Source organism: Cetorhinus maximus, chromosome 2 (assembly GCF_964194155.1).
Source record: "Cetorhinus maximus chromosome 2, sCetMax3.hap1.1, whole genome shotgun sequence".
NCBI classification, from domain to species: domain Eukaryota; kingdom Metazoa; phylum Chordata; class Chondrichthyes; order Lamniformes; family Cetorhinidae; genus Cetorhinus; species Cetorhinus maximus.
Window position 1 is genome coordinate 141,105,059 of NC_135880.1, and position 144,179 is coordinate 141,249,237.

General features: G+C 43.9%; 2 protein-coding genes across 2 annotated transcripts in view; both read right to left on the reverse strand.

Annotated features, from left to right (window-relative positions):
• Positions 1-3,327: 3,327 nt before the first annotated feature.
• On the reverse strand, positions 3,328-76,227 carry LOC144698234 (inorganic pyrophosphatase-like). The gene is made up of 11 exons (XM_078570222.1): positions 75,961-76,227; positions 59,837-59,901; positions 45,742-45,795; positions 44,911-45,030; positions 41,960-42,046; positions 37,925-38,051; positions 17,260-17,387; positions 15,549-15,634; positions 14,226-14,295; positions 7,525-7,564; positions 3,328-4,533 (listed from the first exon to the last, which is right to left on the reverse strand). Exons 1-11 carry the CDS (start codon positions 76,121-76,123, stop codon positions 4,505-4,507), a joined length of 969 nt encoding a protein of 322 aa, XP_078426348.1. The 5' UTR covers positions 76,124-76,227; the 3' UTR covers positions 3,328-4,504.
• Positions 76,228-94,544: 18,317 nt separating this feature from the next.
• LOC144698264 (beta-1,4-galactosyltransferase 1-like) overlaps positions 94,545-144,179 on the reverse strand; it is a 72,584-nt gene continuing 22,949 nt past the window's right edge. Inside the window, exons 2-6 of the mRNA XM_078570241.1 lie at positions 127,049-127,284; positions 113,934-114,121; positions 110,037-110,159; positions 104,404-104,508; positions 94,545-101,343 (exon numbers count right to left, since the gene is read on the reverse strand). Of these exons, the coding sequence (XP_078426367.1) occupies positions 101,196-101,343; positions 104,404-104,508; positions 110,037-110,159; positions 113,934-114,121; positions 127,049-127,284 (800 nt within the window). The 3' untranslated portion in view covers positions 94,545-101,195. The remainder of the gene's footprint in view (positions 101,344-104,403; positions 104,509-110,036; positions 110,160-113,933; positions 114,122-127,048; positions 127,285-144,179) is intronic.

Below are 144,179 nucleotides of genomic sequence, written 5' to 3' on the forward strand. Positions count from 1 at the left end.
TGCTGTCTGTGAAGCTTGGCTTTGATGACTGCGTGTGCTGACCAAAGCAAGATAGGCAAACAAACCTTGAAGTCCCAAGCAAAGTGAAGCCTGCCAGGTACAGGTCGCTTATGTGCTGTTGTGAAACACGTTGGCGTGTTTTTCTGCCAATGTGGGTGGATGATCCAGTGGGGGGGATGATTTCAGCAGGCTGGCCTAATAATGATACGCAGATGTATTACAGTGAGGTTCCCATTGTCCAATGGCAGGAAACGTGGCCCGCCATTGGCAAGCTGAGCGGACAATCGCAAACTGGTTACATGCCATTGTGAATTCGATCATGCTGCGTTGTCCGCTCATGCCACCAAACATGCCGGAAGCAGGTGGGCAGGGAAAATCCCAGTCTCTCTTTTTGCCTTTCCCATTTTTTTTTCAATACCTCACTGAACTTCCTATATTCAACCTGGTTCTCAACTGAATTTTCAACCTGACATCTGTCATACCACGAGAGGTCTTGCGGTGTCCCTGTGATGGAGTCCCTGCCTCTAAGGCAGAAGCTCCAGGTCCAAGTCCCACTCCAGGACTTGGTAGCCAAGGAAGGTGGGTTCATAACGTGGCCAAACAAGTTGAGCATCAACTTGTAAATCCTTCCAACATACACCACTGGCAGACGACGAGAGTGAGAGAGATTCCTGGTCAGCCATGTGATGGGAAGAAATTGGAGCTTCTACCATCACTATCTATAGCTCCAGGCTACAACATGTAAAAATGTATGTTTCCACAGCAACTCAGACTCCTTGGGGGACCAGTTGACTCAGTTGGCTTGACAGCTAGTGTGGATCAGATTGGTGCCAACAGCTTCCTTACCCTACCCGTCACTTCAGGCAGAGAGCTCAAGAAGATCGGTCATATGTACCTTTTTTTGCTTCATCTTACTCTCTATATTTCATCTAAGGGGCTCTGGCTTTTTTTGTCCTAACTTTCCCCCTCATGGGAATATACCTCAACTGTACCTGAACTATCTCCTCTTTAAAGGTAGCCCATTGTTCCGTTACAGTTTTGCCTGCCTATCTTTGATACCAATTACCTGGGACAGATCCATTTTCACTGCATTGAAATTGTTTTTCTCCCAGTTAATTACATTTACTCTGGATTGCTCCTTGTCCTCTTTCAAAGCTAACCTAAACCTTCTGATACTCTGACAAATGTCCCTACTAACACTTGATCCACAATGGGATAGACACATCTCTTAGACCTGATCATTTCAAACCTATGGTATTAATTAGGTGAGGAGATGCATTAGTCATAATTTTGCAAGCTCTCTATGTTTGGAGTTTGTGATTTTGGATTTGAAAACTTCAAATGTCATTCCATTATTTAAGAAGTGACAGAGGAAGAAACTGTTAACTACAAACCTATCAGTTTAAAATTAAATTGGAAGTTACTGGAATCTATCACCAGGGACAATAACTGAGCACTTGAACAAGTATGAGCTTAAAAAAAAAATGAATTTGTGAACGGTACTTGACCATATTTGACCAATCTAGTTGAATTTTATAGACTCTTGAGAAAACAAAAATTCAATAAACAAAAAATAAATAAATAAGAGGGGTTGACAGGCCCTGGTGGGGCACTATAACTAAAACAAACCGTCAAAGGAAGCTTACAAAATCAAATCAAGATACAATTTCTGGGGGTGATGATGCACCCCAGCCCCCATTGTACCCACCAATCACAGAAGGCCTCTAGCATACCAGTGGACACCACGTGCTCCCTCTCCAGGGCTACCCGGCCGTGAACATAGCCGAGGAAGGGGCAGACAGCTTGGCTGGGCAACCCCCTTCTAGTTGAATTTTATAAGGAAGTCATTAATATTATGCATGAGGAACCAACTTCATGCATCAGAGAAATGTTAATAGATGTTGTCTATATGGACTTCCAAAAGGCATTTAATAATCTAATAATAATTTAATAATAATAAACGTTAACTGTATTCCTCTCCGCAGGTGCTGTCAGACCTGCTGAGTTTTTCCAGCTATTTTTATTTTATAATCTTGTGTGTGTGTTCTTATGAAGACAATATTAAAAATAAAAATAATTGAAGCTAACCTCGTGACGAGTTGATAATTGGCTGGAGTTTATAAGACAGGGAGTATGAATAAAGAGAATGCGCTCAGATTACTGGGTTGGGACAAACGGTGTTCCAAGGTATCTCGCTTCGCAACATATATAACAATGATTTGGATAATCACACTAAATTGTGGAGGCACGGTTAAATTTGACCACGCAGCTCTTGTTTTTGGGCACTAATTGGCCTTATAAGCCTCCAATATTTCGGTCAGAGAGTGGCCCACATTTCTATCCAGAAGTGCAGCACTTGCCATATTGGTGAAAGAAGAAGAATAGGCAGCCAGGCCTCATGCCTGAAACAGGCATTAGGCATTTTATTTGCATATTTTTGAGGCCCCGAGTACAGTTTGTTGGCCCACAGGTGTAAAACCATACACTGGGACTGCCTTTAACAAAAAGGCGTTTTTGTCATTTACTTACCTAACTATGGAGCCGGGAGGTGAAGGAATGATCCTCCTGACACCACATTTAAAGGACACAAGTCACTTTCATTTCCTATCCCAATCGTTGGCATTCTCCAGCCTCAGCCCCAGCCTCTGTTTTCCCCTCAGCCCCCATCTCTCAAGCCTTGGCTTTACTTACCTGAGAGCTGTTGCAACCTTAGCGGTGCATGATTTTGATTGAATCTTCATTGGCTGATGTTCACATTATGCTGACTTGATGGGAATGAGGGCCAAGGCTCAATCAAAGAATTGCAGTCAATATTTTTCATATTTTAATATTGAATTATTAGGGTAATATGGTAAGTATTAAAATCCAAGGCTGGTGGCCTGCATGGGCTCAGTGAGTCTACCATACTCAATCATATAACTGATCTTCTAATCATAATAATTATGCTCATTAAGGCCAAAAACATAAACACCCCATTACAGTGATAATAATGAGGTAGTGTACAATAAAAGAAAACAAACAGCAGCAACAATTTGCACATACAAGGTCCCACAAACAGCAATGGACAATCGGTCAGGTCATTTTGGTAGTGTTGCTTGTGGATTATTAGTAAAATCTCCTTTCTTCTATTTTGAAAAATTGCCACTGGCTTATTTGTATCTACCTGAACAGGCTGATCTGAAAGACGGCATCTCAAAAGTAGTACTCCCTCAGCACTATACTGAAATGTCAGCCTATGTTGTGTGTTCAAATCATGAGTTGGGAGGGGTCTTGGGAGGGAATGGGGGCAAGCAAGTTTCCTTTGAATCAATTGGAAAAACTTCAGACTGCCAAGCTTATTTTGTTTCATTTAAAACTTGGTGAATAGCACCAAGTTGCGCAATAGGAACAAACATCTTTATTATCATAAGATTCAGGCATTTATTACAGAATTTGGCTTCAGCTTTTAAATACCAGCATTTAACAAGGGAGGTGCACAGGTTACTAGTTCAAAATAAGCTTTTGATATTGTACATTTTTATTGCCAAGTACTGATTAAAACAAAGTTCTTCAGAAGAAAAGTTCAATTAAGAGCAAGATTGTGTGATATAAGGTTGATTTAAAATTGCTCTATCCTTATATCCTCACTCTACCTCCAGGCTCTCGGGATAATTTTGACTTGAGGGGATAATCTATAATGATATTAAATCAACCACATATTATACATCTCTCCCAATTTTCATCTATTTGACTTCAATGGAAGGAATGAAGCTGATTCAATATTGCATGTTATATATTACTGCCTAAAACCAAAATTACACCCGCTTCATATCCTGATGTAAAACAGACTTGCTTGTCTTTAATTGGGCAGGGAACTGGCCTGTTTTATATCAGGAATGGGAATAGGTCGGGCATCTGAGAAATAGGTTTTCTTATTGATTCCACGATGGGCATTGAAGTCATAAGCGATGCACACTTGAATTTCTGACAACAAGAGCACCGACTACTAACATATACATGTAAAATTAACCCTTCCATAATATTGGATAGAAACAATATCAAAACAAGTACCAAAAAAGGTCATTAACATAAAATGTATATCAGTAATTGGTATTTTAAAGCCATTCTAAACTCTGCTTTTGACTGGGGCAATAGAAAATTAATCAAGGAGCATATTTTTATTTTATTTGCAAGGTGTACTACCACAGAGAAATGCAGGACAAATAACACAGGAAAAATAGTTACTTAAATCACATTTGGAAGTATGAAAAAGTAAGAAATCAATCTTTTACAAATGGTATCCACATACAGGCTGGTCAATACCTCTCTCAACAGTTTGCACCAGTTCACCTTTCGATCAGCAAGTATTAAGCAGTGGCTGATTGCCAATCGGGGCCTTTTCTTAATGATTCTGTAGATTGTATCGCTGACCAATTTCAGACATTTCTGCTTTTAGACAATTTGGATCATCAGTTTTCAGAAGTAAAATAGAATTTGTTCTTTCAAATGGTAACGTGGCCAACATTCACTTGCAGAGGAAGTACCACATGTTCACTGGAGAAAGAAAGAAATCTACATAAGATCACCTCTGTCACTCAAAATACCGAGTAGTGTGTCTGACACTAATTCCAGACGCCTTTCGAGGACTGCAAAAACTACATTATTTCTTAAGGACAGAAATCTACCAAGTAGCCATTGCTTATCTTTCCATTGCTTACCTCTTCAAATCTTATTATTGCCATCTTATGATGGGCTCCTGCTATATGGTAATGAATTGACAAATACATTCTACACACAATGCTCGAATCAAGTAAAGGTATTTATTTCCTCTATTGTGCAATGTGTAAAGCTGGAGAGAGGCCATTAATTCAATTGTGCGCTGCCACCTCATAAATCCTGCAGTAGATATTGCAACACTTGACCTGTGCAACTGGCATTACTCACTCTAAAATCCAAATTCTATAACATGTTGCTAGGTAGGCAGATGTCTTAGTGCAGAAGTTCCAGAACTGGAAGAATTGAGGAGTGTGATGAGGTTATTGGTGGGCCCAAGGAGCACAGTGGCAAAGTCCACACACTCTGCTTCCAGCAGCAACTCTCTGGTGCACTTCTTCTTATCGACACCATGACTCATAGTACTAGAATCACTAGTCGTGGTTAGGAGATGGTTAAAAAGCACACAATTTAGTACAAACAAAGGGATACACATGGACAAACATGCAACATAAGAGTACACTTCCATTTGCTTTCTCATCCAAAAAGTCTAAGCTTCAAGGAAAAGAAAAAAACAAAAGCCATGTAGTTCAGTACACTCAGTCGAGGTAGAGTGTCCCCATTTTCACTATTAAAAATGAAACCTTACTTTGCTGATGTTGGTGAAAGCCTGCCCCATGTGGAAATAAACCATACAGATCAGTAAGTCCCTTAGTTCAGAAGGTATGTTGCTGTTAGATTTTGACCAGACCACCAAAGAATCAGAGAATGATACGCACAGAATGTGGTTGTATGGTCCAGTGTGCCTGTGCCAGCTCTTTGAAAAAGCTATCCAATTAGTTCCATTCCCATACCTCTGTGATTTCTTCTCCTTCAAGTATTTATCCAGTTCCCTTTTGAAAGTTATTATTGAATCTGCTTCCACCACAATTTTAGGTAGTGCATTCCAGCTCACAACAACTCACTGTGTAAAAAACTGTTTCCTCATGTCGCTCATGTTCTTTTGCCAATTACCATAAATATGTGTCCTCTGGTTACCAACCTTTCTGCTGCTGAAACCAGTCATGATTTTGAACATCTGTATCAAATCTCTCCTTAGCCTTCACTGCTGTAAGGAAAACAGCCACAGTTTCTCTAGTCTAAGCACCCTCTGGAAAGCCTTGACATCTTTTTTAATGTCTGGTGCCCAGAATTAGCTACAATGTTTCAGCTGATCAGTATTCTTTCAAGGTTTAGCATAACACACTTGCTTTCATACTCTATGTACCTCTATTTATAAAGTCAAGGATCCCATAACCTTTTTGAACAGCTTTCGCAACTTGTCCTGCCACCTTATTGGTATACATACACCACCCAGGTCCTGAATCCCCTTTAAAGTTGTACCATTTATTTTACCTTGCCTCTCCTTATTCTTCCTTCCAAAATGGATGAACTAATGTTTCTTTGTTAAATTTCTTCTGCCATGTTTTTTTTTCAAATTTCACAAGCTTGAGTCTATGTCCTCCTGAAACCTGTTACTATCACCCCTCACTGTTTACTATACTTCTGATTTTTGTGTCATCTGCAAACTTTGAAATTATGCCCATTATACTCAGTCCAGGCCATTAATATATTTATCAAAAATGGCAGTGGTCCCAACACCGATCCTTTGAATTCTTAAGAGCCCTAACACAGTTCTGCTAAGCCTGAGAATGTTAACATCCTTACCCACTCAACAAACTGCATCCCTAATAGAAAACTAGCAAATAGGATACGCTCAGGCTACCACCTCCCAAGGCTCATGGCCATGTCTCCAGCATTGCTTTACAATTAGTCCTTGATTTTGTGGTGCCAGTGATGCTGACAATAGCCTATCTGAATCTGGATGTTGCAGCCTCTTTTTCTTTGCCTGAATGCCAGTAGTTGCAGAGGCAATCACATGAGTAAGGCAAACACAATAGAGAAAGGAGGTATTCAAAGAAAATGTAAAGTGAAAAGATATAAAGGAACAATGAGAAAGACGGAAAATAAACAGAAATGGATGAGAGAATCAGAAATGGAGTAACGTGAAAGAGTTAAGCAGCTGAGGAAATCAGTGTCCAGAAGTGAAGGAGTAAGACAGACAGGAAGGGGACAGAGATGTAGACAGACAGATATGGAGGCAAAAGAGATAAATACAAATGGAGGGATTAGAGAGACAGAAATAACTGGAGGGCATAAAGAGACAGAAATGGAGGAGGAGAGACAAACAGAAGTGAATGAGGGACAGAAGTTAGGGAGAAATGAACATCTCACAAATGACTTGGGCTGACAAATCCAAAATGGCAAAGCAGATTGTGAGTTGGACATGGTGTTACTAAGAATTTTACAGCACAGGAACAGGCCATTTGACATAGCAGATCTATACTGGAGTTCAGGCTCCACATGAGTCTCCACCAACCTTACTCCATCTCACTTTATCAACATATCCTTCTGCCCCTTTCACCCTCATTCTAGCTTCCCCTTCACATATCTCACCACTCTTTGAGTATTATGTTAAATCATAATTCCTCTGAACTTAAAAGTGATTTGAGCATTTGCACCTTGCTTATTAGTTGGGATAAACCTTGATTTTGTGCAATAGTACAGATTGGGTAGTAATGAGTCAGCAGCTCACTGGTTGAATTCAATGGAAATGAAAATTGGGAGGATGTAAAACGGGCCATCAACTCACCATTGTCCGTTTTACAAACCAAGATTTACCCCATGGTGATGAAAAGAATCAGCTGTCTGCTTCAAAAACTTTTATATTAGGAAAAAAAATTATACATTTGTTCATAAGCTAAATTCATAGAAAACACTATAATATCATACCTTTATCTGGGATGCTGTTTGGTTTGACATATTTTGGTGCCTGTAAAACAAAATACAATTAACATTTTCCTTGTCTTTTGGCCATTATTATGCGCATGTAAATAGTGCAAAAGGGTATGTTGTTTGAGTAGCTGGAGGAAAGTATGGGGTGTTAATAGTATTAAAAACAGGGCTAAAAAGGCAGATGCTGAAAAATGTGGACTTCCCACTGCAAGTTCAGCAGGATTTTGCTTTGCTTAAACTTGCCAGGGATCCAGCCATGAGGCAGAGTTTTTGGAATAGTCCTGTGGCGCAGAGCTTCTGTTCCACCTACAAAATAATTCATCCAAGTGATACAGGGCTAGAAACCTTCTAAGTAGGTATTTCCTACTTCAGGCAGAAGCAGGGGTGCTCCAGTTGGCTTCTTCCTCTGACACCCAAAACTTAGGTGGGGTCAGTGGCAGCATTCTGTTGCAGATGCAATCCAAGCATAATCATCAGGATGGATCTTAGCCTTAGTTAACTGTCAAGTATTCATAGTAAGCTCTAATGCATGCAACCAGGGCAGAGATATTTTGAGCTAGGAATATGACGTCTCTCATCCCTGCATCATATTCCGTTTCTTGCAACCACCAAGGCAGCATATTAGCATAAATCACTTTAGGAAACACTTTAACTGGACCACCCACATTAACACCATGATTAAAGAGCCAGGCACAGTCTCTGTGAACGAGTGGTTCACCTCAAAGTTTCCTCACCATCTACATGTCTCAAGTCAGGATGGAATACTCACCACTCGTCTAGATGGATGCAGCTCTATAAGCTCTTAAAAAGCTCAACACCATCCAGGACAAGGCAGTCTCCTTGACCAGCATCCCTGTCATTGAACTCAATATCCATCCTCTCCAATACTAGTGACTGTGGGCTGCAATATCCATATTCTACAGAATATACTGCAGCAATTTACCAGGCTTACTTTGACAATACTTCCCAGCCCCAGAACCTTTCCAACTAGGAAGGCCACAAGCACAACACCAATAAGTCTTTAGTTTATTTCTGTTAAGTTTAGCTAGTCTGATGAAAAGAGGAATGGCAGGGTACCTCTACCCTTTGAGTACGCATCATGTTCCATGTGGGAACTTCAGAACATTCCTCATGTCCTGGAAAACCACATATGCAGAAAGTGCTGCCAGCTGGAGCAGCCCGAGTTCTTGTTTCAGGGCTGCAGCAGCAGTTGGCATCACTGTGGTGCATCCATGAGGCTGAAAGTGACATGGATAGCATATTTCTGGATATAGTAAACACACAATTTAAGGCTGTTCAGACAGAGACAAAATGGGTGACCACCAAACAAATAAGTAGGAGTCCCCTGACTGCATCTTGTTTTTCAACCATACTGGTGAGTGATGGTTCATTTGGGGAGAACAGCCAGATAGGGGGTGGAGGGGAGAGGGCAGTTGGGGGTGGGGAGGTGAGGAGCAGAAGGAAGCTTGGGAAAGCAATACTGATTAAAGGATTCTATTGTAAGGGAAAGAGACAGGCATTTCAACAGTCTCAAACATGAATCCAGGATGATATGTTGCCGCCCTGATGCTAGAGTCAAGGATGTCACTTAGCAGCTGCACAGCACTCTGAGGATGGAGGGCGAACAGCCACCTGATGAGGTCCTTGTCAGTACCAACAACACAAGTAGAAAGAAAGAGGCCTTTCCTAGATTTTATGGAGCTAGGAAAGAGACTATAAAGCCAAATCTCAAAAGGTAGTAATATCTGGATTAAGTCCTAGTGCCAGGCCCTTTGATTATGGAAATAGGTTGATAGAGCAGATGAATGTGTGGCTGGATAGATGGTACAGGAGGGAAGTTTTCAATTCCTGGGATGTTTGGACCAGGAGAGAGAGTACCTATACAGGCTGGACGGATTGCAGCTAAACAGTGCCAGGGCCAATGTCCTCACTGGGTGGCTTGCTAGTGCTGTTGGGGAGGTTTTAAAGTAACTTGGCGGGGGGATGGGAACCAGGATATAATATTAGGAAGAATAAACAAGGCACATAGAGCATTGGGAGAAACAGCTACCACTAGAGTGAGAACTAGCAAGGTATTAGGCAGGATCAGACAAACGTGATGCAACAAGGTCTAAATTAGGTTTACAGTGCATATATGTAATCACATGAGGCGAGGTAAATAAGGTTTGTGAGCTGCAGGCACAAATAGCCTCATATGAATATGTTGTGGTGATAGTGGAAGCCTCAAAACAGGGCAGGACTGAGCAATAATATTCCTGGATGCAAGGTGTTCAGGGAAGGTAGTGACAGAAAGAAAGGAGGAGGGGTTGCAGTACTGATTAAGGAGAATATTAGTGTTGGAGAGAGATGATATCCTGGAGAGGTCAAGGACAGAACATATTTGATTAGAGTTAAAATAATAGAGGTGACATTACACGATTGGGCGTATTTTAGAGGCCATGAACTTAGTGGCAGCCTTCCGTCTCATAAGATATGGTTTGCGCTGCGGAAGTCAACTCTGTGTTGAACATTGCCTGGGGCGTGGCTTAGGAGACCCACTCTGGTATGGCAGTCTCTATCGCATTTGCTGCAGATATCTTCTTAGCCAACTGAGCTTTTTGTTTCTGCTCATGTCTTCCAAGCCCTTCCAAGCAGTCAGCCTCCAGACGTCACGGTCATCAGTTGTCAGTGTCAATGTCTGCCACCTTCATATCTTGCTCAAGGTGTTCTTGTAGCGGAGATAAGGGTGCCCAGGAGGACGTGACCCACTGGCCAGTTCACCATACAGGAGGTCTTTGGGTGTACAGCCGTCAGCCATCCAATGAACATGACCAAGCCAGCGCAGACGCTGCAATGAGTGTATGCTGATGGAATTAGCATGCTCCTGCACCTCAGAGTTGGTAACCTTGTCCTGCCAAGAGATGCTGAGGATACGTCAGAGGAGACGGTAAAAGTGGAAACTATTCAGCCTTTTCTCCTGTCTAGCTTGTGTTATCCAGGCCTCACCACAGTAGAGGAATGCACTAAAGAATGTAGGCTTGGTAGACTCGTAGTTTAGTGTTCTTGGTCAGGTTGCTCATACTCAGCTTGCAAGTAACAGCTGCAACTTCTACAATGCATGTATTGCTTTCAACATCAAGTGACAGATAGCTGCTGGTTGTACAGCCCGCCCTAGATATGTAAAGCTATCAACAACCTCTAATGCTGATAGATGGCAACATTCTGGACCATGATATTTGTCTTCCTGATGCTGATGGTCAAACCAAACTCTTCACAGGTGTGAGCCTGCCCACATGTGTCCAGCAGGTTGATGTGATGCCTCTTTCGGTGGGTGAAGGCAGTTAACATTCTTATCACTTTTGTGTGCTAGTTTGTTTCTCATTTTCAGTCTATACCACTGGCTAGCAGCAATGTGAAAAAGAGAGCTAATTGTGTAAGTCTCTCCCTGTCAGAGTGCATCCTTTCAATCAGCTAGTCCTCAGCTATGCCTCCTCGTGGTGACACATGGAAACTGGGTCCCTCAAGACCCCAGCACTTGGAGGAGGTTTGGCCTCCAGACATGCAGCGTGCATGTGGACATGCCCTAGCACTCATGTACCAAATTTCCAACTATGGGCGAATAGCTCCAATGTCTTGTGGATACCTCAGATTAGTTGAAGGCAAAGGGGGTAAAACCCTGAAAAAAATCTGGGGTGGATCTCAAAGGTGGACTCAGATCTAAATATGTCATCTGTCCGGCAACTCCTGCAAACAAGCTAGGCCAAACGTAGTGCTTTGCATTCCTTTGGACTCAACCAGGGAGGTTGAGAGGGGACCCTGGCGTTTGGGTAGCCCAGGGACTCCATAAATATTGCCCAGGCTTGAGCCCTGGAGAAGGTACGCCAGTTTCACTGCAGAGCGTTAACACAACATTGGGAGCAGTTATGAATGGTAAGCCCAACTCGCGTGGCATAGAGAACGGGCACTATGGACTTTCTCTGATGGTGGGAAGGATTAGCGCGTCCCACTGTTCAGCCCCAGCCCATCTCAAGTTGGGAAGCCCTTGACTAGTAAGGTGCTGACCTGCCACAGTCCACCTGCTTCAATGGGAGCTTGGAGCTTAGAGTTTTTACTCAACAAGAGGATGGAATTCATCGCGCCAGATAAACAAAAAGAAGTCGCCAACTCTACAATTGACAAGCTGGGATGTCAGGACCATTTGCACAGGATTGCAGATGACTTATAGCTGACCCATAAGACGTACAAGACAGCTATGATCAACATGGAACTTGATAGGCTGAACATTGACATGGCTTCCCTACAAGAGACCAGGCTCACCCAGAGCAGATCACTGAAAGAAAAACTCTACACATTCAACTGGCAGGGGAAAAGTTCAGAGGAAACACATGAGCAAGGTGTAGGCTTCGTGTCAGGAACTCCCTTGATGATAGAACCCCCACAAATAGTTCAGAACGTGTTCTCTCCACCCACCTCTCAATTCAAACAAGGTCAGTTAACTTCATGAGTATCTATGCTCTAACACAGTGCTCCATTATAGAGGTGAAAGACCAGTTCTATAAGGAGCTTAATATTGTTATCAGCAGAATCCTTAAGTCATTACCTGATGGGGGATTTCAATACAAAAGTGGGCATGGCCCTCCTGCCTCGAACATTATAGCTTGGGAAAGATAAATCAGAACAGATAGAGGCTATTTGAGCTTTGCTGCTAACATGAACTTTGTGTAACTAACACCTTCTTTCAGAACAAAGAATGCCACAAGGTATCCTGGAGGCATCCAAGATCAGAGCATTAGCATTAGCTGGATCAGATCATCACCAGATGTGACCCTCTGAACAGGATTCTCAACACACAAAGCTACCATAGCGTTGACAAGTACAGGTCACTCCCTGGTGTGCACCAGGGTCAGGATGCAACCTTCGAAGTTTCTTAACTCAAAGCAGGAATGTCACCCTTGTATCAATGTCAGCCATACTACCTATCCAGATAAAAACCAACAGTTCCACGACTCGGTTGAACAGGCACTCTCTGGCATTCCCACACAGTGTGTGGAAGTGAAATGGAACATACCTAGGGATACCATCTGCAATATTGCACTCAACATATGGGAAGAAAGAGCAGAAATTGCTGATTGGTTCGAGGCTAACATCACTGGGAGTGGCATCATCACAAGGAGTGCAGCTGTTCAAGGAGAAGGCCCAGGGATAGGCAATAATTCAGCATTGTCAGCGCTCTGAGGATGAATTTTAAAAAGCATGACAATGAAGGTTTGAAGAGTTATAAGCGCAAATTTTCCTACAGGTGCAAGTCCAACTGGAAGCGGGTAATGCGACAAATCACACTCAACTGCAATTTGCTGAACTCACGTCCTGAGTAGAGTTCATTTTAATTGTGCGGGCAATGCCTGTGATTGGCAGCATGAACAGTGATGGGAAAGATATCTCACACATATCCAAATGACATCAATGCAGCTTCACCGAAATATTACAATGAAAATGAGAACTTCCTGCTCCCTTCAGTACCGAATCCACAAAATGATCTGAGATCTGGCGTTCGTGATTTCCAAACCGTTTGTGGTTGCTAATGCCCATTATACATTCAAAAATTGGGCATGGGAAAACAGAAGATCTAGTCCATAATCTCTACGTGATGCTGACATCTATTCCATTTCTGCATATCTTAACCAATTTCTGAGGAACCTGTTGCAGAGAAGTTGGAGTGCCCGAGAATGGTATTCACCACCAAATTAGATTCATCAGTTATTCGGAAGCGAAACTAAATTTTGAAAGGAAAAACGGGTTTCTCCTCCGATCCCTCTATCCTTCGTGCAGGCGAACACAATCGCAAACATCTCAACAATCACTGCCAGTGCTACCATTAACACAGCAACTTGCATTTATATAGCACCTTTAACATTGTAAAATTTTCACAGCTCTTCACAGGAGAGCTGTAAAACAAAATTTGACACTGGACCACATAAGGAAATATTAGGGCAGGTGATCAGGGCAGGTATGACAGCTTAGTCAAAGAGGTAGGTTTTATCAGGTGTCTTAAATGAGTAGAGAGAGGTGGAGAGATTTTGGGAGGGTATTCTAGGCAGCCGAAACCAAAGCTGCTGATGGTGGAGTGATTAAAATTGAGGATGCACACGAGGCCAGAATTAGAGTACCAGAAAGTTCTCGGGGGGGTTGTGGGATTTGAGGAGATTACAGAGGCAGGAAAGGGTGACACCATGGAAAGATTCGAAAACAAGGATAAGAGTTTTAAAATGGAGCCATTGTTTAAATGGAGCCAATGTAGGTCAGTGAGAACAGGGGCGATGGGTGAACAGGACTTGGTGCGAGTTAGGATACAGGCAGCAGCGTTGACAGCTATGATTTATGTGCAACAAAGCTTTTCTGCCCTTGAGACAGAATGGTAGAGTTGGGGTTACAAGAAGGATAGGTTTTGATGGGTCAAATGGCCATTGCCACGCCCATTATGTTACTAATGTTCTGCCACTTCACTTCTTAGCATGGCTCAGTCAAGAGCTGGTTAAATTCACCTGCTGAAGCTGATTGATTCAATTCCCTGGGCAACCTAGGGCCTTAGTTTCCCACCTTTTATTCACGAAGAAATACATCTGAGAGGTACAATGTTATTGACACTGTCTTTCTAAATAACTCGTAAATAAACTACAACATTACTGCGTTACTGTGTTCTGAAACAGACTCCTACTTACTGATTGTACAATCGATTCTGCTTCTTCATGACTACAACAGAAGGGGCTGTCATGGTTTGACACATTTTTGCTGAGGTTAAAAAGAAGGATAATTACAAAATTTGCTACATAAAGTTCAAACAATAGCACTTACAAGTAGAGCTGCAAGCATTAACAATGATTAATGGCGGATTCATTCTTCGGAGTACTGCTGAGCTCTTAAGAGAAGGACAATTCATATCTTCCTACTGGTTTGCAATGCAAGATTTTTGGGTTATATTCTCAGTAAAGATTGGATATTCTGAATTTTCCTGTGCATTATTAAAGAAAATAAAACAGGGGGCAGGATTTTATGGCCCTGCTGTGGTTTGTTTCCCTCTGGCAGATGTGGCGAGCCATTTAAATCCCCATTCAGTTCGGCGGGACCGTAATATCGCGCCAGGCGGCAGGGGCCGTAAAATCCTGGCCATGAAAATGGAAAGAAGTGAAACAAATCAATAAACAGGAACCACAATAGTATGATAATTCCTGCCCAGTTCTTAACCCCACTGAACTAAAAGACTGATGATATTATAAGCATGTCAAACCCATGTCCCGGGACAGTCAGGAGGAACAAAGGCCACAAAAGGCAGGTTTTGGTTTGAGCTGATAATTAAGATATTACATTAAATTGTATAGAACTTGCAGTATAGAAACAGACCATTTGGACCACGCCAATGTTTATGCTCCACATGAACCTCCCCCACTCTATTTACTTAATTTCGCCTTATCAACCTTCTTTCCTTTCTTTCTCTTTCCGCTTTTCCATCGTCATCACAGTGCTTGTTGATCACCCTTCAAATCAACCACCATTAATGGATTTGGCAGGTGATTTTACAGCTGGATGCCCTTCTACCGCTAACCCTCCCCATTTATTCAGGCAGGGCACCAGCACTGATACACACTAGTTTGTGTGCACCAGTTGCTGGGTTCATCTCATCCTATTAACATATCCTTCTATTCCTTTCTCCCTTGTGTACTTATCTAGCTTCCACTTAAATTGTGTCTATGCTATTTGTCTCAATCACTCCATGTGGTAGCAAGATCTATGTTCCTAGCACCTGTAAGATGCAGCATGTTTTCCCTATGCATGTGGTAATAAAGATGGTTTTCTGTATCAGGAATTAAATTTATGAACAAAAATTAATACAAGTTATGGTTGCTCGTTTTGGAAAAGGGGAGACTTTGATGTGAGCTAATTGGAATATGCTATATACCCCCTCATATACTTGTAAAGATACCTTAAAAATATTCAAGAAGTTCAGAACCCCGCCACTGTTGTAGTTAAAGATTATTGAAACTCACCAACTAATATCGCTTCCATCAGTCTTCCTGCGGATTAAAGACTGCCAGTATTGATGAGTAGACTTAATCACTCCAATAGCAAAATTCTACAAACAAAGTACAAGCATGATGTTTATCCATCTGCATGACTCGGAATATTCAATTTATCAGTAAAATTGCCTAAAAGTGGTAAGAAAAGAGTAACAATGACTCTAAAAGGGAACAATTTCCCAACTCCTTAGTTTTGAGTTATATGTAATTGGGTTTGCACAAGGAAATGTTTTTATTTAATATTTACGTTAGCAAAGAAAATGAGAAAAATTATTTCCAGTAATTGCCATTTTTACAATGTGACTTTTCTGAACATATACTACAATCGGGAGCCAGCCTTTCCTTTGCAATTTGTAGCAAAGTTTTAAATGCGTGAAAAAAAATATAATTTTGGTACCAGTAGCAGACAGCAGAAACCTCACTGGATCAGTTAGTAAATGGGAAATTACAATAACACAACCACTTTTCTGGATTTATTTGATTATTTTTTCATGGACAGGAGTTATTTTAAAATGTGCTTTAAAGTTAAAACTTATTTTAAATTCACTAATTAAATATTAAGTTTCCGATGGACTGTCTGAAAACATCCTGCAAGACAATGAAAGATAAGTACACTTTCCAGCAACTATTCACACTCATTGCTGCTACTCAGTTCTAATAATTTCAATTTAGTAGGGGTCGTTGCTTGTGGACTCTGCCTAGGCAGGGTGGAGAGGCGAGTTAGGAGTCAGTTTGGAGTTTGGATTTAAACTAAAACAGAAAGTAAATGGCATACTCTGGGGAAAAAAAATGAAATCAGGTTTCAGGAAAAAAATGCTGCCCTAATATATCACTGCATATAATGATCAATTCATAAACCAGAAAAATTATAAATTAACTTGCTTTTGTTACTTCTGCTAGAAGTTTCTCTTGGTCGAGTGTGGTTCAGTGGCTCATGGCTCAGTGGGTATCACCCTTGCTTCTGAGTCAGAAGGTTGTTGTTTCAAGTCCCAATCTGAGACTTGAGCACATAAATCCAAACTGAAAGTCTGGTGCAGTACTGAGGAAGTGTTACGCTATTGGAGGTGCTGTCTTTCAGATAAGACATTAAACTGAGGCCCCATCTGGTTTCTCAGTGGCTTCCAGAGATTCCATTGTTACTCCTCCAAGTCCCAATAGCAGGCAAGTAGACACAGGGCAGCATAAGCATTAGCCTCAGAGGAAACCTCCCTGACAAGTTAGCAAAAGATTCAATGCACTATTTTGAAGTAGAGCAGGGGAGTTATCCCCGATGCCCTGGCCAATGTTTACCCCTCAATCAACATCACTAAGAAACAGGTGATCTGGTCATTGCACACTGCTGTTTGTGGGAGCTTGCTGTGCACAAATTGGCTGTTGCGTTTCCTGCATTACAACAAGGACTACAATTTAAAATTACTTCATTAGCTATAAAGGACTTTGGGACATCCTGAGGTTGTGAAAGGCGCTATATAAACACAAGTCTTTCTTTCTTTCCAGGGAATTTGAGCAGAATGAATATCTTATGCAGGAGCACAAGAGAAATGCAGTTAGGGATTTGTAAGCATGGAGATCAAATATTAAATCTGTTCATGCATCTTCCATTGCACCCACCCCATCCTCCTGAATGATTCACCCATACTGCAGAAGATGCAAAGAACACTGTATTCAATATGAAGCTTACCCGGTCTTTGAATTCTCCATTGAAACCCAACTGGTTTTCTGGCTTCCCATCAGGAACCTTGTATAATTTAAACCAATTTACAGTGGCCTCCAGGTAGCCTGGTTTGTACTTCCTGACATCACCAATGTCTGTGGGTTGTAAATCAAAAACGTAATTCATAATAAAAGCAACATTTCCATAATGCATCATAACAACAATAATGACATTCACTGAAAACATAACTTAATGCATCATGTCTTTTCCTTTAAAAAAAAGACCAATGCTGGACAAAAGAAAGGCACTTATTAGATACTTATATATCCATGCAGCGTAGGTAAGGTAACAGACTTCAACACATCTCTTGTATAAGTAGGCTTGGGGTAGTTAGAGTTTAGTTCAACTTGACCATTTTTATACCATATTTACTCCACTAACAAATAAGGTCAAGAAAGCAATTTTAACATTTGTGGCTGAAGAAGCCTTTTTGTTTCCTGTATTAAATACACATATTAATCAAATTATTGTATTAAGTAATGACCAGTCTTGAAACAAACAATTGCAAAAGGAATAAGGCTTGAGTCATAATTCATGAATGCAATCGATGATTGTAGTAGAAAGAATGAGTTTCATTTAAGTATGAAGGTATAATAACTGTATAAGCTGAAAGTCTCTCTCTCATGGGAAAGTTCAGTTTCAGCTGAAACTGCTCAAACAAGATAAGGTCCATGGGACAGTACACCATGTCCACGTAAGAGTCTGGCTTGATGAATAGAGAGTTGATCGGAATCAGAATATGGAACAGTGTGAAGCAACCCCATTGTACTCCTGCCTGAGATACTGAGGCCAGATGGTCTCTAGAAGGAAGGTGTAAAATGACAGCCAACCAAATTTAGCTAACAACAGCCAGTGTCAATTATAAAAGCAATGATATCCGAAGTCTGACATGGTGTGATGGTTATACAAGGATTACAAACATGGGTTTTGCAAGGTTGCATTGCTCGGCATCAAATTTTGAAGTCTCTAGAGACATTGAACCACGTGTTAATCTCTGCAAGTAGGTTCGAGGATAGACCAGAGACCTGAGAGGGTGAATCCTGTGACCTACACTTCAACGGAATTCACAACCAGCTGAAGCTGTAAAAGTCATTGCCCCAAGTTTGTGAAGTGTATTTTTTCTTTCATAAACTTTCTAAAATTTAGCATCCAAAGTGTCCTGTTGCCAGTCGGTTAAGTCTCGTACGAACAAAAATAGAGATCACACTTACAAATTACTTAAAATTGGAATAGCTGTCAAAATAAGCAAAGAAGATTAATTATCTACACTTAATACTGACTAGCTTACATCATCTGCGCACATGATCTCCAGATTCCCACTAAACCATACACTGGAAGCACAAATGGCCAAACATCACATTATGTGATGTTACAATAATGCTATATTACAATGTATGATGGTCCTGGCTTTAGAGGCAGCTGGAGCACCCAATGTTTGTGATCTGTATTACTGGGCTCATACTAATTGAACAGTATGTCTGCTAACTTGAGAAGACAAACTTGTGTCAGTAGATTAAGCGTAAGCTGCAATATGAATCACAATGGTTTCAGCAGCCCTGTCCAGGGGAGGAATCATCCCAGATTTGCACTAAGTGTGGTAGCGGGCAGGGAAAACAAAGTTTTAGCAATGGCGGCTTTTCATGCCATATCACCACAAAACCGCCATATTAATTATGCATTCCCGGGAAACATGCCATTTCGATGGAGGGAAAGCTCTTATTCACCCGCAACGCCATCACCTCACTGCTTCATCACACCAGGCACCATATTTAAAATGCAGCCGCATGCACACCTCTCAGTGCTTTCAGCCCAGCACTGTTGCACAGAAGATAGGATGGCCCCAAAAGGCAAAAAGGCTGCAGCCCCGTCCCCCGGTTTAGTGATGGCCTTCTGGACGCCATGGAGGCCTGCCATGATGTCCTCTACCCTTGCTCTGGCCACAGGAGGGGCAGCATCACCAACCTGGCTTGGAAGGCGGTGGCAGCACTGGTCAGCACCAATGCCATGCAAAAGAGGACAGCCACCCATTGCAAAAAAGGGATGATCTTCTCCGTTCCACCAGGGTAAGCCACCCTTCTCATCACTCTCAACTCACACACTCTCAAACCGATCACACAACCACGGGGCCCTCACTGCCAGTACAAGGGACATCACAATTCACTCTCTCACACACACCCTCATTGTCCTCATCCCATTCTTGGGACCATTCACCACCCACAGATTCCAGGCATACTTATCATCTGGCCTGGCAGGCATCCTGCTTACACTCTCTCCATCTCTATTCATGCAGGACCCCAGCTGGCACAGAGGGAGAGGTTGCTGGCCAGTGGCGGAATGCCTGAAATCAAGGTTCTCACGGACTTTGAAAACAGAGCCATCCAGCTGGCCGGTGAGGATCTGGATCGTTTCTGTGCTGATGGTGAGGTCGGTGCTGCTCTACCAAGTGAGGATCCAGTAGTGCAACATCCATCAGATAACCATGCTATGAGTGATGTGTCCTGTTTCACAGGCCGCTGCCATGCACTAATTATCTCCCCTTACTTTTGCAGGCACATCTGCGAAACAGCCGACAGAGCCCAAGGCCCAGGTCCTCATCTCAAGCTCCGAAGAAACCTCCGAAGAGGAATCTGAAGGCACCCTCACTGAAGACCCATCACAGTGATCACCCACACCCTTCACTAGCGCAGAGACACACACCTCGGTGGGATCTAACTTTAGGAGTAGCCACGGGATCATAATCCGGTGATCACATTGCACTTTCTGATCCACAGCAGGCGGAGGCAGGGACTTCCCAGGGCCCCAACACTCGAAGGGCTGCATGAGGCCGGGAATTTGCTGAGTCTGAGTCAGATGACGAGCCTCTGGACTCAGTCATGTTTCAGTTGCTGGACTTGCAAAGGCAAGCTAGGGAACATCAAGAAGGGATGTTTGTTGCACTCCTCAGATTGCAGGACACGATGGAGGAGTCCATTTGCCTTCAGGCTGAGGTGGTTGTGCTGGCATGCCAACACACCGAGGTCAACACTGGTAGGATGGCGGCTGCCATGGATGCCTTACTCCAGGACGTTGCCTCTTGCAACCTGGTGCTCCAACGGGGAGAGGAGCTGGCTGAGGAGGGGGTGGATGAGCTGGAGGTCTCCTCCAATGGGGAGGATATCGACAGTGATGAGGGTGAGGAGGTCCTTGAAGGTGACAATGATTGCAATGTGGCTCTCGCACTGGTCAGACTAGGCAGGTGCTCGGGAGCCCTCATAGCTGCTGGATTTGTGGAGGATGACGACATGCAGTGAGGAGGCACCATAGATCCTCACATTGCATCTGTGAACGTTTGACTCCAGCCTGGCTTATGGCAACGCACGTACCCTCTGTGATAATGGTCCTGTCATGGAGACACAGTGGAGGTCGTAATAGTCGCTCGACTGCAGGCGGATGATGATGACATGCAGTGAGGACACTAAATAAACCTTCACACAGCCTCTGAGAATGCTCTTTTCTCTTTCGTCTTCGCTCTCTGTAAGCCATGATGCACTCCTCCTGCAGGATGAAAGAGAGACATTTGGGTCTTCTAATAACCTCTCTTGGTTAAGTCTGAAGGCCTCTTAATGCATCCCAGAGAGGGCTGGCCATTACTTAGATGGCCAGTGTTTAGTTCACTGCATGGATACCCAAACCTCCACCCACTTCCGCCCCACTCCACCTGACCAATTGGCAGCAGCTTTGTCCATTGGACTGCATGCTGTGCACTTAGCTCAGGCGCAGGCATTTTCCTAACCTGCACTGCAAGGTTTCACTGTTAGCGTGAACCACAGGGGAGGCTGGTTCAAACCAGGGTGATGACATTACAAGGGGCTGTGAGCACCTCCACCAGTGACTGCTCCATGGCCAGCTTTAGCAAGAATATTGTACAACATGCCCAGTCGTCCAATTGTTCTGCAGTCCACTAGTTATTAGTTTTCAGTCTGCCCAAGGGATGAAAGGCTCCAGAGCACCTGGTGGCACTTTCATGCCTCTGCATTGCTTGAATGGGCAGATAAACTAGAGGCCCGACTCCACACATGTCAATGTGGCTGCATCTGAACTGTCTCAGCTGCAGAGGAATGGTCACTCTATACAAGGTTTTCCTAATGCGTGGCCGCTTCCCTCCCTCCAACCCCACATATGCTTGTGCGCTACCTTCAATCACAGGGCAGCCCCTCCCACCCCACCCCCGGTAACGCGCCTCAACATTGAAATCCAACGTGCCGCCCGGGCAAGCGCTGCGCAATGTCACTCAGCGTTTTCCTCAAAGTGCAGCCCGCCAAGCGCACGCCTTATGTATGCTGTTGTGAAACATGGGCGGATGATCCAGCAAGGGTGGGGGGTTGATTCCGGCGGGCTGGCCTTATAATGATATGCAGATGCATCATAATGAGGTTCCTGACGTCCGATGGCAGGAAACGTGGCCCTCCATCAACGGGCTCAGCACACGATCACAAACTGGCTTTGCGACATTGTGAAACCGATTTTGGCCTTCTCGCCATATTGTCCACTCACACCACCGAGCACACCTAACGCCAGCGGGCACGGAAAATTCCACCCCGGGGTTAGAACACTTCTGTTACAATTGTTGCTCTTTTTTGTAGAGTTATATAGAATCTACAGCACAGAAACAGGTTAAACTATGCCAATGTTTAGACTCCACATGAGTCTCCTCCCACTCTGCTTCATCTCAGCCTATCACCATATCTCTCTATTCCTTCTTCCCTCATGAACTCATCTAGTTTTCCCTTAAATGTATCTGTGCTATTCACCTCAACCATTCCTGTGGTAGCGTGTTGCACTTTATCACCCTTATCTCAGCAAAGGAGCTTCTTCCGAATTCATTTTTGGATTTATTAGTAACTACCTTATATTTATGCGTCCCTTTATTGAACTTCCCCACAATCTCTATACTTAACCTATCAACCCCTTCATAATTTTGAAAAACTCCATCAGGTCACCCCCTCAGTCTTCTTTTTTGTAGAGAAACTAGACCCAGCCTGTCAGTCTTTCGTGATAGTTGCTCTTGTATCAGTTCTTGCATTACTCTCATAATTTTACTGGACTTTTTCGAGTGCTTCTGTATCCTTTTTTGTAATAAGTAGAGCAATGGTAACCCTGGAGGTTGCCAATGGTAAGTAACCCTGGAGGTTGCCAATGGTAAGTAACCCTGGAGGTTGCCAATGGTAAGTAACCCTGGAGGTTGCCAATGGTAAGTAACCCTGGAGGTTGCCAATGGTAAGTAACCCTGGAGGTTGCCAATGGTAAGTAACCCTGGAGGTTGCCAATGGTAAGTAACCCTGGAGGTTGCCAATGGTAAGTAACCCTGGTGGTTGCCAATGGTAACCTTGGAGGTTGCCAATGGTAACCCTGGAGGTTGCCAATGGTAACCCTGGAGGTTGCCAATGGTAACCCTGGAGGTTGCCAATGACCAGAAATTTAACTGGCTACAAGAGTAGGTCAGAGGCTAGGAATCCTGTGGCGAGTAACAACTCCTGACTCCCCAAAGCCTGTCCACCATTTACAAGGCACAAGTCAGGAGTGTGATGAAATACTCTCCACTTGCCTGGATGAGTGCACCTCCAACAATACTCAGGAAGCTTGACACCATCTAGGACAAAGCAGCCCACTTGACTGGCACCCCATCCACATACATTCACTCCCTCCTACACCAACGCAGCAGTGTGTACCATCTACAAGATGCACTGCAGAAACTCACCAAGGATCCTTAGGTAGCACCTTCCAAATCCATGACCACTACCATCTAGAAAATCAAGGGCAGCAGACACATGGGAACACCAACACCAACTGGAAGTTCCCTTTCAAGCCACTCATCATGCTGACTTGGAAACATATCGCTGTTCCTTCACTGTCGCTGGGTCAAAATCCTGGAACTCCTTCCCTAACAGCACTGTGGATGTACCTACACCACATGGACTGAGTGAATCATGAAGGCAGCTCACCACCACCTTTTCAAAGGCAGTTAGGGATGGGTAATAAACGCTGGCCTAGCCAGCGATATCCACATCCTGTAAATGAATTTTTAAAAATTACTACTTTTAATGATTTCTGTATATGTATCCATTGATCCCCATGTGCTTTTGCCCAATTTAGACTATTACTTTCGTTCTACCAAAATGCACCATCTCATACTTACATATATTGAAATTAATCCAACATTTACATGCCCATCCTGTCAGTTTGCTATCATATTGGGGGAATTTTATGGAGCCTGCAAGAGGGGTGGCTTAATTAAATGGGATGCGAAATCTCAGGTTTCCCCAATGGCGGGTTGAGATGCAGAAATAAAGTCAGCAGTATGTCAAGCCTCACGTTGGCCTGTGGTGGGTTCATACTTGTAATACATTTGCATCCATGAATACTCATTAGCGTAAAACTTTTTTTTGGTTACATCCTACCTTCAAGATAAAGTCAGCAGCACACAGCAACCTTGTGGAACCTGGTTTACGTTTGTTTAAAGGTGGTGTGCACCAGTTGGATTTCTGCAGTTGTGTGTAAGGTCAATGGTTTTTCTTGCTGAACTCTACGGCACAAGGGAGGGGAGCAGGAGACTGGCATCTTGCATGGAGGTTCAGGACTGGCATGGAATCAAAAGTGAGGGTGGGGGGGTTGTGTAGAATGAGGTGGGGGGAATGGAGGAGTGGAGGATGGATCCAGGGGGAGACAGAGATTGGGGTCAGGAGCATGGAGGAGTGAAGTGGGCATGGCCTGGCATCCTGTGTGCTGTTGGGGACAGCCAGACAAGGTAAGAAAACGTGGGGCCTAAAGTGCAGTGTCAATACTGTCCAAATGTGTTTCTGTATCAGGTTATGGGCTGTAATAAAAACATAAAATTCAGAATTACTCAGTATCTGTGGAGAGAGAAAGCCATGCTGATGATTCTATATTATATTTTTGGTTTACAGATGTTTCTCTATTAAAACTTTGTTACGGGTCTGAGGTTTTATAAGGTGGTTATGTTTTAAACTGCCTCTTTTAATTCAAAGTAAAATGGAGTAGTGGAGAGGGACATATGGCCTCCCCACTAGTTCTGCCCTGGACAAGTCCTATTGAAACTCAAGTGCCAGCTTTTACAACTGGGCACAAGGAGCAGCTGGTTTTTGCTATGGGTGGATTTACAAACTCTGAGATTAACTGAATCAGAGTCTTGGGGGTGGCCGGGGCGGGGGTGGGGGTGGGGTGAAGAGTGGGAGGGAAAGAGAAAGATAGAGTTAGAGTGTATGTCCTGGAGGGAGAGACAGGGAAACTGCAGCTGCTCTGGACAGCAGGGGAAAAGGTTTAACAGAGAAACATCTAGAAACCAAAAATACAATGCAGAATCATTAGCATGGATCTCCACAGATACTGAGTAATTCAGAATTTCTGCTTTACTTTCAGATTTTCAGCATCTGCAGGATTTTGCTTTAGTTTCAAAAGGGGAGTTCATGCTTGACCAATCTTCTTGAATTATTTGCTGATGGGAGCTGTAGAGAATTTGAAAGATTAACCCAGGCATATCCGGGAGAAGGAGTCGCTGGAGTGGGCCTTGCTGCTGGAAGTTGATTCGGGGATGCTTAGAAGACTGAGGGAAGCTATTTTTGATGAACACTGGATGTTAGAACTCAGCAAAAAGGGGAGAAGTAAGCCTATTGGAAGCTGAGAGTAGCTTTGGACTGGTTCCTGCAAAGATTACAATTCTACAGAGTGCAGTGTAATGTATAAACACAGAGTGGGGTTTTTGGTTGTGTTAGGAAGTTAAGGGAAGATATCTTTTCTGTAATTTAGCGTGTTCGTGGCCTATTAAGTAATGTATGGTCGATGTTGGCTTTAGTTTGTTTCTTACATTAGAAGTCTTAAAACATGAAATCTTGTTGTGTGATCCATTGAGCCAGTCACTGGGAATTCAAATTTGTTTTTAAAAAAAATCATCGGTCTCTATGGGATTGTATCACTTTTAATAAAGATTTATACCACCAATGGTAAACTAACAGGTCTATAGCTCCCTGGATTTGTTCAATCTCCCATTTTGAAAATAGTAATAAAATCAGTTAATTGTCTGGTAGTATTCCCTTTTCTGTTAATGTGGTGCCTCTGTTATCTCTGCCCTAGTTTTTTTGAGTATGCACAGATGTAATCTATCCAGACCTGGGGTTCTATCCGCTCCAAGTCTGGTAGCTATCTCTTTCTTTCTTTAGAATTTTAGGTTCCTGCATCTTACATCATTCTCATAAAGGGAGCCAGCTCCCTAATCTTCTGAGGGCATTTCCACTGGGCTGGATATCGATACATTTTTTTCTTACACACCCAGAATAATGAACAAAGTAAATGTTTGCTTTTCCTCACTGGAATTATTTTACAATATGTGAATAATAGCACCACAATAACAATCTTGTTTTAAGTTTAAATTAAATTAGGTAAGTGAATTTATTTCTAAACAGATGAACAAGTAACTAAATAAATCCACTTATATTAAAAACATTCTATTCATCTTCTTGAAGTTGCAATCTAATGCTATTCTTATGTCAAACACTTTTTATTTATTTTCAGTGTTCACAGAATTGTTACGACGCAGGAGGCCATTTGGCCCATTGTATCTGCACCGACTGTCCAAATGAACATTATGACTTAGTGCCATTCTCCTGCCTTTTCCCTGTAATCCTGCACATTGTTTCTATTTAAATAATCATCTAATGCCCTCTTGAATGCCTCGATTGAACCTGCATCCTTCACATTTCCAGGCAGTGGATTCCAGATCCGAACCACTCGCTATGTGAATAAGTTTCTTTCCTCACATCACATTTGTTTCTTTTGCAAATCACTTTAAATATATGCCTTCTCGTTATCAATCCTTTTACAAGGAGTAACAGTTTCTCCCTATCTACTCCATCCAGCCCCCTCATGATTTTGAACACCTCTATCAAATCTCCTCTTAGCCTTCTCCTCTCCAAGGAGAGCAGAGCCAACCTCTCCAATCTATCTTCGTAACTCAAGTTTCTCATCCCTGGAACCGTTCTTGTAAATCTCTTCGGCACTCTCTCCAATGCGCTGACAGAATCACACAGTGGAGAAGAGGCCCTTTGGCCCATTGAGTCTGCACTGTCACGTGAGAAACACCTGGCCTACCTACCTAATCCCATTTACCAGCACTTGGCCTTGAATATTATGACGTGCCAAGTGCTCATCCAGATGCTTTTTAAAGGATGTGAGGCAACCTGCCTCCACCACCCTCCCAGGCAGCGCATTCCAGACCGTCATCACCCTCTGGGTAACAAGGTTTTCCCTCACATTCCCCCCTAAACATCCTGCCCCTCACCTTGAACTTATGTCCCCTCATGACTGACCCTTCAACTAAGGGGAACAGCTGCTCCCTATCCACCCTGTCCATGCCCCTCATAATCTTGATCAGGTCGCCTCTCAGTCTTCTCTGCTCCAATGAAAACAACCCAAGTCTAACCAACCTCTCTTCATAACTTAAATGTTTCATCCCAGGCAACATCTTGGTGAATCTCCTCTGCACCCCCTCTAGTGCAATCACATCCTTCCTATAATGTGGCGACTAGAACTGCACACTACTCCAGCTGTGGCCTCACCAAGGTTGTATACAACTCCAACATGATCTCCCTACTCTTGTAATCTATGCCTCGATTGATAAAGGCAAGTGTCCCATATGCATTTTTCACCACCCCACTAACATGCCCCTCTGCCTTCAGAGATCTATGGACGCACACGCCAAGGTCCCTTTGTTCCTCAGAACTTCCTAGTGTCATGCCATTCATTGAATTACTCCTTCCAAAGTGTATCACCTCACGCTTTTCAGGGTTAAATTCTATCTGCCACTTATCTGCCCATTTGACCATCCCGTCTATATCTTCCTGTAGCCCAAGACACTCAACCTCACTGTTAACCACCCGGCCAATCTTTGTGTCATCCGTAAACTTACTAAACCTACCCCATACGTAGTCATCTATGTCGTTTATATAAATGACGAATAATAGGGGACCCAGCACAGATCCCTGTGGTACGCTACTGGACACTGGCTTCCAGTCACTAAAGCATCCTTCTGTCATCACCCTCCTACAACTAAGCCAATTTTGAATCCACCTTATCAAATTAGCCTGTATCCCATGTGTATTTGCCTTCTTTATAAGTCTCCCATGTGGGACCTTGTCAAAGGCTTTGCTGAAATCCATATAAACTACATCAACTGCACTACCCTCATCTACACACCTGGTCACCTCCTCAAAAAAATTCAATCAAATTTGTTAGGCATGACCTCCCTCTGACAAAGCCATGCTGACTATCCCTGATCAAACCTTGCCTCGCCAAGTGGAGATAGATTCTCTCCTTCAGAATTTTCTCCAATATGTTTCCCTACCACTGACGTGAGACTCACTGGCCTGTAATTCCCTGGCTTATCTCTACAACCCTTCTTAAATAGCGGAACCACATTAGCCACTCACATCCTTCCTATAGTGTTGCGCCCAGAACTGTACACAATATTCCAGCTGAGGCCTAACTAGTGTCTTACATAAGCTCATCATCACCTCCCTGCTCTTGTACTCTATGCCCCTATTAATAAACCCAGGATACTGTATGCTTTATTAACTGCTCTCTCCACCTGTGCTGCCACCTTCAATGATCTTTGCACATATATATCCAGGTCCCTCTGCTCCTGCACACCCTTAAGAATTGTACCCCTTACTTTATATTGCCTCTCCATGTTCTTCCTACTAAAATGCATCACCTCACACTTCTCAGCATTGAACTTCACCTGCCACCTATCTGCCCACTCCACCAACTTGTCTATGCCCTTTTGAAGTTCTATACTGTCCTCCTCACAGTTAACTATGCATCCAAGTTTTGTATCATCCGCAAACTTTGAAATTGTCCCCTGCACACTAAGATCTAGATCATTAATATATATCAGGAAAAGCAAGGGTCCCAATACCGACCCCTAGGGAACTCCACTACAAACTTTCCTCCAGCCCGAAAAATATTAATTGACCATTACCCTGTTTCCTATTACTCAACCCATTTTGTATCCACGTTGCTACTTTCACTTTTATTGCATGAGCTATAACTTTTCTTACAAGTCTGTTGTGTGGCACTGTATCCAATGCCTTTTGAAAATCCACGTACACCACATCAACAGCATTCCTCTCATCTACCCTCACTGTTACCTCTTCACAAAATTCCAGCAAGTTAGTTAAACATGATTTCCCCTTTATAAACCCATGCCGAATCTTCCTAATCAACTGACATTTTTCCATGTGACTACTAATTCTATCCCCAGTAATTGTCTCTAGAAGTTTCCCACTACTGAAGTTAAACTGACTGGTCTGTAATTGCCAGGCTTATCCTTACAACATTTTTTGAACAAGGGCGTAACTTTTGCAACCCTCCAGTCCTTTGGCACCTCCCCTGAGGCTAGGGAAGACTGAAAAATTATGGCCAGTGCCCCTGCAATTTCCACTCTGACTTCCTTCAAAATCCTTGGATGCATCTCATTCGACCCCAGTCCCTTGTCAGTTTTAATAAGTACCGACAATTTATCCAACACTTCCCCCTTATCAATTTTCTTCCTACGTAGAGACAGAGTTTCCTCCTCAGTCACTGTGAGCTTGGTAGCATCTGCTTCTTTGGTAAAGACAGATGCAAAGTATTCACGCCTTCATGTGTAAATCCCCTATTTGGTCCCTAATTGGTCCTTCTCCTCCTTTTACCACCCTCTTACTATTTGTGTGCCGATAGAAGACTTTCATATTCCCTTTTAAGTTGGCTGCCAGTCTTTTCTCATAATCCCTCTTTGCTTCTCTTATTTGCTTCTTCACCTCTCCTCAGAGCCTTCTGTACTCCGCTTGGTTTTCAATTGTGTTTTCCACCTGACACCTGTCATAAACACACTTTTTCTTCTTTATCTTAATTTCTATCTCCTTTTTCATCCAGGGAGCTCTGTATTTGTTTGCCCTACCTTTCCCTTTTGGGAGAATATATCTCAACTGTGCCTGAACCATTTCTTTAAAGGTAACCCATTGCTCAGCTACAGCTTTTCCGGCCAACCTTTGGTTCCAGCCTATCCCGCCTAGCTCTGGTCTTGCCCCATTGAAGTCAGCTCTCCCCCAGTTAATTATTCTTACTCTGGATTGCACATTGTCCTTATCTACTGTTATCCTAAGCCTTACGGCACAATGATCACTGCCTCCTAAATGATCCCCCACCAGCACTTGATCTACTTGGCCCTCCTCATTTCCAAGAACCAGGTCCAACAGTGCATCCTTTCTTGTTGGACCGTGCAAATACTGTTGTAGAAAATTCTCCTGAACACAATCTAGGAACTCTTGCCCCTCTTCACCCTTTAGACTACCACTGTCCCAGTCTACATACAGGTAATTAAAGTCCCCAATTATAACTACTCTATAATGTCTGCATCTCTCTAATTTCCCTGCAGATTTGTTCCTCTACATCCTTCCCACTAGTTGGTGGTCTATAGCCTACACCAAGCAATGTAATTGCTCCCCTTTTGTTCTTTAGCTCTAGCCAAATTGATTCTGTCCTTGACTTCTGGCACATTTTCTTTCTCAAGCACTGCAATGCTCTCGTTAACCAATATTGCCACCCCTCCTCCTTTTCTTCCTGAACACCTTGTACCCAACCAGTGCTGCCCTTCCTTGAGCCAGGACTCTGTTATCGCCACATCATCATATTTCCACACTGCAGTCTGTGCTTGTAACCATTCCCCCTGCCCCCCAATCTTATTTACTATACTCCATGCATTCACATACATGGACAGTAACCCTGATTTAGGCTTCATGATTTTCTCTCTTGCTCCAACAATTAACTTACTATTCTCTATATTAGTGCTATCTGTTTCTCCCAGTATTTTGTGCACCCTGGTATTCCTCTCTAATATTCTCCCCTGGTTTCTACACCCCTGCCGAATTAGTTTAAAGCCCTCCCAACAGCACTAGCAAAATGCCCCACAAGGAAATCAGTCCCGGCTCTGTTCAGGTGCAACCTGTCTGGCTTGTACAGGTGCCATTTTCCCCAGAGCCAGTTCCAGTATCCCAGGAATCTAAAGCCCTCCCTCCTGCACCATCTTTCCAGCCAAGCCTTCATCTGCCTTACCCTCTTATTTCTGTACTCACTTGTACGTGGAACTGAGAATAACCCAGAGGTTCCTATATTTGATGTCCTGCTTCTTAATTTTCGACCTGGCTCCCTAAATTCTGACGGCAGGGCCACATCCCCCTTCCTACCTAAGTCATTGGTACCAATGTAGACCATGACCTCTGGCTGATCACCCTCTCCCAGAAGAATGCCCTGCAGCCACTCGGTGACATCCTTGACCCTGGCACGAGGGAGGCAACATACCATCCTGGAGTCACGTCTATGGCCGCAGAAATGCCTGTTTGTTTCCCTAACCAATGAATACCCTATCACTATTGCTCTTCCTTCCTTCTTTCTCTCCTACTGTACAGCCGAGCCACTTGTGGTGCCACAAACTCAGCTCTGACTGCATTCCTCTGAGGAACCAGCCTCCAAAATGGAAAACTGATTTCAGAGCGAGAACCCCTGAGGACTCCTGTACTACCTGCCTAGTTCTCTTGGACTGCCTGGTGATCACCCATTCCCTTTTTGTCTCCAGGCTCCTAAACTGTGGCGTGACCACCTCTCTGAACACGCTACGCACATAGCTCTCAGCCTCGCGGATGTGCACCAGTGACTCCAGCCGCTGCACGAGCTCCAAAACCCGGAGCTCTAGTTACTGCAGCTGACAGCACATATGGTCATCTAAGTCACTGGTAGCATCCACGACTTCCCACATATTACAGGATACACATTTCACTCAACTGAGCTGCCCTGCCATGTCCTGGCTTTATTTTACTTTGGTTTATTTATATTACTTTATTATACTGACCCTGACTTTCCCGTATTCCCGGTGTTTCTCACTTAAATCCAAATATTGCTACTTCTTTAAAGGTAATGCGCTTTTCTAATTTACAACAATTTAAAGACAGTCCCTAACAGCAGTTTCTTACCAACCAATGAACTTATGGTTTTCCTGTGATGTTGCTATTTGTTTTTTCTCATTCCTTTTGAACTTAGCACGGACCGGTTCTGAGCAGCGAACTAGTGCACCTCACCGACTCTCAACTAAGTGGTGTAAGCCTCAAGCCTCAGTCCCGATTTATACTCTCCCGCTCTGGGTTGCTTCCTTGCAGGTCCGCCACCTCTTCGATTCCCTGGTAAGTGGTCACAATGGCACTTGGCATGGGACGCCATTGTGCAATAGCTAATACAAGCTTACACTTACACTGATCTCGTGAGAATACCAATCTCTCAACTTCACCCAGCTCAATGTTTCACTTTAAACATCTCTGAAAACAGTCACGAAGACATTCTGCACTTTTGAGTAAAGGGCAACCATGTTTAAAAATAGAACTATCACACATAAATGAACGGCTCATAGTTTGTTTGCATTTGTTTTAAAATTGCTTGGTAACTCCCTCAGCTTTACAGTCCATCAAACTAAACTTGATAAAATTGTAGTAATTGTAAATTTAGGCAAAGGCTCTGGCTGCAACAATTTGTGAACGTATCTTCCTTTGCTCAGCTACAGCACGACATTCATTAAATTAACCCCATTTATCTCAGCTGTTTTGCTCTAAAACTTCATGGTGTCACATGAGCTTGAAGGTGATGATACTTGAAGATGAGCAAACATTTATAGTGCTTAGATGGGATATGGCAAATGACTGAAATATCCTGAATTGTTTTTTCAGTACTTAAACACTATCCAGTAACCATTACCGTTTAGTACAATTAAAGGCAAATAATACAATCAACTTCATCGTCCTGATTTATTAAAAGTTGTATTATTTGGTTCAGTGGTAGTATGTTTGTCTCTAAATCAGTTCAAGCTCCCCTCCAAATACTAGAGCACATAATTTATGCCAATGCTTCAGTGCAGTGCTGAAGGAGTCCTATACGGTCAAAGGTGCCATCTTTCAGGCGAGGTGTTACACTGAGCTCCAATCTGCCAACATAAACAGTCCCAATGACACTATTTTAATAAGAGCAGGGGCATTCTCCAGTCTCCTGATGAATACTTATCCCTCAACAGCAAATAAATAAAAATGATCTGCTCATTTACCTCACTGTTATTTGTGACCTTTCTGTGTGCAAATTGGTAGTTGAATTTGCTTACACAGTATCTACACTCCAAAAGTTAACAATCAACTGCAAAGCACTTTGGGATGACCTGAGACTTGAAAAGGGCTGTATAAATGCAAGTTGTTTCTTTCTTTCGTTATTTGTACTTCAAGTGTGAATTCCTTATTAAGTGCTCTCTAATAGTATAAATAAACATACAGGCTCAGACCAAACACCATCTTCACTTCAATCAGTTTAGAAAAGGAAGAACTACCATTGCCGCAATTAAGTCTCACATCATTCAGCCAGTGCAGCCTTTGAAAACCAGCTGTGTTTCGCAACAGCTGAACACACGCTAACCATTTGTCATACACAACATTTGTATCACATTCACAGGATGCTTATACAGACTTCTTTGTGCAGCTCGTGCTGAAAACAAATAGGGTACACACAGCAATCTGAAGGCTTGGCGAATGCTGGCCACAATCTTCAATTATTGGGACACTAGAACATATGGGAGGAGTTGCAAAGAGCCAAAGCCTTATTGAAAACTATTTTACATTTGTCTAACTCTAATTGTTAATACTTTGATTATTCTCTGTGACTTAAAAGTTTAATAATAGCGGTGTAATACAATTTTCACTGTGACCATTCTAAGGAACAGTGTCAAAATGACTATTTTGCACTGCATGATTTTTAACACTTTAGTGAGAATGAAGAAATATTTGTGATCAGTTAGAAAGTTATCTAGTTTTCAAATCACAAGAGGCTCCATGGTCCAGGTCCGTGTTATCTTAATGGGAATGGTAGCCCACCCTTAAAATATGGCTTATGGGCAAAATCCAGTCTTCTGCTAGACCGTTTCTCTGGGGATCTGTGTGTGCATTGCAGCCCATTTCATCTGATTACTGCTTGCAAGAATTAGGCTGTTTGTATGTATACACACACAAACCCTGTCTTGCATGGAACAGCCACTTCAAAGGGAATTATTTGTAAGATTTGCTCAAAAACAGTATTTCAATAGCTCCAGGTTGGTTGGTCAGACAAGTCCAGCTTTATGAAAATGAATAAGTAAAAGAATTGCAGATGTTAGAAGTCTGAGATAAAATAGAAAAATGCAGTGAATACAAAATAGGTCTGCCAGCATCTGTAAAGAGAAAGGACAGATTACCTTTTTGATAAATTCTTTCTCTTCAGCATTGAAAGCTGGTTTTCCTTATCTTTCAGTTTTCAGTTCTGAGAAGGGTGCATACCCAAAACATTATCCTGCCACTTATCTTTATGGATGCTCCCTCTGTGCCGACAGCATTTCCTGTTTGATCTGTTTGAGAGTTTGGCTACAGGAGAAAGAATCCTGTTTACCACTCCCAGCTCTGCTTTGACCTTGAGATGATTCAAAGGCCTGAGTTTTAGGGCCTTATTTACATTGTTCTGGGGGGAGGCGATGACGTGTTGGTATTGTCGCTGGACTAGTAGTCCAGAAACCCAGGGGACTCTGGGGACCCAGGTTCGAACTTGAATTCATTAAAAGTCTAATGATGACCATGAAACCATTGTCGATTGTTGTAAAAACCCATCTGGTTCGCTAAAGTCCTTTAGGGAAGAAAATCTGCCGCCCTTACTTGGTCTGGCCTACATGTGACTCCAGACTCACAACAATGTGGTTGACTCTTAAATGTCCTCTGAAATGGCCTAGCAAGCTACTCAGTTGTATCAAACCACTACAAAGTCTCAAAAAAGGAACAAAACTGGATGGACCACCTGGAATCGACCTAGGCACCGGAAATGACAATAGCAAACTCAGCCCTGTCGACCTTGCAAAGTCCTCCTTACTGACATCTGGGTACTTGTGCCAAATTTGGGAGAGCTGTCACACAGACTAGTCAAGCAACAGCCTGACATAGTCATCCTCACAGAATCATAGCTTACAGATAATGTCCTAGACAACACCTTCACCATCCCTGGGTATGTCCTGTCCCACCGGCAGGACAGACCCAGCAGAGGTGGTGGCGCAGTGGTATACAGTAAGGAGGGATTGCTCTGAAGTCCTCAACATTGACTCCGGGCCCCATGAAGTCTCATAGCATCAGGTCATAATCCTGCTGATTACCATGTACCGTCCTCCCTCAGCTCAAGAATCAGTGCTCCTCCATGTTGGACACCATTTGGAGGAAGCACTGAGGGTGGCAAGGGCACAGAATGCACTCTGGGTGGGGGGCTTCAATGTCCATCACCAAGAGTGGCTCGGTAGCAACATCATTACCTGAGCTGGCCAAGTCCTAAAGGGCATAGCTGCATGGTCTGCGACAGGTGCCGAGAGAACCAAGAAGAGGGAAAAACATACTTGACCTCATCCCCACCAATCAACCTGCCGCAGATGCATCTGTCCATGTCAGTACCGGTAGGAGTGACCACCGCACAGTCATTGTGGAGACGAAGTCACGCCTTCACATTGTGGATACCCTCCACCGTGTTGTGTAGCACTACCACCGTGCAAAATGGGATAGATTTCAAACAGATCTAGAAACTCAAGACTTGGCAGCCATGAGACACTGTGGGCCATCAGCAGCAGCAGAACTGTACTCAACCTCAATCTGTAACCTTATGGCCCAGCATATCTCCCACTCTACCATTACCATCAAGCCAGAGGATCAACCCTGGTTCAATGAAGAGTGCAGGAGGGCATGCCAGGAGCAGCACCAGGCATACCTAAAAATGAGGTGTGAACCTGGTGAAGCTATAATGCAAGACTACTTCCATGACAAACAGCATAAGCAGCAAGTGATAGACAGAGCTAAGCGATCCCAAAACCAACGGATCAGAGCTAAGCTCTGCAGTCCTGCCACATCCAGTCGTGAATGGTGGTGGACAATTAAACAATTAAACTCACTGGAGGAGGAGGCTAAACAAATATCCCCATCCTCAATGATGGGGGAGCCCAGCACATCAGGTGCAAAAGATAAGGCTGAAGCATTTGCTACAATCTTCAGTCAGGAGTGCCGAGTGGATGATCCATCTCTGCCTCCTCCAGAGGCCCCCAGCATCACAGCTGCCAGTCTTCAGCCAATTCGATTCACTCCATATGATATCAAGAAACGGCTGAAGGCATTGGATAGTGCAAAGGCTATGGGCCTTGACAATATTCCGGCAATAGCACTGAAGACTTGTGCTCCAAAACTTGCCGTGACCCTAGCCAAGCTGTTCCAATACAGCTGCAACACTGGCATCTACCCGGCTATGTGGAAAATTGCACAGTTATGTCCTGTACACAAAAAGCAGGACAAATCCAGCCAGACCAATTACCACCCCATCTGGCTACTCTTGATCATCAGTAAAGTAATGAAAGAGGTCATCAATTGTGCTATCAAGCGGCACTTGCTTAGCAATACCCTGCGCACGTACACCAAGCTTGGGTTCCGCCAGGGCCACTCAGCTCTTGACCTCATTACAGCCTTGGTTCAAACATGGCCAAAAGAGCTGAACTCCCGAGGTGAGGTGAGAGTGACTGCCCTTGACATCAAGGCAGCATTTGACCGAGTGTGGCATCAAGGATCTCTAGCAAAACTGGAGTCAATGGGAATCAGGAGGGAAACTCTCCACTGGTTGGAGTCATACCTAGCACATACGAAGATGGTTGTGGTTGTTGGAGGTCTGTCATCTCAGCTCCAGGACATCGCTGCAGGAGTTCCTCAGGGTAGTGTCCTCGGTCCAACCATCTTCAGCTGCTTCATCAATAACCTTCCTTCCATCATAAGGTCAGAAGTGGGGATGTTCGCTGATGATTGCATAATGTGCGGCACCATTCACAGCTCCTCAGATACTGAAGCAGTCCATGCAGCAAGACCGGGACAACATTCAGGCTTGGACTGACAAGTGGCAAGTAACATTCGCGCCACACAAGTGCCAGGCAACGACCATCTCCAACAAGGGAGAATCTAACCATCGCCCCTTGATGTTCAACGGCATTACCATCACTGAATCCCCCACTATCAACACCCTGGGGATACCATTGACCAGAAACTGAACTGAACTAGCCATATAAATACTGCGGCTACAAGAGAAGATCAGAGGGAATCTCTGCGACGAGTAACTCACCATCTGACTCCCAAAGCCTGTCCACCATCTGCAAGGCACAAGTCAGGAGTGTGATGGAATACTCCCCACTTGCCTGGGTGAGTGCAACTCCCACAACACTCAAGAAGCTTGACACCATCCAGGACAAAGTATCCCGCTTGATTGGCACCACGTCCACAAACATTCACTCCCTCCACCACTGACGCACAGTAGCAGCAGTGTGTACCATCTACAAGATGCACTGCAGGAATTCAACGCTCCTTAGACAGCACCCTCCAAATCCACAACCACTACCATCTAGAAGCACAAGGACAGCAGATAGATGGAAACATCACCAACTGGAAGTTCCCCTCCAAGTCACTCGCCACCTGACTTTGAAATATATCGTCGTTCCTTCAAAATCGTTGCTGGGTCAAAATCCTGGAACTCCCTCCCTAACAGCACTGTGGGTGTACCTACACCACATGGACTGCAGCGATTCAAGAAGGCAGCTCACCACCACCACCTTCTCAAAGGCAACTAGGGATGGGCAATAAATGCTGGCCCAGCCAGTGAAGCCCACATCCCGTGAATGAATTTTAAAAAAATTGTAATTCTTTATATTTTTGATTTGAAAACTGAAATTTCACTGCTGCCTAAGGTGGGATGGCTATCATCTTAGGCTGGGATTTTCCGGTCTCGATGGGCATCGTCACGGGCTGGATGGGAAAATTTGGAGAGTTGATCGACTCTTTAAATTTTCCCGTCCCGCCTGCGGTGACGCCCGCCTGTGTCATGGCTGCAAAATTCTGTCCTTGATGTTTGACAAGTGTGAAAACCCATTACCATGCAGATGAGTACCTGAACCAAGGTACTAAGAAATCTAAATATTCAAAGATTCTATTTGTCTGATACAAAGTCCACAATCTCTCCCTGGAGGTTTGCACACCACTTCGCTAGTCCAGGATTAACTGCAGGATGAGTCATGAAACCCCAAAGTGAGTGAAGTGTACTGCTCACATAGGTAAGCTTTCCGTTACACCACCAGCTAGGGCTATACTACCTGTTATGTCATGGTCTTATAGCATTAGCTGCAGCTATATGTGGAGAATTCCAGCCCTCAGTGACAGACCAACACCCCCAGCAGTCATTAGTGTGTCAAGCTGGCTGGTTAATCATCAACAGTACATTGGAGTATTGCAAACCTATCTGATTTGGCTTTCAGATCACAAATGCTGCGATAAAGGAATCATTGATTCAAAACTTCCATTACCTGGAGTGTCATCTTAGAGCCATCTGCCTACCTCCCCTACTCTCCCACAACAAAAAAGAAGTCACTCATTGGTCAAGCCTAGTGTAAATCCCTCAGGGTGAGAGGCAATAAACATTGTAGACTAGTTGAACTTGCCATTAAACATTTGTGCTTCTGGGTCCTCGAGGTTGATAGCAATGATTTTCCAGTCCATTTCCCCTTCGTCAATAAGAGCCAAAGCTCCTAAGACTTTTACCTGAATAACTTCACCACAAGAACACACCTGGTAGAAATATAAGTGGAATTGCAGTTAAAACTCACATATGAAAACGTAATGAAAATGTATTGATATTTCTATCATTCTGAGGATGGATAGGTGTCCCACGTTACTTACACATGCAAATCTAGTGTATGATTAGTTATGTTCACTTATCCTATTCCTGGTTAATAAACTCATTGAAGAGGTTATAATCTAAACTGCAGTCTACCCTCATCTAAAATTGAGGAAAATCATATTGGTGCATCTGATATAACCAGCAGCTAAATATAGTGATACAAGTTTTCTGTTCAATTCCTGGGCTCACTACAAATTACCTGAACATTGGTCAGGAAAGAATGTTCTAAACCATCTCAATCTAAGATGAACTACATAACTTTGATTTTCAAACACAACATTAAAATCTGGTAGACAAATGTATATTGTACAACTGTATATTATTGTTACAACATACCCCAACATGAAACATATTTTTTAATCAGTTTAAGTTAAATCTTAACCCAAACAATATTCCTCTCTATCCTGAGTGTGAATTTCTTGGTTTAGCAGTTAACTCTTCAATCCATTACCATTTTGAAGGTGTTATGCCTCTCTCAATTTTTTCCCAGCCTCCCTGGCCTACATTACTATGGGCAGAATCTTCAGGTTGGCGAGCGGGGGTAGGCTCTGCTCGCCGATGCGTAAAATGACACGCGGTGACGTCATGTGTGCGTCCCAACGTCAGCACACGTCATTCAGATATTCAGTTCGGCGGGCGCACACTGGAGTCGGCTGCGCATCCGCCGAACTGTCAAAGGCCTATTAAGGCCATTTAAATACTTAATTGAGCTAACCGCAAAGAGCCAGGCGGCCTTCGCATTTATCGTGAAACCTCATCCATGGGCAGGATGAGGTTTCATGAAGGTTTTCAAAGTTTAATAAAATTCATTGATTTGTTCCAGCTCATGTGATACTGGCACATGAGGGGACATTTCTTAAATTTTATTTTTTTGTCCTTATTAAATTTTTTAAAATCAAACTAGTCTCCCTGAGGCAGCTCTTTGCCAAGCCAGCAATTATTGCCCATCCCTAATTGCCCTTGAGAAGGTGCTGGTGAGCTGCCTTCTTGGATCGCTGCAGTCCATGTGGTGTAGGTACACCCACAGTGCTGCTAGGGAGGGAGTTCTAGGATTTTGACCCAGTGACAGTGAAGGAAGGGTGATATATTTCCAAGTCTGGATGATGAGTGGCTGGGAGCGGACCTTCCAGGTGGCGGTGTTCCCATGTATCTGCTGTCCTTGTGCTTCTAGATGGTAGCGGTTGTGAGTAGGAAGGTGCTGCCTAAGTAGCCTTAGTGAGTTTCTGCAGTGCATCTTGCAAATGGTACACACTGCTGCTACTGTTCGTCAGTGGTGGAGGGAGTGAATGTTTGTGGATGCGGTGCCAATCAAGCGGGCTGCTTTGTCCTGGATGGTGTCAAACTTCTTCAGTGTTGTTAGAGATGCACTCATCCAGGCAAGCAGAGAGTATTCCATCACACTCCTGACTTGTGCCTTGTAGATGGCGGACAGGTTTTGGGGAGTTAGCAGGTGAGTTACATGCTGCAGGATTCCTAGCCTCTGACCTGCTCTTGTAGCCACAGTATTTATATGGCTAGTCTAGTTCAGTTTCTGGTCAATGGTAACCCCCAGAATGTTGATAGTGGGAGATTCAGCAATGTTAATGCCATTGAATGTCAAAGGGTGATGGTTAAATTCTCTCTTGTTGGAGATGGTCATTGCCTGACACTTATGTGGTACATATGTTACTTGCCACTTGTCAGCCCAAGCCTGGCTATTGTCCAGGTCTTAATGTATTTGGACATGGACTGCTTCATTATCTGAGGAGTCATGAATGGTGCTGAACATTGTGCAATCATCAGCGAACATCCCCGTTTCTGACCTTATGATGGAGGGAAGGTCATTGATGAAGCAGCATGAGCTGTCTTTCACGCCACTCAACATCCCAGCTAAAATCAACAGTTTGGTGTTAGAGATTAAACTTGTCTTCCAACATTTTACCTTGTATTCATTCCTAGTTAACTCAGTTCTGTGAAAGTTAGGAAGTAATCAGTTGACTTAAAGATTTTGATGGAATCTGTAGAAAATTTTGCTGAATTAGTTGCTAACAAAACGACGTGCAAGCATGTCAACACAGTATTTATAATCAATTGTCATATCTTACACATATACTATTTCTGAACTGTTGCAGACAAGCTGACAACTTTACCTCAGTTATTTAGGTGACAGCTGTAACTCAGTGGTACCAATCTCACTTCTGTATTAGAAGGTTGTGAATTCCAGCCCCACTTCAGAGGCTGAAGCACATAATCTAAGCTGACATTGCTCCAGTTCTGAGGGAGTGTTGCACGATCTTTTGGATGAGATGGTAAACTGAAGCCCCATTCAGCCCTCTTAGGTGGGCATAAAATATGTCATGGCACTATTCAGAAGAAGAGCAGGGGAAGTACTGGCCAACATTTATCCCTGAACCAACATCAGTAAAAGTAGATCATTTGGACACTATCACATTGTTGTTTGTGGGATCTTGCTGTGTACAAATTTGACTGTTGTGGTTCCTAGATCAGTGACTACATTTCAAATGTAATTAATTGACTATGAAGCACTTTTAGGTGTCCTTAAGTTGTGAAAGGCATTATATAAATGGAAGTCTTTTTTTCCTTATTTGCACAGAAATTTCCCCAAGACTCTATTGAACATTTTTACAAACCTTTCAGAGGACTTTGCAAAAGAGGGCTTCATCAGTTACAAGTCGCTGAATAATGTAGCCTCTTATGCACGCCCCAAGCATTGGTTCAGAGACTCAACTCTCAGCAAGAAGCACGATAATGAGAAGATAATGAGTAAAATAAAGGAGGTGCGAATCCCCTTTTATAAACCCACTCAAAAAAAATTTAACTCTTACATTATTCCATAAGTTTTGCAATTGGAGGTATTTTACAGAATTATCCTCAACCAAATGTTATTTAGGTAAATATAGCTGCTCCTTCATAAACCCTAAACGTATGGCTGGAATGAGAGCCTAGTGGATTTCACTTCGGACTTTTTCTCAAATGATCGAACACCAGCAACGCAAATATACAAGATGGCTTTGTTTCTCTCATCCATTTTCTGATTTGTGGCAGGCTTTCTTATGCAGTGCATGATGTAAATTTTGCAGATTAAACAACAATACTAGGTCTGCTTCCTTCTAACCCAGCTGTAGTATTAAATCTTTCCATGCCTAGCTCACTCTGTCTCAATGTCCGACTTGAATTTCCCTTAAATTGACCCTTAATCTTCACTTTGTGGTTTTAAATGTTGACTTCAGCTAAGTTCTCACTATATCCCTGTACTTTTATTCCCTTTATACCATAGAGGGCACATCCTTATTCAGACTCATTTCCAAAAAAATTAACTTCTAAGAGGTGTGGCAGCCAATTTTCATACAGCAAGATCCCCACAAAAAGCAATGGTATAAATAACCAGATAATCTGTTTTAGTGATGTTGGTTGAGGGATAAATATTGTCCAGGACACTGAGGAGAATTTCTCTGTTCTTCTTCAGCGTGATGCCATGGGATCTTTACTTCAGCCTGAGAGGGCAGACAGTGCCTCAGTTTAACGCTCACCGCAAGATGCATATCCAACATTGTGGCACTCCCTCAATACTGCACTGAAATGTCAGCCTGGATTATGGGCTCTGTAGTGGAACTTGAACCTACAACCTTCTGACTCAGAGGTGAGAGAGCTACCGCTAGTTAACTTCCAGCTAACTAATCAGTGAAATTTTCTGGTAATATTTCACCGGCTATGTATTAACATCAATTAGAATACTGGTCCAGCATGATTCCCGGATATTAATTTGGTTAAGTAATAAAATGTTCGAAAAACTAACCCTTGATCCAATGTCACAGACATCAATTGGATCATTATCACCAGCATAGTCTGTACAGGGATCCTTGTGAAATGGATCTTCCCAAGTCTGTTAGGAAAAAAAAAATGTTAAAGAATTAAATCAAACATGGGTTGCTCTTCCAACGGTCATGGTGCACACCCTAGCGTAGCTGTAAACAAGATACTGTGATTTTAGTTCTAATGGAGAAACTGATGGATTCATGGAATGCAAAACATCATTGAAAATCTCAGGACCCCATATAATAAAATTGGTTATTAAACATCCTTCGTATTTCAACATTTTGTTTTCAATTCCTTACTTCAATAATTTGATTTACTTTTATATTACTTTGTTTTACTTTCTCAATCTGCTTTTATAATTATTTATATAATTGTCTGAAATTTCAGTAGGACATGACAACATGATGGATCCACAGGACAGGGAAAAATGTCCGATATGCCTCCAAGGGTTAAAAAACTATCTCTTATTTGCAAAAAAATGGGAAAAATGTGATGTGAATGCAGGGCACAAAGTAGATTGGTTCAAATTTACATTCAATGAAAGGCAACCAATCAATAAACACCTACCAAATATCTGACTCCACTGTTACACAAAAAATCCCATTGCATAAACAAAAGGAAATAATCATCTCCCCCTCAAAAAAATATTAAAAAGCCTCTGAATTACAGTCAAGGTTTATGGGGAGCAAGTTGAAAAGTAGAGTTGAGGCCAAGATCAGGTTAGTCATGATCTTACTGAATGGTGCAGCAGGCTCAAGGGCCATATGGTCTACTCCTGATTCTAATTCTTATGTCCTTCCTATCATATCCTATCCCATTCCTTTCTGTCTTGCATCTCTTCCCATTATTCCCTATTCCCTTCCCTCCTGTCTCCTATCTCCTTTGCTAAATGGTCCTGCTGCTACATCAACAGCCTTTCCTCTCCTAATAGCTTTAAGGGTGAAGTCTAAATCCAGTCTGTGGTTGCAAGAGAAGTCCAATGATTTTCCCCTTCCAAGCTGGTTGAGAAGAATGCTGCCATGTTTTAGGACCAATGTTGGGTGCACTTCAGAGTGGGGATGCTGGGATCTAAGGGAAAATATAAATTAGAACCTGTGCTCCAGGACTGGAATGCCTAGGATATTTCTACCAGAATTTAATTACATTTGAAGGTCTCTCATTTTTGCTAATGTGCCTATGGCTAGCTGTAATACCACCATGGCTACTAGAGAAGGGCTAATAGTTGGCACCCTGTAACTCACCTCTTGACCTCTCAGAGACTCTCCATCATCCATAATGCTTATGTTATTTTCTCCACTTGCCTGGATGGATGCAGTCACAACTCCCATGAAGCTCAACATCATTCAGGAAGCCTCTGTCAAAGGACTCAAAATCCACCCCTTTAGTCACCAGCACTCTGTGCCAACACTAAGTATAATCTACAAAATGTACTGCAGCGACTCATCAAGCTTATTTCAACAGTGTGTATTCTTCTTCTACAGCACCTACTGTCGTGAAGGTCATGAGCATCAATACTGTAGGAATATCATCTTCAAGTTTCCCTGCAAGTTTCACACACAATCCTGACTCGGGATGCATATCACAGTTCCCTCATTGTCGCTGGTCCAGTATCGTTGAATTCCCTAACTTATACCAGCATGGAATGCCTTCTGCAAAAGGACTGCAGCAACTCGTGAAGAAGGTTCATCACCATCTTCTCAAGAGTAATTTGGGATGGGCAATAGATCTGGCCTTGCCAGAACTGGCCACATTCCGCGAACAAATGAAAAATAAATTTGACAGGTGATAGGACTGAACAATAGTACACGCTTCTCTATCTTTGGCCTCACTGCATAATACTCCTTCCAGTGTAATATTTTGAAACAAATGTAAATTAAGGAGAAAGGTCAGTCACCCTCCCACGTGCATTCTCTGAATGCACTCTGTAATTCCAAGAGCCCCTCACTCACCATTTCATGCCTTTAATATTCTTCCTATCTCTCCATTTCCTGTATTTCCCTTGTTCCCAATCTTGCTGCTAATCTTCCTTTGATTGATACTATTCCTCTCAATGTCGCTATGAGAGCAGAGTCATCTTGGATTCACAGTGACAGAAGCCTCCCATGATACTCAGAAGAGCCTTTCTATGTACTCACTGATGCTCCAAGAATTAGACTAATAAGAAGCGGTAGCAATAGTTGTAAAAACAAAATTAAGTCTTGGGTGAGGAACTAAAAACAGTGTCTAACCAACTAAAGTGTGAAAATATTGCAACACAAGATGTGTGCACTAATACAAGGGAAAAAAAATTGGACCACCATTTTTGATTTCATCTTCTTCATTCCTCAAAAACACTATATATCCTTCAGAAAAAACCCAACAACCAGAATGAATAAATCACTAAATCTCTCAGGAGCTTCACACATAGGTTTGTTTGACACTGATGGACAATCATGTGATCTTCCATCATACTAGTCTGCCACCTACAGTCCCTGCCTTTTCTTTCAATATGGACGCTCTTCAGGGTTAGCTTAGGTTCCCAGAGCATTTGGAATAATTTGTCAAAATAAAATAATATCCAAACCATTCTAAAGAGATAAGGATGATGAGAGCAACATTTATGAAACATAAGCTATGTTCAAAGAACAGGAAAGATCATACTGAAGACAAGGCTACCATGTACACATGTATTTTACATCAGCTGCCACTGTAATAATCAGGAGCAGGGAACCTGCAGGTTTTCTTCCTTTAGCTGAGGGGAGCATGGGTCGATTACAATAAAACTAACTCAAAATAGCCCTGAGGTCAAAACTTGGCCCTTTCCTGTCTGTAAAGTTCATTGCCACACGCAGCTGAAACACTTATTCTGTGGAGCTCCAAAACAGCAATTACTAAATAAGCAACAAAACTTAGTATCTGAAGAAAAGCTCACAAATTTTCACCATTCTTAACCTGAGGTAATGCTCCATAGTTCCAGATATAACCCTTGTGAGGAAAGATATTCGCTACATAACGCATTTTCCCATTCTTCATATCCTGCTTGATTGGGTTTAGAGGAACATTTGTAGCAATCTGGAAAAAATAAAATAATGTTACAACTACATATTGAAAAATGTTCCTAGAACTGAAAAGTATTTTATGATTTTCCTGTCTGCCTGCTCAGATGGACTTAAAAGATCCCATGACTAAATTCATGGAAGAGCAGACAGTTCTCTCAGTGACGAAAACAAAAAATGCTGGAAAAACTCAGCAGGTCTGACAGCATCTGTGGAGAGAGAGACAGAAATAGTGTTTCGAGTCTGTATGACTCTTCTTCAGTTCTCTCAGATCAGTTCTCTCAGTGACCTGGCCAGCAAACATCACTATAAATAGACCTGCTGCTTGCAGGGCATTGTGTACACCAACTGGCTGCTGCATTTGTCTACATGACAACAGTGGCTACACTTCAGAACTACATATTTGAACACAAAGAGATTTGGGGCATCTTGAAGACGTGAAAAGCGCTATATAAATATAGAAAGAGCAAGGAAGCGGGACTATCTGGATACCTCATTCAATGAGCCGGCACAGACATGATGGGCTGAGTGGTCACTTCTGTGTTGTAAGATTCTAGGATTCCATTTGTAAGATTCTAGGATTCCATTATATTCCATATCCTAGTTGGTTTAATTTCCTTCTAGTTAGCAAGATGAACACCAGTTTGTACTGAATCATCAGCTCCTTCGCACTATTGATCTCAAGTACCACCTATTATACTAAAGCCTGTATGCCATAAATACTCACCTCCATTTTAGCATTTGTCCAACGAGGCACTTCTACAACCATGTTAAACAAGGCCTGTAAAAGAATGCAACATCTGAGCAACAGCAGTGCATAATCTTTATTCATGATGTACATCTGATGTCATGATTCAAAGCTGTAATTTAAACAATAAGCGGATGTTGATGATTCCCGGTGTGTGTGGTCCAACAGCCTTGGGTTATGATCTGTGGGTTATGACTGGATGCCTATAATTACCTCTAATAAAGCCAAATAAAAAGGGATGTTGGATCTGATTAATCACTATTTCCAAAAGCATCCCACCTGCGTGTCTGGATTTTAGAGAAAAGGCACAATTGGCACTTCAAGGAGGATTCTGCAACCAAAAGATCTTTGGTACAATATGGGATATTCTGGACAGAATGAATACATGATAAAAAGAAGCAACAGTTATTTTGTTAGCTCATTGAATGCTATGTTGAAGGAAAGTAAAGGGGCAAGGTAGAGAAGAATGAGAGAGTAGGCGGGGGAAGGACCAGAGAGGGGACCGGGGGTGGGGGGGAAAGAGGATAGAGAGCACCGCGATCAGGGGGCAGACAGTGCTAGCGAGTGAGGAGGAAGGTCAGAGGGTGCTGTGGGTGGGGGGAAGGAGTCTGGGGGGCAGGGGGAGGGAGGAGGACGGAGAGTGCAGGGGGTGAGGAGGGGAGAGCAGGCGGAGGGCAAGGCAAGCACCGGGGAGGGCAAGAAAAGCGCGCGGGGAAGAAGTGCACAGGGGAAAAGGAGAGGGGAAGGGGGGAGGAGAGGGGGAGGCGGAAGGAGAGGGGAAGGGTGGAAGGAGGGAAGAGGATATGGAGATAAGGGGAAAATGAAGAGGGAAGGATGTACTGGCTCAAAATGGTTGAGAGATAGAAACTGGGGTGATGTGGTCAAGTCAGATTTCTGTCCTCCAATCACAAAACAAGTGACAGTGTGGCTTGTAGCCTGGTCATTCACCTGGTTTTGTAGCTGACAGTCCAGGTTTCAGCACATCTGCCCTCGGTCCGGTGCCGGCAGCCTTTCAGTCCAGTATTTTGAAGCTTGAATTCCTATTTCAGTCAGTCACATTTGACTCCCATTACCCTCACCACAACACTGATCCCCAACATCAATACCAAAACATCAGCATCAAAATAAACACAGCACAAAAACTTCTCTAGAAATATTTAAAAATAATGAATTGAATTGTGAAAGTCATGACATGAGAGAATGGGTACCAGGAATGAGAGATGATGTTCTGTTCATTATACTTGTGACGCATCCTTCACTGAATCAGCTCTGACTGTGGGTGGGAGTCCAGAGAGCAGAGGCTGAAACTCCAGAAAGCATTCAGTCAACCACCTAGCAACTCAGGTTACTGGCAGCTGGAGGCTTCCCTGAAGATGAAGCGGTTAGAATGGGAAGGATCAGGCCGCAGCAGGGAGTGGAGGCAAGGGCTAGGAGCAGGCTGCAGCAGTGGGTGCCCATCCCCACAATGGAGCCAGCCAGGTCAGGAGTTCAGGTTTGGCTTGCTATCTGCTCCCTTATCCTGCACTAGCAAAAATTGCCGGGGTTGGGAATGGGGGTGAGAGTCCTGAAATTGGGTTCCGCCCCACCATTTTTAAATGGATTCAAGGTCAGCCTGACTGCCCAAAAATGTGGGCCTATGTCTCTATAAAGCCCTGGATACCATAATACCTTATAGTCCGAGCATTGACCTCTGAACCCCACTATATACTTTCTGCCAAAAAATAACTGTTCATCGCTACTCTCTGTTTCCAATCACTCAGCTAACTTCGTATCCATATTGGCCACTTTCCTTTTATTTCATGGGCTTCAGCTTAGTTGACAAGTCTATTATTTTTATCAACAGTCACAGATTGCAACTCTTTCGAGTACAATCACAGTTCTTGGTTTCCGGGAGTGGGACATGAACCCACAACCCTCTGATTCAAAGGTGAGGGTGCTATGAACTGAGCCACAGCTGACACCTCGACAAGTCTATTATGGGGAACTTTATCAAACGCCTTCTGATTGTCCACATACACCCTCATCAACCATCTCTGTTGCCTCATTTAGAATCTGAATCAAGTTAGTTAAACACAAATTGCCTTTAACAAAACGGTACTGGCTTTCCCTAATTAATCCACACTTGCCCAAGTGACTATTAGCTTTGTCCCAAATGATTGTCTGTAAAAGCTTTCCTGCCACTGAGGTTAAACTGTAGTTGCTGGGCTTATCCTCACAGGCTTTTTTGAACAAGGGTTTAAAATTAGCATTCTCCAGTCCTCTGGCACTACCCTTGTATCCAAGAAGGTTTGGAAGGTTATGGCCTGTACCTTTGCAATTTCCACCCTCATTTCCCTCAGCATCTTTGGTTGAATCCCATCTGGTCCCAGTGACTTTTGAATTTTAAGTACAGCTAGCCTTTCAAATATCACCTTTTTATAAATCTTCTGCCCATCCAGTATCTTAATTACCTCTTCTTTCACTGACTTTGACAGTATCTTCTTCCCTGTTAAAGACAGATTCAAAGTACTAATTTAGTACCTAGGCCATGCCTTCTGCCTCCATGTGCAGATCCCACTTTTGAATCCCTAATTGGCCCACTCTTCCTTTTACCACCATTTTACTATATATATGCTTATAGAAGATTTTGGATTCCCTGTTAGGTTAGCTGCCCCCAACCTCTTCTCACACTCTTTCTTTGCCTCTCATTTCCTTTTTCACTTCCCTTCTGAACTTTCTACATTCAGCCTGATTCTCACTTATATTATCAATCTGATATCTGTCATACGAAACCTTTTTCTGCTTCATCTTGGTATATCTTTCATTATCCCAGGAGCTCTGGCTTTGTTTGTTCTACCTTTCCCTCTTATGGGAAATTACCTTGACTGTACCCGAACCATTTCTTCTTTAATTGCAATCCATTGTTCCTTTACAGTTTCACCGACCAATCTTTGATTCCAATTTACCTGGAACAAATCTGTTCTCACCGTATGAAATTATCTCTCCTCCAATTAGGTAATTTTACTCCTGGATCCTCCTTGTCCTATTCTATGGCTATCCCAAGCCTTGTGTTACCATGGTCGCTGTTCCCTAAATGTTCCCCGACTGATACTTGATCCACTTGAGCCATTTCACTTCCCAAAATTATATCCTCCTTCCTCCTGGGCTGCAAACATACCGGTCAAGAAAATTCTCCATGTGGCTATTTGCACCTGCAGCTCACCAACCTTTTTTTTTACTACCCTTTGTCCATTTAGATACATGTACTGTAAACCTACTTTAAACTTTATTGCATTACAGCTTATTCTGACCTCATCTAATTACTATTTCTTACTCTAATACGATCGGTCTCTCCCAACCCTTTGTGCTCCTTGTTTATCCTTTCCTACACTACATCTTGGTTCCCATCCTCTGCTAAATTAGTTAAAACTTCCTGCGACAGCAGTAGCAAACTGCCCGGTGAGGATATTGGTCCCATTTCTGTTGAGTTACAAGCCATCCAGCCTTTAAAGGTCCCACCTCTCCCAGAACCTATCCCAATGTCCCACGAATCCAAAGCCCTCCCTCGTGCAGGAGTTAAGAGGGGCTTGATGTAATGTGGTGTACATTGACACTCAAAAGACATTTGATGAGGTGTCACATCACAGGTTTGCCAGCAAAGTTACAGCCCATGAAATAGAAGGAACAGTTGCAGCATGTATATGAAATTGGCTGAAATGAAACAGAGGGCAGGTGAATGGTTGTTCTTTGGACTGGAGGAAGGTATAAGGTGGGGTTCCCCAGGGATCAGTGTTAGGACCCCTGTTTTTCCTGACCTAGACTTGGGAGCACAGGGCATTATTTCAAAATTTGCTGACGACAAAAAACTTGGAAGTATTGTGAACTGTGAGAAGGATAGTGATAAACTTCATAAACATAGACAGGCTGGCAGACAGTGGCTGATGAAATTTAATGCAGAGAAGTATGAGGTGATACATTTTGGTAGGAAAAATGAGGAATGACAATATAAAATAGAATCACAGAGTGCAGAAGAGGCCCTTCGGCCCATCGAGTCTGCACCGACACGTGAGAAACACCTGACCTACTTACCTAATCCCATTTACCAGCACTTGGCCCATAGCCTTGAGTGTTATGACGTGCCAAGTGCTCATCCAGATACTTTTTAAAGGATGTGAGGCAACCCGCCTCCACCACACTCCCAGGCAGCACATTCCAGACTGTCATCACCCTCTGGGGAAAAAAAGTTTTCCCTCACATCCCCCATAAACCTCCTGCCCCTCACCTTGAACTTGTGTCCCTTCGTGATTGACCCTTCAACTAAGGGGAACAGCTGCTCCCTATCCACCCTGTCTATGCCCCTCAATCTTGTACACCTCGATCAGGTTGCCCCCTCAGTCTTGCCCCTCAGTCTTCTCTGCTTCAACGAAAACAACCCAAGTCTATCCAACCTCTCTTCATAACTTAAATGTTTCATCCCAGGCAACATCCTGGTGAATCTCCTCTGCACCCCTTCCAGTGCAATCACATCCTTCCTATAATGTGGCGACCAGAACTGCACACAGTACTCCAGCTGTGGCCTCACCAAGGTTCTATACAACTCCAACATGACCTCCCTACTCTTGTAGTTTATGCCTCGATTGATAAAGGCAAGTGTCCCAAATGCATTTTTCACCATCCCACTAACATGCCCCTCCTCCTTCAGAGATCTATGGACACACACACCAAGGTCCCTTTGTTCCCCAGAACTTCCTAGTGTTATGCCGTTCATTGAATACTTCCTTGTCAAATTACTCCTTCCAAAATGTATCACCTCACACTTTTCAGGGTTAAATTTCATCTGCCACTTATCTGCCCATTTGACCATCCCGTCTATATCTTCCTGTAGCTCAAGGCACTCAACCTCACTGTTAACCATGGAAGAACTTGAACACAGGAATGAGAATTTTAAAACTGAGGCACTTGAATTACATAATAGTACTCTGACAGCATCCCCTATGGATATAATATTATGAGAGTACTGTTACCTTACAATGGTTTTTATAGTTGCATAAATTCTATAATGTTAAATATCTTGTGTCTGAGCAAACTTGCACAATTTGGCTTTTGGTTGCTATTATTCTCAAAATGTTTTTTAAAAAAAAGTCACTTTTTTTCCAATATTTTCAATTTCAACTGTCTAAACTAAGAGTTGACCAAAAACATTGGAACAGGAATATGCCATTCAGCTTATTCAACCATTCCAATCGATCACGACTGAGCTATACCACAAATTCATTAACCTGTCCTTGATCCACATCCTTTGATATATTTACTGAAAAGAAACCATCAATTTCAGTCTTGAAAAGGTCAACTGACCCCCAGCATCCACAGTCTTTTAGGGAAGAGAGTTTCAATCTTTCCTGTAGCTGTGTTTAAGACTATGTCCTGATTTTACAACTGAATGGCACAGCTCCAATTTTAAGATTATGCCCTCTTGTTCTGTGTTCCTTACCAGAGGAAAAAACTTCTCCATATCTATCTTAGCAAATCCTTTTCCTTATCCAAATCCTTATTTTATAAACCTCAATTATCACTCCCCAACTTTCTAACCTGAAGGGAACACAAGCCAGATTTATGCAACATGTCCTCATAATCTAAGCCCTAAAGACCCAAAATCATTCTGGTAAGACTGCACTGTATCCTCTTCAAGGCTAATATATCTTTCCTAAAGTGCAGTACCCAGAAGACGCAATATTCCAGCTGGGATCCAAACAAGCACGCAGAATAATTTCCTCCTCTTTTTATTCCACACTCCTTGAGATAAAGGGCAGCATTCCATTAGCTTTTTTTGAATCACTTTTTGTACCTGTGCACTAACATTTAATGATGTTTTTTCTTTGCTCCTTAATGATTTCCATTCTCTAGTCATTAAGAAAATTATAAAAATCAAAATTTACATATTGAACAAAAAGCTCCTCCTCAGTTCCCATTTTTTTGTTATTTTATTATCCAAAAGTATAGGAAATGACCTTGCTGCTCCCTATGACCTCCAGGCATTCCTCTCTAATCCTCCTCAGTTCCTGGGTGAGCAGGGATCACAAGTGGGGGTTACACTCCCAAACTCCAAAGCTGTCAAGAGGCAGCGAGCAGCGGAAAGCAGGAACAATGAATGTTGTTGGAAAAGATGTTGAAGGCAGTCAGGCCACAGTCAGGCTTTGCTCTGGAGGGGGGATACATCCAGTATTTCAAAAACATGTTTGAGAATGAATGTAGCACAATTCACGCTTTGAACTAGTAAGAACTCAACTCCAACCTGGGAGGGAGGCTGGAGATTTATGCTTTGGGGGGGGGGTGGAGGCTCTGCAACGCCATCTGGTGGTGCAGCTAGACCTGCTGGTTGAAGGATGGCAGCTGGCTCATTGTTTATTTCTAATGGGAAAACCTATTGAAGTGCCACCTGCAGGCTTTCTAGGGATTAATGACAAGGCAACTGTTGACATTTTACCATGGAAAATCCTATAGGTAATGGTCAGCACCTCTAAAAACAGCACGTAACGTATGTAGCAATTTTAGTATTCTCGCTAAATTCCTGCAGCGTTGCACGCTGAGTCAATATCAAGTGTGGTCTTCAGAAGATGGTAGAGGAGGACAGCTACATCAATACTGACAATCAGGATCCTGAGCCACTGAGAAAGCTTAGGCAAGTTAGATTGCTTGCACTGGAAAAAAACTTCAAAGTTTTCAGGATAGATGAATGCAATTTAAGAGCAAACTCTGTAGAAGTTTGAAATTCACAAAGGGAAGATGAATAGATATTTCAATTCAACTACTTCACACAGAGAAAGGCAGCAGAGGTGGAGATGAATGTGAAACATAGAAATAGACAGTGCCAAGTGCAATGTTTTTCAAGGCCAGCATTTGTTGCCCATCCCTAATTGCTCTTGAACTGAGTGGCCTACTAGGTCACTTAGGAGGGAGATTAATGGTCAACCAAACTGGGTCTGGAGTCACATGTAGGCGAGACCAGCTAAGGATGGAAGATTTCCTTCACTAAAGGACATTGGTGATCCAGATGGGATCCAGATGGGTTTTTATAACAGTCAATGATAGTTTCATGGTCACCATTACTGAGACTAGCTTTATATTCCAGATTTATTAATTGAATTCAAATTCCACCAGCTACTGTAGTGGGATTTAAATCCACGCCCCAGGGCATTGGCCTGGGCCTCTGGATTACTAGTTCAGTGACATTCCCACTATGCCACCGGTCTCCACATATGTGACAACTGGAGGGGAATGTTGAGAAGTTATGCTGAAATGTCGGGAAAATATGAAACATTAAGACACAAGACAATTGGGCTATGGAGAGAGTGATAGTGACGAGTGGAGAAGTAGTTGTTGTGCTGAATAAATGTCAAGTGGGAGGAAGTGCTGAAAATTTTCTGAAGGAAATTCAGGGGCATCTAGAGAATTTGATGATGATAAATAACAAGTACAGAAGAGGTTAGCGGAATGATGAGTCAGACCAGTAACAATGAAAAGAATACAGAATCAAATAATGGAGGCAGGAAAGACAGAAATAAAATACTTGGAATTACTGGGCAAAGGAGACTTCGGAGGTCTATTGATCTATGGACTCACAGAAAAAGAGCTCAAAATTGAGAGTAGGATTAAAACAGCAATTATAAACAGGACCAGGAGTGAACATGGGAAATGAAAATACGAAGAGGATGATCTAGATTGTTCAACCGTGTACAAGGAATTTTGTGTGTCAGTAGCTTATTTTACATCTCTCCTGATTTGACATCAACGGAAATAAAAATCAGGAGAGATATGGGCTGTGGACTCACTATAACCTGTTTAGAACGATTGTCTAAAGTCATGATTAACCCCCAGGAGTGGAAGTGAACAAGACTAAAAGAAACAACATTGTAAGTGGGAATTAAAAGTACAGGTGAGAGCTGCAATTAAGATCATAAGATTTAGGAGCAGGCGTAGGTCATTCAGCTTCTCAAACCTGCTTTGCCATTCAATAAGATCATGGCTGATCTGATTATGGCCTTAACTCCACTCTTCTGCCTGTCCCCCATTACTTTTGACTCCCTTTGTAGACGAAAAATCAGTCTAACTCAGTCATGAATAGATTCAATGACAGCCTCCACTGCTCTCTGTGGAAGAGAATTCCAAAGACTAATGACCCACTGAGAGGCCAAATTCCTCCTCATCTTGGTTTTAAATGGGAGACCCCTTATTCTAAAGCGGTCCTCCCAGTTCTAAATTCCTGCAGTATCTATCCTGTCAAGCACCCTCAGAGCCTTATATGTTTCAATAAGATCACCTCTCATTTTTCTAAACTCCAATGAGTATAGGCCCAACCCGCTTCATCTTTCCTCATAAGTCAACCCCTTCATTACAGGAATCAATCTACTGAACCTTCTCCAAACAGCCTCAAATGTAAGTATCTACCTCCTTAAGTAAGGACACCAAAACCGTACACAGTGCTCTAGGTACAGTTATACTCCCATGTCTCTTGCAATGAAGGTCAACATTTCATTTGCCTTCCTAATGGCTTGGTCTAACTCATGATAATTTTTTTGTGATTCATGAACAGCAATACCTAGATACTTCTGTACATAGCATTCTGCAATCGCTTTCCAGTTAAATAATATTCTACTTTTCAATTCTCCATACCTCACATTTTCCCACATTATACGCCATCTACCAAATTTTTGCCCACTCACTTAACCTTTCGATATCTCTTTGTAGACTTTTTGCCAGGATTTTCGCAAAGTCTCCAGAACTCCACGGACCTTTAAAAATGGCAGGTGGGATCAGATCCGGAAGTCTCGCCCCATTTCCGACAGATCCTGCTTTTGCTGGTGGGAGAAAGGAGGTGGGGCATGACTCACACATGATGGAAACCCAAACTCAGCAGGGCTATTTGACCCCATTTTCACTGTAGCAAGGGCTACAGTATCCACAGTATGTGATAATGAATTATTAAAGAGTAGTTGTAAATGCTCTTGAATGTTGGATAAGGCCTGTAGAACTCTCAAGCTGTGAAATTAGTTAAATACCAAGCCCCTTAAAGTTTTTTAAAAAATTTCCAGCGATGTCCACATCCCATGAAATAATAAAGAATTACCCCAAGAGCTATCATTATGTCATTACTAATGCTCGGCTGCTTTCCACAACCAATCATTATCTCAGTAGGGGATCCTAAGTTCACATTTTGACTGAAAGCTTAAAGAGGTTATCAAAGGATCAGCTGTCTTTGATGTGGAATTATGATTTTTTTAATGAGGGATTAAACACTTGAGGGGATTTAACTGTTTTGAATAGGCTTTCATGAATGCGGATGTGTTTTTCACCATAGTAAAGGCTCCAATGGATATTCAGACCTGTACTTTATTTCATTGCAACATGGCTCCTGAGATCTGCCCATAATGCATACTGGGTAAGTTGGCATGGAGGGTGCAAGGGCAAAGGGTGGTGGGGTGGGCTGGTATGAGTTGGTATTAAGTTGGCATGAGCACTGTAAGGAACAACTGGGGGTGGGTGGGGGGCATGCATTGACATGGGGGTGGATCAGGGTGAGAGATTTTGAGGGATAAAGGGGAGAGGGCCTAATATCTAACAAAACAACTGGGACGAAGTTTGAGAGAACAGAGACGAGCCTTTTAAACAGCCCCCCTTAGCACTCGGCAGCTTCTGTGGCCACTTTGATCTGCAATCGGGGGTGGTGGGCCAGACTCCCCGCTGCCTGACTCGAGAGCGAAAATCCTGGCCTTTGTATCCTCCTCAAAATTTGCTTTCCCACCTATCTTTGTATTTTCAGCAAATTTGGCTACAATACACTCTGTCCCTTCATCCAAATCATTAATATAGATTGTAAATAGCTGAAGCCCCAGCACTGATCTCTGTGGCACTCCACTAGTTACAGTTTGCTGCCCTTAAATGATTCATTAATCCCAACACTGTTTCCCGTTAGTTAGCCAACCCTCAATCCATGCTAATATATTACCCCCAACACCATGAGCTCTTATCTTGTGCAGTAACCTTTTATGTGGCATCTTATCAAATGCCTTTTGGAAATCCATTGCAAAGCTCCACAGAAAATCTTTGGAAAACTGTAGCGACATTCGAAGTACAGACTGCAAATCCAGCCGATTGTTTAACAGCAAGATATGAAGGATTAAATTGAGAACGATACTGATTCAAGATAACAACAGATCGCATCTAGCGCAGGAATTTCCATTTAGATGTTGCTTGGGCCAGTGCATCCCCATAGTCTCAACAGTAGGTCTGCAGTTCATTAAACTCAAAATACCAGTTAGAGTATGAGAGAAAGCAAGCTAGTAAAATAAAGATGGATAGTAAGTTTCTATAGATATTTAAATAAGTAAAGAGTTAACAAGGCCAACGTTGGTCCAAAAGAGAATGTGTCTGGGGAATTGATAATGGAAAGTAGGAAGATAGCAGATGAATTAAACAGGTATTTTGCCACAGTCTTCACTATAGATGACATAAGTAACATTTGAGACATGGCTGTAAATCAGGAAATGGAAGGGAGGGAGGAACTTGAGAAAATTACAATCACCAGCAAAGTGGTATTGAGAAAATTGTTGGGCTGCAGATTGAAAAATCCCCAGGTCTGGATGGACTTCACCCTAAGGTTTTGAAAGAAGTGGCTAGTGAGGTAGTTTATGCACTGGTTTTAATTTTCCAAAATTCCCCAGATTCAGGGAAGGTTCTATTAGATTGGAAAATAGCAAATGTAACTCCTTTATTCAAAAAGGGAGACAGAAAGCAGGAAACTACAGGCCAATTAGCCTAACATCTGTCATAGGGAAAATGCTAGAAGCTATTATCAAAGATGTTATAATGGGGAACTTAGAAAAATTCAAGGCAATCAGGCAGAGTCAGCATGGTTTTGTAAAAGGGAAATCATGCTTAACCAATTTATTGGAGTTTTTTGAAGGAGTCACATGTATTTGGATAAAGAGGAACTGGTGGATGTACTATACTTAGATTTCCAGAAGGCATTTGATAAAGTGCCACATCAAAAGTTATTGCAGAAAATAAAAGCTGATGGTGTAGGGGGTAACATATTGGCATAGATGGAAGATTGGTTAGCTAACAGAGGGCAGACAGCTGGCATAAATGGGTCTTTTTTCTGGTTGGCAGGATGTGACGAGTGGTGTGTCACAGGGGTCAGTGTTTTTTACAATTTATATAAACACTGGGACAGAAGGAATGGTGGCAAAGTTTGCTGATGACACAAAGATAGGTAGGAAAGTAAATTGTGAAGAGGATGTAAGGAGGCTACAAAGTGACATAGATAGGTTAAGTGAGTGGGTAAAAATCTGGCAAGGGGAGTATAATGTGGGGAAATGTGAAATTAATTTTGGCAGGAAGAATAAAAAGGAAGCTTATTGTCTAAATGGTGAGGGATTGCAGAACTCGGAGATTTAGATGGGTCTGGGGGCAGAATATTAAGCTCCGCGGGAGGGCGCGTGCCCGACCGGGCCAAGCCCAAAATGACGAGCGATGACGTCGGGCGAGCGTACCAACGTCATCGTGCAGTCCCACGATATTTCGTTCGGCGGGCGCACGTCAGTCGGCAGCACACCGGCCAACAATTAAAAGGCCTATTAAGCCTATTAAGTTATCAATTGTTGTTAAGTTATCAATAATGGTTGACGGGCAGGCGAAAAGGCCAAGCGGCCTTTGCATTTTTTTGGAAACCTCATCCACGGGCGGGATGAGGTTTCCAAAAGCAAATACAAATAAAATAAAAACTTTAAGTAAAAACATGCCCCTGCTCATGTGACAAAGGCACATGAGGGACATGCTTTATTACATTTTTCTATTGTTTATTAATTTTTTCAATATCTTCTTCGTCTCCCTGAGGCAGCTCAGGGAGATTATTCAGTGCTCTCTCACTCGCATGCCTTAAATGCCCCACAGTGTGCTGTCAATCGCTGGCAGTGGTCGGCATCCCGCACTCTAAGGGCAAAATTCTGCCCTGGGTGTCCTAATGCATGAATCACAAAAGGTTAGTATGCAGGTACAGCAGGTAATTAGGAAAGCTAATAGAATGTTACCATTTATTATGAGGGGAATTGATTACAAAAGTAGGGAGGTTATGCTTCAGTTATACAGGGCACTGGTGAGATCACATCTGGAGCACTGTGTCTCCTTATTCAAAGAAAGATGTAAATGCGTTAGGAGTTCAGAGAAGGTTTACTAGATTAATACCAGGAATGGGCAGGCTGTCTTATGAGGAAAGGTTGGGCAGATTAGGCTTGTATTCACTAGAATTTAGAAGAGTAAGAGGTGACTTAATTGAAACCTTTAAGGTCCTGAGGGGTCTTGACAGGTTGGATGAGGAGAGGATGTTTCCTTTTGTGGGAGAGTCTAGAGGTAGGGGTCACTTTTTAAAAATAAGGGGTCGCTCACTTAAGACAGAGATGAAGAGAACTTTTTTCTCTCAAAGGGTTGTGAATCTTTGGAACTCTCTTCCTCAAAAGGTGGTGGAAGCAGAGACTTTGAATATCTTTAAGGCAGAGCTAGATAGATTCTTGATTAACAAGGGGGTGAAAGGTTATTAGGGGTAGGCAGGAATGTGGGGTTGAGGTTACATTCAGATCAGCCATGATCTTATTGAATGGCGGAGCAGGCTCGAGGGACCGAGTGGCCTACGCCTGCTCCTAATTCGTATGTCGTATGATATTATTACCCAAGTTCACAAGAATCCATAGGTTGAAGGAATTCTGACATCAATTTGCTCAGAACCAAATTAGAATCATAGGTAGGAATAAGGTTTATGAATGAGCAGTCATAATTTCCATGTCCCTTTGTTAAACTGCTACTTCAATTAAATGTGAACGTGACTTGATATTTCGAGCAAAGATGGAGAATTTGTAAGCCGTTGCTCAAGTGATAGCTCTCTCAGCTCTGAATCAGAACGTCACACAGAATCCAGACTGACACTTCAGTGGAGTAACTGAGAGATTACAGTACTTTTGCAAGTGCCATCTTTAAGGCCCTGGCTGCCCTCTCAGGTGTACATAAAAGAATGCATCGCAATATTCAAAGAAGAGCAGGGGATTTGCAGAGCAGCATAGGAACTGTATAAGGATATACAGGTCATTCAGCCTGTTCCATCCTTCCATTAGGTCATTGCTGATCTGTACCTCAACTCCATTTGCCCGCCTTTGAACAATATCCTTCGGTACTCTTACCTAATAATTATGTCAATTTCAGTCTTGAAAATTTCAATTAACTCTGTATCCACACATTTTGAAGGAGAGGCTTCCAGAGTTTTCTCAATGTCTTGGTCCATATTTATCCCTCAGCAAACATCATTAAAAAGCACAGACTGTATGTTCATTCATCTCATAGTGTATGTGGGAGCCTGACGTGTTCAAATTAGCTGTCACATTTCCTTGCAACAGTGACTAAACCTCAAAGGTTCTTCATCTGTCGTGCTTTGAAATCTCCTAAAAACATGAAAGGTACGATATGGATGCAAATTCTTTTTTATTTGGTCATGCAGAAACTATTGCCATAGTGAGGACCATTGAACAGCATGGAAAAGGTAAAGAGATTAGAATTAACCACAGCAAAGATCAAGACTGAGCCTTGTTGGTCTCCCATTGTAATTTTCATAACTTGGAATGTCTTATGAAGGAGGAAGAGTGTGTGATATAGAATTATAAACTGGTATAACACAGAAACAAGGCATTTATCCCATTGAATCAATGCTGCTGTATCTCTCCATTCTTCTCACAGACAAATAAAGAAACAATTCAGCTGGATAGCACCAGCACAGAGGGAAAGATTAAGAGTATCGTAAGTGCACCAGTTATAAAGCAGAGGAGGAGGCCACTTCATTTCTGTAAAATTTAGAGAAGAGCTTTCATAAGGTGGAGTGATAACATTTGCTTCGTATATTAAAAAGTTTCATTTTTGGACCAAATATTTTGGAAGTTGGTTTGAACGATAGACTATAGTCCACCTGAGCGAATAGTCAACACACCTTTGATAAACCAAAAAACAGGTGAAATTATTAGCCTATAATATAGCAAAAACACCAAGTAATGGCATTTACCTTGTCAATCGCTGCATAAAGTGGAATATCGTGAAAAGGAGAAATGACTTTACCCTCAGAATTCTCTGTAAAGAAAAGGAGATAATGAAAATTAGACAGTTATCATTCCGAGGCAGAACATGCAACATTCCTACCTGTACTGTGGTATATAGGCTACTTTTGTTATCCAATTCTTTCCAATTCTTACAGTACAGCAGTTAATCAATAGCAAGAAATGACGTGGGGTCAGATGATGTAGAATCTGTGTGGGTAGAGTTGAGGAACCGCAAAGGTAAAAAAACCATAATGGGAGTTATGTACAGGCCTCCGAACAGTAGTCAGGATGTGGGGCACAAGATACACCAGGAGATAGAAAAGGTGTGTAAGAAAGGCAAGGTTACAGTGATCATGGGGGATTTCAATATGCAGTTAGACTGGGAAAATCAGGTTGGTAGTGGATCCCAAGAAAAGGAATTTGTGGAATGTCTACGAGATGGCTTTTTGGAGCAGCTTTTGGTGGAGCCCACTAGGGAACAGGCAATTCTAGATTTAATGATGTGTAATGAGGCAGACTTGATAAGGGAGCTTAAGGTGAAGGAACCCTTAGGAGGAAGTGACCATAATATGATAGAATTTACCCTGCGATTTGAGAGGAAAAAGCTGGAATCAGATGTAACGGTATTACAGTTGAATAAAGGCAACTACAGAGGCATGAGCTGGCCAGAATTGACTGGGAGATGAGCCTAGCAGGAAAGACAGTGGAACAGCAGTGGAATGGCAGGAGTTTCCGGGAGTAATTTGGGAGACACGGCAAAAATTCATCCCTAGGAAGAAGAAGCATACTAAAGGGAGGACGAGGCAACCATGGCTGACAAGGGAAGTCAGGGACAGCATAAAAGCTAAAGAGAAAGCATACAATGCGGCGAAGAGCAGTGGGAAACCAGGGGATTGGGAAGCCTACAAAGACCAACAGATGACAACTAAAAAAGAAATAAGGAGGGAGAAGATTAAATATGAGGGTAAACTAGCCAGTAATATAAAAGAAGATTGCAAGAGATTTTTTAAGATATATAAAGGTTAAGAGAGAGGCAAAAGTGGACATTGGGCCGTTGGAAAATGACGCTGGAGAAGTAGTAATGGGGAACAAAGAAATAGCGGAGGAACTGAATAGGTACTTTGCGTCAGTCTTCACAGTGGAAGACACGAGTGACATCCCCAAAGTTCAAGAGAGTCGGGGGGCAAAGGTGAGTATGGTGGCCATTACCAAGGAGAAGGTGCTAGGAAAACTGAAAGGTCTGAAGGTGGATAAATCACCTGGGCCAGATGGATTACACCCCAGAGTTCTGAAGGAGATAGCTGAAGAGATAGTGGAGGCGTTAGTGGCGATCTTTCAGGAATCACTGGAGTCAGGGAAGGTCCCAGAGGACTGGAAAATCGCTAATGTAACCCCCCTGTTTAAGAAGGGAATGAGGCAAAAGACGGGAAATTACAGGCCGATTAGCCTGAACTCGGTTGTTGGTAAGATTTTAGAGTCCATTATTAAGGATGAGATTTCAGAATACTTGGAAGTGCATGGTAAAATCGGGCAAAGTCAGCATGGTTTCATCAAGGGGAGGTCATGCCTGACAAATCTGTTAGAATTCTTTGAGGAGGTAACGAGTAGGTTAGACAAAGGAGAGCCAATGGATGTTATCTACTTGGACTTCCAGAAGGCCTTTGACAAGGTGCCGCACAGGAGGCTGCTCAGTAAGATAAGAGCCCATGGTGTTAGAGGCAAGGTACTAGCATGGATAGAAGATTGGCTGTCTGGCAGGAGGCAGAGAGTGGGGGTAAGGGGATCCTTCTCAGGATGGCGACCGGTGACTAGTGGAGTTCCGCAGGGGTCAGTGTTGGGACCACAACTTTTCACTTTATACATTAATGATCTAGATGAAGGAACTGAGGGCATCCTGGCTAAGTTTGCAGATGATACAAAGATAGGTGGAGGGACAGGTAGTATTGAGGAGACGGGGAGGCTGCAGAAGGATTTGGACAGGTTAGGAGAATGGGCAAAGAAGTGGCAAATGGAATACAACGTGGGGAAGTGTGAGGTCATGCACTTTGGTAAGAAGAATAGAGGCATAGACTATTTTCTAAATGGGGAGAGAATTCAGAAATCTGGAGTGCAAAGGGACTTGGGAGTCCTAGTCCAGGATTCTCTTAAGGTTAACTTGTAGGTTGAGTCGGTAATTAGGAAGGCAAATGCAATGTTGGCATTTATTTTGAGAGGACTAGAATATAAAAGCAGGGATGTGCTGCTGAGGCTTTATAAGGCTCTGGTCAGACCACATTTAGAATATTGTGAGCAATTTTGGGCCCCGTATCTCAGGAAGGATGTTCTGGCCCTGGAGAGGGTCTAGAGGAGGCTCACGAGAATGATCCCAGGAATGAAAGGCTTAACATATGAGGAATGTTTGAGGACTCTGGGTCTATACTCGATGAGTTTAGAAGGATGAGGGGGGATCTGATTGAAACTTACAGAGTACTGAAAGGCCTGGATAGAGTGGACGTGGGGAAGATGTTTCCATTAGTAGGAGAGACTAGGACCCGAGGGCACAGCTTCAGAGTAAAGGGAAGACCTTTTAGAACAGAGATGAGGAGAAACTTCTTTAGCCAGAGTGGTGAATCTATGGAATTCATTGCCACAGAAGGCTTTGGAGGCCAGGTCATTGAGTGTATTTAAGACTGAGATAGATAGGTTCTTGATTGGTATGGGGATCAAAGGTTACGGGGAGAAGGCGGGAGAATGGGGTTGAGAAACTTATCAGCCATGATTGAATAGCAGAGCAGACTCGTTGAGCCGAATGGCTTATTTTCTGCTCCTATGTCTTATGGTCTAACTCTTTTCCCAGTGTAGTAGTAATGGAGAATTGCACTGTCAAAAATGCCATCTTTTGGATGAGACATTAAAAGATGGCCCCATTTGCCCTCTCAGGAGGGCTTAAAAGATCCTATGGTACTATTCAAAGAACAGCATAGGAGCTCTCCCAGGTGCCCTGACAAATATTTATCCCTCAGCCAACACCATTAAAACAGATTATCTGTCATCATCTCATTGCTGTTTGTGGACCCAAATTGGCTGTCGCAATTCTTACAGTACAGCAGTTAATAAACCTCAAAAGGTACTTCATTGGCTGTAAAGCATATGAAAGGCACTTTATAAACTGAAATCTTGTTCTTTCTTTTCATAATTATTAGGGTGATGGAATTTAAATCAATGCAATCAGGCTTAGGAACTGTCTTAGGTATGCGCTAGAAAACAGGTTTTGGGCTGGATGTTCAGTTTTGAGGTGGGTAGCAGGAGTCAGGGAATTTCCCAGCTCGGCACTCTGCCTCAGGGCAAAGTGCCCACAAAGACGGGATTTTCATTCATTCGCGGGGTGCGGGTGCTAACAGAAGTTAGGCCTGCCGCCACGGAAAGAGTTCAGAGGCAGCCATAGGGGATGCCGGGTGCCGAGATGGCCTGTTTGAAAGGCAGACCTCAATGCTTTGGGACATTGTCCCAGTTATAACCAAAACAGTTAGGACCTCATCCCTCCGACTCCCTCACCCCCCATACACTCCCCATACTCAATCCATGCCACCTCATGCCTTCCACCCACCCCCATGGCCCCTCATACCCTCCATGCCAAGCTACACCCCTCCACCCACTCCCCAGCCCCTTGTACCCTCCATGCCAAGCTATGTCCTTCCATCCACACCCCAGCCCCTCGTACCCTCCATGCCAATCTATGCCCCTCCATTCACCCCTGTGGCTCCTCATACCCCCCAGGCCAAGCTATGACACTTCCACACCCATTGATCCACCAACACACTGTATAGAACAATGAACCCTAACACACTGTATAGAACAATGAACCCTATAAGTGAAAATAGGATGTGTTAAAAAAAGCTTTAATAAACAGAAAGTGCCGTAAAAACTCAACAGTTTGGCAGTATCTGTGGAGAGAGAAGCAGAATTAATGCTGAGTTCAATATGACTATTCAGAACGAAGGTTCTCTACACAGCAATTAAATATATTTTAAAACTTTGATGGAATTTAAGTGAGGAAAAGCAGCTCTTTTTGTGCCTGGTTCTCCAACTGAATGAAAATTCTTACCCTGGTGTTTCAAGCACTTCATGGCCTCACAATCAATACCAACCCACCCCAACTCCCTAAATCAATTACCTCTAGTCCTACAACCCCCTCCACACCACCCCACCCCACCAAGCTCTCCAATTGTTCAATTCTGATCTTTTCAGCCCCCAATCCTCCTTTTACCCCAACATGAGGGGTGTTGCTTTCAGTTGTCAAACCAAGGCTCTGGAATTCCCTTCTTAAACCCCTCTGTCTCTCCAACTCCCTTTCCTCCAAAAATACCCAATTTAAAAACCATCTATTTTTTTTACAAGACTTTGGTAATCCCTTCTAAAATCTGCTCCTTTGGCTTGGTCTCTCTTTTCTTTAGATTATGCCTCTATAAAGTGGTTTGGGTCATTGTTCTATGTTAAAGGCACTATATAATTACAAGCTGTTACAGTCAAGTAGCGTTAGTAAACACATTGCTGCGCCTAACTTCATCTTCAATAACATTAGCAAATGTTTGATACGTTCACGGGATGTGGGCATCACTGGCAAGGCCAGCATTTATTGTGAATCCCTAATTGCCCTTGAGCTGCCTTGCACCACTGCAAGCCATGTGCTGTAGGCACAACCGCAGTGCTATTAGTAAGGGAGGTTCCAGGATTCTGACCCAGCGACAATGAAGGAACAGTGATATATTTCCAAGTCAGGATGGTGAGTGGCTTGGAGGGGGACTTGCAGGTAGTGGTGTTCCCTTTGTCCAGGCGGTAGAGGTCACAGGTTTGAAAGGTGCTGTCGAAGGAGTCTTGGCAAGAAGCGGCCAGAATTGTAAGAACGCTGTTTTGGGAGGAAAAGACTATTGATCTAAAGAAGCATTGGTCATGCTGGGCCTATCAAGTGGTGTACGAGTCCTGGAGGTTGGTGGCTTGGTATTGGGTGGCAGATGGCACAGTCAGAGTCAGGGGAAGCACCTGCAGCCTGTAAATGGGGAACTGGTTAGTGAGAGGGGCGCATTTGATGGTCTTATTTGGGGGAGGGGGGGGGGGGAGGGTCTTGGTAGGTGACTGTGCATAGGGCCTCAAGATGTGGAGGGGTGAGGTTGACATGGGGCATGGGGACATCCACAGAAAACGGTTCGAGGGGAGGACAGAGATATCTACTAGAATAATAAGGGCTTCAGGGTTAAAGGGGAGGCAGGGGAGTGATCAGAGACAGGGAAACTTGCACATGATGCTCTTCTAGGACAATGGGAGGAACTTGAATGGTGACCGGGGTGGGGGGGGCTGGTGTTGGATGCTGGTCTTGTAGTAGAAGCAGAGCAGAACCATTTCGACAGCTGATGTAATGACGCAGTTATAAAGTAACCTTGGTTGGCTGGGGACGGGGGGTGGGGGGGGGGAGACATTAGGGGAGGGGCCTGAGGAATTGTGGGAAGAGTCCACTACTGTATTTCTGGACCAATTGAAGGGGCACCCTGATAATTACTACTTCAGGTCATGGAGAGCAAGGCTCAGCTGAGACATGTTAGGAAGACTCAAATGCCAATTGAAGGATTTTGGCACCTTAAAGCATGGTGCACATTCTTGTGAGAGGCTTGGGGCCAAATCTAGTTTGGGTATGGCTGACCATTTGTCCGTCTCAGTGAAACGTGAAAAGGTCAGAAAGATCCAACTATGAAGAGGCCACTGCTAAAGTACACATGCAAAATGCTCCAAATAATCCTACACATTGCAGCTGAGGTTCAGGCTTTACATGGCTCAATAATTACAGTCATTACATTAGTGCAAGGCTGGCCTCTAATCAACTCTAAAGGAGGCAGCCTGACAGTGCCCTGACTGAGGTTCATAGCACCTGGCTGTACACATCCTGATCCAACCACCTTTGTTAATTCGCTGTCATGCCTTGGGGGTGATGGAAGGTTGGTGCAGGGGTGAGGGGGAGGTTAGAACTCAGCTACCAGTGACCCTTAAGGCTGTGCTACAGCTGCAAGGGAGAAACTGGGGATGAAATGTCTGGAATGAGGGCAGCCCAAGGGCTTCACAATGACACTCTAGCTTGGCGATGGAAAGCGAACATTGCAAGGTAAGGCTCAATTATGTCTCTCAACTATTTTTCCACCAACACAAAAAAAGGAGTGCAGAATGCAGGCAGCAGGTAATGCTACCTTCTTCATTGTTTTCATGCAATTGGAGGAGGAGGAGGAGAAGGGCCCATTGCCATCAGGCATGGCAAAGGGAAGAGCCTCGCCCTGAGGAACATGGGCCAGCGCAGCCCGATGAAGACTCAGAAGCTGAGGGGAGATCAGTTCCATGGACATGTTTGACGAGACATAGGGAGTACAGAATACACCTCTCATATTTGTAGATGAGCGAGAGACAGTGCCGAGACGCCTTCGCTTGTCAAGAAATGTGGTGGCTCACATCTGCCACATCCTTCGGGAGGATCTGGTGCCGCAGGAACTGGGAGGTCATCCATTGCCAGTGGCTCTAAAGGTGGCCACCGCACCCAACTTCTTTGCGAGTGGCTCATTCCAGGGCCCCACTGGGGACCTCTGTGGAATATCACAATTCTCTGCTCTTAAGTGCATCCAAGAGGTCACTGACGCCCTATTCAGTAAGGCACACTATTACATCCATTTCTCCCTGGATGAAGGCAGCCAAGCTGCCAGAGCAATGGGATTTGCAGCGATCTCCAGCTTCCCACAGGTGCAGGGAGCCGTTGACTGCACTCATGTGGCTTTATGAGCTCCCTGGCAGCAGCCACTGTGATTTATCAATAGAAAAGGCTTCCACTCTCTCAATATGCAGCTGATCTGTGATCTCCAAAAGCAGATTATGCAGGTCTGTGTGAGGTACCCTTGGAGCTCGCATAATTCTTACATCTTGAGTCAGTCGCAGGTGCCACAGATCTTTGGGGGGGCCCTCAGCACATTCAGGGTTGGCTCATCGGTGATAAAGGCTATCTCCTAATGACTTCTATTCGGCAGCCACAAAGTGCTTCAGAGGAGAGGTACAATACGGCTCATTCAATATGCTCCTTGGTTGACCAGACCATTGGCATGTTGAAGGTGTGTTTCAGATGTAGGACTGGTCAGGTGGCGTTCTCCATTACTCTCCCCAAAGGGTCTCCCACATCATCGTGGTTTGCTGCACTCTACACAACCTGGCACTCCAAAGGGGGATGAGTTGCCACATGGAGAGATAGAGGGGCCGCACATCTCCCCCAATGAGGAGGACATCGAAGGGGGTGACCTCAAAGAGGCGAGGATTTTAACACTCCACAGGAAGAGGCCATAGCATGGGCCAGATGTGGCAGAAGTGCTTGTGAGACCCTTATAGCAACAAGGTTCCAGGGCAATGAAGACAACCAGCTCATATGAATCCATTTCACCTGTCCCCTCGATGCAGGATAGGCATTAACAATTTCTTTGCCAGCCTCAACATCCCAATGAAGGACAACAATCTCATCCTTGGAAAACTAGGCAGCCTATGGAGCATGTGGCCGTTCTGTAATGGGATAAGAACTCCACCAGCATTCACTGTGAAGCAAATAGACATGGTGCAGACCTTTCAATCATGGTGCCAGCATTTCACTGCCTAAGGCAGCCTTCAAGAGGCAGGAACAGCACCACAAACATCAGTGCACTCATGGCTGCATGCCTGGAATGTTGCAAGGTGCCTCAAGGAGGACAATCATCAATCACTGGTTCTTGTTTGACCATCTAAGGACTGATCTGAATCCACACTGTGGCATCTCTCTACAGGCCATCCCTCATGCATAAATAATGTCCTGGCCTCATCCTCATACTGAGTCTCCAGCATAAGATCATTCTTTATGACACTATGATCTGTCACTCTCAATCATGAATGCAAGCCTGCAAGTCAGGTTATCTTTGTGTACACAGAGAGAGCTTCAGCAGCACCATCATCTGATCATTGACAAGTACTCATGACCCTGCCTTCATCGGAAGCTTTCCAAATTCGTGTCCAGCATTGCCATGGCATCTGAGAGTGAGGTGGCCCAGTCAGTCTCGACACCGCATTTGTTTTACTTAGTGACTTTGTTCGTAATAAAGACCACACAGCAGATGTACTGGAGCTTTGCTCTCATTCTATTACAGGCCTCCACATTTTCATTCTAGCAGATTAAGATATAGACGAGGAAGCTTAGGACACTGATGACACTGTCACAAACAGATAAGCATGTCGACTGCCCTTCTGAGAGCTAGCACAGGGACTTTGTCAGGCCACGCTTGCCAGATCTTCAGGTGCAAACCAGTATCCTCACATGTAATAGGCCGACATTATGAGACTAGACACACACACATAACATTGCATAGTTGTGGCCATCTAGCAGACATTTCAGGAGTCACCAAGTGCTCGCTAGCTCCATTACTCTGCATCATGCAGGTGGAGAGTGTGAACTATTATAGGGGTAATGTTTAGCTGTAAACACAATCATGATATCTTGCTGCAGGCCGCCATGAATGGCTAAGGTCCCTGACGATTACTTAAACTATAATCCACACCCAAACCTGACAGACATTACATGGAGGCCATTGAAAAATGCACCAGGTTGGAATGACTCCAACAAAACCTATAACTTCCACAGATAACGGACTTCAGTGCAGCAGCATCAGGAGGAGGAACAAAACTGCAGAATCCATACTCGTGAGGCCATGTTATATGATCCTCTGCGCAAGTCTTACATAGGAATTGCCCAATCACCATGCTGATAGGCTTTGTTCATGTAGTTTCTGTGGACATAAAGATGACTTATTGTACTGAGATTGAGTGAAACACCATAGACCTGAGGGACGTGATGGGAGATAAGTGAGGAGGAGGGGCATCTGTTATACTTGGATGACCTCGGAGCATTGCATCAGATAGAAGAGTCATTCAAGAGTCAGAAAAGCAAAATATATTTACACATGTACATCCCCAACATCTGCAGCAGAGTTGGAGGCAGCCTGCTGACTGCTATGCCCTGTTGTCTATGACCTTGGTGGGTGCCCTCAGGAGGCCTGAGTGCTGGAGGGCCTTAGCCTGCTTTGGGTCTCCTGTTGTGTGGCAGGTGCACCCTCCTCAGCCTGAACAGCTGGAGTTGCTGGGGTCATAGGCAGAGGGGATTTGGAGCAGCTGGACACCCTTGGAGAATCCTCCCTGACTCCTTGAAGAGAAGGGGCTCCTGGAAGGGGATCGAGGTGTCCTGTCCCCCGCTTGCCTAGCCACTGATGGAGCCCACTCAAGGCTAGGACGATGGTGTTCAGTTCCAAGCATACATCCAGCATAAAGTGCTGAACCAGGGTCTCCACGGCAGATGCCACCCTTCCAATGGTGCCCTCGATAAGCTAAGAGTGTTGGTCCCATCACATCAGACAGAATATAGACAGACTCCTCCATCCTCCGTCCTAATCTGGTGACGGTCTCTGACAACCCTGTCTGATGCTCCCCTGCCTGTCTTTGGAGCTCCAATATTCCTCTGAGGCACGATTCCAGAGACTTGTCATTGGACTTGGACTCAGCAGGAGCCTGGTATCCATTGGTCGTGCAAGTGTCGGAGATCTTGGCTTCACTGCCTCCGCCTGCTGTGGACATGTTTCCGTGCTGTGTTCACCATGTGGTGACCCTGATCTTGCACTACAACTGGGTCCCTCCGTGGTGTGTGTCTCTGCACTGGTGCAGGGTGAAGGTGAATGCAATGATGGGTCTTCATCAGATGCTTCCTCAGCCTCCTCATCCGAGGTGCTGTGGGGGCTGGGGCTGATTGGTGGCTTTGCGTGGCCTTTTCTTGCTGGTGGCTGTAATAGAGAGAAGAGATAATTAGTGATTGGCTGGAGAGTCACCTATACTAAAAAGCATTCAGCGTTGGCGGGTGGGTGATACCTACTGGATGGAGCCTCACTGGCTTGTTGCGAAATGTCGATCTTGCCTTCAGCGCAGGAACGGTCCCTGTCCTCGCCAGCCAGCTCTGCTGCCTGCTCCTCAAAATGGGTGAGTGGCCTGAGCTCTGGCATTCCCCCCTCTCCCTCTTGTTATGCTCTTGTCCTGCATAAAGACAAATGGACAGACTGTGAGCAGGACGGATGCAAGAGCAGATGATAAAGCATGCATGCCTTGTGTGTGTGCTGAATGGACCTATGTAAGGGTGAGGACATGACTTGTGCAGGATGTGACAAGAGATAAAGATGTTAAACTGTGTGAGAGAGATTCAGCTGTGATGTCCCTTTTAGTATAGTGTGCAAGATCCCTGTGCTCTGCAACCCTGTGAATGCCATTGGCCTTATGAGTGTGTGAGTTGAGAGTGAGGAGAAGGCTGACTTACCTTGGAGGAGTGGATGAGATCAATCATCCTTTTCTGCCACTGGTGGGGGATCCTAATCTGAGTACTTCAGGCACTGACCTCCCTGGCGACCTCCTGCCAGGTCTGGGTGGTGAGGTTGGTAGACCTCCGGCTCCCATCACTGGGGTAAGAGGGCCTCCTGCTGGTCATCGATTGCCTGAAGGATATTCTCCAGGCACTTCTCGCTAGATTTCGGTGCAGAGCACTTGTCTCTTCTGTGGGCCATTACTCACCACACAAGTCCTGGGCTGCAGAGAATGAATGAGTGTGTGGGTTCGTTTAAACATGGCGGTTGGAATTTCAACCCGATGAGGTAACAGTGAGGAGGATGAATCCCAGCCTGCCCCACTGTGAGATTCGATGAGCTGCTAATTTGTGCATACATAATGAGCTGAAAAGCGGGCAATCTGGTATGGCAACCTGCCAGCCAGCTGGACTCATACCAATTTTCCCACCTGCCATTGCATTTAGTTTCCAGAGTGGAAAATTCCACCCATTGAATGTTTTCAAGAGAATTAAGGGATATGGTGATAATGTGGGAAGGTAGAGTTGAGGTAGATCGGCCATGATCTCATCGAATGGTGGAGGCTCGAAGGGTCAAATGGCCTACTCCAGCTCTTATTTCTTACGCCCTTAAAATCAAGATAAATTACCAATAGCATAAATAGTCAAACAGCTTCCAGGATCATTAAAGAGTACCATGGAAAAAGCCTGTTTAGTCTAGCTGGCACTGCTTGTAGCTTTGTAATTGAATTTTGAACATATATTTTGCTAGAGGCAGCATTTAAGGGTTTAAAACCTAGGGCAACACAAAATATTTCTCAACAGAAATGTCATCAGCTCAGACCAGGTAGATTAGCTGCAAAGGCTCTACAGGGTGCAAGTTTTTAAAGCCAGAACAATGGGCTGCCTGAGATTTTAACTATTGAATTGACCAGCGGCAACACAATTTGTAGTGTGATCTGTCCAAGGGCAGGTTTTCTGTTCATTTCTCCATACCTTGCAGTCCTGCAATTACCTCTTCAATTGTTTGTAAGAGCCTCCCATTTACAACCTCAATGAGCAATATGACTAGGGAAAAGAATCCAGGAGGTGACAATACAGCACACTGGATCACAAAACATCACGGTCATAGATCGGCTATCCATTCATAATTCTTAGACAGCTGCAGATGTTAGGCAATTACAAGGTACGATCATCGACAGCAATTGCAAAAGAGTTAGAACACCCCAACACACTTGTTGAGAAAATAAAACATGCATTTCATTAGCGTCTTAAAGTTTGCCAAGAGTTATGCACACAATAAATTATTTTTGAAATGCAATGATTGCCATGCAGGCAAAGACAATGCTGGTCAAGCAGGTGTCAGCTATGGCTCAGTGGTAGCACTCTTGTTTCTGAGTCCAGAAGGTTGTGGGTTCAAGTCCCACTCCAGAGACCCAAGTATAAAGTTTAGGCTGAGACCAAATGCAGTGTTGTTGGGGTGCTGCACTGTTGAAGTTGTAGGCTTTTGGATGAGATGTTATGTATGGTAGCTCAGGTGGACAGAAAAGATCCAATGACGCTATTCAAAGGGCAACAGGGCAGTTCTCCCCTGTGTCCAGGCCCATATTTATCCTTCAATCGATAACACAAAAATAGATTATGCAGTCATTTATCTCACACCCGTTTTAGAACTTGCTGTATGCAAATTGACTGCTAGGTTTCCTACATTACAAGAGTGACTATAGAACTTAATATGTTATAAAGAGCTTTAGAACATCCTGAGGTTGAAATAGACACTATATAAATGCAGGTTCTTACTTTAAATAGCAATAAGATGAATGATCAATTAATCTGTGTCAATTTTACTTGCAGGGTGCCTGAAATACGTAGAAACCAATCATATTTGCATCTCCAATTCAATAGAGGAATCTACTGTGGTATTTCCCTTTACCCAATTATGGAGAGCACAGTCTCTACCTGTACACAAAACTACACTTGCTAAAATCCAAACTGATTAGGTAATTTTGTACAATCAAGAAGTAGCAACTCTCAAGTGTGTCCAGAGTTAATCCTACAGTTTATCAGTTTCAGCTGTTAAGCTGGAACCACGCTTCAGGTTAGTTTTCAGGGTTGTTGGAACCATGCGGAAGAATCCGAGTTCCTAGTGATAAATTTCCAGATTCCATTAGTGGATCAAACTGGTCACCAATCAATTATCAACAGTGCCATGGAGTACTGCAGCACTGTTTGATTCAACTATTGATTTACAGAGTTAAACAGAGTGTCTAAAAATTACCATTAGCTATACTGCCAACTTGCAATAATGGGCTGGCAGATGGGCAACTGGTACTGGGAGCTGAAGAAGACACTGGTGCTCAGGGATAAGAAAAAGTGCTGGAATATTCAGCAGGTTAGGCAACATCTATGGAGAGAAAGAGAGTTAATGTTTCAGGTCGACATTACCTTTCATCAGAAGGGGCTGCCTGGGAGCTGGGGAAGTGGTTGTTGCGGTACAGGATGGTTCTGATGACAAGTCATCAAGCTGAAACGCTAACTTTGTCTCTCTCCACAGATGCTGTATTTTCAGCAGGTTTGTTTTTATTTCAGATTTCCAGCATCGACAGCATTTTGTTTTTGGACTGGTGCTCAGGAATCTGGTTCTTGGAGCATTGGTACTTAGGGATAAGTGAGTTACAGGTATTAAAAGCCCTGGTACTGGGACACTGTTGAGTGGGAACCTGCTAATCAGAGGTGTGCTCGGGACAGAAAGGCCTCTGGCACTCAGTGTTCATACTATGTGTTGTGTGGAGCCCCAGCACATGGGGTTGCCAGACACTAAGACAGAGAGGGGATGGAAAGGTTGCCAAGCACAGGTAGGGGGCAAGGAGCTGTCTGGCACTGAGAGGGGCTTGCATAGCAGGTGGAGGAGCTGCCTGGCAGTAGCGGGGTGGGGGTGGGGGTTGGTGAATGGGCTGCCAGGCAGTGGTGGTGGTGGGGGGGGGGTCTGCAGGTGGGGGAGGAAGAGAAAAAGCTGCCTGGGGGTAGAGGAGGCATTATAGCAGTAGGGGATAGGCTGCCAGGCTGTGGGGGTGGGGGGGCCAGGGTGAGGAAGAGCTGCCTCGTGCTGAGAGGGGGGAGCTGTGTGGGGTGGGGGAGGGGTTGTGTGGCATTCGGTGGTATGCAGCAGTGGGGTTGGGTGCAGGGGTCTTGTGGCTGTGTGAGGGTGGGCTCTGGCCGTGGTGGAGGAGCTATGTGGGGGGAGGGACTGTGTGGCAATGGGGGGAGGGGCCTTGACAGTGGGAGGAGCTGAGTGGCATGGGGGTGAGTGGCAGTGGGGCAGGGTCCGAATGATGATGTGAAGGGGCCATGGGGCGATGAGGGAGGCACTGTATGGTGATGGGCAAGGGGCCAGCATGGAGGAGGGGCCTGTGTGACAGTGGGGAGGGGTCTGTCTGGGCAGAGTGGCCTTTGTCAGGGGTGGGGAGGAGCCTGCAGGGAGGATAGAGGCCTGTGTGGGGCAGGGGAGAGGAGGGGCCAATGTGTGGTGGGTAGGGGCCTGTGTCGGGGGGAGGTATGGATCTAGAACCATAGAAAAGTTACTGCACCGAAAGAGGCCATTCAGCCCATCGTGTCTGCGCTGGCTGAAAAACTAGCTGCCCATTTTAATCCCACCTTCCAACACTCAGTCTGTAGCCTTACAGGTTACAGCACTTCAGGTGCAGATCCAAGTGCTTTTTAAACGAGTTGAGCGTTTTTGCCTCCACCGCTAAACTGGGCAGCAAATTCCAGACACCTACCACCCTCTGGGTGAAGAAGTTTTTCCTCATGTCCCCTCTATTCCTTCTACCAATCACCTTAAATCTGTGTCTCCTGGTAATTGACCTCTCCGCTTAGGGAAACAGGACATCCCTGTCTACTCTATCTAGGCCCCCTTGATTGTACACCTCAATCAAGTCACCCCTCAGCCTCCTCTGTTCTAAAGAAAACAACCCTAGCCTACAAAATCTTTCCACATAGCTGCAATTTTCCAGCTCTGGCAACATTCTTGCAAATCTCTTCCACACTCTCTCCAGAGCAATTATATCCTTCCTGTAACGTGGTGGCCAAGAACTCTACACAAAACTCCAGCTGTTGCCTCACCAGCATTTCATACAGTTCCAGCATTACACCCATGCTTTTGTACTCCATACCTCATGTAATAAAGGAAAGCATTCCATATGCTTTCTTTACCACCTTATCCACCTGTCCTGCCATCTTCAGAGACCCGTGGACATACACTCCAGGGTCTCTCACTTACCCTACCCTTCTCAATAGCTCCCATTTACTGTGTATTCCCTTGCTTTGCCCTCGCAAAATACACAACCTCACACTTTTTTAAAATAAAAGCAAAAAACTACGGATGCTGGAAATCCAAAACAAAAACAAAAATACCTGGAAAAACTCAGCCAGACCTGCTGAGTTTTTCCAGGTATTTTTGTTTTTGTCTCACACTTTTCTGGATTGAATTCCATTTGCCACTTTTCCATCCACTCAGCCAAACCATTGATATCATTCTGGAGCCCATAACTATCTTCTTCACTATCAACTGCACGGGCGATTTTTGTGTCGTCTGCAAATTTCCCAATCATATCTCCCATATTTAAGTCTAAATCATTAACATATACAACAAACAGCAAGGGCCCCAACACTGAGTCCTGTGGAACGCCACTGGAAGCCACTTTTCATTTGCAAAAACATCCGTTGATCATTACCCTGTTTCCTGTCACTGAGCCAATTTTGGATCCAAATCATCACATTCCCCTGTATCCCATGGGCTTTTACTTTTCTGATTCTATGGGGAAGAGCCTATGGGGGATGGGGGGGAGCAGCCTGTGAGACAGGGGCCCGTGGGGGGGACTGGGGGCGGGGCCCGTGGGGGGGGACTGGGGGCGGGGCCCGTGGGGGGGGACTGGGGGCGGGGCCCGTGGGGGGGACTGGGGGCGGGGCCCGTGGGGGGGAAAGGGGGCGGGGCCCGTGGGGGGGAAAGGGGGCGGGGCCCGTGGGGGGGGGACTGGGGGCGGGGCCCGTGGGGGGGGACTGGGGGCGGGGCCCGTGGGGGGGGGGACTGGGGGCGGGGCCCGTGGGGGGGGGGACTGGGGGCGGGGCCCGTGGGGGGGGGACTGGGGGCGGGGCCCGTGGGGGGGGGGGACTGGGGGCGGGGGGAACTGGGGGCGGGGCCCGTGGGGGGGGCTGGGGGCGGGGCCCGTGGGGGGGGCTGGGGGCGGGGCCCGTGGGGGGGGGGGACTGGGGGTGGGGCCCGTGGGGGGGGACTGGGGGCGGGGCCCGTGGGGAGGGGACTGGGGGCGGGGCCCGTGGGGAGGGGACTGGGGGCGGGGCCCGTGGGGGGACGACGACTGGGGGCGGGGCCCGTGGGGGGGACTGGGGGCGGGGCCCGTGGGGGGGGACTGGGGGCGGGGCCCGTGGGGGGGGGGAACTGGGGGCGGGGCCCGTGGGGGGGGACTGGGGGCGGGGCCCGTACGGAATCGGGTTCTGCCGCCCAACCTCGAGTTTGGCCAGTACATTCTGGAACAATTTAAACCTGGCGGGTGGAGGGTCGCGCTTGCGGTGACGTCAGTGATCAACAGTAAATCGGCTGCGCCTTTCACTTCCGGTCAGACCAAGAGCCGCTGGGCGACCTTTAACCTCACGGTCACAGTCGCTGTGGAAGTCACTCACTCAGGTAAAGTTGATGGCTCGGTGTCCAGGGCTGTCCCCGCTCCTCCTTCCCGTAGCTGCGGCTCAATGTCCTTGCATGGGTGAGCAGGTCCTCTACTGTCGATCTCCTTCTCCAACGAAACAGCAACGCTGCACTCTGAGCCAGGCGCCCAATGAGGTACATGGCGGCATCGGAAAGAATATCTGCGTACAGGGGACCGGGGGAACCGTTGCATCGACACTCTCTCCCCTCGGCAGCCCCAACCGAAGTTCCAACTACTCGCGGCGCCCCCTATTGATGGGAAAAAGCATTTCAACGGGTCGTCTCCCAGCACGCCATGCGCACCTCGCGCTTTTGGAACGCCTCCCTGTTGTCGGGCTGCGGCAACCACACCCTCATAATCGGGGTCCATTGCTGGGAGTTGTACTGCCCTCTGCTGAAAGTAGCAGCTAATTACACCCTTTCGTCTACATTGTGTATCAGCTGCCCAGCCAATGGCCTGGCGAGGACACCTTTGGCTTAAAAGCAAAATACTGCGGATGCTGGAAATCTAGAACAAAAATTCTAGAAGAGTCATACGGACTCGAAACGTCAACTGTGTCCCTCTCCGCAGATGCTGTCAGACCTGCTTGAGTTTTTCCAGGTATTTTTGTTTTTGTTCACAACTTTAGCTTATACTGAAAGAAAAGACTTGCACTTATAAAATGCTTTGCACAACCACCGTATATTTCCAAACGCTTTACAGCCAATGAAGTACTTTTGAAGTGTGGGCACAACAGCCAATTTACACACAGCAAACACCTGCAAACTGCATCATGGTAATAACTAGATAATCTGTTTTTGTGATTAAAGGGATAAATATTTGCCAAGACACCAGGGATAACTCTCCTTGTCATGGAATCTTTTACATCCACCCAAACACGCAGATGGGGTCTCAGTTTAATGTCTCATCTGAAAGATCGTATCTTCAACACAGTAGCACTCCCCCAGTACAATACTGTACAGGAGTATCGGCCTTGATTTTTGTGCTCAGGTCCTGGAGGGGTCTTGAACCCCAAAGCCTTGTGATTCAGGGGCAGAAGTGCTGCCAACTGAGCCACAGCTGATAACCAAAAAAATGCAGATGTTGGAAATCTGCAATGAAAACAGAAAATGCTAGAAATATTCAGCAGAGCTGGCAGCATCTGTAGAGAGAAAAACAGAGTTAACGTTTTATCTCTTTACAACAAGAATACAGTTAAATTAAAAGCAAAATACTGTGGGTGCTGGAAATCCAAAACAAAAACATAAAATGCTGGAAAAACTCAGCAGGTTTAGCAGCATCTGTGGAGAGAGAAACAGACTTTGCTGAAGTTTCTGAATTTGTGAAGGCGTCAGATGAGACGAAGAATAAAATGAAACTGGGGACAAGGACAGCTTTGAGATAGGATGAGTAGGTGCTGCTGGAGAGAGAGGTCGAGTGTGTTAATATGGCGGCGCATGGCACTGAGTGTGGATCTCAGGATGTGGCGAGAACAGCAGTCAGAGGAGCATTGTATGTCCCGGAGTTACCTGTAATCCTGGGTGGATTCAAAACATGAGGGATGGAACTTCAGTTGGAATCCACGTGGGGTAAGAAAATAGTTATATTGACACCAGACTTGTAGTTAGGCATAGGAACATAGTATGGGATTTTCCGCTCCTGTTTGGGGCAGGTGAGAAGGCCTGAGAAGCAATTTCTGACAATGTAAAAGCAGGAAGTGATTGTGCGCTCCCGCCACCGCCCCCCCCCACCCTGTGAACGGTGACTGTGTTTTCTGCTGTCGAAGGTCATGAATGTCATTATCATATATTTGCATCTCATTATGATGCCTACTCATGGAATCAGCCCCCTCCCCTTGTTGTAATTAAATCCCATGGCAGCGTGAAATCAGGAAAATGCATTTTGCAACAGCTTTTAACTGACGTGCAGCTGGTGATCTGCACTTTACTGGGAACTCCGAGGTTAGTTTGCACAACTTAGTGCAGCATTCGCAGGGATCAGTGCAAGGATTCGAAGTAAGCACCGCTGCAGATTCATGGGGGTCTCTCAAGCAAGTCTGCACAGCGACCAGAACAGGGTTAAGGTCTGGCTGGCTTTCACATTGCTGCAGGGCAAGGGCTCCATTCTGGAAGCGGCAAGGCAGCACTCAGTAAAGGGAAGGGGCTGCAGGGTAAGGGCTGCACTGGGAGAGAAGAGCAGGGAAGATGGTACACAAACGTATGACTGGGGGAAACTCTTTCGAGTTATCAACAGTCACAGATTGCAACTCTTTCGAGTACAATCACAGTTCTTGGTTTCCGGGAGTGGGATGTGAACCCACAACCCTCTGATTCAAAGGCGAGGGTGCTATGAACTGAGCCACAGCTGACACCTCAGACCTTATGACTGGGGGAAACTCTTTCGAGTTATCAACAGTCACAGATTGCAACTCTTTCGAGTACAATCACAGTTCTTGGTTTCCGGGAGTGGGACATGAACCCACAACCCTCTGATTCAAAGGCGAGGGTGCTATGAACTGAGCCACAGCTGACACCTCAGACCTTATGACTGGGGGAAACTCTTTCGAGTTATCAACAGTCACAGATTGCAACTCTTTCGAGTAAAATCACAGTTCTTGGTTTCCAGGAGTGGGACGTGAACCCCTGCTTAAAGACAGTTGGTGAGAGGAAACTCTTTCGAGTTATCAACAGTCACAGATTGCAACTCTTTCGAGTACAATCACAGTTCTTGGTTTCCGGGAGTGGGACATGAACCCACAACCCTCTGATTCAAAGGCGAGGGTGCTATGAACTGAGCCACAGCTGACACCTCAGACCTTATGACTGGGGGAAGGGGAAGTAAATGCAACTGGAAAATAATTTCAAAAACAAGGGCATTGCCACAGCTGAGACAATTTAGCATCAGCTCAATTGACATGCATGGAGTCAGGCAAGTGAAGCATTTTATGGCCACTCAAGCAACACGGATTCCTCAAAGTGGCAATGATTGCTCCCCTAGTTTTAACCCCACGTGCACAGCCTTCAAAATCAACAGAGTCTTTTGGAACAGTATTGGATAACTGGACAAGCTTGAAGACCCCCTTTGGAGAAATGACCTCGGAACACTCAGAGGGAAATGCTCCGAACCATCTAAATTATTGTAAGGTAGGCGCTGAACAGTCTTCCTCATGGTCATACCAAACCGTGCAGTCTTGGAGTGCAGGTTAGGATGATGCCAGGGCCTGAAATGAGAGCAGAACATCCAGCCCAGTGGCTGAAGCTGTCTCCAGTCGGGTCATATAGGTTGGAATGGTTGTGGTCAACTCTCATGCACACCCCTCACTGGGAATCATTTCGGGGGCCAGGACTCTCCGCATGTGTAAATGGGCCTTGAGGCCACAATCGTGGACGATGCCTTGACCAAAAGTGGAAACGGAACCTGATTCTTGCGTGTTTCTCATTGATCCTACAGTGAGGAGACCATCACGAAGATGGAGCCTGGTGTTATCACTGCTTGCATTATTGCTTATAGGCAGGAGAGAAGAAGGAGAAGAATGCGACGGAAATGCCTGGCTCGCCAAAGGGAGGAGCAGAACCCTCAATACTAAGGGGCAGGAGGGCCTCCTCTGGATGCAGAGGATGATCCCCAGAAAGCCAGGAGTGTTCACGACTCCTACATCCTCAGGAGGTCTCAGATCCCTGACCCCTTACAGTAACCACACAGGATGCATGCAGGGTTGGCTCCTCACGGACAAGGGCTATCCACAAAGCACGTGGCTGATAATGCCCCTGCGATGGCCTCAGACTCCTGCTGAGAGAAGGTATAACAAGGCTCATGCCGCAACCCGGCTTTGGTGGGGCACACCATATGGATCCTGAAAATGCGATTCCGATGCCTGGACAAATCTGGCGGAGCGCTCCTGTACAGTTCCCAGAGGGTGTCACGCATTGGTTGCTGTGCGTCACAGAACCTGGCTCTGCAATGGGGGGAGGACCTGGGTTGATGAGGAGATGGAGGAGCTGCACATCTCCTCCAATGAGGAGGAAGTCAAAGGGAATGAGGGTGATGAGGTCCTGGATGCCAAGGAGGCAGGCAAAGAGGTCATTGCACTGGCAAGGCAGGTGTGTTCATGAGGCCCTCACTGCCCAGAAGATTCTAGGAGGAGAATGGCAAGATGCAGTGAGGACATTCCTTTTTTTTATTCATTCATGGGGTGTGGGCTTCGCTGGCTGGGCCAGCATTTATTGCCCAATAAGTTGCCCTTGAGAAGGTGGTGGTGAGCTGCCTTCTTGAACCGCTGCAGTCCACGTGGTTTAGGTACACCCACAGTGCTGTTAGGGAGTTCCAGGATTTTGACCCAGCGACAGTGAAGGAACGGCGATTTATTTCCAAGTCTGGACAAGCCTCCTCCATCATGGGCCAGCTTGAAGACAATCATTGCTGCTCCTCCAATTTCAGCCATGAACTTCCAGATGACAGTGCACGGTTGCACGGCTTGCTCACATTGCCCTGATGCTTTGAAGGATGGGATCGCCTTGAGGGCGTGTGTCAGTCCTGAGATGATGTGCTATCTGGAGGAGGTCTTTGCGGCCTCAGACATCAGAAACTGCTGTACCCTCACACGTTCATCCAGCATCCCAGTTGCAGCACCACCCTAAGATGCACGGGCACTTGGGTGATCATGTGTGTGATAATGGCTGCATGCCTTCAATCTGGCAAGGCTCCTCAGTGAGATCCATCGTGACCAAGGCAGCCACGCACTATGCGTTACCTCATTGGTGAGAGATAAACATCACACTTTGGACAAGAGACCCAATGAAATCCCGCTGGTGTGACAGCACATACAGATAATTCAGTGGGCTGTGGCACACTCCCCGAAATGGCTATTTCAACCGGCAGTTTCAGTTCGGGTTGAAGAGTTGCATTAATCGCAACACAAGGATGGAGTCAGCATACCTGAGAATGACTAGGCCAGACACTTGGCTGCATGACATTGGGATGCCCGCCTCTGACATACAAGCAGTGTGTCCTCATAGCCAGACCTTGCCCTTGTGAAGTCCAAAATGATAAGACAACATGAAATCCTTAAGGTTACATGTCTTGGCTTATGAGGAGCCCTGTTCTGGTTCATCACACACTCAATCCCATCACATTAGTCCCTGGCACATTGCGAGAAGCAACGATGAGCGATTCCAGTGCAGGTCTAAAGGCTGTTGTGGCCCTCAGAGATCACCATTTGCAAACTTCGTCAGCAACCTGCTGGAGAGTGAAGGTGATGGGACGAATATCGCTGTCCACTAATTTTGTGAAGATACCATTATCCCTGTAGTAGTCACAAGTTCAGGGTTGCAGATGCTCCAGATTGGACGTTTCAGCGCCTGCACACAAGTGTGTCATCGCCTCAGCAACTTGAGGTGCCAAGGTTCTCCGACTTTGAGCTGAGATCATCATATTGCATCTGGGAGCGTCTGACACCTGTCTGGCTGAGGGCAGCACACATACACTCTGAAGAGGTTCGTAGCATGGAGACCCTGCTGAGAGAGAGCAAGCACATGGAGTTTGAGTACATGAGCCTTCAGCAAGCGTCATCACCTGTTCCCTTCAACACCACACCTTCACCTGTGAAGAATGCAAATGAGACAGGGGGACACCTTCACCTCAATGGTGCAGAACCGACACAGCACATCATAGGACCCTACGACGCTTGGGTATGAAATTCTCGCAGCAACCACACTTTACATTAAGGTGCAGGCATTACTGATCTGGAGAGTGACGTTGAAATGGGACACTCACTATGGTCAGAAGGTAACACACTGAACAGAAGAGAGGCCCAAGATACTGACAATTGCCATTAGTATGTGCAGGAACCAAGGTTTCACACCTGATTGACATTAACACAGCTCATCATACGAAGGAGGTGTACACAAGACATGAAATGATTGGGAATGTATTTACATTTGTGAACATTATATACAAGTTTTTAACACTCATGCTCATGTTGTGCAGCGACATCTTCTTCACTTTCCTTACCCTGCCGCCACAGTGGAGGTGGAGGCAGCCTGCTGACTGTCTGTGATGACCTTGGGTGTCCTCTAGAGGGCTGAGAGCTGGGGGCCCCAGCCTGCTTTCGGGATCCTGCTGTGGGCCAGTTGCACCTTTCTCGGTCAACGGAGCTGGAGCTGATGGAGTCATAGGAAGAAGGGATTTGGATCGGCTGGACACACCAAGAGCCACCTAGGTGGATGGCCCCAGGGTGTCGAGCTGTTGGTCCTCCTCCTTATGGGTGCCTGAGGGCCCCTTGATGACTCCTTGAGGAGAAGGAGAAGCTGGAGTGAGATTGAGACGCCCTTTTCTCCTCTTGCGTTGACACTGATGGATGCCACCAAGGGCCTCAGTGATGGAATGCAGCTCATGTAGCAATCCAGGACCAAGGTCTCCATGGCGGTTGCCATCCTCCTAGTGTTGACCTTGGTGCGTTGGCATGCTGGGGCTTTCACTTTGGATTGAAGGTGGAAGGACTACTCCATCGTGCCTTGCATTCTGAGGGGTGCAGCGGACATCCCTTCCTGATATTTCCTTGACTGTTGCTGAAGCTCCAGCAGCTGATTTAGGACCGAGTCCAGAGGCTCATCCTTTAACTCAGACTCAGCAGATTTCTGGCTTCTGCCAGCCCTCCGTGTGCCAGAAGCCTGGGAAGTCCCTGTCTCTGCCTGCTGTGGATCACATAGTGTGCTATGTTCAAGAGATTGTGACCTCAAGGCTACTCTAGAACTAAAACAAAAACAAAAATACCTGGAAAAACTCAGCAGGTCTGACAGCATCTGTGGAGAGTTGGGTACAACTGACGTTTCGAGTCCATATGACCCTTCATCAGAACTAAGACATATAGAAATGAGATGAAATATAAACTGGTAGAGTTGGGGTGGGACAGGTAGAGCTCGATAGGGGGCCAGTGATAAGTAGAGGCCAAGAAGAGACTGCCAAAGATGTCATAGACAAAAGGACAAAGGGGTGTAGACGGTGATATTATCTAAAGGATGTGCTAATGGGGACATTAAGGGTAGCAAGCTAGTGGCAGATGGCCCTAGTGGGGGTAGGGTGGGGGGGAAGGGATCGAAATGGGCTAAAAGAACTAGGTCCCACCAAGGTGTATGTCTCTACTAGTGGAGGGTGTGAATGAGAGCTATGACGGGACTTCAATGTGGCTTCCCTCAGATTCCTCATCCCAGGTTTCCTTGAGGCTGGAGTTGAAGACCTGGCTCGTGCCCGACTTCGGCAGCTTTCCAGAGGGGCCAGCGAAAGAAAGGAGGGACACTTAGTGCATGGCAGGGGCCTGTGAAACAGGAGACATCACACACAGTATGGTTGTCTGTCAGATATTGTAGTGCAGGATCCTCACTTGGTTGAGTGTCGCCGACCTCACTTTGTCAGCACAGCCACAGTCCACATCCCCCACCCCAGGCCAGTTGGATGGCTCTATTCCCAAAGTCAGAGAGGACCTTGATCTCAGTGACTCCTCCGCCGGTATGGGACCTCTCTTTTTAATTGTGCACCAGAGAGTGAGATCCTTGTGAACGTATGATGGGCTTGTGAGTGTGAGAGTTGAAAGTGATGAGGTCGGATCCTTACCCTGGTGGAATGGAGGGGATCATTCATCCTGTTCGTACACTGGGTGGCTGTCCTCTTTCACAGTGCTTTGGTGCTGACCACTACTGCCACCACCTCCCAAGCTGGATTGGTCAACTTGCTTGCAGTTGTGTGTCCAGAATGGGGGTGCAGAGGACATTACAGCAGGCCTCCACTGCAGCCAGCAGGCACTCCAGTGAGGTGTCATTAAATTTGGGCGCGGGCTACATGCTTCCTCCCTTTGGATTCCATTTGCTTCCTGCTGCTTTCCTAGGCTGATGAGAGTGCCAGCACTGTGCAGGGGCACCCTTTAAACATGGCACCTGGAGTTAAGGAACACTGAGGTCATGGCAGGGCGGGAGAATCAAAGGCCACCCACCAGCAATACGGCATCATCCCCATGGATTACTAATGTTAATCCCAGTTGATGGTACTACTGGATCCCAGAGTGGAACACCACCTGATAGATCCTAACTTTTATTTTTTGTTTAGAAACGTGGAGGGCGGCTACTGAACAGAATCACAGGAGTCAACTGACGTACCTTTAACAAAAAAAATCATTTATTAAACCAGAAAGATGAAATAATGGGCCGTAAGTTCCTCGGAGTGGCAATTAAGATCGGATTGCCACTCTGTGCCCACTTACCTACGCCAAATTTCCTCCATGCCTGTCTTACCCGACCTTCCGACTCAGGCTGGGCAAGATCCAGGCAGTGCAGTTGTCTCCGAAATCCAGCGTCACAGTCCAGCACTGTCAAGTTGAAGAAGGGGACACACCCCCATTTTTACAGCACAAGCTGCTGTAAAGCAGGTAAGTTTAAAGGTCCAATTAAAATTGACAGGCCAGGGAGAAGGTGGGTAGATAAGATTTAGGGGGTGCGGGGAGGGTTTCGGACATCGGGACGGGGCTGGGGGTGTGGGACATTCGGGGGGATGGTGGGGGGCTTGGACATTCAGGGGCAGAGGGGGGATGTTGGGGGGCGGGTCAGACCTCTTATTCTTCTAAACTCTAGAGAATACAGGCCCACTCTCCTCAATGTCTCCTTGTGGGACAGTCCCGCCATAAACAGGGGTCAGTCTGGTGAAACTTCGCTGCACTCCTCTATGGCAAGTTTATCCTTCCTAAGATAAGGACCAAAACTATACACAATACTCCAGGTGCAATCTAACCAAGGTTCTGTACAAGTGCAGCAAAACATCTTTACTTCTATACTCAAATCCTCTTGCAAAAAAGGCCAAAATACTATTTGCCTTCCTAATTGCTTGCTGCACCTACATATTAACCTTTTGTGACTTATGAACAAGGACACCCTGGTCCCTTTGGACATTAACAATTCCCAATCTCTCACTATTTAAGAAATACTCTGTACCTCCGTTTCTCCTGCCAAAGTGGATAACCTCGCACTTATCCTCAGGTTAAGTGAGTGGGCAAAAATGTGGCAGATAGAATATAATGCAGGAAAATGTGAGGTTATGCACTTTGGCAGGAAGAACAGAGGAGCTGAATGTTACTTAAATGGAAAAGGACTGAAGGGAGCTGCAGCACAGAGGGATGTGGGGACCCTAGTGCATGAATCACAAAAAGCTAGCACACAAGTTCAGCAGGTAATAGGGAAGGCAAATGGAATGTTGGACTTTATTTCAAAGGGAATGGAGTATAAAAATAGGGAAGTCTTGCTAAAACTATACAAGGCACGAGTTAGACCACACCTAGAATACTGTGAACAGTTTTGGTCCTGTTATCGAAGGAAAGATATACTGGCGTTGGTGGCAGTCCAAAGAAGGTTCATGGTTGATCCCAGGTATGGAGGGATTTTCTTATGAGGAGGGGTTGTGTAGGTCAGGCCTGTACTCCTTGGACTTTAGAAGAATGAGAGGCGACCTTATTGAAACACATAAGATTCTTAGGGGTCTTGACAGGGTAGATGCTGAGAGGTTGTTTCCCCTTGTGGGAGAGTCTAGGACCAGAGGACCTAATGTCAGAGTAAGGGGCCACCCATTTATAACAGAGATAAGGAGGAATTTCTTCTCTCAGAGGGTAGTGAATCTGTGGAATTCTTTACCACAGAGGACTGTAGAGGCTGGGTCATTAAGTATTTTCAAGGCTGAGATAGACAGAATTTTAATCAGTAAGGTTATGGGGAAAAGGCAGGAAAGTGGAGTTGAGGATTATCAGATCAGCCATGATCTCATTGAATGGCAGAGCAGACTCGATGGTCCGAATGGACTACTTCTGCTCCTACATCTTATGGTCACTAAGCCTGTCCAAATCCCCTTGAAGCCTCTGTGCATCCTCCTCCTCAACTCTCACTCCCACTTAGTTTTGTGTCGTCCGGTAACTTGGAAATATTACATTTGGTCCCTACGTTCAAATCATTGATATAGATTGTGAACAGCTAGGGCCCATGTACTGATCCTTGTGGTATCTCACTAGTCACAGCCTGCCAATCTGAGAATGAACTGTTTATTCTACTCTCTGTTTTCTGTCTTTTAACCAATCCTCAATCTATGCCAATATATTGCACCCTCTTTGCCATGTGCTCTTTTGTTTACTGACCTGTGTGGCACCTTACCGAAAGCTTTCTGAAAATCCAAATACACCATATCCACTGGTTTCCCCTTATCTATTCTGCTAGTAACATCCTCAAAAATCTCCAACAAATTTGTCAAACATGATTTCCCTTTCATAAATTCATGTTAACTCTGCTCAATCAGATCATTATTTTTGAAGTTTCACAGTTATCACATCCTTTATAATAGATTCTACAAATAGATTCTACTATTTTCCCTACTGCTGACGTCAGGCTAGGTGGTCTGTAGTTCACTGTTTTTTCTCTCCGTCCTTTCTTAAACAGTGGGGTTACATTTGCTACCTTTCAATCTGCAGATATATAGAATTTTGAAAGATGACCACCAATGCGTTCACTATCCCGATGGCCATCTCTTTCAACACTCCGGGATGTAGATCATTGGGTCCAAGGGATTTACCAACTTACAGCCCCATTAATTTCTCCAATTTTTTTTTTACTAATACTAATTTCCTTCAGTTTCTCATTCACACTAGTCCCTTGGTTTGCTATTATTTCTGGGAGATTTCTTGCATCTTATTCTGTGGAGACAGACACAAAGTAATTATTTAACTTGTTTGCCACTGCCCTATTCTCCATTCTAAACTCCTCTCTCTGCCTGTAATGGACCCACACTTGTCCTTGCTTATCTTTTCCTTTTTACATACCTATAGAAGTTTTTACAGTCCATTTTTGGTTTCTTGCTAGTCTACATTCATATTCTATTTTCTCTTTATCAGTTTCTTGGTCCTCTTTTGCTGAATTCTGAAATGCTCCCAGTCCTCAGGCTTACTACCTTTTTTGGAAACTTTATAAGCCTCTTCCTGATTTAATATAATACAGCTTGTGCTGAAATGTCAGTTGCACTTTTCCACTGCATGAGTTATGGGTTGGGGTAGTGCTTAGCATTTAGGGTTAGTGGTTCAAGTTAATACCTAGGGCTCATGTTTTGGTGCTGGAGTTAGAAACCTTCTTCTTAGGCATTCAACTGTGTCGAGAATGACTTGCTTCCACTCCAGTGGGTTCTAAGATGGCTGCTAAGTCCAATGTACGATCTGCAGACTTTACCACATGTGAGGCAGGTGGTGCTTCGAAAGTCAGGTAATTGAGTTGTACGGAGGTTTCTGTGCTCTCTCCAATGCCTTGATTTCACCTATGCATGTTTCCAACGAAGTCTCTTGATGTGTTCAGTGTCCTCCCGAATGAGCCTTCTCCATTTTGGTTGGTCATCAAGCCAGGGATTCCCATGACAGAAAGTGGATGGTGGCTCTGGAACACCTACCCAAATATAAGGGCTCATGGCTCGCTTCATACTGGAGCCGTGGCCTCTCCATATCATCCTGGCCAACTGTGGGTGCCAATCAAATATTCCATCATTTCTGCCCCTCCTCACTCCACATCGGCATCAGTCTTAATTAAAGGGAAAAGTACTACTTCTTCAATGGCCCTTTTACCTTTTCAGTTTCTACCAAATTTGGCAATGTGATCTTCAAACAGGTGTTAGGTTGCTGACTAGCATATTCAGGGCGCCCAATGCCTATTTTAGGTAGGTGTCCTGGCAGTCTGATGATTTGGGTACTTGTGATGAGACTTTGATCTTCAGTACTCACCAGGCGATTACATTCTTTAATAGCACCACTGAACCTGCAGTTGGATCGACCCTTTGGGAACCAAATCTGCTAAATTGAAGCATTTTCACCTTTGCAAGTGCGTACGTAAGGGTATCTGTGAGGAGACACAGAACATGTTTGTCCAATCTGACTGGCCTGGCATTCACCTTCCAGATTGTTCCATTCTTCTAAACCAGCTCTAGATAGGGGGGAATTCCTCTTTGTCCTCAGCATCCTGCAGTGTTCCAGTAGAGCCCAATATAAGCTTGAGGAACACCACCTCATCTTTCATGAGGCACTTTACAGGCTTCTGGACTCAATGTTGGAGATGCTGAACCGGGAGTGGGGTGTGTGACCGATAATGTACAGAAAAAGGGAGCTCAAGTGAGATAAACAAGGATCCACAGAAACTGATCCTAACCAATGGGTACAATGTAGTTATCATCTTCAAAGATAAGGTTAAAGACAGTCAGAAGGACAGCCAGAACTCACCCTGGCACCTTGGAGCAGGACACTGTCCATGAGGGGTTGGGTGTTGTTGGGGCGGTGCAGGGGAGTGTCAGGGAGGGGGAGGATCATAGGAAGTATAATGTTATAAGGGATAAGGCAGTTATAAGGGATTCAATAATTAGGGAGAATGATAGCATCCTTCTAAGTGGAATTGATAGTCCCACATGATATGTTGCCTACCTGGTAACAGGGTGAGGGACATCTTGAAATGGCTTGGAGAGGGACGGAGACAATCCTGTCATTGTGGTCCATGTTGGGACAAATAACATTGGGAAAAGTAGGCAAGATATCCTGTTTGGAGAGTGCCAGGAACTTGCAGCTAAATTAAAAACCTGAAGCGTTATAACTTCTGGATTATTAAGTGGGCCACTTGCAAATAAGCATAACGATAAGCAGGTTAGGGAGGTGAACACAGGGATGAAGGAGTGGTCTGAGTAAGAGGGATTCCATTTTCCTGCAACACTAGCACAAGCATTGGGACAAGGAGGAACTGTACAATTGGGATGGGGACCAGGGTCCTAGCAAAAATGATAAACAGGACAGTTACGAGGACTCTAAACTAGTAAACTGAGAGGAGGGCTTAGGTAGAAAGGTAGTATTAATATACTGTTGTATCTTTACTGGAACTTGAAAATTCAGAAACACCTAATTGTTTGAAATTTTTTGAATGCACATGCAATTCCAGGAGTGGCCACTTGTGGTGCTGCAGCATAGTGTTGGAGACGAACAGTATGGAAATTTGAAATCAATTTTTAAGGAAGTCAGGAAAATCTAGCAATTTGTTTAAATAATGAGATTCTTAAACAACAGGAAATGTTTAAAAAATGTCAGCAACACAAAAATCTCTCTGCAATCCCAAAAGGGCTTGCGACCCACAGTTTGGGAACTGTTTAGTAACATGATATATGAGGCAAGATAGTTAACAGAGACTAATGATTGTTTCCTGTTTTCCATGCTACAGTCACTGCATTTCCCCCACCCATCACTTGTCATCTCCTAGACTCAGTCTGTTTGCAGCTTTGTTTTTTGGAGCAGAACCAGGATATAGTTTGGTTTTTGTGAACCATGGCACCTGAGAATTCTTATTACTGCTTTCTAATGTTTCATCACTATTCTGTTTTGAATAAAACATTTTATTACTGCTCTATGTTTCATCACTTTTTCCAGGGCAAAGCAGCCCAATTGATTGGCACCTCATCCACAAACATTCACTCCCTCCACCACCGACGCACAGCAGCAGCAGTGTGTACCATCTACAAGATGCACTGCAGGAATTAACCAAGGCTCCTTCGACAGCACCTTCCAAACCCATGACTTCTACCATCTAGAAGGACAAGGGCAGCAGACAAATGGGAACACCACCACCTGCAAGTTCCCCTCCAAACCATTCACCATCCTGACTTGGAATTATATCGCCGTTCCTTCGTAGACCTCCCTCCCTCACAGCACTGTGGGTGTACCTACACCACATGGAAAGCAGCAATTCAAGAAGGCAACTCACCACCACCTTCTCAAGGGCAACTAGGGATGGACAATAAATGCTGACCTAGCCAGCGACACCCACATCCCATGAATGAATTTTTAAAATGTCTCAGGCATATATTATATTCAAAACAAAAGCAGAATTACCTGGAAAAACTCAGGAGGTCTGGCAGCATCGGCGGAGAAGAAGAGTTGACGTTTCGAGTCCTCATGACCCTTCAACCGAACGGAGTAAAATTAGGAGAGGGGTGAAATATAAGCTGGTTTAGTGGGGGCGGGGGGGTGGGTGGGTGGTTGTAGGGACAAGCAAGCAGTGATAGGAGCAGATAATCAAAAGTTGTCACAGACAAAGGAACAAAGAGGTGTTGAAGGTGGTGATATTATCTAAATGAATGTGCTAATTAAAAATGGATGGCAGGACACTCAAGGTACAGCTCTAGTGGGGGTGGGGTGGAAAGACTAACCGGGCATTAAAGGTATAGATTTAAAAATAATGGAAATAGGTGGGAAAAGAAAAATCTATATAAATTATTGGAAAAAACAAAAGGGAGGGGGAAGAAACGGAAAGGGAGTGGGGATGGAGGAGGGAGTTCAAGATCTAAAGTTGTTGAATTCAATATTCAGTCTGGAAGGCTGTAAAGTGCCTAGTCGGAAGATGAGGTGCTGTTCCTCCAGTTTGCGTTGGGCTTCACTGGAACAATGCAGCAAGCCAAGGACAGACATGTGGGCAAGAGAGCAGGGTGGAGTGTTAAAATGGCAAGCGAAAGGGAGGTTTGGGTCTTTCTTGCGGACAGACCGTAGGTGTTCTGCAAAGCGGTCGCCCAGTTTACGTTTGGTCTCTCCAATGTAGAGGAGACAGCATTGGGAGCAACGAATGCAGTAGACCAAGTTAGGGGAAATGCAAGTGAAATGCTGCTTCACTTGAAAGGAGTGTTTGGGCCCTTGGACGGTGAGGAGAGAGCAAGTGAAGGGGCAGGTGTTGCATCTTTTGCGTGGGCATGGGGAGGTGCCATAGGTGGGGGTTGAGGAGTAGGGGGTGATGGAGGAGTGGACCAGGGTGTCCCGGAGGGAACAATCCCTACAGAATGCTCCAGGGGGGGTGAAGGGAAGATGTGTTTGGTGGTGGCATCATGCTGGAGTTGGCGGAAATGGTGGAGGATGATCCTTTGAATGAGGAGGCTGGTGGGGTGATAAGTGAGGACAAGGGGGACCCTATCATGTTTCTGGGAGGGAGAAGGCATGAGAGCGGATGCGCGGGAGATGGGCCGGACATGGTTGAGGGCCCTGTCAACGACCGTGGGTGGAAAACCTCGGTTAAGGAAGAAGGAGGACATGTCAGAGGAACTGTTTTTGAAGGTAGCATCATCAGAACAGATGCGACGGAAGCGAAGGAACTGAGAGAATGGGATGGAGTCCTTACAGGAAGCGGGGTGTGTGGAGCTGTAGTCGAGGTAGCTGTGGGAGTCGGTAGGCTTGTAATGGATATTGGTGGACAGTGTATCACCAGAAATTGAGACAGAGAGGTCAAGGAAGGGAAGGGAAGTGTCCGAGATGGACTATGTGAAAATGATGGAGATTGGAAGCAAAATTAATAAATTTTTCCAGGTCCCGACGAGAGCATGAAGCAGCACCGAAGTAATCATCGATGTACCGGAGAAAGAGTTGTGGGAGGGGGCCGGAGTCGGACTGGAACAAGGAATGTTCCACATACCCCATAAAGAGACAGGCATAGCTGGGGCCCATGCGGGTACCCATAGCCACACCTTTTATTTGGAGGAAGTGAGAGGAGTTAAAGGAGAAAGTGTTCAGTGTGAAAACAAGTTCAGCCAGACTGAGGAGAGTAGTGGTGGATGGGGATTGTTCGGGCCTCTGTTCAAGGAAGCAGCTAAGGGCCCTCAGACCATCCTGGTGGGGGATGGGGGTGTAGAGGGATTGGACGTCCATGGTGAAGAGGAAGCGGTTGGGGACAGGGAACTGGAAATTGTTGATGTGACGTAAGGTGTCAGAGGAATCATGGATGTAGTTGGGAAGGGACTGGACAAGGGGAGAGAGAAGGGAGTCAAGATAATGAGAAATGAGTTCCGTGGGGCAGGAACAGGCTGACACGATCGGTCTGCCGGGACAGTTCTGTTTGTGGATTTTGGGTAGGAGGTAGAAGCGGGCCGTCCGAGGTTGGGTGACTAACAGGTTGGAAGCTGTGGGAGGAAGATCTCCAGAGGAGATGAGGTCAGTGACAGTCCTGGAAACAATGGCATGATGTTCAGTGGTGGGGTCATGGTCCAGGGAGAGGTAGGAGGAAATGTCTGCGAGTTGACGCTCAGTCTCCGCGAGGTAGAGGTCAGTGCACCAGACAACAGCACCACCCTTGTCAGCGGGTTTGATGACAATGTTGGGGTTGGACCTGAGAGAACGGAGTGCAGTAAGTTCAGAGAGAGACAGATTAGAATGGGTGAGGAGCAGCAGAGAAATTGAGACGACTAATGTCACGCCGACAGTTCTCAATGAAAAGATCAAGATTATATTCAGTTCACTTGTGGTTAGGCATTCTAATATTATTCCAAAATCGAGAAAATTCACAAATACCCTGGTCCCCAGCATTCCAGATTTGAGAGGTTACAGTGTAGTTTGAAATCATACTAAAGGGAAGGGAGAGTAACAGTTTAAGCAATGCAAGCAAAAGGAAATTTCAAAAAACAATTAAATCAGGAGAAATAAGAAATGCCTGTATAAAACATTAGAGCAGAAGAACAGGTTTGGTTTGTGGCTCAAAAAAGCATTGTTTATACAAACACCAGGAGTATCAGGAGCAAATTGAATGAATTGCACATGCAAGTTCAACTTGGAGAGTATGACACACTAGCTATTAATGTGACATGGCTGCAAGGTGATTAGGACTGGGAACTAAATGTATTAAGTTATAAAACCTACAGGGAATATAGCAAAAATGATAGAGGGATATGAACAGATACTGTTGGCTTTATTCTGAATCCACACTAGCCAACTGAGCTACGCAGCCACTTTATGGGTAGAATTAAGAAATAGAAAATGATTTAAGATTGCAGGTTTTCTTTATTCAAATGGCTGGGGAAGCAGTTATAGTTTGATGTCGAGATTGACAATCCATTCAATGACTTCAGCTGATGCACATGAATGGTTGTGGTACCCTCAGGAATGGATCTCTCAGGGCAGAAGTGCAGTATATGGGCAGCGGTCTGACTTGGATGGCTAGTGTCACAATTTGAGCTGTTCCTCACGTCCCACTCGTGGCCGCATCTTCCCTGGCCTGTCCTCGGGCAGTTGAGAGTTGTCTGTATATTTTGTGAAAGGTTGAAACCTGGGACTTTACCATTCTGGTCAGTTACCAGATTGCAGTGGATAATGTTTGCAATCGACCAGGAGGTATGCAATCAAGAGATAGAGCTGCCGTCAGTTTGTAAGGTATAGAACTTGCTTCAGTGGGAGTGCTTTGTTAGCTGGCAGCCAGTGGTGTTCTTTAAGGAGGATGTTTTCCTTTGGGCATCAGGAGGTTCAATAAGATTTTAGTGGGGGTTGTGTGTCGGCTCCCAGTAAAAGTTGTCAAGTGATTAAAAGCAAAGGTTAGACAAGATACAGGAAAAGGAGTGGTTTTGAAAGGAGGAAAAGGCTGGAGGGGCTAAATGACCTACTCCTGTTCCTATGTTCCTAAAACAGTGGGCTGGATTTTTGCCAAGTCATGGAGTCACCATAAACCTTTAAAAAAAATGGCAGGTGGGACCTGATTGGAGATTCCCCCCCACCGACAATTTTCACTGGCTTAGAAGAGTGTGGGCTCATTCCCAACCTTGGGAGTCAGGCCGGCTTCTCAAGAACTCGTGGTTCACAGCTTCCCCAAGGGGAGTCGTGAACAATACAATACTCTGGATGCGGGAAATTTTGAAAAATAACTTCAAACGGTCTTAACCATGCCCCCATGTCAACTCATGCCCCCACCCACCCTCAATGGCCTCTATACCCTCCATGCCCAATCACACAGTAAACACACTGTACAGAAGCAATTAACCCTAGAGTAACAACAGTGTGTGTAACTGCCTAAAAAACAGCCATAATTTTCTTTAAAACTGCTGTAAAATTGTCAGCCAGACCTTTAAAGCATCAATAACAGAAACTATAAGAACTTGATAACTCTATCTGTGTAAATAAACATTGAGTCAATGACAAGATAGATCACATTAAAAAAAACTTGTAAAGCTATCAAGCAATGTTTTCCCTTCTGTTCAAAGTAAAACCTTATATAATGAATGGGAATGGAAGTTCTATGAGTTGGCATGAAGTGTATGAGGGGCCTTTGGGGGTGGTTGAGGGCCTGAGTTGTTGTGGAGGGTATGAGGGGCCATGGAGTGTGAGTGGAGAACATCAGCTGGCATGGATGGGGTATGGGGAGTGGGTGAAGAGGTGCAAGGGCCTAATATTTTAACAAAACAACTGGTAAGAAAATCCCAGAGAACCGAGTTGCACCTTTTAAGAAGTCTTGCTATTCGGCTGCCCCTTTGGCTATCTCCAATCTGCATCCTGGGAGTGGCAGGCCCAACTCCATGCCACATGCGTCAATTCCCACACACCCCTGGAGCAACAATCCAGAATCCAGTCAGGCCCCCCCACCCTCCTCCGAGGTGGGTGGACTGAGCTGGGAACTTTTGACTCAAGCTACCTGCCTCGATGGTGAAAATCCAGCCCAGTATGTCTGACAGTACAGCACGTTCTCAGTATTGCATTCATATTTGAAACAATAACTGTGACAATGGTTCTTGAAACAAGACAGATAAACTTAATTCAGTTACAAAAAATTTTTATTTACTTGCTGAACATGCTTTGACAAATATTGGTAGATTCTTTTATTAAAAGCTATGCTAATTGTGTACTTTGGTCCTTCTGGAAAAGGAAAGTTGAAACCTATTACCATTTTTCAAAATACAAAACTTGCATATTTAATTCCAAAGTGCAAAGGTTTGCAAAACTGATTGTAAACATCAATTGACTTCAATTTTAATTCTCCACGGTATTCACTGCCCTAGCCTGAAAAAAAAACGTAACCACTTTGGATTAGGTTCTGAAGGAAAGGGTTAACCCATTTTGGATGGTTTAGACAGCAATATTCAGAAACTGTTGAGACTCCCTCCGAGAAGTTTCAAGACCGTTAAAGGCCTCTAATTTATAAACTTATAGGAAAGAAGAAATTCCACATGACTGAGAATGGAAAGTGATCAAAGACTGCTGAGACAGAAAAAGACAGGACAGAGACAAAGTCCTGAGAGTAAAGCCACACACAAGCACAAATTTTGTCCTTCACCACAGTGGAGAAAACTTAATAGGATAAAGAAGAAATCGAGAAGAGAGAATAACAGAACACAGCAGCATCATTCTATCTGCAGCGTTTCATATTATACCTCAAAACACGTAGTTCATGGTGCTAGAAATGCACATTTCTGAATGCTTGCCATTTAAGGGGACGCTTGATGCATACACGAGGGAGAAGGTAACAGGATAAGGGAGAGGGTGAGAAAAGGCAATTCGAGAGTGGGTGCAGGCTTGTGAAGAATACAACCATTGATATAGGTCAAATTAACCACTTGTACAGGAAATTATCATTCCTGTTTTTTCCTCTTTAACTGACCTTGATCTACTTAGTAACAAATTGTATATAAATGACTTCACAATTGAACCTCGTGACCTTGATGTTCCACGTAGCTGCATCTAGCAGCAGAATAATAATTTGCATTACATTACAGCAGTGATTTAACAGGAACAAATGGGAGATGTTTAAAAGGCTTCTGTTGTAAAGTAGTACTGTGTGCTTAATTTCTCCAAAATCAGAGCTTTTCAGTTCATTCAAAATTTTATATAAATTGAGGCAATTATTCATTACAGAATTCAACTCATCATAAAAGTCCAATAAAAACAAATTAATTGATGCTAAACAAAAATCTGATAAAAGTCAAAATGTTTTCTGACAGCTAGTATTTAAAACCTTAGTATTTAATACTGAGCTTTTTTAAAAAAAGATGGACAGCACTGGGCTCAAAAGTCAAATTATGTACAAACACACTGTCTTGCAAACAAATTGTATTTCAAAATGATTCAATACAAAATACAAATGTCCACAGTATAAATAATTATTGCACAAATTGTTTTTTTGTAAAACATAGTTAGACTGAATAGTTGCAAGAATTGAAGGATATGCTTTTGCAATAGGCTCATGTAAAGAATTCTACTCTGCATCTGACAAGTCAATGTTTGATATCAGGACAAGAATTTCACTCCAAAAGCACAGCCATCCTTCATCTGAGGAACACAACTAATTTTGGGACATTGCAAAGAACAGTTTGACATGGGGCTGCATTAGGATGAAAAAAATGAATAGTGTCTCATAGGTCTGTGTTAGAAACATTACATGGGGCTGCGTACATCTGACATCCTGGCTTTAAAGAGGCTTTGGAATCTAGAGCATTGGGTCACAGTTCAGAATAAAGGGGTCAGCAATTCAGGACTGAGTTGAGGAGGAATTTCTTCAAAGGGCTGAGAATCTTTGGATTCCAAATGAATTAAGGGATATGAGAATAGTGTGGGAAGGTGGAGTTGAGGTAGAAGATTGGCCATGATCTTGTTGAACAGACTCGAAAGACTAAATGACCTACTCCAGCTCCTATTTCTTTTGTTCTTATTAAAAGGCAAATAAATTGATGGCAGAAATTAACTTCAGCTATTGAAGAAACTGGCAATATTTTACTGAAAATAGGACAATTTTGGACAGAACAGATCACGGTTTACAAGAATAAGGCACGTATAAAATACAAACTTGGCACAACCAAAACTGTAACCGGGGCAGAGACTAATACTCAGACGAGTTTAGGTTTAGCTATTTCAGAGGATGTTGAATGTATGGAATGGGCTGGCCAAGAGGTTATGGAGGGAAAGGTGCCTGCAAATTCAAGAGGGAGCTGGAAAATATTTTTGTGAAAGGAGCAATTGCAAAATAAGACATGGCATACTTTCACTCTTGGGATTCGCTCAATGGATTGCAATGATCCCTTCTGTTCCTATTTTCCTCAAGCTCGAATAAACACAACAATCAAAGCTGCAGGCTTTTCTTCATTAAAGAAATAGTAACATTTTATTCTGGTTGCCCATGTCTGCATATATGGTAACACGCTTTATTTCTTCACTTTTCTTCATTTGTTGCCTGTGAAATATCGTCCCTCTTAGTTCACCACATTTTTGTTCACCACATTTTTGTTCTCCACATTTTTGTTGCATTTTAGAAAGCGGGAGAACAGCTTTCTAGAAGATTCCAATCTGATTCTGCTCCACACTACCCTCTGCTCTTAAAAGCTCAGACTGGATACTCAGTGTAACATAGAATTGATACTTGGACTCTCAATGTCACTGCTTCAAAAAACCTTGAACAATGGTTTAAAGAAGTTGAAACAAATGGTGGTCGGGGTGGGAAAGGGAGAGAGTTTAACGGTGGTTATGGGGGAGCGGACATCTCGCCAGTAGGTGTTGCTACAGGGTAGCTCGTTGGGCTGGAAGAAGCATTCCTGCTCTTCCTGTCCCACAAGCAATGATGTAAAGGCATTTACCTCATTGATTGAACCGTTCATCCCTCCTCTAAGCTGCCAAGTTTCCTGAGACCCAAGAAACCCAGCTGCCTCAAACTGTAATGACTGTTAAAATGAATACATGAAGTCTTATTATAATATTTAAATCTCCTACCTGCTTCATGCAAGCAAGTTGCTCACCTGCCCCTCATACCACCTGTTAAAACTACCAACGGGCAGGTTGGGTTCCTTTTTCAGATTGCCTGCATTTTAAACTTCTGACATGATCCACCATCTCCCCATCCCCATTTTTGAGTGTTAAAATTCAGGCCGGCGGGTTGAATGGCCCCCTCCTGTGCTATACATTTCTAAAGGTCCTTGGGGCTAAAGAATGAAAAGCACCAAAGATAGTGGATGCGTACTACAAAGCTTTCCCCTTGAGGATTCATGTGGTTCTTGTTTACTTTAATGATATAGCCTGTTTTATGCCAGGTGCAATGACGGGCAATTGCACCTTCTGCTGCAATTGACAACTGGTGGATACAGTCAAGAACCTAACCATAACCAAAAGACCCAACACCTACAAATGGTTTAAATGAGACATTTTACAAATGCCAATGCAAATCCTATTACTCACTCCTGAAATAAGATTTCAGTATTAACTCTGCTCTGCATGTATTTGTTTAACTCAAATTTTTCTGCATCCTTGGTTCTCAGTAGCTAAGCAAACCTAGATTTAAAGCATCCTGATGAACCTGTACATCTTAGGGCAAGTCCCTTATGTTTATGCAAAAATTGCTGCCTCAAAGATAGAATGAAGGAGTCCTGAAGAGTAGTGTGCAGGCTGACAACCAGAGTCAGAATAAACAGCCAAGACAATCAGAAATGCCAGACTCTACAAGCCAGACAATTCAAGTATGAGCTGACCCCAACAGGACACCGGGAGATCAGCCACATACAGATATAGGTAATTAAGAAATGCCAGGTTACCATTGTGAACTGCCTCAACTGTCAAGTTAGTCTTTCATCCAAGGTCAGCTACAAGATATTATACAGAGGATATGGTCTACTATCAGGGAGTTAACTGCATTTAAACTTCTACACAAGAGAAAATTTCTAGTAATATAATTTTCTGGAAGAAGTTTCCAGGAATAGCATTGGTATGTAACAAATTCCTGTTTGCTGGCACTGCTGCAGCAGCTTGTGTTACTGCCATAAATGCTGGCAACTTCCTTGATGGTACATTGGCCATAATCCAATTTTGGGACTGATAATCCCACTCAAGGCCCTTTGCCATTACCCTGGTAATGTAAGGCACATCCTACTCAAATCTCCTACTCTTTAAGCTTTGGACAACACTCAGTCTGGGGTCAAAGGATATATATTTAGCAAGCTGCATCGAAAATATCTGAATCATATTCTTTGGTTAAAAGTGGCAGCAATTCTATTTCATTTGCATTTAAAGAAAAAACAACATACTACTATGTGCGTATGCGCACATGTTCATGCAGTTTGTGCGTGCAGGCATACATGAGGCTGGATTTTGCTGTTTTCGGTGGGGTGAAGGAAGTGAAATGCAAATTGAGTGGTCTGCTCACTCCTGCCCCGCTGCCTTAGATTTACAAATCAAATGTTCAACAGCCAATTAGTGGCTGTTCGGCAGGAAGGTGGCCAATAAGCAGTGTGAAGAGGGTTCTGTGCCAAATTGGGAGTCTAGGCAGAGGCGTTGTGTCATTAACAGGAAGTCGGTCATGCCTACAGGTTTAAAGATCCCCTGCCTCCCAACCTATTTTTCTCATGCAGGTTGAAAAAAGTTAATAAATTAAGTCCAAAATCATAAAGATGCTGTCACCCTCACCAGCAGAATCTGCTGCTACGTGCAGCCATGGTCCCAGTATCAGGCCGTATCTTCCACCTTTGTGCTGTCTTGTCACTGTAAAGCATTACCAAACCTTTTGCTGCCAATGCCCAAAAAATGTATCACGCAATGAAAAATTGCATATAATTGGCTATTTAACAAGCTCAATAGCTTGTTAATTGGTTATTTCAAAATGACAGGCAGGTTTCCCATTTCTGTGCCCCCATGCCTTCTGTAATATCGTGATGACACCGTATTACCAACCCAATGCCATCACGCAGTATTTTAATATTATTTTTAGATTCATGCGGGGGGGGGGGGGGTGCAGCATGCACAATTTGCGGCTATAAAATCCAGCCCACAGTTTTTAAGGGCTGCATACACAGCATATGGGGTGTGCAAGTGTCCACGCATTGTGCCTGTGTAAATGAAGAGCATAGCATATAAGTACTTGCGTGAATGAGACAGATGGAATCAGGCATAACAAGTAAAGAGGACAGTCAGTGGGGAGCATACCTCCCCCATGCTATGTTAACGCAACATTGCAATTATACAGCTCTTCGAGTCTTTTCCTTGTCTGGTTGATGCTCTGTAACTACAAAGCTGAAAAAAATGAATCTTTTTATTATGAGCTTCCATCTCACTGGCTTCAGGCCAATCCATATCCAACAACCTGCACTGAAAACTCTGCTCACATTTTGACAGCTGTTACAAATTGTATCACATCAGTGAAGACAACCCACAATATTCTAAAACAATAAATCCACAACATTCTAAAAATAGTCAATTCATCCATTTCCCCAGTGTTAAGGGATCCTTTACAAAATTCCCAGGATCCGGATTCGTATTGTTGCCAAAAACTAATCAGTTCTTCCTTGGGCCATACCCTGCGTATCAAGTTTCATTGAAATCCTTCCATTAGTTTTTGATGTATACTGTTCCAGCCAACCAGACCAAGAAACAGGGCATGGGTAAAAGTACCCTTCCATTTGCTTTTCAAATGTGTTACTAAAACTAAGCTAGCATTTTCATATTGATACAAAGCAGTTTCAGGGGATATCAGCCTCAAAATTGAAGGCAATTGAAACACCATCACTTTCAACTCATACATTCCTAATATGGATATGGATATACATCGCCATACTTCCATTGTCATTGGATCAATATCCTGGAATATCCTACCTAAGTTGTAGGAGCACCATTACCACAAGACTATAGTAATTCAAGGAGAAGGCCCACCACAACTAGGGGTCAGCAATAAATTGGACCTTGTCAGGACTGTTCACATCCTGAGAACATGCAAAAAGAAAAATTAGCTATCTAATCTAGGCATTAACTCAGGAGCCAGACTCCCCAGTGAGTTGAAGTAATCTTCGCAACAGTGGAACTTCACAGTGGATAGCTGAATTCAGATGAGATGTAACTCTTCAGATTTAAAGCTGAATGGATTGTACTGTTAGGAGAAAACCAATCCTCCTAGCCAAAAGTCTTGTAACAGTAAAATGTAATTCATTGGCAACTAGGTAGCACGGCTTGATTCTGCTGGGTTTGTATCACATTTCAGGCATCACATTTTCTAGGCATTACTGTAGGCACACACACAAAAAATCAGGATTACAAATAAATTAGCAATGTTTCTAAAGCTATCCACAAGACAGAACGTATGATGCCTCAGCTGACGAATGACTGAAAAAATGCAACATATTTAGAACAATGACAATATGTTCCTGAGAGTCTGAAAGTCAAAACTGGATGAGGAAACATAATGCAAGATCATTTTAAAAACCTGCATGCAAAAATAGTTTTGAGATATAAGAGTGTAATTTTGAAAACGCATGATGTTCAAATTCTTGGAATTTAGGCGAAGAAATCCCACACGTAATTTGATTTCAATATCAACTTTGATAAATACAAGGAGGAAATGCAGCATATGAAAGTAACTGAATAAGGCACATATGGTAGGCAGCATGAATTTAAGAAATGAGGTTTAGTTCATCTTTTTTTCAGGAAGTTCTTCACCACTTTTGTTATCCTGAAGGAGGTCTTCCAGGCCCACCAATATCCACATCAATAAAGGTGTATAACGGATATTTCTTGACTTCTAATACCTTATACACGAGTGAATTTAAACCATCATGTTGCATTGTCTGCCGCGTTTGACTAATTCTGTTAAACCTGCAAGCAAATGTTTCAGAATAACCAACTAGCACATTAATAAGATCTCATTTCTAGCTACTAAAATTTACACATCCTAGAATTCACACTTAAGTGGAAAAGGTGAATTTGTATTGCTGTTCGGGCCATTGTCTTTGCACTGTAAGACTCATCTTACCTAGTATTTAGAAATGTATGGGATAATCAAGAAATGTCAGGATGGACTATTAAAGGTACTTGAAAAATATAGCTATTTTGAAAAGGTGACCAACTGGATAGACATGAGGAATGCAGTAGATATAGTGTGTATGGATTTTCAGAAGGCACTAGACAAGGTGTCTCACAGGGGCTTGTTAGAAAAGCCTATTGAGGAAATGTAGAAATTTGGTTGAATTACATGAAACAAAATTGTTAGAATTGGAGAAAGGTTAAAAATGCTTACCCCAAGAGTCAGTGCTGGGTCCACTTGAATATATTAGATAATTTGGAATTGGGCTTCCCATTTTGAAGATTGCTGATGACACAAAAAAGGCTTGGCTAACAGCAAAGATTACGGCAAGAGGTGCAGGAAGATATAGCCAGGTTAATGGAATGGGAAGACAGGTAGCTGATTAAATTTAATGTGGAGATAACTGGAAGGAAAATAAAACGATAGAAGTACACATTCAAGAAGCTGAAAGAGTAATCTAGGAGTTCAAAAAAACAATTCCCAGAAAGTGAATGTGCCCCTAGATAAGATCACAGAAATGTCAAATAGCATTCTGGGAATCGAGTGAAGAATGGAGAAATGAAAAAGTTGTACACGGACACAGAGCACTGGAGCTACACCATGTTGCTCCTGAATGCAGCAGAGGTGGCTCAAAAAGGGCAGGTAGAAATAGGGCCGCAAACCTGCATCTCCCAAAAGAAGATACCTGGTTACCTCTGCAAGGTAATCAGCTTTTTCCCCAAGTATCCTTTCACTGAGGCAACCTGGTGCCTATTAGCAACAGAACTTCTGGCAAAGCCCATAACTTCCGTAAAGCTTGCTCCTTAACAGAATAGAACAACAGGTAAAAGATCTAACTTCCCTCCCCACCACAAGCTAGAATTTGCAGTCATCCTTGCCAAAGTGGGAATCCTAGTAGAACCAGCTGTTGCACCAGAGATGCATCTGGCCCTAGGGTGAAATTTTGGACACCTCATTTTAGAACTGACAAGGAGGTCATACAATATAAATAAGAACAGAAGACCATTTACACATTCAATGAGATCATAGCTGATCTGTTTCCTAACTCTATTCATTCACTCTGGCTCCATATTCCTGAGGAATGAGCCAGCAAATAGCTATCACTTTATTTTGTTTAGCTGAAATGGGCACAATATGTACATATGTTCTGTCTACAAATTACAGGGTATTAATATATGTAGCTTTCAGTACATGCAAAAGCGCCACACTGCAAGCCCGACTTACAATCTTAAATTGGTTGTCAGCATAATTTTTAGCACACTGAGGATTATTCAGCAAATGTTGTCCAATCGCAGAATTACATATAATGTTGGACACTGTTTTGAGGTTTGCAACCAAGGGCTGGTTGGGTACGGTCTGTACCATGCCTGTTGCGAACAGTGGAAGGGACATGCTGTTTGATACAATCCGCCAGTCTCTGGTATGTATGGCCTACATACCTAGCATCACACTGGCACTCATTTGTGTGATAGGCAAGAGTCTTTGTTTCAACTAAACAAGTGACAGCTATTCGCTAGTTCATTTCTCAGGGCAATGCCTTGATCAGAGTCAAGCTACCTGGTATAAATTTCAATGCTTGGCAGTTAACTGTCAGTCACCATCAACTGGTGCATTCTCCATGGAAATGCCTCTACCAGAATTTACTTGCCAATCAATCAGCACACTCTTCTCATGAAGTATAAATTGTTTCCCCCTTTACATTTGGTATTCTTGTGAATTGTCCTGATGAGTGCAAGATGAAAAGCTTTGACAAAAAAAATCTTTTTTTCAGCAATACGGAGTAGCTAAGTAAACATTGATCCCTTAAGAGACAGGGATGGGAGAAATTATATTGGTAAATGAGAAAATGGCAGAGATCTTGAACAAATGTTGTGTCTGTCTTCACACAGAAGGCACAAATTATGTATCAGAAATAGTGGGTAGCTAAGGGACTAATAAGAGTGAGAAACTTAAGGTACTACATCAGCAGAGAGGTATTAGAGAAACTTTAGGCACTAAAAGACAAATTCCCAGAACCTAATGACCCACAATCTAAGGGTTCTAAAAGAGGCAACCACAGAGATAGTGGGTGCACTGATTATGATTTTCCAAAATTTCCTAGATTCTAGAATGGTCCCAGCGGATTGGATGTTAGCAAATATTACACTGCTATCCAAGGATACTGAGGGAGATGAGTGGAGATTTCAGAAGCACTGGCCATAACTTTCCAGTCTTCTCTAGACTCAAGGGTGGTAACCAGAGGACTGCAGAATTGCAAATGTTACATCCTTGATCAAAAAGGTGTAAAGATAAGCCCAGCAACTACAGGCCAGATTGTTTAACCTCAGTGGCAGGGAAGCTTCTAGAAACAATAATTCTGGACAAAATTAATAGCAACTTGGGAAAATGCAGGTTAATTATGGAAAGCCAGCATGGATTTATTTAAGAGAAAATTGTGCCCAGAATATTAAGTGGATTGCTCGAAAATCCTTGTAGTCATTACATGCAAGTCATTCAAAGACTCGCTATAAGGATGAACCAAATTTGGTACTGGATTAGTAAGGAAAGCACATAACTAATTTCAAGTTAATTTATTCCTCTGCCTGGCCTCTTTCTACTTAACGTGGTATTTATTCATATTTTTCCCCGCGACTTATACAGTATTATTGACAGTGCAACACAAAAAGTACTGCAGATGCTGGAAATTGAAACCAGGAAATGCTGGATAAATGCAGTAGGTTAGGCATCTATAGAGAGAGAAAAAACTATATGAACTCAATTGAGCTTGAAATCCACTCCATTTCTCTCTCTCCAGACCAGCTGAGTGCTTCAGTATTTACAATGCTGTTTTGTTACTTAGAAAGATCACGTACCTCTGAGGGTTAGGTGCATTATTGTGATCCCTGTTGTGTCTGATCATACGGCATTTCCCTATACCACCACTGGGGCGTGAAATCGACATGCCTTTGAAAACAATCCTATTCGGGAAGAAAAAAAAATGAAGTTAACTCCTCTAATGCCTCTCTACCGTTATCCGGCTGGGCGGGACTGCACTTAAAGCGGTTTCATTCTTTTCTAATCTCAGCCAGAAAATCATCTGAAATGGCTTCTCTCCCCACTCCTGGAGCATTATCTCTGGTGTCGCCAGTAATCTATCCATGGCCCGCTCCTGTTTCCTATCTACATGCTTTCCCTCAGTGACATCATACTTGTAGAAGCGATCTGTGTTTTCAGATGTTGACAACACCCAACTCTACTGTACCACCACCTCTCTCAGCCCTTCCACTGTCCTTAAGTTGTCAGGCTGCTTGTCCAGCATCCAGTCAAGATTAGCAGAAATTCCTTCCAAATAAATCCCGAGACTTGACTATTCCAATGCACACCTGGTCAGCTCCAACATTCTACCCTCCATAAACTTGTCATCCAAAACACTGCTGCCCTTGTACTAGCTCACATCAAGTCCATTCACCCTTCAATCCTGCGTTTGCTGGCCTATACTGGCTCCTGGTTAAGCAATGCTTGATTTAAAAGTTCTCATTTTTGTTTTCAAATTCTTCTTTGGTCTTGTTCCTCCCCATTTTTCTAATCTCCTTCAGACCCATGGCCCCCGGCCCCCAATCCGAGATATCTGCGCCCCTCTAATTCTGCCCTTGAGTCATCCCCGATTTTAATCGCTCCACTACTGGTAGCTATGCCTTTTAGTTCTGTTGAAGGGTCATGAGGACTTGAAACGTCAACTCTTTTCTTCTCTGCCGATGCTGCCAGACCTGCTGAGTTTTTCCAGGTAATTCTGTTTTTGTTCTAGTAATTAAGAGTTTTGTGTGTAATACACAAATCTGTGTAAAGGGCCAGAATTTGCTGTAGCATTACGCCTAATAGCCCCAGCACCCTTCAGCTTAAAAATACATTCAATTAAATAGTACAGCATAGAAGGCAGCTATTCGGCCCATCGATGTTGCACCATCTCTTTCAAAAAGCAATCCAGATAGTCCTAAATAGATTACTTCCCCATATCCTTGCAAATTTTTCTCCTTCAAGAACTTCCACCCTTATGCTGTCAGTTTCACTATAAAAATCCTGGAAAAAGTTGCATCTTGAAGGAGGTATAACTGGGTTTTTAAACAGCATATCAAGTCCATAATTAGTGCTAAACAGCTTCACTGGTTCCAAAAGATAATTTTATATTTGTTGAATATCAAATGACTCCAGTATAAGAAACTCCAAAAAATCTTTAAAATTACTTTAAAAGTTTGACATTTTAACGTTTACCTTAATCTTGCATGTATATCCCTATTATTTCTTTCATTATCTGCAAAATTCAAAAATTACAAGTTTACTGTCCATGAGAATCATTCAATGTAATTGGTGGCTTACCCTGCTTGATGACCACACTGTTGCTGAACGATTCAAACTGACATCAAGAAAGGGGAATCCATGCAAAGAGATCACTACGTCTTTGTGGACAGCATTTTTCATGATCAGTGGCAAGCACCGTTGCTATGCTGCAGACAGCAAAATCCAGCCCATTGTAATGTCAATGCAATACTGAGGGAGTGCTAAACTTAAGCCACATTTGGATTCCCAGATAGGTGTAAAAGATCCTATATCACCATTCCAAGAAAGGGAGCTCTCCTGGAGGCCTGGCAACCATATAACCCTCAAAAATCACCAAAGCTGATATTTGTGGAATCTTACTATGCACAAATTGGCTGCTGTGTTTACCAAAACTGCAACAGCAACCACACTTAATACATGTATTATATAACATGGGAGTACCACACTGTATAACACTTTTGCATTATCTAACAGTCACACTGCACTTCTCGACTATACAATACAATGTTGGCTGACCCTTGATTCGAGGATGATGTCTACTCAGGATCACGAGTTTCTGCCATGGGTCTTCATGTGACTGAACAGGCCAATACTCCACCCACAGATCTTTGGGCACATGGGGAAGGATGCCCCACGAGGTAGTGGGATCCAGAGTACAGGCTTTGCTTCTTTTTATTTCCTTCTCTGCCGCCGCTCTGCCTCATCATTAAGATGTTGTGACTCAAAGCATGATGCAGCTTGATGGACAAGTTGCCACCATTTTGAACGACTGGCAGCAGGCTCCTCCCAGTCATTAACGTAAGTGCTGCTGTGCTTCAAGGAGAGCTTCAGTGTCTTTGAAGAGTTTTCTTTGTTCTCCCTGGAACGTTAGCCATTTGAGAATTGAGAAAACAGGACCTGCCAGGCGAGATGCTTTTCAGCCAGCAGAACAGTGCCCAGTCCATTGAAGTTGATTTTGTAGGAGTCATGCCTGAATGCTTGTGGAGCAGGCTTTGAGGAGGGCACTAGCATTTGCTTGACAGTCCTCCCACTGAATCCAGAGGATTGTGCAGAGGCATTGCTGATGGAACTTTTCTAGTGCTGTGTTGCTGATACATTAGCTCTGTACGTTAGGGTTTCAGATGATCTGCAGAGATCTTTTTTGTCAAACACTCGCTGCCATAGTTTGTAGAAGGCTGAGCTGGAGCAGCTGATCCGGTGTTGGATCTCCTCATCCATAGGGGCCTATAACAAACAGAAGGACAGATACAAAAACATGGAGGCACTCTAGATAAAAGCACTGATACCTCCTGGATTATGTCATTGTTCGTGTCTGTTATCACTTGATCCGTGCATGGGACTGACATCTACTGGACAGATCGTAGAATTATTCGAACAGTGACAAACATCTACCTAGCACCAAGGCCCAAAGTCCAAAAGGAAGATCAATGTCTCGGTCTTAATGCAGCCTAGCTGGAGAGAGGAATTCCAAGCGCAGCCAATCTGGAAAATCTTCACACATCCAACTCAATTCCAAATAAAGCCAGGACCAAATAAAGCCAGCTGTATTAGACTCCTGTGCCGAGTTCGAGCATAAGCATCACTAGTACCCGTTTGATGAAAATACTGAAATTTGTCATCTCCTGGAACAAAAACAAGCAGCTTTCAATGCCTGGCAGAACAACCCAAGGTCACAAGTCAAGAAGGCAGCAAGTCAAGGTGGTCGACATTCATGGACAAATCCAGAAGATAAAGAACATGTGGTAGGAAGAGAAAGCCTGAGAGGTTCAACAATAGGCAGACCATCATATGTAAAGCATTTTTGATGCCACCAGGGCCATCTATAGGCCAAACTCAAATGGCTAAACTCCCCTTCATTCACAGGATGACGATGCCATCAGTCAACGCCAGGAAGAATATTTTCAACAACTCAACCGTGAATCCACAGTGGCAGCCAGTACTCCCCAGATTACAGTCCCCTGTACTGTGGCAGAATCTATGGGTGAACTACCATCGACGGGAGAGCTGCAACAAGTGATCAAACATATGAAAAACAACAGAGCTGCGGCCCACTGTTATTCCAGCTGAGGTCTTCAAAGCTGCTGGGTTTTTGCTCACGTCAATTGCACTCATTCTATGGATTTGGGGGGGACAAGAACTCACCCTCACCGCCAACTTCAGGAATGCAACAATTGCAACTATTGTTATGATCCTAGACCAGACTCCAAAGTTTAAAGTAAGATCCGGTTAGAGATCGATAACGTTTTGTCTAAAATAGACAAAGCCTGAGATTCAGATTGAAAACGCTGGCTCAGAGAATAAAGCCACAAGATTCCATGCGTTTTGAATGAACAAAAATAAACTATTATACAAGGTTAGAAAGATAAAACAATTTACAATATCTATCTTATACTCTAACATGTGTATCTTATACTCTAACATGTGAAGAAACAGGCAAACTGTGGTCGAACACACCACACTGCACAATAAATGGCAGATGCGACCAAGACGGAGTTAGAGTTCACGGACTATCTCAACAGCCCAACCAGACGTTAGTAAACACAGTCAGCCAATCTTGTTGAAACTCTGTCTCTCTCATAAGAAATTCTTAGTCTTCATTTTTAAGAATTTCCTTCAATATTCTGAATACAGCTACATTGACCCAGATTTTCCAATACAATAGAAATTCGTTTACACAAACCACTTGACTTTGTGTTCAGTTTGCTACTGGCTCCTTACGTTCCTCATCTCAGCATGCTTTACATCATGGAAAGGCATCAGCCTTTCCTTCCTCCAATGATGCACATTTTTCCCACATGTCCTAATTTACAGGAGACAGTGCAACTGTTTGTATTGTGTAACGGCTTCAGTTTTGGTTTAAGGGTTGCAGTGTACTGTTTGTCACATCTCCTCCCCCATAATTATTACTCCTGGTAACCGTACTCTAATGTATCTACTGGTAACTGAACAGTTGGCTCATGGTCTTGCCACCTAGACCCAACTTGCATTCATCATGTGTTAGTATCTCTACATAGGTGCTCCAATGCAATACATCAGGAGAGGCCAGACTTATCAGTTAAGCCCCTGTTAAGAGGCACAGCCTTAATTCAAGCCATTTTTCATCAAGTTCACCCTACATACCAGTTAATACTTTGATTGCTATAATTTTGAGCAAGCCTGAACTTTAAAAGGGAAATATTTATGAATATGTAGTATCTTGTTACATCTCTCAAAAATATGTTAAAGTACTTCATATAGAAAGAACTGTTTTGAAATGAAATGACGACTGATGTGTGGGTGCGCATGGCTGCCATTTTGCGTGCAAAAAGGTGAATGGCTGATAAGCTATTTTAATGATGTGAGCTTACAGAAGAATATTGGCCAGGACACCAGGACAACTTCCTGCTCTTCTTCAAAAAAGTTCATTTAACCACTGGGGCATGCAGATGGTAAAACAGTTTAGTAGCTTACCTACAGTGCAGTATTTCCTGCAGTCTAGATTGTGATGCAGATACAATACCGTAACATGGTGGATGTAATCCAGAAGCCTAGACTAAAAATCTGGATGCATGAATTCAAATCCCACTATAGGAGCTTTGGAATTTAAATTCAGTCAAATAAATTTGGAACAAAAAAGATTGCATCAGTAATGGTGACTATGAAACAATTGAATTACATAAAATCCCAACTGGCTCATTAGTGTGCTTTAGGGATCGGAACTTACTGTTTGCCTGGTCCAGCTACATGATTGCAGACCCACATCAATGTGGGTAATTTTTAAACTTCTGGCTGAAATGGCCGAGCAAGCTACTTAGTTGCATTAAAAATAATAAAACCATTAGCACTGTAGGAGTATCTTCACCACATGGATTGCAGCGGTTCAAGAACATAACTCCCCACCACTGTCTCAAGGGAAACTAGGAATAGGCAATAAATGGCCTTGCCAGCGACGCCCATATCCTGTAACATGGTCATTTTTTTTTTAATGCGAGAAATATCCAGCTGTGTTTAGTTTAGGTGATACTTACAAAGAGCAGCCTTAAGAGGGAAACCTGTTGGAAACAAACTTTAAAATGAGCCTACGTTATTCCAAGCTTTAAGATATAAGGAAGTCAGAGAAAGTGACTGGATAATTCAGAATAGAGTTGACAAATTTTAGTTTTTTTATAGCATAATTAAAACAAATACCCACCTGTTGTAGATATCATCATCTTCCCCTCCCCAGCCCCAGTAATCATTCGGGAACCCATTGATTTTTTCATGTTGTTCTCTACTTAAGGCTGATATTCCTCCGAAGTACTGGTTATATGGTAATCTGAAACAAAGAATTTTACAATTTGTTTGCAATTTATCTCACAGCACTTTCAAGAATGGTAGTAAGGTTTCTAATCTATAAAGCGTCAAGCTACTTTAAAGGTTAATCAGAACCCACTCTTCCAAATGTACTTCTATTTATCTCCAAGTGTTGCATTATAGAAACTGATGTAACATCTAACTGAGCTTCCAACCCTCTACCTTCCTAAACATTCTGCACAATTTTACTGTCACAAAGGACCCCCAATTGCAGTGCTCAAGACAAATTACTTCCATGTAGCGGTTTTTAAGTACTGAAAGGAACTGTCATGATAAAACTGAGATTCAGTTTAAAGTGTAGAAACAGGACTTGATGGCTCCAGGTTGCAAGAACCCTTTGATACTCCTATTGTGCAAGGTCTTATAATCCCTTTCCTAGATTGTAGACAAAATGTAAAAACCTCTTCTTTCTTATCTAGGGCCACCTAGGAAAGTCTGAGATTTTTTTTAAACTTACCATAACGTGGATCCAGGAGGAGCAGAACTTGAGGGAACAATCTTAAAATTAGAGTTAGGCCATCAGAAAGCACCTCTTCATATAAAGGGTAATGGAAATCTTGAACTCTCTTCCCCCAAATGGCTGAGGGAGCTGAGATAACTAAATTTTCAAGGTTGAGATCAAATATTATTGTTGCAGAATGCTATGAAAGGATATGATCAAAAGTGGGTAAATAGAGTTGAGATACAGATCAGTATGATCTGATTAAATGCTGGAACGACTTCAAGCGGCTGAATGGTCAAACTCCTGCTTCTATGTTCCTATGTATGTTTAAAAACTAAGAGATGATCTGGATAATTACATGTTAGCTAGTTTAGTGTTTGTGGCAAGAAAATTTAGCATCTTTAATTTCATATGAAATTACCATATACAGGTATAGTAACCAGCAACATGGGACCGAACATGGGGCCGGATTTCAGATTTTGCCAGTTTTCGGGTGAAGCAGACCAGGCCAGGTCACTTGGCACTCGGACCACAGGAAAAGGCAGACACGTGAAGCTGATAACTAGTTGGTGTGTTACCGGTGCCGATGCAGCACCTAACCAAACAAGCTAAGTTATTTTACTCCTAATAATAATAAAGATTCATGCATGGCAGCTTAAAAAAATATGAATTTTCTGACATTGCCTGTTTTAGGACAGCTGGATTTGAGACACTGTACCTGTATCTAAAGAAAGAGCCAGCACAAATTTTGAAAGGTATGTTTGTGCTCAACGAACCTCACAGAATCCTTTAGCTAGATAGAAGATATGTAAAGGATGTATTCTACATGGACTTTAGGAAACAGGTATTTTTACACAGTTGGCCATTTTACTTTACATGGCTGAGGGTAGTCTACGAGACAAGTGCATCAGGGAATTCCTCACCCTTATCAACTAACCCTTAAGAATTCTGGGATCAATGGGTTTTTCTCAGCCATTCCATGGGGGACTGGGGTTCAGCAGTGAAGCAAATATCAATACATAGAAACATTGAAAATAGGAGGAGTGGGCCATTTGGCCCTTCGAGCCTGCTCTGCTATTCATCATGTTCATGGCTGATCATCCAACTCAATAGCCTGCTCCCACTTTCTCCCCATATCCGTTGATCCCTTTCGCCCCAAGAGCTATATCGAACTCCTTCTTGAAAACATACAATGTTTTGGCCTCAACTACTTTCTGTGGTAGCAAATTCCACAGGCTCACCACTCTCTGGTTGAAAAACTTTCCCCTCATCTCAGTCCTAAATGGTCTACCCTGTATCCTCAGACTGTGACCCCTGGTTCTGGACTCCCCCACCATCGGGAACATCTTTCCTGCATCTACCCTGTCTAGTCCTGTTAGAATTTTATAGGTTTCTATGAGATCTCCCCCACCCCCTCATTCTTCTGAACTCCAGCGAATATAATCCTAACCGACTCAATCTCTCCTCATATGTCAGTCCTGCCATCCCAGGAATCAGTCTGGTAAACCTTTGCTGCACTCCCTCTATAGCAAGTACACCCTTCCTCAGATAAGGAGACCAAAACTGCACACAATATTCCAGGTGTGGTCTCACCAAGGCCCTGTGTAATTGCAGCAAGACATCCCTGCTCCTGTACTTGAATCCTCTCACTATGAAGGCTAACATACCATTTGCCTTCTTTACCACCTGCTGCATCTGCATGCTTAACTTCAGCAACTGGTGTACAAGGACACCAAGATCTCATTGCACATTCCCCTCTCTTAATTGAGAGTCATTCGCATAATAATCTGCCTTCCTGTTTTTGCTACCAAAGTGGTAGCAAACCACACATTTATCCACATTATACTGCATCTGCCATGCATTTGCCCACTCACTCAGCTTGTCCAAATCACACTGAAGCATCTCTGCATCCTCCTCACAGTTCACCCTCCCACCCAGCTTTGAGTCATCTGCAAATTTGGAGATCTTACATTTAGTTCCCTCATCTGAAATCATTAATATATATTGTGAATAACTGGGGTCCCAGCACCCTACTAGTCACTGCCTGCCATTCGGAAAAAGACCCATTTATTCCTACTCTTTGTTTCCTGTCTGCCAACCAGTTTTCTATCCATCTCAGTCCACTACCCCCAATCCCATGCGCTTTAATTTTACACGCTAATCTCTTATGTGGGACTTTGTCAAAAGCCTTCTGAAAGTCCAAGTAAACCTCATCCCCCTCATCAACTCTACTAGTTACATCCTTGAAAAATTCCAGTAGATTTGTCAAGCATGATTTCTCTTTCGTAAATCCATGCCGACTCTGTCTGATTCTGCCACTGTTTTCCAAGTGCTCAACTATTAAATCTTTTATAATGGACTCTAGAATTTTCCCCACTACTGACGTCAGACTGACTGATCTATAATTCCCTGTTTTCTCTCTACCTCCATTTTTAAATAGCAGGGTTACATTAGCTACCCTCCAATCTGTAGGAACTGTTCTAGAGTCTATAGAATCTCGGAAGATGACCATCAATGCATCCACTATTTCTAGGGCCACTTCCTAAGTACTCTGGAATGTAGATTATCAGGCCCTGGGGATTTATCGGCCTTCAATCCCATCAATTTCCCCAACACCATTTCCCTACTAATACTGATTTCTTTCAGTTCCTCCCTCTCACTAAACCCTGTGTTCCCCAACATTTTTGGCTATTTGTGTCCTTTGTGAAGACATAACCAAAGTATGTATTTAGTTGGTCAGCCATTTCTTTGTTCCCCATTATAAATTATACCCTTTAAACCAAGGTACCCATTTTGAATGATGCAAGGAGATGCAGTTATGGAGTATCAGATACTCTCGTAGCTTCACTCGTCATTATTGGTTAGGAGGCTGAATCAGAAGGACGAAATCAATTTGTGATCAATACTGAAAGAGAACGAGGACATCCAATTCCTCGCCCAATACTTCCTTCCTCGCCCAATACTTCCTTCCTCGCCCAATACTTCCTTCCTCTCTGTGCATGATAATGTGAATCCCACAGATCTTTAACCAAAGCAGATGATGTATGCTCCCTATCTACATGCTATTCGCAATAGGAGCAGGGGAGTACCACCATGCTAAGCTGAGATACGCTGGAGCTAAGTTTTGAGAAGATTTTATATTAATAAAGTCTTTCAACAAAAAGGTACTTTGAACTAATTACACTTCTCAAATTTGTTAAGGAAGGAACTGCTGTCCTTTACGTTAATTGACGAGAAAGGACTTTTTTTGCAATCTAGCCATTTAAAAATAAAATTGCACTTTCGAAGTCTTACCTGAAACCAAATTTATCCATTGACACAGCCAGGTGCCTTGGCTGGCTGTAACACTTGTAGATATTTCGATCATCCATAGGAATTAAATCAACATCACTGAACACAAAGCAACTGTAGTCATATTCTTTCAAAGCTTCCATAAAACCTACGTTGAGAAGTTTGGCACGATTAAAAGTGTCTTCTCCATGCTGAAAAAAATTAAATTGGAGAAACAGAACACTCAACACTAAATACATCAAACTAGCAAACCATTAAATCAGAAAATTTTCACACACAAGCCTACTTAGGTCCTTGATCCACCAGCAATTTTGACACGATGAAATCAAGACCGACTTTTAAGCTACACATTAAATATTTGGAGTTCAGGGTTCCATTGCTGGAAAGGTGACTTTGCATACAACTTCCAAAATTGGCAGAGAAACAGCAGCTCAATTTTACACTGTCCCATATGAAGGTGGCATCTGATTGCCATTTCTAGATCAAACTGCGGCAGCTTTAAAGGACTATGTAACTAGAGTTCAAACCTAAAGTTTTTGGAGCCTTTTCCTCCAGTTAGTTTGGTGGCTCACCATCACCAAGGGCAATTAGGAATGGGCAAATGCCAACCTTGCCAGTGACATTCACATCTTATGAAAGAACTGCCCACCCCCATTCATAACTGGATGTGGCACGACTGTACAGCATTGATCTTACCCATTGGTCGTAGGATTTCTTAGCCCTGTCTATAGCATGCTGCTTTAACTGTTTAGCATGCATTGTAGGTTCATGGGTTGGCACCTCGTTTTTAGGTAAGCCCGGTGGTGCACACACCTGCAATGCTTTCCGATACTCCTTATTGAACAAGGGTTGGTTCCCTGGCTTGATGGCAATGGTAGATTGAGGAGAACGCTGGGCCAAGAGGTTACAATCCTGTTGCTGCTGACGGCCCAGAGCACCTCAAGGATGACCAGTTTTGAGCTTCTGAATTTGTTTGAGTCTATCCCATTTAGCATGGCGTTAATCCCACACATATTGGAGAAGGTCCACATTTTAAAGATGGGACGTAGTCTTCACAAGGGCTGTGCAGTGGTCACTTCTACTAATACTGCCATGGACAGATGCATCTGTGATAGGCAGGTTGTTGAGGGCAAGATTAAGTAGGGTTTTCCCCCAGATTGGTTCTATCACCACCTGTGGCAGCTCCAGTCTGGCAGATATGTCCTTCTGGACGCAGCCAACTCGGTCAATAGTGGTATTACCGAGCCAGTCCTGGTGATGGGTATTGGAGTTCCCCACCCAGAGTACATTTGGTGCTTTTGCTACTCTGTTTCTTCCACATATTGTTCAACATGTAGCACACATGGGAATAGAATCACTTGTAAGTCACAGACCATGTTGACTTGGAACTATACCACTACTCCTTCACTATCACTGGGTCAAAATCCCAGAACTTCCTCCCTAACACAGGCTGCAAGAATTCAAGAAAGTAGCTCATCAAGGCCTTCTCAAGAGCAATTAGTGATAGACAATAAGTGGTGGCCTTGCCAGTGACACTTACATTGCAACAAAAAAAAAGGGAAGGACCCCAAGCATTGTGGCGAGGGGCAACTTTGAACAAGGTGGCAAGGGGCATATCCAGGTGAAGCAGGATAAGAAGAACGGAGACTAGTATAAATGCCTTGGATTGCTACAAACATACTTTAGCATTTGAGGAAAGGATTAGTCATAAATTCAGGCCAAATCACAACTTTCTCAAAATACCAGTAAACATAGAACATGAAAGTGGTAAGCCATATGGTCTCTCAAGCCTGTCCCAACCATTTAACAGACCACTGCTGATCTTCTACTTCAACTCCGTATCCCATGTCCCACCGCATATCTCTTGATTCCTCAACTGTCCAAAATTTCTGTCTTGCCTAAACATCCATAGCCCTGTGGGATAGGGAATTCCAAAGGTTGAGAGCCAACTGACTAAAGAAATCTCTATTTCTCTGTCCTAAATGGCTGGCCCCTTATCCAAAGGCAATAGCCTCTAGTTTGAGACTCCACAGGGAAAGAGCCTCTCGGCATCTACCCCATCCAGCCTAAGGGCTTAGTATGTTTTAATGAAACTGCCTCTCATTCTTCTAGACCCCAAAGGATATAGGCCAATTCTACTCAATTTTTCCCCATGGAACAACCTACAACCCAGGACTGTATTTAGAGAACTTTCAGCATGCTCTATGACTCATCCTTTGCCCTACATATTCCTTAATGACATGTTGCCTCTAATACAGAAATCAACTTCCATGTTGTATGCTGCTGCCACCCAGCTCGACTGATGATTTCAGAGCTGTTATCAGGTTGTCTTGACAGCAAAAACAGAAAATGCTGGAAAAACTCAGCAGATCTAACAGCATCTGTGGAGAAAAAATAACAGGCTTAACGTTTCGAGTCCTTATGACTCTTCTTCAAAAACTTTATTCAACTCAAAAATCAGAAAGACAAACCCTGCTTGCTTAGACAGAGGTAAACAGTTTTACCTAGGATTTTTTGCATGCTTAAGCAGGAAATTTATGTCACTGTTAGCACAGAGATGTGGAGTGCTATTTACGCTGCAGTCATTTGTAATCGCCAAGACCCGTGCCACAGTACTGGATTGTACAGAATGGGATTTTGTTGCCAAAATCTAATACTGCTGTTTTAGCCCTACTGTCAACTTACACCTTTCTGTACATGACATTGATTCTCTTAACACTAATTTAAAAAAAACAAAGATGAATGTGGCTAAACATAGAACAGTTCTTTCATTATATACACAGAATAAGGCATTTGCTTGGACTCTTCCAAGCAACAGAAAATATGGTTGGTGGATGATTCCACAGGAAGGGCCCATTGCCATGTACCACAACTGGCTGGGTTAGCCTCACCTGTTAAAGGTCACCAGCTTTCATTGATCATGGCGAGTGTAGGTGCAGGTGTTAACTTTAGTCTGTTTCAAATATACCATGTTCATAAGATGACAGGCAAAAAGAAATTTACTATTTCCAGCAGCCCGTTAAAAATGATTAATTTCCCCCTTTGTTATATGTGCAAAATTTCAATCTCATGATTATTTGGTTTTGAAAATTTGCCTGCTTCACTTTTGAATTAATCTAATATCTCCCAGGGTAAAAGATATACAATAATTACTACACACATCACTAAATATTATTGTACTTCATGATAAGAAATCTAATTCACCAGCCACCAGTACAGTTAGAAATAACATGTTAATCTCCCTTGTTTTGTACCAGTCTCTAAATAGTGATCTTGATTTCAAATGAGCTACTGCTGCCAGATAATATGTGCAGATTTCAAGTTAGTGTGGCTTTCTACGGAAGCTTTACCGTCAATCTGTTTCAGAAAGTTGTCATAAGAAAGGAAAGCAGATCAAAAGCAAGAATGTCCTGAAAATAAGGTTTTCTAATCTCACTGTAGATGAATGCCCTGCCTTTCTTTGTTTTTAAAACACCGTGATGCATTCAGCTGCTATAATTTCTGATGGTTAATGAGTCATATCAATTACAGTTGCTCCTTTAACTAGGTAAACACTTGCTAAAATTATAAAAGCACTGTGATATTTAACTATAAAAATCAGATCTACACTAAAAATTAGACAAGGTAAAAGGAATTGATTAAATTACTGTACATTTGATCCCACAGTCTAACACAAAACAAGGGCTCGACATCAGCATCTAATGAAGGGCCATTTTCCTTCTAATTAAAGATAAGCATACAGTATCCAGAATTACCAGTTCCTTAAAGGGCACAAAGCACATTCCACTTTACCGAGCCCAGCCGAGCAGGGGACTATTTCTTCCTTCTCCATCTCAGCTAGCTAGTGCAGGGGAGATAGCTGCAATCAGATTCCACTGCAACCTTCACAATCTCAAAATGTTCTGCAGAAGACAGAAGAAACAAGCACAGATCTAGAAAAAAAGCAAGTGGGACAGAGGTGGGGGAGGGGAAGGAAAAGAAGAGAAAGATGAGTGCAGTGAATATTAAAACAAACAAAAGACATTTCCAGAAGTTTGGTTCTCCCCACAACCCCTCCCAACAACAGCATTGTGAACACAGGGTAGATAATTAGAAATTTGTATCTTATTTGCTATCAGACACTTCAATTTTATTAAAGCAGGAAACATTTCCAAGAATATAATACCTGCAAACTTTAACAAACTCAAATACAGCTAATAAAGCAGAGAATCTGAAAAACCCAGTATTATTGTGTAACCTGCTGCAGGTAAGGTCTTCCTCATTTTTTGAGGACACTTCAACTTCCTCACACAAATAAGAAGTGCCACCAAGGGAAATCAGCTGCTATCCTTAAACAATTTCACACTGTGCTCAATTAAGTGACATACCATGTAGCATATAGTTCATTCTTTGGATGCAAAAATGACATTCACAGATGTCATCACCAAGTCGCCAAAGTTCCCCGCCAAATCTAAGTGAACTGTTTTGAATGAACGAAACATAAAGTTCCAGAAATCCAGAGATTCAAGGGGAGCATAACACAATCTCTGCAGTTGATCAAATTCAAATCTGACAAGGATAAACTAATGAATGGGCACAGTGATGCTGTTAGAACTGCTACCAAGCTTAAGGTAGAGCTGTAAAGAATGAGCCTGGGACTGTACGCTTTGGAGAAAGCAAGGGATAATATTCAAATTTTTAAGATCCTTAAATGAATAATCTGAATCCTATAATATGTTTGCAGCTCCTATGAACCAGGGGCCATAGGCTCAAACTTAAAAGGAAGATTCAAATAGATAGTTTAAATTTAGCGACTACATGCAGAAACTGGTGAGGTTGTGAAATGGACTTGCCCTTGGAGGCAGTGAGGGCCAACAGCATGAATATCTACAGAGAAAAATTGGACAGATGAAGAAATGAGCGACCGATAGAGCGGCATTCAGTTTTAAGCCAGCCTGATGGAAGGAACAGTTTTTTCAAGCTTGGTACTTTCCTATATCCCTCTCTGCTCATAACCTTTAAATCCATATTAAAACTACTGAAGAGCACTTGATTTTTGTTTCTAATGAAGTTATATTTCCAAATTCTTCCAAGTGATTTGCTCTCATCCCTTGCCAAGGTTCTCTCGCCATATCAGTGAGGTCCTTTGCTTTGTAAAAGTTACTGTTACTGTGTTCATATGACAATCCTCTCTCCACTATTTAGCAGAGGTGTTAACCCATTTAAAATAAACAGCTAATATCACTGCTAAAGTAGAAAATTTCACATCCACACCTCAAGTTTTCGTCCTAGTTCAATATTTGTTAAGACCTACTAAATATTTACCTGACAACATACAAACATTCACCTCTAATGTGCAAATGCCTTAACCTGGTACCACCAACAGTAATTTCCAAGCTAAAACTCTACTGCTGATGTTGACCGTCAAAATGTGCAGTTCCAAATATTCAGATTCTACGCTCTCTTGTGCATGCCATGAAATGGCAGATTCAGAACATCTTGATGATAGCCAGGATCACTCATAGGACAATAAAAATATTTTACAATTTTGTTTAGAAGGCAATCCTTGAAGAAAAGATTTCTTCATTTGTGGATACACACACACCATAAATCTCAAATGGATCTCCTTTGGGAAACTTTACCAATGGATGTAGAAGTTCAGTTTTCTCTTTCATGCTAAACTTTTTATTTTCCACCTTCAACAATTCAACTTTCCACAATACTCAAATCCAGCCCAGAAGAATACTGCATCTATATTCAAGGATATGAGCAAATGCTGCATTACATCTTAAACAGGGCACATGAAAAACCTCATCATTTCAAAGCCTCCTTCCAGATCACAGAACATTTTCCCTATTTGATCAATCTCGCCACAGACACAGCTGTACTGAACTTTCTACTCATTTCTTCCAAAAGAGTTTCCAAACCGGTTACCTTCTGAGGACTCTCAGGCTTTTATCAAAGACCCAAGCAAGCACAAGTGCCATTAGGCAGGAAATCTCATCTTTTAGCAGCAGAAAAGAACGTACAAATTCAAATTTTTGAAATATAACAAGACAGGCAAAAAATGTGGTGTTGCAAATCTGAGATTTCATGGCTCCTCTGAGATCCTGATGTGAAAATTTAGGCCCTAAACTGAGAATGTGTCAGAACACCTTTCCATCCTTGCTGCACTAATTCAGGACACTGCCTCCTCTACCCCATATCCCAAATTGCAGCCAACACTTCCTATTTCTCTCCATCTAACCTACTTGGTACAACCTACCAGCTTTTAAAAATCAAGCTTGGTGTCATCTAATCACCAATGGGTATGTCTCATTCTTTCCAGCATCTACATTGTGGGCCTTGGCCCTTCATCTATTTCATCTCAAATACTTTTCACTTGGTGATGCAAGTCTTTGAAGCGGAGGCTTTAACTTGTTAACCAATTTTTGTTGAAATCCAATTTCCTCTAAGCATGCTGACATCTGAACACCTGGGGAGACGTTGTCAAACAAACTGTGACCCTTCATACAAGTTACTGATCCACTTTGTAAGGAGCGAGGTGAGATGGCTGAAGCTGGGGCTAGAGGTTTCAGTGCCCAAGTGGGTACTTTCACCACCTAAAGTTTACAAAGAATTGACACCAAGAGGAAATGTGTTAAGGCATACAGAAACATTCTTTGCCAAGTGAATGAGGAACATTACGAGGCATCAGAAACTCCTTCTGCATTTCTCTGGAGTTTCAGAACTGAAGGGATACAAGATCCTGAAGTCTTTCATGCTGGGTGTTTACCTGGACAGAAAACTCTTAGGAATCCAGCAATCATGTTGATACTCTGCTATTGTAGAGATTCCTTCATCTGTCTCAGGAGCCCTCCCCATAAATCTCAGGAAGACAGTGAAATCAAAGTGAAAAACGCAGTGTCTCACACAAGCACCAATGCTCCTAGAGGCAATTCTGTTTAAAAGCGGGCAATTTTCCAGCTTCACATCTTTCCTGCCAGCAGCAGACTTTCATTTTAAGTTACTCTCAATTCTCATCTATTAAACTAAACGCCTGGACGATCATGCACAGCTTCTATCTCTGATTATCAGATGTGCATGGGCTAGGGGAAGGGGGTGAGGGGTAGTTGGAGGCTCTTCACCAATAGCATAGTCAGAAAATTATCCTTTGTATGTGATCCCAATGGAAATAGCAAAAGGCAACAACTCAGTCACATCATGGTGACAAGTGGGACCAAATCGTTTTCTTCTCTAGAATCCCACTTGATCACCCTAACTGCAATGTTTATGCCTTGCACAGATGAGCCTTTGTTCCATAAAAACTGTGGATTAAATAAAATAAGATAACTCCTTCTGAACTGCGTCCAAATTGTTTTTTGTAATTTCTGTCATGTTTCTGCTGCTAATTATTTTCTTTGTAAAATAATTCTGGAGAATAGCTTAATCTGTGAGAAAGACAGACAATGCTTTCTGCCTTCAATTATCAACAGGAATCATATTAGACTTCCCATATGTATTGCAATAAGCAGGTATGAATGGAATTAATTTTTAGATCTAGGTTACATTAACATTGTGTAAAAGCGAAAAACATCGGTTTCATTTGATGTAATCAGCCTATGAATGCTTAATTGATTTTCACATGAAAAAAGGGTGCTAGAAAAAGCAAGAACTGTAACATGTTGTATGATTCCATGACTGGAGAAATTACACTTATGGAATAAAAATAAATGAGGCTTGACCTTTTTCAGCGGGAGTGTCAACAAAATGATGTTTCACCCATAACAGAACAAAAGAACAAGGCCCTGAAAATTACAGCACCAAACCACGAAATGGTAGAAAGTTGTTGTAAGTATCCTGTCTCCTGGGTAGCTTCACCACAGGATGAATACCTGGTAGCCTCAATATACAAATTGGAACCTAAAACAGTTTGAAGAAATTTTAATTAAAAAAAACCTGTACTATCCGTCAGATTATAAAACATTTTAGCAAATTTTCCGTATTTTCAACACTTTGCAGTTTTATTTTACATCTTTTGCCTGCATTTTTGGATGCAAATATTTTCCAAATAACCTTCCATTAAAATTATGAAACAGTTCAGTAGATACCCCACTTCATTCATCGCCTTTATTACATTCTAAATAAAGGTACAGTATCTTGCTCATGCACCTTTTCAGGCTACAGTAATGTACATCTTACACTACATTCTACCATCCCTAAGAAAGTCAGATTGAACAGTTTCACGATCACTAGAGGTAAAAGCTTAAAACTGAAGAAATTTCTGCAGCATATTTCTATAAGTGCCAAATCGGAAAAAAGTTATTCTGTTACTAACAGAGTTATAGATCCATACGATTACAGTGAACTCAATGCCTCAGGAAAACACCAAATTAACCAGCTTCCATTACACATTTTTAAAGATTAAGAGAGTGACTTACTTAGTGACAACCAGGTGGGATAGCCTAGCTGAACATATAGGTCTTTAACTATCCACTGTTTTAGAGGCATATTATTTCAACCACCATACACAATGGAAAATACATAAATATGACCATTAAAGAGAAACCAGCTGAGAAAATATCTGGAATCACATTTTCTAACAAGGAACTAGCATTTATAAATAACTTCAAAACATTTTAGATCTGCTACAACTATAATCAGCCCCAAGAAAATGCCCAATGAAAGAGCTGCAGTTGAATGATCCATCCTGTATATTCTTAATTTTTGTAGAGGTTTGAAAGAATTGAATGGCTTGCCAAGCCATTTCAAAGGGCATTCAACAACGTTGGAGTGGTACTGGATGCTTAACTTCTTTAAAAGGATATTAGTGAAGCAGTTGGATTTTCACAACACTTTATACGGGCACTTTTACAGATTCCAGCCTTGTTCTAGATTTTTTTAGAAGAAAAAAAATCTTATTTTTAATCAAATTCACAAACTAATGGGATTTAAACTCTCATTCTCTTGATTTTTAGTCCAAACTTCTGGATTACGAATACACAGCCACTAAATAAAATAACACAGAATGTTGAGATACTGCCTCCATTATGATTTTAGCCATTTTTTCCATGACAAAAGGACAGAAATTTGTTCCTATCACAAAGATCATACCAATTATGATCACACCCATGCCCAAATACAGCAAGAAGCAATAACCTGATTACCATAATCACTGTCCTCATCTGTGGAACACAATTTACATCAACATAGCAGCAATTCTCACCCACCCACCCCTAAAACCAACAAGCTTCCATGGGCAGGTGGTAACACAATGTGTGAAAATATGTTACTCAGTAGCCCCAGAAAATTTACTGGAGATCTCTGAGATGGTGGACACTGGTGCGCTCAGGGTTAAATTTTTCAACAGAATATAGTCTCAGGGTTTTGGAAAAGAAGAGTTAAGTAAAAGCATTTCAGTTAACCTCCCTACACAACAAAGTGACATTACCAGAAGAGAAGCAGCTGATTGGTGAATAGCTGGTGAGCCATGAGCCTTCATTTAAGTAGTTAAGTTTAATAGTCAAATAAATAGGGGCACAGCAAGGCAGCTTAGACACAAGGAGTGCTCATCCTGCTCCACGTGGGAACTCCAGGTCCCTTCTTGTGTCCAGTCTAAAAACGTGCGCAGGAAGTGTTGTCAGCTGTAGCAGCACAAGTTCCGGGCTCGAAGCTTGAGCAGCAGCTGGCATCAATGCAGTGCATTTGCAAAGTTGAGAGTTTAGTGGATTGCACGTATTGTTATGATGCTGGTTTTTATTAGATGGCTATGTTTTAAACTCTCATTTAATTCAATGGAGAAATTTGGAGAGGGGGATGGGACCACCTACGAAATCTGCCTGGAAACAAGCCCATGTAACTGGTACTAAATCTGCCCAGAGATAAGCACGTGACCTGGCTGACACAGGACAGGGGCCCAGGTCAACACTTATTGAAAGGAAGGTGCAGATTTCAACATCCCAACATAGTAGCTCACAGACAAAGGACGTTTGGAAGCACAGGAGTATCAGTCAAACAGGGAAATCTGAAATGAGAGACTGGAAATGGGTGCTGCCATGCCCAGCAGAAGAAAAGGCCCATTTGTTTTGTTAACCATCAAGCAAAATGCTGGTGAGGATGGATTCCTGGTCCAAAAAAATGACACTTGTGAAGAGTCACAGACCACAGAATCACCATAGGGTACATTGCTACTGGAAGTGCATGCGATTATGCTCAAAGGGTTGAGCAAAAGGACTTTGTTTAACAGGGCACTGGAAGATTCACCCTGATGGGGCAGAGAGAAGAGATCCTGTTAAAGCTGGGAGGAACTTGGAGACTTGAACAGTAATGGGGAGAGTAACTTGGGGACTTTAACAGTACACATTTCCTCTGAGAGGGTGGTGCAATGCTTACACGTGGCTTGGGTTTTCAGTTGTGTTAAAAAGTTAATGGGAAATACCTTTTCTGTAGTTTAGTGCATTAGGTGCTTTTGTGTAGTTAAAAAGTCTTAAAATGTGAAATCTTGTACAATCCTTTGAATTGATCACTGGGAAATTCTTACCTTTTTTAAGATCTATTGGTCACTACATGGTCACCCCACAGCATAAGGGCATGCAGGCAGAGGGGGAATGGGCAACAGTCAGGCAGTCAAAGAGGACCAGGCCTCTCCTGAGAGTGCATCTCACTCTCCAACTCATATTCTGTTCTGAATATTGATGAGAATGATAGTTCCTCTGGGATATGGAGCAAGAGCCTAGTCCATGGCACCATAGCTAGCTGAGCTTCACTGGGGGATATGAGGAAGACTTGAAAAGCAATATTGATTGGGGATTCGATAGTTAGGGGAGCACTCAGGCGCTTCTGCAGCTGCATACATGAACTCAGGGTGATATGTTGTCTCTTTTGTGCCAGGGTCAAGCATGTCACTAAGCAGCTGCAGAGCACTCAGAGAAGAGATGGTAAACAACCACCAGACAGGTACCAATGGCATAGGTAGAAAACAGGGGTGAGGTCCTGCAGGTACAGTTTAGGGAGCCAGGAAAGAAACTAGCAAGCAGTACCTCAGAGGTAGTAATCTCCATATGAATGAGGAGGAGTCGGCCACTCGAGCCGTTCCATCATTCAATAAGATCATGTCTATGATAGTAATCTTCCCCTACCCCCGATAACCTTTCACCCGTTTGCTTATCAAGAATCTATCTCTGCCTCAAAAGTATTCAAGACCCTGCTTCCACTGCCTTTTGAGGAAAAGAGTTACAAAGACTCACGACCCTCAGAGAAAAATTCTCTCATCTGTCTCAAATGGTGACCTCTTCCTTTTAAACTGTGACCTAGTTCTAGAATCGCCCACAAGAGGAAACATCCTCTCCACCTCCACCCTGTCAAGGCCCCTCAGGATCTTAAAGGTTTCAATCAAGTCACCTCTTACTCTTCTAAACTCCAGTTGATACAAGCCTAGCCTGTCTAACCCTTCCTCATAAGGCAACCCACCCATTCCTGGTATTAGTCCAGCAAGCCTTCTCTGAACCATCCTCGAGAATAGAAATAGGAGGATACAGTAGAAGAATAAGTGGAAGAGATAGGGGAGGAAGGGCTTTAGATTCCTGGGACACTGGGACTGCTTCTGGGAAGATGGGACCTGCATAAGCTGGACAGGTTGCACCCAAACAGAACTGGGTATTAATGTCATTACAGGGCATTTTGTGAGTACAATTGGGAAGGGTTTAAACTAATTTGGAAGAGGTGTGGGAACCAGGAGGAAATTATTGAAGAAAACCAAGATGTACAGAGAATTGGGAGAGGCAAACAGCACGAACATATTAGATGAGGTTAGAGCAAGAGGGAATACAATAAAGTCTAAATTAGGTTTACTGTGCAGGCACATGAATGCGCAGAAGATGGCAAACAAGGTTGGCGAGCTGCAGGCATAGATAGCCACATAGAAATATGACGTGGCGATAACAGAGACCTGGTTGAAAAAAAAGGACAGAACTAGATACTGAATATTCCTGGATACAAGGTGCTCAGGAAAGATAGGGAAGGAAAGAAAAGGAGGAGCATTAGCAGTATTGATTAATGAAAACATTGCAGTGTTGGAAAGAGAGAGAATGACCCAGAGGGGCAAGAACAGAATCTATTTGGTTAGAGTTAAGAAACAATAGAGCTACCATTACATTGCTGGGTGTATTCCATAGGCCACCAATTAGTGGGAAAGATTTTGAGGAACAATTTGCCAGTAAGTTAGAGAGGTGCAAGAATTATAGAGTAATTAAAATGGGGGTCTTTAATTATCCTAACGTAGACTGGGATAGTAATAGTGCAGTGTAAAGGGCAGAGGGGGAGTTTCTAGAGCGTGTTTAGGAGAATTTTCTACCTTAGTATGTTTCCTGTCCAATGAGGAAGGAGGCATTCCCAGATCTGGTTCTGCAGAATATGAGGTAGGTCAACCGCATCAAGTGTTTGTAGGGGAACATTTAAGGGACAATGACCATGGCATCACAAGGTTTAGGCTAACTATAGAGAAGGACAAGGAGCAGTCCAGAGTAAAAATAATTAACTGGGGAGGAGGGGGTCAACTTCAATGAGGTGTAAATAAATCTGGCCTAGCTAAATTGGAATCAAAGATGGGCAGGCAAAACTGTAACTGAACACTGGGCTACATTTAAAGAGAAGATAGTTAGGTAGTCACCATTCTGATGAAGGGGAAAAGTAGCGCAAACAAATCCAGAGCTCCCAGGATGACAAAAGAGATAGAGAGCTGAAACAGGTTGATAATACAAGAACCAGGCTGAATGTAGAAAGTTCAGAGGCCTCTGGACAAAGTAAATAGGGCAAAACTATTCACGTTGGGGTAAGAGTCAAGAACCAGAGGACACCAATATAAGGTACATCAAAAGAGCCAACAGCAGCAGGCAGAAAAACCATATTTAGGCAGCAAATTGTTAGGATTTGGAATGTACTACTTAAGTGTGTGGTGGAGGCAGATTCAATCAAGGCCTTCAAAAGAGAACTGGCTAATTATCTGAAAGGAAAAAATCTGCAGGGGTATGGGGAAAAGGCAGGGAGTGGGGCTAAGTTAGTGTTTGTGCAGACAGCCAGCATGCACAAAACAGGCCGAATGGCCTTCTTCTGAATTGTAATCATGATATGATTTTAATTACATTGTAGAAGCAATTTCTTACCTGGTTAATGACATACACCCCATAATCAAGTTGCTGTCTCTGGAGAATTGGATGCAAGTAATATAACCAATAGTTCAAGTGCTGAAGACGATTGCGAAAAGGAATAATGATGGCAACTTTCTGAAGAGCTGTACACTCCATTGGAGTGAATCGGCCTCCTTCCCTCACCAACGGATTCATCTTTTGCACATCCTCCAGATTAACAGACTGAGAAAATCCTATTTCAAGTGGTCCCACTAAGGAGAAAAAGATAATCCAGAATCAGTTCAAAAACATTATGCGCAGTTTTACTTGGCTTTGGGCAACATCATAGCTGAGCCCATCGTCAATTGACTAACACAGTGGTACTTTATCAAGGATCACTGAATAATGATCAGGAACTGGAACCCCAAGAGATTTGCTGCTCATTTTGGGAACCTCTGTTACCACCCAGGTGAAGATCAGCTAACCCAATACAAACTAGAAATTAAATCTCGAACTCACATCCAGGATTTTAAAGTCACATCCTCCAAATACATTTAACTTTAATTTTAGTTCCTTCGTCGCTTCTTGACCAAGAGAACAGTCAACTACTCCCAGCGTCAGTTGGTATCACTCCTACTAGTACCAGGAAAAAAATGAGTCTCTGACAACACTGAGTACAGTCCAGAAACTTATTGCAGGGGCGAATGCAAGCTCAATGTTTTGGATCAGCTTTCTCACCCATCAGATAGAACGTTAAATGGAGGGCCCTCCGACTCAAGTGGATACCAAAAATTCCATGACACTATTTCAAAGAAGAGCCTAGCAATATTTATTCCTTATTCAACAGTACTAAAAGCAAGAAGTTATCTGGTCAATATCACATGACTGTGGAGCTTGCTATGCACAAACCAGCTGCAGCGTTTCCTCCATCATTAACAGTAATGATTCAAAAGCACTTCACTTCTGTAAAGCAATTTGGAACATTGAGGTTGTGAATGACACTGTTATAAATGCAAGTTTCGTTTCCCAAGCACATGCTATCTTCAGTTCAATGGAAAACAGCTGGCGATGATTTTTCTTTTCCCATTTACATTTCATTTAAGCTGGTCTTTTGTTTTACTTGTCCCATGGCCACCTCCTTTTCACTTTGCACTATCCAGCATTTCGTCATCAGCCCTTCCTTTTGTTCATTCCTGCCCTTTGTACTTTCTTATAATCTGTATGAGCTCTACCATTTTCCAGTTCTGATTAAAGGTTATTGATCTGAAAAATTAACTGCTTCCCTCTCCAAAGAGGTTGTCTGGTTTACGAGTTTCCCAGCATTTTCGGTCCTTATTATGAGAAATACAGTTTTGTGAAAAGGCACCCCAGTTCCTTAGAATTCTGAATATGTTTAACTTTCTGAAGAGCTTTCTCTAACTCGATTATTTTAGTATCACATAGATGTTTTTCTTATTTTGAAGAGCTTTCTCTAACTCGATTATTTTAGTATCACATAGATGTTTTTCTTATTTTGTTTGAATTAATAATTCCTTCCATTCTATCCCACCTTAAACCACTGCAAAATAAATTGCATGGATTGGAAGTACAATGGGGCATAGGCAGACTAAGTGAGGGGGCAAACCTATGGCAGACAAAGTTCAATGCAGAAGAGTGTGATACCAGCCACTTAGAATCTGAGAAAGACAAATCGGAATGTTGCCTTAATGGTGACAAAATAGGTGGTGTGTAGGGCAAAGGGATTTAGGTGTTTATGTACATAAATTGCTAAAATCTAGTCACAGATACAAACTGAGTTCAAAAATGCCGATGGTATTTCAGCCTTCATATCAAGGGCACTTTACTCATTCATGAGGTGTGGACTTTGCTGGCTGGGCCAGCATTTATTACCCATCCCTAGTTGCCCTTGAAAAGGTGGTGGTGAGCTGCCTTCTTGAACCGCTGCGGTCCATGGTGTAGGTACACCCAATGTGCTGTAAGGAAGGAAGTTCCAGGATTTTGACCCAGCGACAGTGAAGGAACAGCGACATATTTCCAAGTCAGGATAGTGAGAGACTTCCAGGTGGTGGTGTTCCCATCCATCTGCTGCCCTTAGTGGTCATGGGTTTGGAAGGTGCTGTCGAAGGAGCCTTGGTGAACCCCTGCAGTGCATCTTGTAGATGGTACACACTGCTGCTACTGTGCGTCAGTGGTGGAGGGAGTGAATGTTTGTGGATGAGGTGCCAATCAAGCAGGCTGCATTGTCCTGAACGGTGTCAAATTTAAGTGTTTGGGAGCTGCACTCCTCCAGGCAAGTGGGGAGTGTTCCATCACACTCCTGACTTGTGCCTTGTAGATGGTGGACAGGCTTTGGGGAGTCAGGAGGTGGGTTACTCGTCATACGATTCGTGGCCTCTGACCTGCTCTTGTAGCCATAGTATTTATATGGATAGTTCAGTTCAGTTTCTGGTCAATGGTAACCCAGGATGTTGATAGTGGGGGATTCAGTGATGGCAATGCCATTTGAACATCAATAGGCGATGGTTGGATTCTCTTGTTGGAGATGGTCATTGCCTGACACTTGTGTGGCACAAATGTTACTCATCACTTGGCAGCCCAAGCCTGGATATTGTCCAGGTCTTGCTGCATTTGGGCATAGGCTGCTTCTGTATCTGAGGAGTTACAAATGGTGATGGACATCTTGCAATCATCAGCGAACATCCCCATTTCTGACCTTACAATGGAAGGAAGGTCATTGATGAAGCAGTTGAAGATAGGCCGAGGACATTACCCTGAGGAACTCTTGCAATGATGTCCTGGAGCTGAGATGACTGATCTCCAACAACCACAACCATCTTCCTTTGTACTAGGTATGACTCCAACCAGTGGAAAGTTTTCCCCAATTCCCATTGCCTCTAGTTTTTCTAGGGCTCCTTGATGCCACATTCGGTCAAATGCTGCCTCGATGTCAAGGGCAGTCACCCTCACCTCAAGTTCAGCTCTTTTGTCCATGTTTGAACCAAGGTGGTAATGAGATCAGGAGCTGACTGGCCCTGGCGGAGTCCAAACTGGGCATCAGTGAGCAGGTTATTGCTAAGCAAGTGCTGCTTGATATCACTGTTAATGACCCCTTCCATCACTTTACTGATGGAGAGTAGACTGATGGGGTGGTAATCATCCAGGTTGGATTTGTCTTGCTTTTTGTGTACAGGGCATAACTGAGCAATTTTCCACAGAGCTGGGTAGATGCCAGTTGCAGCTGTACTGGAATAGGTTGGCCAGGGTCACGACAAGTTCTGGAACACAGGTCTTCAGTGCAATTGCCGGAATATTGTCAGGGCCCATAGCCTTTGCACTGTCCAGTGCTTTCAGCTGTTTATTGATATCACGTAGAGTGAATCGAATTGGCTGAAGACTGGCAGCTGTGAGGCTGGGGGCCTCCGGAGGAGGCATAGATGGATCATCCACTTGGCATTCCTGGCTGAAGATTGTAGCAAATGCTTCAGCCTTATCTTTTGCACTGATGTGTTGGGCTCCTCCATCATTGAGGATGGGGATATTTGTGGAGCCTCCTCCTCCAGTGAGTTGTTTAATTGTCCACCACCATTCATGACTGGATGTGGCAGGGCTGCAGAGCTTAGATCTGATCTGTTGGTTGTGGGATCGCTTAGGTTTATCTATCACTTGCTGTTTGGCACGCAAGTAGCCCTGTGTTATAACTTCACCAGGTTCACACCTCATTTTTAGATATGCCTAGTGCTGCTGCTGGCATGCCCCTCTACATTCTTCATTGAACCAGGGTTGATTCGCTGGCTTAATGGTAATGGTAGAGTGAGGGATATGCCAAGCCATGAGGTTACAGATTATGTTCGAATACAATTCTGCTGCTGATGGCTCACACCGCTTCATAGATGCCCAGTCTTGAGTTGCTAGATCTGTTCGAAATCTATCCCACTTAGCACGGAGGTAGTGCCACACAACACGATGGAAGGTATCCTCAATGTGGAGGTGGGGCTTCGTCTCCACAATGACTGTGCGGTGGTCACTCCTACCGATACTGTCATGGACAGTCTGGGATTACTTGTGGTACCATGCGCTAGTGAGTAGAGAAATAGGTTAATCCAGGTGAATGCGTGGCTGGAGACATGCTGCAGGAGGGAGGGCTTTAGGTTTCTGGGGGCGGTGGGAACTGTACATGGCCGAAGGGTTGCACCTGGACCAGAACGGGACCAAAATCCTTGCGGGGAGGTTTGCTAGTGCTTTTGGGGAGTGTTTAAACTAACTTGGCAGGGGGATGGAACCCTGAGAGGAAGTTCAGCAGGGGGAGATGCACAGCCAAATTTAGAAGAGAGAGCAAGTGAGTCTGGAAGGCATAGAAATTATAGGCCTGTTAAAGCACAAGGGAGTTTGGCACGGTTGGATGGTATTTATTTTAATGCAAGGAGTATGACGAATAAGGCAGATGAATTGAGGGCACAAATTAACACATGGAAGGATGATGTCATTGCTGTCACAGAGACATGGTTGAGAGGAGGGCAGGATTGGCAGCTCAATATTCCAGGATATAGGGTCTTCAGGCGAGACAGATCAAGGAATCAATTACAACAGTAAGGAGGGATGACATCTTAGAAGGCTCCTCAAATGAAACCATATGTGGAAAACTTAAAAATAAAAAAAGGAGCAATTACATTTTTGGGAGTGTACTATAGACCCCAAACAATCAGAGAGAAATAGAAGAGCAGATATGTGGGCAAGTTTCAGAGAAGTGTAAAAATAATAGGATAGTAATAGTGGGGGATTTCAACTTCCCCAACATTAACTGGATTAGTCATAGGGTGATAGATTTAGAGGCGATGGAGTTCTTAAATGCATCCAGGAGAGCTTTTTAGGCCAGTGCGTAGAAGGTCCTACAAGATCTTGGACCTAATTTTAGGGAATGAAGCCGAGCAAGTGGTAGAGGTATCAGTGGGGGAACATTTGCAGATAGTGATCATAACTCCAGTTAGATTCAAGGTTGTTATGGAAATGGGCAAGGATGGGCCAGAAATCAGAATTCTAAATTGGGGGAAGGCCGATCTTAATAAGATCATATATGATTTGGCCAGAGTGGACTGGGAGCAGCTATGTTTAGAAATGTATCCCAGGGTGTTGAGTGAGGCAAGGGAGGAGATAGCAGGGGCGCTGGCAATAATTTTCAATACCTCTCTGGCCACAGGAGAGGTGCCAGAGGACTGGAGTACAGCCAATGTGGTACCGTTGTTCAAGAAGGGAGGAAGGGATAAACCAGGGAACTATAGGCCAGTCAGTCTAACTTCAGCAGTGGGGAAACTATTGGAAACAATTCTGAGGGACAGAATTAATCTACACTTGGAGAGGCAGGGATTAATCAAGGACAGTCAGCATGGTTTTGTTAAGGGGAAGTCATGTCTGACCAATTTGATTGAATTTTTAAAAGAGGTGGCCAGGTGTGTAGATGAGGGCAATGCATTTAACGTAGTCTACTTGGACTTCAGCAAGGCTTTTGATAAGGTCCCGCATGGGAGACTGATAATGAAGGTAAGAGCCCATGGGATCCAAGACAATTTGGCAAATTGTATCCAGAATTGGCTGAGTGGCAGGAAGCAGAGGGTGATGGTTGAGGGGTGTTTTTGTGACTGGATGCCTGTGTCCAGTGGGGTTCCATAGGGATTGGTGTTGGGTCCCTTGCTGTTTGTGGTATATATAAACAATTTAGACTTGAATGTAGGAGGGTTGATCAATAAGTTCACAGATGACATGAAAATTGATGGGGTGGTAAAGTGAGGAGGTTAGCTTTAGATTACAGAAGGATATAGACAGGCTGGTCAGATGGGCTGATCAGCGTCAAATTAAATTTAATCCGGATAAATGTGAGGTGATGCACTTGGGCAGGACAAACAAGGCACGGGAATGCATGATGAATGGTAGGACCCTGGGAAGTACCAAGGATCAGAGCGACCTTGGTCTGCATGTCCACCGGTCCCTTCAGGTAGCAGGACAGGGAGATAAGGCGGTTAAGAAGGCATATGGGATACTTGCCTTTATTAGCCGAGATAGAATATAAGAGCAGGGAGGTTATGCTGGAACTGCACAAAACACTGGTTAGGCCGCAGCTAGAGTATTGCATGCAGTTCTGGAATCCGCATAATAGGAAGGATGTGATTGCAGTAGAGAGAGTGCAGAGGAGATTTACCAGGATGTTGCCTGGGCTGAAGAGTTTTAGTTATGAGGAGAGATTGGATAGACTGGGGTTATTTTCCCTGCAGCAGAGGAGATTGAGGAGGGGACATAATTGAGGTATATAAAATTATGAGGGGCATAGATAGGGTAGACAGAAAGGAACTTTTCCCCTTGGTGGAGGGATCAATAACCAGCAGGCATAGATTTAAGGTAAGGGGCAGGAGGTTTAGAGGGCATGTGAGAATTTTTTCACCCAGAGGGTGGTGGGAATTTGGAACTCACTGCCTGAAAGGGTGGTAGAGGCAGAAACCCTCATAACATTTAAAGAAGTATTTGGAATGTGCATTTGCGATGCCATGGCATACAAGGCTATGGGCCTAGTGCTGGAAAATGGGATTAGAATAGTTAGGTACTTTGATTGACCGGCGCAGACTCGATGGGCTGAAGGGCCTTTTTCTGTGCTGTAGACCTCTATGAGTCTATGACAGATGCATCGGCGGCAGGCAGGTTGGTGAGGTTGGTTTCCTCTTGTTGGTTTCTTCCTGCCGCAGACCCAATCTAGCAGCTATGTCATTTAGGACTCGGCCAGCTCGGTCAGTAGTGGTGCTACCGAGCCACTCTTGGTGATGGGCATTGAAGTCCCCCACCAGGAGTACATTCTGCATCCTTGGCACCAAGTGCTTCCTCCAAGTGGTGTTCAACATGGAGGAGCACTGGTTCATCAGCTGAAGGGGGAGTGGTACGTGGTAATCAGCAGGAGGTTTCCTTGCCCATGTTTGACCTGATGCCATGAGACTTCATGGGGTCCGGAGTCAATGTTGAGGGCTCTCAGGACAACATCCTCCCGACTGTATACCCCTCTGCCACCACCTTTGCTGGGCCTGTCCTGTCTGTGGGACAGGGCATACCCAGGGATACTGATGGTGGTGTCTGGGACATTATCTGTAAGGTATGTTTCTGTGAGGATGACCATGTCAGGCTGTTGCTCGACTAGTCTGAGACCACTCTCCCAATTTTGGCACTAGTCCACAGATGATAGTAAAGAGGACTTTGCAGGTACGACAGGGCTGAGATTGTCTTTGTTGTTCAAGGTGCCTAGGTCGGTGCTGGGTGGCCCGTTCGGTTTCATTCCTTTTTTGAGAGTTTGTTGCGGTTTGTTACAACTTTCTAGGGCATTTAAGAGTCAACCACGTTACTGTGGGTCTGGAGTCATGTGTAGGCCAGACCAGGTAAGGACGACAGATTTCCTTCCCTAAAGGGCATTACTTGAATAGAAAAGAGAGTAAACGATACTTATTGTATAGAGCCTTTGTCTGCCCCATCTGGAGAAGGACAATCTCTACTGAGAAATTACACATCAGGAAATATATATCGGCCTTGGATGAGGCAGTTTCATCAAAATTATAGTAGGGCTGTAGGATCAGATTGTGAAAACAAGTCGTACAAATTTAGATGAAAGCAAAATACTGCAGATGCTGGAAGTCTGAAATAAATTTAGTGTGTATTCATTCCCTTGAGTTTAGAAGATCCATCCAAATGTTTTTTAAAATGATAAAGAGATTAGAGGGGTCCTTCCTCTGGTGGGGAAATTCAAAACAAAAATGCACAACCTCAAAATTCGAGCGCAGCCATTAAGGAGTGATATCAGGAAGCACCTCTGCACACAAAAGGGTAGTGAAAATCTGGAACACGCTGCCCCATTTGCCCTCCAAAAAAATTGCAGTTACCAGGTTAATTGAAATTTTCAAGACTGAGGTCAACTGATTTTTATGAGACATAGATATCAAGGGAAAATGGCGAGCAAATGGAGTTGAGGTACAGATTAGCCATGTCCTTATAGAATGGTGGAAGAGACTCAAGCGGATGAATAGTTTACTCCTGCTCCTACACTGTATATTTTCTCCTTGCCTGAAGTGATGATTTTGTTTGGATTAGTTACTTGGCTGCTGGCAACCTTAATGTGGCAATTATTCATGCAGGAATTTGAACAATGAGTGCTGACAGATGATTCGACTTGTGGAGAAATCAGTTGAGCCTGGCCAATCCACTCCTGACACTGACATGTGCAATTTTCAGCACTAAACCTGGCCTCTTCCTGCAAAATCAATACTAAACCCATTAGGCCATCAGTGGAATGACAGAATTGTTACAGCACAGGTGGCCACCATTTGGCCCATTGTGCATGCACCAGCTCAGAATAAGAAATTCACTTAGTACCATTCTCCCACCTTCTCCCTGTCACCCTGCACATTCTGCCTTTTCAGATAACAGTTTAATTCCCTTTTGAATGCTTCAATTGAAGTTGTCTCCGCCACACACTCAGGTAGTGCATTCCGGACCTTAACCATTTGCTGCGTAAGAAGTTTTTCCTTATAAAATCGCTTTTGCTTCTTTTGCCCAATCATTTTAAATCTGTGCCCTCTTGTTCTTGACACTTTCACAAGTGGGAACAGTTTCTTTCTATCCACTCTGTCCAGACATGTCAATTTTGAATACCTCAATCAAATCCCCTCTCCGCCACCTTTTCTCTAACCTTTCCAATCTATCTTCGTAACTGAAGTTCCTCATCCCTGGAGCCATTCCCGTGAATATTTTCTGCACTCTCCCCAATGCCTTCACACCCATTCTAAAGTGCAGCACCCAGAACTGGACTCAATACTCTAGCTGAGGCCAAACTAGTGTCTTATACAAGTTTCAACATCACCTTTTCGCTTTTGTACTCTATGCCCCTATTAATATAGTCGAGGATATCTTAAGCTTTATTAATTGTTCTCTCAACCAGTCCTGCCACCTTCAATGACTTATGCACATATACACCCAGGTCCTTATGCTCCTGCACCCCCTTTAGAGTTATTTTATATTGTCTCTCCATATTCTTCCTACCATAGGAATCACTTTACACTGAATCGCATCTGCCACCTGTCCACCCATTCCACCAGCTTGCCTATGTCCTTTTAAAGTTCCACACTATCCTCCTCATGGTTCACAATGCTTCCAAGTTGCGTATCATCCTCAAGCTTTTAAATTATGCCTTGTACACGAAATTCTAGGTTGTTAATATATATCAGGAAAAACAAGGGTCCCAACACTGACTTCTGGGGAACTCCACTACAAATCTTCCTCCAGCCTGAAAAACATCTATTAACCACTACACTGTTTCCTGTCACCCAACCAATTTTGTATATAAGTTGCTACTGTCCCTTTTATTCAACAAGTTATAACTAAACGCACAAGTTTATTGTGCGGCCCTGTATCAAATGCCTTCTGGAAGTACACGGATATATTAATGCACACACTTCCTCCAAATAAAAGGTGTGGCTATGGGTACCCACATGGGCCCCACTTATGCCAGTCTCTTTATGGGGTATGTGGAACATTTCTTGTTCTAGTCCTACTCAGACCCCCTCCCACAACTCTTTTTTGGTACATCGATGACTGTTTCGGTGCGGCTTCATGCTCTCGTCTGGACCTGGAAAAATTTATAAATTTTGCTTCCAATTTCCACCCCGCTATCACCTTCACATGGTCCATCTCCGACACTTCCCTCCCCTTCCTTGACCTCTCAGTCTCCATTTCTGGTGACAGACTGTCCACCAATATCCATTACAAGCCTGGCGACTCCTACAGCTACGTTGACTACAGCTCCTCACACCCCACTTCCTGTAAGGACTCCATCCCATTCTTTCAGTTCCTTACCTTCCATCACATCTGTTCCGATGATGCCACTTCCCAAAGCGGCGCTTTTGATATGTCTTCCTACTTCCTTAACCGAGGTTTCCCACCCACAGTGGTGGACAGGGCCCTCAACCGTGTCCCACCCATCTCCCGCACCGCTGCCCTCACACCTTTCTCTCCCTCCCAGTCCCTCTTGTCCTCACTTTTCAGCCCATCAGCCTCCACATTCAAAGGATCATCCTCCACCATTTCCACCAACTCCAGCATGATGCCACCACCAAACACATCTTCCCCTCACCCCCCCGACAGCATTCTATAGAGACCATTCCGTCTGGGACACCCTGGTCGACTCCTCTATCACCCCCAACATCTCATCCCCTTCCCATGCAATCGCAGAAGTTGCAACACCTGCCCCTTTACCTCCTCTCTCCTCACCATCCAAGGGCCCAAACAGTCCTTTCAGGTGAAGCAGCTCTTCACTTGCACCTCCTTCAATTTGGTCTACTGCATTCGCTGCTCCCAGTGCAGTCTCCTCTACATTGGAGAGACCAAAAGCAGGTTGGGTGACCGCTTTGGGAAACACCTTTGGTCTGTCCGCAAGCATGACCCAGACCTTCCTGTTGCTTGACACTTCAGCACACCATCCTGCTCTCATGCCCACATGTCCGTCCTTAGCCTGCTGCAATGTTCCAGTGAAGCCCAACACAAACTGGAGGAACAGCACCTCATCTTCCGATTAGGCACTTTACAGCCTTCCAGACTTAACATTGAGTTCAACAACTTCAGACCATGAAGTCTCTCTCTCTCTCCTATCCTCACCCCTTTTTTCAAGATTCATTTTTATTTTTATCCACTTATTTTTATTCATTGTTTTATCCCTTTTTGTATCCCCCCTTTATCACATTTTGATCCCTATTTTCCCACCACCGCTCCCTCCCCCAACCCCACCCCACCCCCACAAGGGCCATCTGTTACTTGATAATGATTTTTCTGAGTGTTTACCCTTGTTCTATTATCATATTCTGTTTTCTTACCTTTGCCACTATCAGCACCCTTTTTAGCCCTTACCACTACCATTAACTCTTTGTCCTTTTGTTCATGACATCTTTGTCAATCTCTCTTTTGCCCCCACTCATTGCTGGCCTTCTATCCAGCCTCACCTGCTTCAACCCCTTTAAACAGTATAAATTTCATCACATTTCTATTTCTCTGTAGCTCTGAAAAAAGGTCACACAGTCTCGAAACGTCAACTCTGTTTCTCTCTTCACAAATACTGTCAGACCTGCTGAGTCTCTGTCACATCATTTGTATTTTCTTAAGTATTAGTCTTGGTTCAGTGGTGCCTCACAGTAACAATGTCAAGCAACTAAACCCTCATCCTCACCTTTAGCGAATCACCTAGGCTGTGCTGCACTATCAGAAATGCCGTCTTCCAAATTAAATGTTAATCCCTTTCAGTGGGTGGTATATGCCCAAATCAGGACAGGAAACTTAGTGATGTTGCCAAGTGTCTGTGCCCTTCAAGGTGGTAGGCTTGAGAGCTTGGGAGGTGCTGCTGAATTGCTCTACTGTATGTTGTAAATGGTACACACTGCAGCCACAATTCACTGGTGGTTGTGCTAGATTTGACTCAAGCCAGTGATGTTTCTCCTCCGTCCTCCTCCCCCACCACCCCAGAGCCTACGTAACCTCAATTCTATTGAAGCCCCTTGGTGACATACTGTCAAGTGCACCCTGTTGCCATGAGTAGTCACTCTCAACTGTGAAAATTAGCTCCTTGTTTAGGCCAAGGGCTGTAGCAAGGTCTGAAGCCAAGTGATCCTGGTGGAACCCAAGCTGTACAATGGTTAGCAGGTTAATAGTGCTGCCAACGCCTTCCATCAGTTTGCTCATGATTGAGAGTAGACTGATGGAGCAGTAATTCGTCAGATTAGATTGTTCTTTTTATGGACAGGAATACCTGGACAATTTTCCACTTTGCCATGTAGATATCAGGGTTGCAACTGTGCTGAAACAGCTTGGCTAGAGATGCAGCTCATTCTAAAGCACAAGTCTTTGCACTGCAGCTGGGATGTTGTTGGGTTCCAAGACTTTGCAACATCCAGTGCACTCAGCCATTTCTAAATTTCATACAGTTTGAACCAAACTGACTGAAGACTGGCGAATGTGGTGGTAGGGACTGCAGGAGCAGGCCGAGATGGATCATCCACTTGGCTGAAAGTAGTCGCAAATGTTGCAGCTTTGCCTTTTGCAGCCTCATGCTGAGTTCTGCCATTGTTGAGGATGGGGCTATTCACAGCCTTTTCCTCCCATTAGTTATTTAATTGTCCACCACCATTCACGACTGGATATGGCAACACTGATCTTTAATCTGATCCATTGTTTGCAAGTTCACTTAGATGTGTTCATAGCATATTGCTTCCACTGCTTAGCAGGATGAGATTTCAGAATACTTGGAAGTGCATGGAAGTTCCACTGCTTAGCAGGATGAGATTTCAGAATACTTGAAAGTGCATGGTAAAATAGGGCAAAGTCAGCATGTTTTCATCAAGGGGAGGTCATGCCTGACAAATCTGTTAGAATTCTTTGAGGAAGTAATGAGTAGGTTAGACAAAGGAGAGCCAATGGATGTCATCTACTTGGACTTCCAGAAGGCCTTTGACAAGGTGCCGCACAGGAGGCTGCTCAGTAAGATAAGAGCCCATGGTGTTAGAGGCAAGGTACTAGCATGGATAGAAGATTGGCTGTCTGGCAGGAGGCAGAGAGTGGGAATAAGGGGGTCCTTCTCCGGATGGCGGCCGGTGACTAGTGGAGTTCCGCAGGGGTCAATGTTGGGACCACAACTTTTCACTTTATACATTAATGATCTAGATGAAGGAACTGAGGGCATCCTGGCTAAGTTTGCAGATGATACAAAGATAGGTGGAGGGACAGGTAGTATTGAGGAGGCGGGGAGGCTGCAGAAGGATTTGGACAGGTTAGGAGAATGGGCAAAGAAGTGGCAGATGGAATACAACGTGGGGAAGCGTGAAGTCATGCACTTTAGTAGGAAGAATAGAGGTATAGACTATTTTCTAAATGGGGAGAGAATTCAGAAATCTGGAGTGCAAAGGGACTTGGGAGTCCTAGTCCAGGATTCTCTTAAGGTTAACTTGCAGGTTGAGTCGGTAGTTAGGAAGGCAAATGCAATGTTGGCATTTATTTCGAGAGGACTAGAATATAAAAGCAGGGATGTGCTGCTGAGGCTTTAAAAGGCTCTGGTCAGACCACATTTAGAATGTTGTGAGCAATTTTGAGCCCCGTACCTCAGGAAGGATGTTCTGGTCCTGGAGAGGGTCCAGAGGAGGTTCATGAAAACTATCCCAGGAATGAAAGGCTTAGCATATGAGGAACGTTTGAGGACACTGGGTCTATACTCGATGGAGTTTAGAAGGATGAGGGGGGGATCTGATTGAAACTTACAGAATACTGAAAAGCCTGGATAGAGTGGACGTGGGGAAGATGTTTCCATTAGGAGAAGAGACTAGGACCCGAGGGCACAGCCTCAGAGTAAAGGGAAGACCTTTTAGAACAGAGATGAGGAGAAACTTCTTTAGCCAGAGAGTGGTGAATCTATGGAATTCATTGCCACAGAAGGCTGTGGAGGCCAGGTCATTGAGTGTATTTAAGACCGAGATAGATAGGTTCTTGATTGGCAAGGGGATCAAAGGTTACGGGGAGAAGGCGGGAGAACGGGGTTGAGAAACTTATCAGCCATGATTGAATGGCGGAACAGACTCGATGGGCCGACTGGCCTAATTTCTGCTCCTATGTCTTATGGTCTTAGCATGCATCATGTATGCAAGTTGTGTTGTGACTTCACAGGTAGTGGGCTCATTTTCAGTATGCCTAGTGCCACTGCTGGCATCTTTTTCAAAACTCCTCATTGAACCTAAATTGGTCACCTGGCTTCATCGTGATGGAAATGTGAGGAATACCCTGCACCATGAGATTACAAATGGCAGTGGAATACAATTCTGCTCTTGATGACCAAGAGTGTCTAGTTTTGAACTGCTAGAACTCTTAATTTATCCCATGCAGCACAGTGACAGTGCCACACAAAATAGAGGTGCCTGTTGGCCAGGGTCTGCAGCCAAACTGCTGACACATAGGCAAAAGCAACTTTTGACCTGAAGTAACCTGATTCCAGTCACTGGCCTGAGCTGGCTGGAACTGGTTTGAAGTAACTGAGTTTCTTGGAAAACAAAGGGAATGTGATAAGACACAAGTCCTTATTTAGGAAAGGAGTAACGAGGTAATGCTGCCTAAGTTCTTGGGACAGAGCCAATGTGAAGATGCCACAGACTAGGCAAGCAAGCCTAAACCAACAGGAGGGAGACAGCACAGCTTGAAGAGATAAGATTCAGTATAAGAATGGAGAATTTCGGGCGTGGAGGCAGCGAAAACTCCGGAGAACAACCATCACGGAAGTGGAAGAACCTACGTCAGCAACGTATAGACGCAAGAGAGAGAGAACGGAACGCCTGGCCAACGTCAACTCTCCTTTTCGGGTATTAGCTTTTATATTCTGTGACCACTCGGAGTCAGAGAAACCTAGTGGGTGTGCGTTTAGATCCTAGTTTTGGGTATAAAACTGTATGACCTGCTGTAAACTGCAAGTCTATATTTAACCAGACGTATAAGCTATATGTGGATGATCTAACGACGTGAATAGAATGAATTTAGAGTTGAGAGTGAATTGACTCTTCTCTTCTTCAAACGTTACCAGTGACCTCCGGTCAACATATTTGGTGTCCCTGGGTGGGCTCGAGAATAAATCTCTCAGTTGAGTCAGCGGGAGACTCGAGCCAAACCGAGGTGGCAAAGTACACAGAGAAAAGGAGTTTGGGTTAATTCATAGCTATTAACATAAGATGACGAATCAAAGGGAATCTCCAAGTCCTGGGGACTTGGATTGTTTTGACTGGAAGGGACTCCTCCAAAAATACATAATAGGGAAGTGGCCGCAGTACGGGGAGTATGAGGGTGACATTGGCGACAAGGGAAAACCCGCTGGGGAGGCCCTTTGGAGAATTGCGCAAACAAAGATGTCAGATAAGAAATTTAAAAAGGTATAGAAGTCTGTAGCGATCGGATGTTTATTTGAGGAATGGATAGAATGTCAACAGCAGGCTAGCAGGGAGAGAGACAGACTAGAGGAAGAGAATAAAAAACTCCGTGAGGAGATAGCCCGCCTTAGTGAGAAGGTAACAGATCTAAAGGGACAGAGAAGTGCGGATTTGATGCACATGAACCAAAATCAGTTAGTGTGAGAAAAACTGGCTAATGAAAAGAGTAAGAGGGAGAAGTCCAAGCAGCTAAAGCTGAGGTGGAGGGATGGAAACAATAATGTAGTGATTTAAAAACTGCTATGAATGTGATTCACTGTGCAGCTCAGGAAAAGAGGAGCAGTACTGCTGATCTCACAAAGTGTCAGAAACTGATAGTGAGGCTGCAAGATCAGCTAGCCACAGAGGGGCATACTGTGTGCTTTCGCACCCGGAAGAGGTGAAGAAAAAGGTCAAGGGGATATAGATTGGGATGATTTAGCAGACGGGGCGGATAGATACAGCAGCAGTGAAGGGGAACCTCCACCAAAGGATCCACCGCCGGCATATATTCTAGACCCGGAAAAACTGTCTGCCCCAATGGCCCCCCTTGTAACCACTAGAGCCAAAGCAGAGGCAGATGGCCAGGGGCCAGCTGGCCTGAATATGACATATTCCACCCCACTTGGAGTACAAGAATTGAGGGATATTGTGAAAGGTATAGGGACGTGTGCGCCTGGGGATGATCCTAGGGAGTTGCTCCTAGCAGTCAGGCAACAGAGAGGGGTACACGGCTTAGACGATGCTGAGGAAAGAAAATTAATTCTAATGTGCCTACACCCACATATATACTCCGCCCTACCGGAGGAACAAAAACTTGGTAGAGGCACAAATGAGGCCTTAAAGAACCAGGTATTATCTGTCATGGGCGATAACAGAGGGGACCCAGTAGAGGTGCCAACGAAATGCTATCAAAGAAAAGGTGAACACCCTGTCGCATTTTCGGCCCGCATTTGGGTGGTGTTTCAAGGGGTCTACGGCACAGGCCTTGATACGGATAATTTACAGCTGGAGGTTAGGGACCGATGGCTGAGAACGCTAGTGTCGCATGGCACTGAGGAGTCGAGGAAAGCATTAGATCAGTTTGATCCCACTGATGACACACATACAGAGCCCTGGATAATTAGGAAGATGGTTAGAGTATGGGAAAGGGAAACACCAAAACTACCCAAGACATCCAGGGTCAGAGCACTGCCCGTTAAGAATCAGGGGACAACCTGGAGAAATGAAGGGAGGGGACCTAACTCAGGGGGAATCCCCTCCAGTTTATCAGACAGTGGGAAGAGGTAGAGGAAGAGGAAACTTCTCGGGAACGGGGAGAACTCAGGCGAGGTGTCCAGATGCTATAACTGTGGCCAAGAGGGACACTTCACAAGGGACTGCCCGAACTCGAGACGAGAGAATGCAGGTCGGGGAGGTAGCCAGAGCCTAGCCGTGGAAGGGCCGAATAGACCAAGTCCTCTGTGATATGCTGGAAATACCACCAAGTTCCGGGATGTACCCTGAACTGCAATGACGGTCTCAGGCCTCTCCGTTATGGGTGTGCGATACGCGGTGGGATGACACGGGGAGACCCCTAGTGAATGGTAGGGTTGGAGGCCACCCTATTAAGTTCCTTTGGGATACAGGGGGATCCCGCACCACCTTTAACACCACTCAGATCAATGACGTAGATTGGAAAATTCAAAACAAAATTATTCTAAGCGGATTCACAGGGCATTCACAAGTGGGATATGAGAGTGTACCATTGGAAGTTGGTGTGGGAGACATATTGATAGAGCATTCAGTGGTCCTTTCCAAATTACCCAAAGAACAAGAACATATATTAGGGAGTGACTATATGGACAAAGCGGGACTCTGCTTTGACCCCGTTAATTGTATGATTTGGCAAATGCCTTTGGGCACAGGCAGTATAAATCTCACACTCGCACCGGTGGGGGAATATCAGGATAGGATATGCACAATCGGGGAAATGTGGATAGAACCAGGAGAAATGAGTGATGATCATGAAGTACAACAAATTATCGCACAAAACTCAATAGTATTTGCCCGACATAAACATGATTGTGGGAAAATGACCGAGAGCGTGTGTGTGCAAGGTCCAGACCCCAAACCACAAAAGCAGTACGGTTTCCCAAAACAAGCAGAAGAGATAGGGAAGGTGATAC

Coding starts and splice junctions, on each gene's coding strand:
- LOC144698234 (XM_078570222.1), bottom strand. CDS start 76,123: ATGTACCTCATTGGGCGCCTGGCTCAGAGTGCAGCGTTGCTGTTTCGT. Junction 59,902..75,960: donor GAGCCATCAACTTTACCTGA/GTGAGTGACTTC, acceptor TTTTCTTTACAG/AGAATTCTGAGGGTAAAGTC. Junction 45,031..45,741: donor GGACAAATGCTAAAATGGAG/GTGAGTATTTAT, acceptor TATTTTTTCCAG/ATTGCTACAAATGTTCCTCT.